Consider the following 144,179-nt stretch of genomic DNA (forward strand, 5'->3'; position numbering starts at 1 on the left):
TATTTACTGATTCAACAAATGTTTTTAAAAAAAAATTACAAAGATCTTTTATAAATGCTGCCAATCACTTTTTTCCTCCAATTTCCTCCCTTTTAGGCTCCTGTGTGAAGAATGGGCAACGTATCAGGGGTTGGCTGGTCTCTGTAGAACCAGACCTCAGTATGAGGCAGCACCTTCAAGAGATGAAGGGAATAGTTAACATTGACCTCACTGTCTTCTCAGATCATTCAATCATGGGGAAGAGGGCAAGGGTATAACAACTAAGCCTGATTTTGTCCCCAGCCAATGTCCATTTGCTGGACATCATTCAGGATCTTCATAGCTCGAGAGAGCTGGGATCAACTGTAGTGTCCTTTAATGGGTTCTAGCCGAGATTAGCCAACATGGTGACCGAATCTGGGATCTTCCTGATCTGCACACCTCAGTTGCACAATGGGAATTGAACCATTGGGGAAACCGTCCTAAAGGAACTTTACAGAGAAATTACAGAAATGAGTTACGAAAGTTGCCTTTCATTTTTTTTCATCTTACATTCAGTAAGGAAGCAGACATGACAATGTAAGAAGAGTGAGATTTACAACACATCAGTAAGATATGGAGATGTAAAGAAGCATTATGAAAGTTAAGAGCACCACACCTTTTGTGCTACCAAACTAGCTTTCGTTTTCTTTATTAGAATGTTTGGGTGTAACGAAAAGGAAATCTAGAAGGCTAGGCTGCTTAAGCACAATACACGTAAACCTCTAAGAAAATGTAGGTAATGCAAAATCATGTTGAGTCTTAATGTTTATTTTCTGATTAGCAATGGTAAATACAGTTACCATCTGAGACCATTTCTGAATTCCAGTCAGACTGACACATACCTGGTTTGCACTAGCATCTCCTGACTAAATCTGGCATTTCAGTTTGGATAGATACCCTGGATTGTTACTGACCTAATTGGAGGAAAACTTCCCAAAAGGAAGATGGGCCTTTCCTCAAAAGCAAGGGAGAGAAAAATGAGATGATGAGTCAGCAGCACTGGTCTTGTGCACTTCCTCCAGAGAAATCTGGAAACATGTTACCAGCTACTCTTTTGGGAATGGTGCTTGGTGCAAGGACATCTAGAGAGAGGATGCAGGTGGATGGAGAAATATCGTTACATCATAGGTTATCAAGTTAGAGTTCGCAGGCTCTTGGAGATCCACATGGAATCCCAAAGAATCTGGAATCATCAGATTGTGTCTGACTATCATGCGTTTTCTATATTTGTTGACTTACTCGAACATTATTTATGCTGTTGCATACAAATAAAAATCTCTTATGCAATGATAGTACCATTTTCCTTTCGGTAGCTGGCATTGTTTTTTGGAAGTTAGGGCAAGCAATGCCCATGAATGTGTCAATATTTGCAGGGGATCTTAGGAAAGTATCAATATTTTCCGAGAGTTTCTGGGAGTGTGCTATCAGTCGCAGAGGGTCCTGGGAGTGTGTGGTTATTTGCAGAATAGTTTGAAAACTAATGCTGTACATAATGGGAAAAATAAAATCCAAAGAGTCAGACAGAAACTTAATAGTTTTTCTTCTCTTAATCACTTTTCAATTAAGGCCCTTTTCACTCTGGCCGACTACTATTATTTAGATAAGTCTGTGCTATTCAATGGGAACCTTGGCTTCGAGGGATTAATTACAGAATAAACTCAGTGTGTAGCTATTCTCACACCACTGAAGCAATCAAACCTGATATATATCCTGCAATTTGATTCAGAAGTCAAAATAGTTAACGGGGCCCTCAAAATATTATCCTGTGATTGCCAGACAAACCAATTCTGGATGTCAACAGTTAAATTAGTAACGACTCTTGTTGGCGTTCCTTTGCTGGCAAGCTGTCGCAGAGTTTATCCTCCACAGAGCTTGGGTGACTCTATTCCATCTGTCAGTCCTAGCCTGGGCCATTCAGGGAGATGTTTGTTTAATGGTGCTGCAACACTTCCTTCCCACTAGTAACTTTACTGGGAGACATCTGCTACCAGGTCACTAACACAATGGCACCAGCCCTGCAATAACAGTCCCTGAAGAGCAAAACAAAACCAGAGGGCGAAAGAAAGCACAGCATTGAATCGTTGAAGCTTCTCTGAAGGTTTGTCATTATTTTATTGTAAGTTAATAAGGGAATGCAATTATCTACTTGCGCTTTTAGTGGTTTGAATGACGAGTGCTTTTAAATAAAATGTAGATTAAAATCTCTTATGGGCGGTTTATCTAATCTTCACATCACAACTCTCAAATCTCAGATCTATGCAAAATGGCTTTTAACAGATTCTGACTTTGGGAAAACTATCAAATCCGCATTAAAAACGTATCAAAAGCTCCAGACACATTTCCAATAAAAACGTTTCCAGGCCTGTTAAAATACAGGGAAGGCTGTCATGTTAGATTACGCTGGATGGTGCTTTATTTCCTTAAAGCATTTAATTAAGAAGAAAATGTTCTTGTTTAAAGGGGCATTGTCATTGCACTGGGGAATTTTCAGACAGGCTACATTCTAGGGACAGCCAGAAATGTACAGGCTGCTTTGAAAAACTTCCCTCAAAAGCAGCTCTGTGGGTACAGTGCCTGAACTCAGTTTGCGGAATGTTACTGTACTCTGACTTTTTGCAAAATATGCTCATTTTTTTCTTCTTTTATATAAAAATATAAAAGCCTATTTTCCTGTTTCTGCTCCTGGGGCTATTGGATTACCTAAGTGAAAGAAGAGAAGAAAGAACTTGTATTTATAAACCGTTCCCACTACTTACACCGTCCATGCTTAACACAGGCAGCTTCGGGCAAATGGTGCTAACTGTTTGTCATTACCATAGGCAACAGTTACAAAGGCGCCGCTCATAGTGTATTAAGCGCGCGGACTATTTCGGGCAGTTCAATAAGTACTCACCCTGAACTTGCCTATTTGAAAGGCTCTGCTGATTTCAGCCAAAGTCGGCTCTTCAAGAGGCTTCAAACAGCTGTTCGCAACCCGTTAAAGTGCGACTACCTTAGTGGTGAGATTCTGGATGCAACTGTAAACAATTGGGAGAGGCAGTTGCTAAGTGAGACTTGCTGTTTTTTATAAATACATTGGTTACTTACCTCACAAGCAAAATACTGCAGATGCTGGAAATCTGAAATAAAATCAGAAAATGCTGGAAATACCCAGCAAGTCAGGCAGCATCTTTGGAGAAAGGAACAGAGTTAACGTTTCAGGTCGATGACCCTTCATCGGGTTCTGACGAAAGGTCATCGACCTGAAACGTTAACTCTGTTTCTTTCTCCACAGATGCTGCCTGGCTTGCTGATTATTTCCAGCAATTTGTGTTGGTTACTTACCTTTTTGGTTTTACCGTCCACCATATATAGTGGACAATCACGTTAACATTAATGTGCCTCCTATAAGCGATGGGGACTGTAGCACCTTTCAAGACCACAGGATGTCACAAAGTGCTTTACAGCTAATAAAGTACTTTTTGAAGTGTAGTCACTGATGTAATGTAGGAAACACGGCAACCAATTTGCGCACAGCAAGGTCCCACAAACAGCAATTAGATAATGACTGAATAATCTGTTAAAGTCATGTTGGTTGAGGGGTAAATATTAACCAGGACACCGGGGACAACTCTCCTGCTCATCTTCAATTAGTGCCATGGAATCTTTTATGTCTACCTGAGAGGGCAGACAGGCCGCCGTTTAACATCTCATCCGAAAGACAGCAGCCCCGATTTTAACTGCCCCCACCTGGTGGAAACTAGGTAGGGGGGCAGTTAAAATAACAGGTGTCAGTTACCCCCACCAATCCCGCTTCCGTCCCCATATTAACCTGCTTGTTTAAACAAGTGAGCAGGACTCCTGCAGCAAGGAAGTGGGGTCCTGTTTTAAATATTCAGATCAGACCCGATGATGTAATCAGGACCCGATCTTTAATATCAACCAGTGGCTTGAGCGGGGACTGGTATCGGCTCCCTTCCGGCTCCCCCACCTGCGGCCTCCATAGCCGCTAGCTGTCCCTCCCGCCCACCGGCCAGGCTGTCAATTTGGCCCGCTGCTGGGTGGGAAGTGGCCCAACAATATTCTAACGAGGCCCTGCCATTAAGATCGGCAGGGCCTCCACGTCCCCAGCCTTGCCACGTTCTTCAACTGATTACACACTCCCCGGCTTCCCATTAACATTGGGCCAGCATTTCCCTCAGTACTGCACTGAAGTGTCAGCCTGGATTTTGTGCTTAAATCTCAGAAGTGGGATTTGAACCCACAAACCTTCTGACTCAGAGGTGAGAGTGCTACCAACAGAGCCAAGGCTGACACTACTGCAGCAAATACCGGAAAATCAGGCAAGAATGAACGCACCCCCCTACTGGAGCCCATTGCGATTTTCCACCCATCAGTTTAAATGTTGTTAATGTTGGCATTTGTCAACGTTCAAAATGGCTGGAGAATGTGAATTATCTGAGATCTTATTAATAATTCTATTTTTTTGTGGCTAATAATAATGTGATCTTCATATTGAAACTTTTACGTGAAGGCCACAAGGTCAAAATTCTTCAAAAATATCTTCAGGAATGTCGGCAAGAGACTTACTGTCCATCTCCATGTTGGAATTGGTTGAAAAATTGATGTGTTTACATGAGGAATTTTAGTCATGCCACAAAAAATATTTTTTGCCAAATATTAAAGAGCAAACATTCCAATAAATTGGAGTTGTTGCAGTCAGACTGTTAATTGTATCCATGTGATTTATATCAATTAGTGTTAATTGTATTCAGGTGATGCGTATCAATTGTGGACTCTCGTATCCATTTATATGAGAGTTCATCTAGGGTGTCAAGTGGGTGTAATGTGGATCTCTGTGAATAAAGGCTTGGAAGCAACTGAAGACCAGGCTCTAGTATTCTATCCTTCACCACCTGGCCATCCAATTTATTACAAGACTGTACAATCTGCAACCTAAGGTCATGATAACTTTGGGAGTCTTTGAATGCGGTAGCTGAGGCCTTTCAATGAGCAGGCAGGCCTAAACAGCTGCCACAATTTTACCTCACAAATAGTAATATCAGACTTCGGCTGAGGTTGCATTTACACTACATGGTAGTGGGAAGTGGTTTTGTTTCATACCCTGACTCCAGATTTACACTGCAACTATGGCGTTGGTGTGAAGCGACGATTAAAAACAAAATAAGATTAATAAATTACTACACATTTTTGCCATTGAACCTAAGAAACCTCAGCACAAGAGGTCCACTGTGCCAGTGCCTGTGCTCACTCTACATTGGAGCTATCTACTGCAATTTCCATTAAAATCAACTTCATCCCAATGGAACGTAAACCCACAATCCCTGTTTTCATATGGTTGTTGGGGCTACTGTAGACAGACAAAGTTGAATACATTATAAATGGATTGTGCATTGCTGTTGGATCTAATGGTCTTTCTTGTTCCACAGTTTCTTCTATTCTCTGATAAGAAGCCTCATTGCATTGAAGTTAATGTACAGTTAACGTACACTGTCTGACTTCCAAATCTTAACATGGTGCACATATATCAGCCCGATAATTTTGTCTTACTGAGATAGTGCACAGTTCTGAAGAAGTTGGCACACATTAATAATACAATGGTGTTTGTCTGCCCTGGACATCATTAACAATTATACTTCGCCTGCTTAACTAATTGAAATTTTAGAAGCAACAGAAAGCGGACAAAGCAGCGAAGGCACGGATGGCCTTGATCTTGGTGACGTAGAAATCCATGAGCTCCTTGCACTTGTTGTTAGAGGTGATGGTGGTGGGAGCTGATGAGTGGGGTTTAAGGAGGCAGTCAGTAGGACAGTGAAGGAGCCTCAGGTTATCTTTTCCCTCCAGGATGATGCTAGGGTAGTAGATAGTTTTGGCAGTGAAGAGCAAGGCCCAATAGAGCTTGATGTGGTCAAACCATATGGATGGCAAAGTCAGTTGTGTGCCAGGTATGCCCAAGTTTGCGGCCCTTAGATTTCAGGGAGCGTAAAGAGAACCATAGGGATAGGAGACAGTGAAAGTTTTTCTGGGGACAATGAAGTGAGGGAATAGTTGAACAAATCCACAGTAGTAGAAGTGTTGTGACGAATGGAAGGTTAAAGGCTAGGCTTGGGAGTTTAAAAATGCTGTTGTAAGCAATTTGGAGGAGAATGTTTTCTCACGGGCAGAAGATGAAAAGAGTGGGGTTGAATAGTTAAATGTTAAAGTGAATGTTGATTTGTGGTGTAGATCATTTCGACAAGGCAATCACTAAGGTGGCATCATTAATTTTAATGACCAAGAAAAAATAGTCACATACAGTAACAAGGCAGTAACTACAAAAGATGGATATTACTACAATCCTCCAGAGAACTGGTGATTAGGTCTGAAACAGTCTGTCTATTTGTTCTTTACTCCTGTTCTGCCCTTTCTCCTTAAGGCAGTTGTTTATATACCCCCAGTTCCCTGCGGCATCCACATGACCATGACATCATCCACCCTCAGTCAATCAGTCACACTACTGTCGTCCATTTAGCCCATATATGGACATGCTTCCATTTTGTTTCTCCCTGACTCTTTTCAGCAATTTTCCAACAGATGTAACTTGAAACAGACTGCAGTAAGACAGTTTAGAATTACAATGGCAGTCAATAGGGTTGTGGAACGGGACAAAGGCTTTGACACGTCAAGAAATTTGGTTGGTGGATTTGAGTGTCACTTACTACTGGGACACAGATTGAGTGTCTTCGCCATCTTATTCTAGGAGTCTCCATGCCACCATTTTTTCTTTTAAAAATAACCATTTGATCTGTTGCCATACCCTTCCTCCCACATCGAGGTTGCTTTCTCAAAATGGTAATGTGTTAAATATGCTGATTTATTAGCAAATCCCTTCAAAGTAAGCTTCTTCCTTACACCTCTTGCCCAAAATCCTGGCTTTGCCCTATAGCACAGATCCCAGATACTTCTGCTGCAGTGGTAACCAGGATGCAACAAGCAGCACACCTACATTGAAATAACTGGTCCCACAGCAATTACACCTATTTATAATCTGATGTCTCAAGATCTATTTGTAACATCGCTAAAGATTATTATCAAAAACTGCCTGGAGGTTCCTACTACAAAGGTTTTGTTTAAAGAGGCAACATCCACCTCGCAAGATATAAACTATTTTTCTTTTGCATAACAAAGATCAGAAAGATGGTTAGGAAAACTATTCATGTTTCATATTTCTAAGTTTTTCCCCCTTCCTCTTCAATTCTCTCCCCCCCCCCCCTTGGCTCCTTTATGCACTGATTCATCACATAAAATTACATAGCATAGAAACAGGCCATTTGTCCCAACAGGTTTATGCTCCAGACGAGCCTCCTCCCATCTTACTGCATCTAACCCTATCAGCAGAACCTTTTATTCCTTTCTCCCTCATGTAATTATCTAGCTTCCCCTTAAATGCATCTATGCTATTCGCCTCAACTACTCCATGTGATAGTAAGTTCCACATTCTAACCATTCTCTGGGTAAAGAAGTTTCTCCTGAATTTCTTACTGGATTTATTAGTGACTATCTTATATTTATGACCCCTAAATCTTGGGATACGGTTCTGTACTTTGCCCGGGTAGTCCTTATTCACATGGGACCTGAAGTGCTAGTGGACATAGGGGGCGCAATTGGACCATGTAGCGCCCGTTTTGTAGGTGTTACGCAGACACCTAAGCCCCGAAAATGGCGTCCGAGATGCGTGTGTGCACTTCTGATGTGAAATGCACAGGACACCATCTTGGTAAAGGCGTTTGCTCACGCGCACCTAATGAACGCCGGCAGCACGTAGAGTAGGGAGATTATGATGTGAATCAGTGTGCAACGCTGATTTAAAGGGACCGCTGCTATTTTGGAACTCCATGCTCCAGCCAACACACTCTCTTAATCTCACGCAGCTGAACAGAACTTAAACGGCATGAAGGACCCCCCCACCAGTGCTATTTAATCAGATCGTAGCCATGATGTGGAGATGCCGGTGATGGACTGGGGTGGACAAATGTAAGGAACCTTACAACACCAGGTTATAGTCCAACAGTTTTATTTGAAAATCACAAGCTTTCGGAGGTAAGCTCCGAAAGCTTGTGATTTTCAAATAAAACTGTTGGACTATAACCTGGTGTTGTAAGATTCCTTACATTTAATCAGATCATGCAAGAGTTACAGGTTAGTTGCTGGATTATTTATTCTGGCTGCTGGTGCAATTGTACGTGTTTTTGGAAGTTTCCTATACTTGGCTAAAGTTGCAATATTCTATAGAGTGGTTTGGCTGGTCTTGCAGTACAGTTAGTGGCATTTAAAATATTGTACTGATAAAAGTTGCTTCCAGACATGGGTGGCCTGCTAGGGCTTCCTCTGGGAATTGAACATGACTGGGAGAATGAAGAGAGGCCACATAGAGCAGGACATTGCTGTTAGGTGAGGGAGGAGGAAGAGGAGGATCAGGGCACTCAGCAGGAGGCCATATCCAACGAGGGTCTTCAGGGACCAATTCTCTTACCTCAATTTCAGTGACGACCAGTCCATCAGACAGCTGCGGTTTACTAAAGAGGTTGTGACTGAAATTTGTTAACTGCTGCAGCTACAACTGCAGCCTCAAAGCAGGGAAAGGACAGCATTGCCTGTGGCTGTCAAGGTAACCATGGCGCTTAATTTTTTACAGCTCTGCCATGCGTACTCCACAGCTGAACTTGGCCATATTCATGAATAGAAAGGCATTCCACTCCCTCAATGTGCAGCTGGTGTGCGACCACACGCAACGCATCATGCAAGTCGATGTCCGCTATCCTGGCAGCACTCTTGATTCCTTCATCCTGTGGCAGTCCTCCGTGCCACCTATTTTTCATCCAGATTCAAACAAAATGAGACTATTCACCCTTGTGCATTCCCTCAGTGCCTGTCATTTGTGTGCCTTTACCTTTCTTAGTGTTCCTATAAAATGCATCCCCACTGCCTGGAACATGGGTGGTGGAAGGCTGCTGACCTTCAATTGAGGAGACTGCAGATGGCCTTGGAGGACAACCTCAAGCAGCTCTGGGCCGAGGGGCCGGGCTTCAGACTACACTATCTGTGCAGCAGTCTGGGCCGGCTGGCCGACGGGCAATTGCAAGGGCACTGGCGGAGTGGCAGGGGTGGGAGCAGGAATGCTGTCATCCTGAGAGAGGACAGCTGGTTCCTCTTCCATGGAGCCACTGCCACTCTCCCGGGGCAGCACCTCAGCAATCCTGGTGATCTGTTGGAGAACAGATTGCTGGATCGCTGTGACGCCCTGGAAGCCCCTTTCAACAAAGGTACCCAGAGCCATGATGGTAGCAATCTGAGCTTGTAAGGCAGCAGTCTGAGCTCCAAATACAACAGTCAGACCTTTGACAGCAGATGTTTGTGCTGCAACGAAAGCTGTGACATCGGTCATCAGACACTGTATCATGGTAGGTTCCACAGGTGTGCTGATGGAGATGACCACCCATTCCATATGGGAAAGGATGGGCTTCAAGCTTTGCGCAAAGCCCTGTGCCAAATTGGAGCTGGACTCCTCCATGCCCCTTGCGCAGGCTTCCTGGCAGGCTTTCCATTGCACCATGCATTTGGTTGTGTATGCCCATCAGGCTTCTTCTTTAGCCTGGCCCATAGAAGTCACCATCTGAATCTTCGGCACCAGAACTGGTGTGCGACCTCGACCTCCGACGAGCTGGCACCTGTGGTATCTGTTCCCCCCGCCCAGGCTCCTGCACACTTGTGCCCAGTATCTCACCATGTGCAGATCCCTCCTCTATCCTAGCCTCTAAACTACGCGCAGTGTCAGTCTCTGAGCTGGTGGCTGCGAGTGTAAGATCGAGTGACGGTGTGTCTTCATCATCACTGTCATCTTCCTCTGCCTCGTCTGACTGGGCAGGTTCCAGTTCTTGGGTATCTGAAATGACAAAGGGTCATGGGTTGAGTTGTGGTGAGGGGAGAGGAGAAATTAAGTGTGTGCTTACAACATCTGCAGCACGTGAGTCCAAAATGATTGCAGGGTGAAGGAGAAGTGGAAAGCGAGAAGGGGAATTACTTATGCAGAGACCCTCATCATCGATCCCTCCAGCCCTGCCGGTGGCCACGGCCTCAGTGATGGCCCTTCCAATGATGGCCAGCACTGTCTCCTCCATGGGAGTTAGGACATGTAGGCGTGCCTGTCCTCTTCCATTTATTTCTTGCTGCCTACAGTTATGTGCCACCTTCTCATCCAAGAAAGAGGGAAGTGTTTCAGTGAATGTCCTGCAAGTTGTTTAGGTGATGTGGCTGTAATGATGGAATAACTGCCAGTGTGTGTGACCCGTGAGTTGTGGCTATGCGGCTTGCAACAGTTGTAATATGTGAGGGTGAGACAAAGCATCTGATTTGAAGCATTGAGTACTGATTGAAAGAGTTTGTTGGTAGGTGGGTGATGGGGAGTGTAGTGCGTGGAGCAGTGGATGAGGCTGGTGGTGCTGTTGGTAGGAGATGCCGCTTGAAAGTTGAATTGACTCACCTTGACCACTCGTGTCAAATCATTGAACTTCTTCCTGCACTACATCCATGTTCTTGGCGCTGTGGTCCTGGCATTGACCTCGTCTGCTACTTCCTCCTACTGCCTTTTGAGCATATGTCTGGAGGGCCTCCTGCCCCCACTGCGGATATAGGAAGCCCCTCCTTTGGTCCAGCTCTTCCATCAAGACCTGTAGTGCATCATCCGAGAACCTTGATGCACGCTCTATCGCAGGCGCAGCCTTCCTTTCAATTCTCAGAGCCCCGGAATCACTTCTCACACCATTCCTACAGCTACAGTGCAACTCCCCTTTAAAAGGTGCAAGCTGACTTTAAGTAGTACTAGTCACTTCCAATATCAGGGCCCCCGGCTGATGTATGCAGCCAATCAACAGCGCAGGTAGTGCTGGCTGCACGCAGCAATCATTTTAGTCATCAGGCAGCACAAATGTTACGTGCTGCCTGCATTGCAATGAACGAGCGCAGATTAATCACGTACCGTGAACCCAGCGCCCGTTTTCGGGGGTTATCCAATGTAACCCCCATAGTGCCTCTTGGGGCCTCATAGCTGACCCCATCCTTGCCCAACACTAGGACGTGCACTTTCCAGCAGGCTTTTATGCACAGCAAACAGGAGCAGGAACCAGCCTTGATTTCTCCTTTCCCCAGTGCAGGGGTGCTGAGGCAACCGTAGCTTCCCAACTGCTACACTTGGGGATATTAACTGAAGTACAGACTAAAGTTTGCACTTGGGATTTTCGGCTGGATTCTTACCTGCCTTACCCTTACATCATTTATAATGTGAAACAAAACCAGCAGCACATTTTCTTCATATCTTTCAGCTGACCACAGTGTCGAATCTGTGAGATAGTTACACATCATGTAGCATCACCTTTTAAATTGATTTGCGCACCACATCAGCCAAGACGTAGTGCTAAAAAAAAACACTGCGCCTCTTGCCTGCTGTGTTTTGAAATAACACTTGTAATTCTTTTTATGAGTGAACTTCTAGCACAGGGAACCACATGCTTAGATAGAGTCACCTTAGATTAGAGATGGTAAGCAAAAATGCTAAAATGAATGCCAATTTTTTCTTTATTCATTCTAGGCACATGGGCGTTGCATTTATTGCCCATCTTTAATTGCCCTGAGAAGGTGATGGGCCTTCTTCTTGAACTGCTGCAGTCCATGTGGTGAAGGTACTCCAACAGTGCTGTTAAGTAGGGAGTTCCAGGATTTTGGCCCGGCGATATTGGAAAAACGGCAATATTTGTCCAAGTCGGGGTGGTGTTTGACTTGGAGGGAAACACTTGGAGATGATGGGATTCCCATGCACCTGCTGCCTTTATCCTTCTAGATGGCGGAGGTTGCGGGTTCGGGAGGTGCTGTGGGGAAGCCTTGGTGAATTTCTGCTGTGCCTCCTGTAGATAGTACACACTGCAGTCACGGTACACCGGTGATGGACGGGTTGGATGTTTAGGCTAGTGGATGAGGTGCCAATCAAGCAGATTGCTTTGTCCTGGGTAGTGTTGAGCTGCTTGAGTGTTGTTACAGCTGCACTTATCCAGGAAAATGGAGAGCATTCTATCACTCTCCTTGAAAAATACAGTTTTATTATCAGTATCAGTATTTGATAGGATGATTGATCCTCCTCTGATTTAAGTACTTTTTGACACCTTTCCAAGATTTTCATGGAGTACTTGTAGATACTCTGCCAGTATTGTAACAGAGTACCTTTGGAATGTTGCCAGTCCTGTAATACAAGCAGCTTTGTGCATTCTTATACTATCTACTGTTTAGTGGTAAATACATTTTGTCATGAGAAAAACACAGTTCACTCAGTTAGGCATAGAATTTACTCAGGTTTGATATCTAGGCCAGTCCTGGACTTGAAAAGCAAATATTTAATCTGGATTTCACACGGGCTTTTTCTTAAAAATTATTGTTTTACTGTCAGGTTAACATTTCCTGGAATTCACATAACAAATAGGAGTCTCATTATGAATTCTAAGAAAATATTTTAAGTTCTCGTAAACATTGTAAGATATGAGATTCTGGCCACTTACCGAGAAGCATATTTAATAATATTAAATGAGGAAACATGATCAAATGTACAATTCTTCTGCTGCATTTTGCCTTAGCAAGCCCAGTACAGTATTTTTAGTACAAGTAGTAAGTATAAGTAATTTTAATGATGGCTCTTTTGTGATCCCTGCCTAACATTTAGTGCGAAAATCATGTTCGGCCGCCTCAATTTTTAAAATAAGGCTCAGATATTATTGGAGAAAACAGTGTTTAATACTCCTCTTTAGGTATCTTCACAACATGCACTATTTACCCGAACCAAAGAGGATGGATAGCTTGGTTCCAGGCTTCTGGCAATGGTGCCCTTGGGTTGGCTACACTGAGGTAAATAAGAGAAAGTCTGAATGCCTCAGCCTCCGATGTTCCCTACCTTCCTGAGGGAAAATATCTGGCCTTCACTTGATACCTTCCTCCTCAGAGACTATGATTGGCAATCGAAGCGGCTGGAAATTGTCATTATAAACTCTTTTCACAGGGCAGTGCATTTGGGGTGCAAACTGCTATGACATTTTTTTTTAATTGAGAAGGATTGACAGGCTCTTCATTAAACCCAGGTGTTGACAAGTTTTCGGAATACAACAACAACAACAACAACTACATACATGTGTGTGTATATATATATATATATATATATATGTAGCGCCTTTAATGCAATAAAATGTCCCAAGTTGCTTCACAGGAGCATGATCTGTCAAAAACTGACGCCGAACCAAAGAAGGCGACATTAGGACAGGTGGCCAAAAGCTTGCTCAAAGAGGTAGGTTTTAAGGAGCCTCTTAAAGGAGGAGACAGCGGTGGAGAGGCGGAGAGGTTTAGGCAGGGAATTCCAGAGCTTAGGGCCTTGAAGGTACAGCCGCCAATGGTGGGGTGGAGGAAGTGGGCGATGCACAAGAGGCTAGAGTTGGAGGAATGCAGAGTTCTCATAGAGTTGCCATGGAGGGATTTGAACATGAGGATGTGAATTTTAAAATCGAGGTGTTGCAAGACCGGGAGCCAATGTAGGTCAGTGAGCACAGGGGTGATGGATGAGTGGTACTTGGTGCGAGTCAGGACACATCTGTGATGTTTGTGGATGCCAGTCTCACAAGCAAATCATTCCATCTTCTTTTTGGGGACCTGGTAAGCACAGATGGGGGAAGCAAAGATGCTATAGGCTGAATAGGTCCCTTTTTTCCTCCTCCAATCTCTACCACATTGCTAACAATCAATCTACAGTTTTATGGGACTCATGCTAAGAGGTTCCAGTTGCTTTTGTCTTCTGAAAAGAATGAATTTATCTCCATTATTTTCACGGATGTAGTGCTGTCCCGTCTGTCCTGTTCTTCCAGTTGGCGAAAGAAGCAAGAACCTCAAGCCTTAAGGTCAAAACCAAAAAAAAAACAAGCTGGACTAATGCCAGACCATAGCGAGGCCTGTCTGGCACTTTCTATTCCCTTTAGCACTGCAGGCAAAGATTAAGCATTCAGACTGAGCATACATTGTCTGAGAACACATTTGGGCTGTTGAAGCTCCACATACAATGCAGTGACTATAGTAATTTAGTTGTGCAATCTTTCATTCCTCCATAAATCCAACATCCGTGCAGACTCAGGGTAGTGGACAAGCACATGTTTTCTAGACTTGTCCATGTTTGTCAAATTTGGCTTCATTCTCAATGACACATAAGCAGAATAGGTGAGAAATTTGGAGCTTCTGTCCCCATCAGATGCAAAAGGGAATTTCCTGCAAGGTAATCATGAAAGAAAAGGCTGGATCATGTAGTTGGGCTTCATATTTTTCAGTGATTTAAACTGTTGGTCAATGTGGGACAGACCAGTCGGGGTGGATGTGCTGCATGAGGCTGGCCCCTATTTTAACTACGTGCTCGCCTCATCAAACTCACACCACAGCTCCAGAAATGAGGCCTGCGGTATTTTAACGCTAGAGCCTCATTTAAATCCCGCCGGTCAAATTACCACCCGTACCAGGCAGGAAGTCGGTGGGAAGTTGTGGAAAATCTTGGCTGCCCGCTGACAGGAGGTAAGTGGCGGAATTGGCTGCTGGGCTGTTTTTGCAGGGGTCCCGCGATCGGAGGGGGTGAGTTAGCGGCAAGCTTGCCTTGTGAGGCCTGGAGGAGCCGAAACAAGGAAAGTAAAGACTAAATTTGAAAATGTATTTTTTTGTGCCTCTTCTGGCCCTGCTCCTCTTCGCGACTGAGCCAGCCTGGCAAGAAACATACTGCCACTTCCTGCTCCGGCCGTCTGGCAAAAATTGCAGTCGCGTCCTGATGACATCATCAGGACCTGACATGCGTATGTTAAAAAGGACCTTGACGGCTTCAGACTGGTGTCCTTGCTGCCTGCTCAGGGGAGCAGGGGAACATTGGAACCTGTCAGCTCCTGGCTGCTCCAGAGCCGGTAAGCAACTTGGGTGATTTTAACTGGCCACCCTCTCGGTTTCCACCGGGCGGGCAGGGTTGAAATTGTCCTGACTGCTTTGTGTGTCCCATAGAGGTCTGTTTTAGTTGAGTTGAGGGAACAGTGGAAATTTTTTGGGAAGTACATGATAACCCTCTTATAAATAACAGGGGGTCATTTTATCCTTTGGTGATAGCTTAAGACAGGTGAAATTGGATCAGCCACCTACACCTCCCCCGATTTTCATTTCAATTTGACTTCAATGGAAATGAAAATTGGGAGAGATGCATAACAGGCGGCTGGTGTAATATTGACCGTTTTACACTGTTGTCTAAACTCAAAATGACCCCCGCACACTCCAGTCCTCACTGGGTCAAGAATTACTTGACCTCTTCCTGAGGAACAAAGAAATGCACAGGAGCAAAAAAGAGCATTGCGTTCTATCCTGCCAGTCCCAATGTTCAAAAACTATCTGACATTACTTTATCTCCCAGACACTTCAAATTCATTCTTCTGACAAAGGAAAAAAAAAATTCTGTTAGTTTGGGGGCGGAGGAGGAAGGAGAAAACAGGTTTAGGGCCACTTCATGCTTCAGGGGTTCCCTATGGCCATTCATCCCCGCTCCAGCAACAAACATGGCCACCGAGCTGGCAGCGATCTGTACCAAGTATCGAACTTAAATGTAACATAATGGTGCTGACTTTGTGCCCAAGTTTACACCTGCAGCCCAGGAAAGGAACAATCAGGCTCTTTGTTTCCTAAATCAGTGCCTAAGGAAAAATCTAGCTTTTTTACATTCCGCTAAAGTGGGAGTTGTTCCAATTTTTTTGAATTTTATTTTATTGCAGTGAAGATTATATTGGCTTCCATCGAAGTTTCATCAGCGAGAACACCTAATAAGTAAGTAAAAGTTTTTTTTCTAATATATATAATCTTCATATCATTTTATGGTACAATTTTAACTCAAAATCTCTTTATTTTAATCAGCATTCGTGAAATGAGTAACGCAAGGGTTGTACGGGTTTAAGGCAGTGCCAAGTGGGTATGAATGGGACAGTAGTTTCTGTCAGTTTGTGCAAACAAACAGCTGCAGCAGCTGTACGTACCTGCCCAGTAGTTCCGCTGAAGCTGCCTTAGAGATAACAAACAGCCAGAGGTGTCAACTGTCACAGTGACAAGCCTGGTTACTATAAATGGCACGGCAGAAATGAAGAGCAATGAAACCTTTTATATTAGAGCAGCATATTAATGCGCATTTTGAAACATCACACAACTTTTCTGTCTGTTCAACGTAACAGCTGTAGAAACTGCATGTGGAAGCCGTGTTTGAGATGGTCTATGCAAGACTGAGACAGAGATAAATGCAGGTGGTCATGAGAAGCTGACACTATTTTTTATTAGATCAACATAACTTGTGCATTATAACTCCTACTAATCTCTGTCGTAGGCTTTCATCACCAAATCGGCCGTAAATAACATTGGATTGTAATGCAGACGAATGTATAGGGGTCGATTTTAACCCAATGGGTTTCGGTTGGGTGCAAAACACATTCGCTGGCCTTATTTTATCTCGTCATTTAAATGCCACTGGTCCACTACTAGAGTTGCTAACTCCCCCCAGGATTGTCCTGGAATCTCCAGGAACAAAAGATTAATCTCTAGGACACAGCTGTGAGCAAAACTCAGGAGAAATATCATAGGGGCATGAAAAAGATTGTGTTTTTATCATTTTCTTTGAGCACTTTTATCTATTAGTTATAAAAATATTGGCGACTGGAAAAAAAAGGCTGTTTGACTGGGCGGGAGGGCTGGAGGCGGGAGGTCATGTGATGAAACCTCCAGGAATACGTCCAACCAGAGTTGGCAACCCTATCCACTACCCGCCCAGAATGGGCATGAAGAGGGCACAGAGTGGCTGCCAGCAAGCGAAGATTGGGTGGCCCTGCTGGCTTCCAGGTAAGTGGCAGGGAGGGGGGAGTTTCAGGAGGGTCTTGCGGGAGGGAAGTCTGGGACGGTGGGGGGCGGGCTGCATCTTTCCTTGTGGGGTTCAGAGTAGTACTCCTGCTTCTCCTGAGTCCACAAAGAAAAAGTTTGACTTATCTGGAGGGACCCTTCATCCTTGCCACCAGCTGCCGACCTGCTTCACACTGATGGGAAAGCCACAGCGGCATCCCTGCTCAGGCCCCAGTGAAAATGCAATTGGGGACCTTTTGACGTAATACGCCCACTGAGGCCAAGAGCCCTGCAGGTTAAAATAGGAAATAGTGTGAGTTTCAAACGGGTAAATAACCTACTCATTTTTAACTGCCCACCCACCAGGCGGGTAGGGTTAAAATCGACACCATAGCCATTTTCTCCTACAGATGTCAGCTGTGCCTCAGTGGGTAGCACTCTCACCTCTGAGTCAGAGAGTTGTGGGTTCAAGTCCCACTCCAAGGACTTAAGCACAAAATCCAGGCTGATACTCCAGTGCAGTACTGAGGGAGTGCTGCGCTGTCAGAGGTGCCTTCTTTCGAAGGAGGCCCGTCTGCCTTGTCAGGTGCACGTAAAAGATCCCATGGCACTATTTCGAAGAAGAGAAGGGGAATTCTCACCGCTGTCTTGGCCAACATTTATCCCTCAACCAACATCACTAAAACAGATGATCAGGTCATTATCACATTGCTGTTTGTGGTAGCTTGCTGTGAACAAATTGGCTGCTGCTTTTCCTACATTACAACAGTGACTACACTGCAAAAAAGTACTTCATTGGCTGTAAAGCAATTTGGGACGTCCTGAGGTCGTGAAAGGCGCTATATAAATGCAAGTATTTCCTTCTCACTTTCTTTCTTTCTTTCTATTCCCGACTCTCCCTTCGTTGTACTGATCCCAGCCCAAGCACCCTTAGCTCAGTTGTTCCTTTGAGCTCAAACACTCCTTCAAGCAATAATTTTGGCTCAAGCACTCCATCTAGATCAAGCACTCCTTCTAGTGCAATCACTCCTTTTACCTCAAAGCTCTCTTTCTAGAACAAGTGCTCTTTCTCTGCCTAGTTGAAACACTTCATAATATGCAAAAGTCTATCGAGAAATTAAGCTGAAGATGGCTAAAATTCATACGGCTGAGTTGAACAAGTTCCATTCATGGTTTCCTCTGGGACTTGACATCTACTTGGGAACTCAGCACTGAAGTGTCTGGGCTGCTGGGTTGCCTCTACCTTGCTTTGCATTTTAATAAAATGCTGAACTAAGCACATGCTCTTAATGTCACTTACCACAAATGACATATCTATTGAGTATCACTTGGGTGAGAGAACTGAACCTCAACATGATTCATTGCCTTTAGGAAAGGAAAAAATAAGTGAAGAAAATTTAATTAAAAAACAACTGGTACAATTGGGCAATGTTTGGCTGGAATCACAAAGAGAGAAATTGTATAAAAACTTTCACAAGCATGAATTATAAAGTTCTTTTCATGACTGAGATAAACCAGAGCTACACATTGGAATCCGTTCACAGATTTTCCTTAGCCGAAAGCACGCTCCAGGAATCCTGGCTTACATCAGTCATGGGGAGGACCTAATAATTAACGCTCACAAAATACGCCCAGTTCAACTTCTTCAATGTCTTCCACATAATATAAGTGCCTAATTTTACTGCTGTCTGCTACCACGAGTAAAGAAATGATTATCATTGTAATACCGGTCATGTGATTCTGAACACCTTCGAATGTGGCATTTCTCTTGTTTGTTTTACCCTATCATCAATGTAATTAATTTCCGATGGTTGAAGGACAACACCACAGGAGAAAGGACGGTCAGATCCAGTAACCAACTCAAACCAGTTTTAATAGCAAATGTAAACACTGTGTGATGTCTATATTGTAAATAGTAAAAAGGGCTGGCAAAGATACAATGCCATATCAGATCTCAAAGTTCTGACAGTAGCTTGAGATTCGCCCTCATTATCATAACTTTTAAGCCATATATTATTAATGATTCGATGTTCTGCTTGTGTGGTAGTGAGCTAGACAGATCAGGAAGTCCGGGTACAATCCTTGGTCTGTGATGAGCCAATTAATATCAGTCAGGGCAATGGTGAGAAGCTACAATAAGAAACAAAGAAAAACTTGCATTTACATAGCGCCTTTCATGATCTTAGGACATCCTAACGCGCTTTACGGCCAATGAAGTACTTTCGAAGTGTAGTCACTGTTGTAATGTAGGAAACATGACAGCTAATTTGTGCACAGCAAGGTCCTGCAAACAGTAACAAGATAATGACCAGATCGTCTGTTTTAGTAATGTTGGTTGAAGGGATAAATATTGGCCAGGATACAGGAACTCCCCTGCTCTTCTTCAAATAGTGCCATGTGATCTTTTGCGTCCACCTGAGAGGTGGTTTAACATCTCATCTGAAAGGAGGCACCTCCGACTGTACAGCACTCCCTCAGTGCTGCACTGAAGTATCAGCCTAGATTTTGTGCTCAAGTTTCTGGAGTGGGATTTGAACGCACAACCTTCTGATTCGGGATGGTGAGAGTGCTATCACTGAGCCACAGCTGACACCAGAAATTGACGTTAATGTCCCTGAGTTGGGGAAAGGCAAAATCATCTGGGCAAAATGACCTGTCATCATGCAGTGACCCTTGCTGGATTGTGCATGTGTGTTGAGGACAGTGTTGGGCTCGTCTCTAATGGCATATACCCTCCTCTAGTCAAATGGGCTGCCAACACTCACACATCGAGAACGCAGGGCAGCTGATGTTTTACAATCTGTACCCGAGCATAAGTAATTACTGTCTGGAGCAGTGGGGAAAACAATGTGAGAAGATTGAAGAGACTGCTAAGAAAACTACAAAATAAAGAGGGTGAATTTCCTTGCCATTTTTAATGTACTAGTGGTGTAAAAACAGCGCAGAAAAATTTTTGTGGCAGGAAAATTGGGCAGAAGCCCATTTTGCCCTGTTAAATTGCTTCCCCCGAGGTAAGTGGGCAGTAATGAGGCCAATCAATGGCACGTCTGGATTTCACACCCGGCAGCCAGCCTGATTGCTCAGAGGGAGGGAGGGAGGGATCATGGGCCAGGGAGAAGATCAGGGTGGGGGACTGGGAGAAGATCGGGGGCGAGGTTGAGGAAGAGATCAGGGTGGGGGGTGGAGGAAGAGATCGGCGGGCGGAGGAAGAGATCGGGGGCTGAGGAAGAGATTGGGGGGTATGAGAACAAGATCCGGGGGCTGAGAAGAAGATCGGAGGTCGCTGGAGGTCGGGTGAAGGGTCGGAGGTAGGTGGGGTCCACCAATGGAGGGGTGGGGGTGGGGTGGGGTTGGTCGATCGCAGGGGTACTGTCGGCCAGGTGAGCTTGTTGGGCCTGGTTGAAGCACTCCTGCTCCTCCGGGCCCACAAGCAATGCAATAAAGGACTCACCTCATGGATCCAGCCTTTCCCGCCTGCTTTCACCTATCGTGAATGGGAAGCGATGGGAAACCTGAACAGGTAAGGTTAAATTTGTTTGATTATTCCAATAGACAAAATATTAAGTACTTCGAGTAGCTCAGTGAGATACATTGCCCTTTTAACTATCGGCCTGCCGGATTCAAGTGGGGGCGGGACTTCCTGGTGTCTGCTCTCCACACGCAGACAAATCTGCCTGGGTTAAACCCAGAAGCAGGCCTGTTGGAGCCGGGACGTCGCCCTGCTCTGAAAACAGAGTATTTTACTCCCATCCGCCCCCAACCCACCCATTCTTACCCCCTAAACTTGCGTCACATTGCTTCTGGCAGGATCAAACCACCAGTAGATTTTGCCATCTCCCATATGCCATTCTGCATATGTCAGCCCAGGCACTGTGTCCTGACAATGCTGTTGAACCATTGTGGGCATCACAAAATAATCTGAGTCATTGTCCATGTAGATAAACTTTCCAGCAAGGGGTCACCAGATAGATGTTTACAGTTGAGATTCACATAAGTTTACAACACAGAAGGAGGCCTTTTAGCCCATCATGTCTGTGCTGGCTCTTTGCCCTGTTCTCCATCAATATCCTCTATCTTCCTCTGCTTTGAATCAGAAGCGGAAACGCTGGTTGATTTCCCATCCTTAGCTCTGTGGTGTTGTAACTAATTTGGAACTCTTCTGCTACTCTGATTGAGATCAACGAACTCAGCATAGATAGCCTTAGAACCTGCTCTCTGTGGCACAGTACCACACCAGGTACAGCACCAAGACAGGAAGGGTTCAATATTTCTAATCATGGCCTGGCTCCTATGTAAATTACCTATAAGGTTTCAAAGTGTGCTGTTTCCAAATAATGAACTGTATTCAGAGATAGAGAGGAGGAGCCAACATGAAAGTTGCCAACTCTTTCTGTGTCAATTCTCCCAGTAATCAGCTCAAATTATTTTCTGGCACCACAAAAACGTCTCTGAAATCACATGTCCTGCTTTTGCATGACTGTTTGGCTTATGAAATGTTGAAGGAAGTTCAAAAAATGGGCTTGCATGTTTTTCTCTTGGCTGTGGTACTCCACCCTGCACCTCTTAGAACACACCAACCCCTGCAATACACACATACTATCATTACATGGGCTTTTTTAAAGACATCAATTATTATATTGATGGCTGATGCTTTTGCATTTCTCAGGGAAACAGATCTCTGACAAACAGAAGTGCTGAGTGATTTAAATACCTGACACTGCAAGATTGTTGAAAGGGAAGTTCCTGCACAATTTACAGCTTATTAATGTTAGCCACTGCGGATGTTGACAAAAATCTTGTTCGGTGTCATCTTTCTATATATGTTTCTCGCATACAGTGTCCAAAGGGCAAATAATATAAATAGGATGTGGGATATTCTTCTTGTGGCTACAGTATACAAAATATTCAGGTTGGCCCAAATTTTTCAGAACTAATAAATGAATACTTATTTCACTATGTCTGAACACATTACTGAAATTTTTTTTTACAACTCTGACTCTATACAGTACTCCAAAACATAACATTTATAACATAATAAACATCGAATCAATTCACCACTTGTGAAAAACCCACAAAACATACCAATAGTTTACCCATTGTATCTTACAATGCCTTCACCAACTTTTACCTTCATGGGTCTGCCCACTCTTGGGGGGCTTGGACTTGTGCGTACACTGTTTTTGAAGGTCCTATTATTCTTCTCAGCCTTCTCCCCAATCTAACTTAGTACGCATCTAAGTGTTGCTTTTCAGACTTCCGTTGATGTACAATTTTCCCCCCTTAGTGCCTTTCGTGCCTCACATATTCTTTCATGTCATTCGTATTTCTTCATTTCACTTTGCCCATCTTGATCATTTTATCTTTACTTATTTCTATCCAGTTGGATCGATGGACATGTGGTCCCATTTCCCACTGGCGGGTCTTCAACAATCAGGGACAAGGGGTGTTTGATGAGCATGTACTGGAGATAATGGGTGTGAATGCTGGTTTCATCAGGATGTGGAGGCATGGAGTGGAACCCATGGATTGTCTGTTCAATTTTGTGCTGGTTTAACTCACTTTCTTTGAGAATGTTCTACCTCACAACTTTCTTTTAACATCAGCTTCAGCTCTATAAGTACATGGCGGGGGCAAAAGAATAGTGAGGGGTATGAATGTGTCAGGGTTGAAGTATTTATACATGCCAAGTGTTACCAATAAATTCAGGGAATTAGAGGCATTAATTAGAATGGAGGCACATAATATTGTCGCCTTGACAGAAGCTAGGCTTCAGAGGGGGCTGGTAAGTAAATTATCCTGGCTATAACAAGGCTATATATAAATATAAAAGGAAAAAAGGGAGGATAGTGGCCTTATTAATTAAAGACAAAATTATAACCATGGAAAGGAAAGTTTTAATTGTTGGTGGAGATGCAGTCTCTCTGCTAGAGTTAAGAAATAAGGAGACCAATTTTTGTGACCTATTCCCTTAAGAAATGCGTATTCCCCAGGACAAAGGTCAGAGAAATGTTAGGGAGTCCACCTACTCTATGTTTCCCTGTGCTTCCCAAGGCTTCCCCTCAGGGCTAAAACAATTACTTATTTAAATGGGGTATTCCCAACCCTCCCACCTAGTGCTTTAGCCAGTGTCATGCCTAGATGCAAGGGTGCCTGAAGAGGACGATGGTACACTTGGTGACTTCCCTCACATCGAAATGTCTGAGGGGCCAAGGTAGCAAGGGTGGAAGATATAGGGTCCACTTTTTTTTTACAGGGCCGGGTTGATTTTGGGGTCTGGATGCTGAGAGGCCTGCAGCTGTGCATCTGCTTGTTCCCCATTTGCCAGTGTAAGGCTGCCAGGGGTGGGCTGCAGGTCAGCTTGCTCAGGCTCAATGCATTTCGGGTTCACTGTGCCTGACCAGTGCCAGGGCAGGGTGGGTCAGGAAAATTGGCACGTTGAAGACATCTGTTATCATATTGTGACTGCCCGCCACATAGTACATAGAATTTACAGCACAGAAACAGGCCATTCGGCCCAACTAATCTATGCTGGTGTTTATTCTCCACACGAGCCTCCTCCCACCCCCCTTCATCTAACTCAATCAGCACGTTCTTCTATTCTTTTCTCTCTCATGTGTTTATCTAACTTCACCTTAAATGCATCTATGCTAGTTGCCTCAACTACTCATTGTGGTCGCGAGTTCCACATTCTTACTGCCCTTTGGATAAAAAAGTTCCTCCTGAATGCTCTGTTGGATTTATTGGTGACAGTCTTATATTTATGGTCCCTAGTTTTGGACTCCCACAAGTAGAAACATTTTCTCTACATGTACCCTATCAAACCCTTTCATAATCTCAAAGCCCTTTATCAGGTCACCTCTCAGCCTTCTCTTTTCTTGAGAATAGAGCTGTAGCCTTTTCAGTCTTTCCTGATAGGTATAACCTCTCAATTTTGGTATCATCCCAGTAAATCTTTTTTGCACCTTCTCCATTGCCTCTATATCCTTTTTATAATATGGAGAGGAGTGCAAAGGAAATTGAGGATGAGATTTGTAGGCAATTTAAAGAGGTTTGCCGTGTTAACTGAGTTACAGTTATGGGATACTTTAACTATCCTAAGGCAGAGCAGAATAAGACCAAAGATTGCTGTAAAAATGGGAACTGTTCCTTAATCAGTTTGTTTGGATGAGCAAAAGGTTCCTCCAACTAAACATAGAGAAGACCGAAGCCATTGTCTTCGGTTCCCGCCGCAAACTCCTTCCCCATCCACCAACTCCATTCCTCTCCCTGCCCACTGACTAAGGCTGAACCAGACCATTTGCAACCTTGGCGTACTGTTTGTCCCTGAGATGAGCTTCCAACCACATATCCGCTCCATCCCCAAGACCGCCTACTTCCACCTCCGTAACATTGCCTGTCTCCGTCCCGTCTCAGCTCATCTGCTGCTGAAACCCTCATCCATGCCTTTGTTATCTCTAGACTCGACCTGGCCGGCCCTTCACCTTCCCCCTCCATAAACTTGAGCTCAGCCAAAACTCTGCTGCTCGTATCTTAACTTGCACCAAGTCCATTTCTCCCATTATCCCTGTGCTCGCTGACCTACATTGGCTCCCGATCCGACGTCCCGATTTTAAAATTCTCATCCTTCTTTTCAAATCCCTCCATGACCTCACCCCTCCCTATCTCTGTAACCTTCTCCAGCCCTACAACCCTCCGAGATTTCTGCGCTCCTCCAATTCTTGCCTCTTGCGCATGCCCGATTTTAATCGCTCCACCGTTGGTGGCCGTGCCTTCAGCTGCCTAAACCCAAAGCTCTGGAATTCCCTCCCTAAACCTCTCTGCCTCTCTATCTCTCTCTCCTCCTTTAAGACGCTCCTTAAAACCTACCTCTTTGACCCGGCTTTTGGTCACCTGTCCTAATATCTCCTTATGTGGTTTGTGTCAAATTTTGTTTGATAACACTCCTGTGAAGCGCCTTGGGATGTTTTACTATGTTAAAGGTGCTATTTAAATGCAAATTGTTGATGTTGTCGTATGTTCAAGAAGGAAGGTTGCAGGGCTAGATCTACTTCTGGATAATAAAGCAGGACAAGTAGTAGGGTAGTAGTAGGGTAGTAGTAGTAGAAGGTAACAGAACATTTGGGGAATGGTCACCATAACCTAATTAGGTTCACACTGAAAACAGATAAAGGAAAAGAGAATTCAAAGATAAAGGGGTCAATTTTGCAATGGTGGTGGGTTGGCGGGGGGGGGGGGGGGAGAAGGTGCACGTGGCAAACCCGCATGAACAAAACTTACCGTTTCCGTCGCGATCGCATGGTGATTGCTGATGATTAACATCGTCTCCGGGTTTTGCGCCCAGCAGCCAGCCTGATTGACAGGCTGATTGGAGTTGAACGCGAGGGGGGAGGGCGAGAAAGAGAGAGAGTAAGATATCATCCGGCGCTGGAATGGAAGATGGGGGGGGGCGCGGGGTGAGTGGAAGATCCGGGGGGGGGGGGAGAGTGGAAGATCGGGGGGAAGAGTGGAAGATCGGGGGTGAAGAGGGGGACATCGGAGGGAGAGGGGAAGATCAGGTTGGGGGAGAGGGGAAGATCGGGAGGACATTGGGGGTGTGAAGAGGGGGACATTGGGAGGACATCGGGGGGCTGAAGAGGGGGAGATTGGAGAGGGAGACATCGGACATCGGAGCAGGGTGCAAAGGTAGGTTCATTTTGTGTTTTAACTTCCTTCTATGGTTTTTTATGTAATTTATTTAGTTTCTTTTTCTCTGATCCGGCCCTTCATGCCACCAGGCGTGAATCAGAAGCAGTAGGCAAGCCGCCCAGGTAAGTTAAAATTCATTACAATAAGTACTTCAGTGAGGTACATTTGGCTCTTTAACTGTCATCTCACTGGCCTTAATTGCGATTTTCTGAGCCCCCCCCACCCCCAATGCACCCGCAATTGTCCCCTAAAATTGAGCCCAAAGTGAGGACTAGAAATTAACTAATCTCAGTGCCATAAAAGTGGACCTAAACCAGACAAATTGGTTTAAACAATGGCAGATCAAACAGCAGACCAGCAATGGAAGATATTGAAGCACATTATGGAAAAGGCACAGGTTAGATACATTTTGACTAAGAGTGAAAGGGATGCATCAAAAGCAGGGTTCCATGGCTAAATAGAGTTTAGAGGAAAAATTAGATTTATGTGTAATACCACAGCTGATCTACTAGTAAGATATTAAAATTCCTCGTTTGTGGCTACTTCCTGTCAACTTTTTTATTATAAATTCCTATGACCGCATTTATAATAAAAATGCTTTTTTAAATGTGTCAAATTGTAATTACACCCTCCTGTCAGTGGTGGTGATATAGCACCTCAATTTGGCATTTCCTAGTTCCATAATCTGTACTGCATAGAAACTCCTATGCTTCAACCAACTCTACTTCTCTGCTTCCGGAATTGCCTTAAGTTTTGTTATTTAATTATAAATAAAAGTATCAAATAAAAATGTTATTTAAAAATAAGGACAAAATGTGCAACTTTAAAATGGGGTTTGAATTATGTCTGCACACCCTGGTCCAATCATCCCCCACTTTATAAACTTATTTCATCTAAAGACTACTCTTGGTCTTCACTCTGTGTGCAACGCCACAGAAAATCGACTATCGTGTCCATATCATCTGAACTTCTAATTCCAAATCCTCTCCATCACAAAGACTGCCTACTTCCATATCCATGACATCATCCATCTCTGCCTCTACCTCAGACCATCTGCCGCTGAAAGCCTCATCCATGTCTTTGCCATCTCCAGGCTCGACTATGCCAATGCTCTCTTGGCTAGACTTCCATGCTTCAACCTCCGTAAACTTAAGCTCTTGCAAAACTCTGCTGCCCATACCTTATCCCACACTAAGTCCCACTTGCCCAACCTTCCCAGCCTTGCTGGCCTAAATTGGCTCACAAAACCTCAAATTTGTTTGTTTATTCTTTTATTTAAATTCCTCTATGGTCTTGCTTCTCCTATCACTGTAACACCACAACCACCTTTGTTTCTTTGACGCTGGCTTTTTGTGCACTCTCCTCCCTTAACCCCACCATTGGAGGCCATGCCTTCAGCCACCTAGTCACCATGCTCTGGAATTCCCTCCTTCAACCCTTCTGTCTCTCCACCTCCCTCTCATCCTTAAAACCCGCCTGTTTGACTAAGTTTTTGGTTATCCCTTCTAACATCATCTTTTTTGGCACGGTATTCTTTTTGCCTCTGTGAAGCTCTTTGCGACATTTTTCTACATTAAAAGCAATGTATAAATGCAAGTTGTTGTTGGGTCTTTTAATACCTTCATTAAAGTTTTTACTTGGCTTCATCTTCTCTTAAAAGCCTGGGCTTGGATTTGATATTTTTGCCCATGGCTGTCATACTGTGAGCTGAATTTAGATTCTTAGTCGCAACATGTGGAGTGTACTTAATTTCCCTAGATCTATCAGTACTGTTCATGCAAATATACTGATGGAATATTGTTCTAGCAGATTCTAATTAGTTGTTTGTCAAAATTATTTGAAGAAAAGCTACAGGACAATCTTCAAAAGATTTATTCAGGTAAAGTTTATATTGAGTGTCTATTTTGCTTTAAAAAAGAAAAGCTATCTGTGTGTCTCTGGTGTGAGAATGAGTTGGAAAAATAACAGTATATTAATTACACATCTGTTGTAGCTATTTTGTGTTCTATAAACTGCAGAAAATATATTAAGCTGAGGGAGAGAGAAAGAGAGACTGGGCTCAGAGAGAGGGGGAGTGAGAGGGGGAATTTTGTTGACAGAAAAGATGAATGCTAATTCCTTATACCTATGAGTCAGAGATTCTAATTGCTAGCACTATGAAAGAAAGAAACAAAGAGAAACAGGCACAGATGGAGAGAATGGCAGATAGTGTCTTTCCTCATTTTAATTTGATTTTATTTAAACAAAATAAGTAAGCTAGATTTTAAAAGCAAAGAAAGCCCCTTTAAAGGGAAAACAATAAGAAGGGAGGGAACAGGTTAAGGGTGAGACACCTCTGACTCCTTGTCACCTGCTCATGGGGGAATGAGTGGGAATGGGGGCTGTGAATACACGGTTAAGGATGAGGTGAGTGAGAGCAGAGAAAGAGGGAGGGGAAAATATGGGGGTTGAGTGGATAGTTCAAAGGGATAAGGTATGGACAGCGATGGGACTGAGGAGGAAGGGGAGGGAGTAGTGGGAAATTAAAGAGGTAGGGGACATGGCGGGAGCAAAGGGCTGTGGCAACATGAGTGATTGGGGGAGGGGATGGAAGGATGCCATTGAGGGCGACATTTTACCAGCAGTTGGTGGCTCTTTTATCCTCTTCACCACACCATACCACCCACCATCTACCAGTCAAAAGCAAAGAAGAAAAAAAGAAAAAGACAGAGAAAGAAGCAGAAGAGGACAGAGAGAAAAGTGAATAGAAAGGAGGAATCAGAAGGGAAGAGAAAGATAGAGACAACACAGAAAGGGAGAGATAGAGAAGCATCAACATGAAGACAACAGAGGCAGGTAAGAGAGATGCCATATGCTCTGACTTACTGTGTTCAATGCCACTGGATATCTTTCTTACACTGTGCTTATTATTGGTGACAGTCTGAGGGCATCCCCACAGCACTGCTCATGCCATATTACTTTACAGAGTGGTCATCGGTGCCAGTCCCAAATTTGGTGGCAGTGTCATGAGGTAAATGAGGCAGTACAGTTGCCTCCATTGACCACGAAGAACCTCTTCAAAAACTGATGTTTGCTCACACAGCAGCAACACCATAAATGTCTGATGTCAGCAATGTGAACTGCTGCTGGCTGCCATTTCTTCCGGCTGTGAGTTGGGCTAATGCTCAGCCCATGCCGGTTAACAGCATTGCAGGCTTGTCAGATCTTCCCCCAGCATTGGGGAAAGTCCATAGTCAGAAAATAAAAGTGACTTCTAAAACAATTCCATGTTGCTGACATCAGTCCTGCAATGTAAATGGATTCCACAGCACCAGCAACCAATATAAACCTAGGCACTTTTATCTGAACTTGTCCTGCGTAATGTCAACCATATATAACCTCAAATTCACTTTGAACTCCAAATACTGTACCTCTGGGTGTGCCAGGACCTCCACTGTGTTTCCGGGTGGATTTTTTTTTTCAACTGTGCAGTTGAATCCATATCGCTTCTGTTGTTTGGATCAGCCTCCTTGGATTTTGCTTGACAGTGATCTTCTAGCAGGAACAGCATTTCTTTGCATGTGTTTAATTACAACCATTGAGTAGTAAGCAAAAGCAGCCTTCAGCCCAGTCACACTAGTGGGCGGAGTTAAAGGTCACAGAATCATTAGGATATTGGTGGCAATATGAGGTATTATTAGAATACATTCTTTTGATGTGTCGAAACTTAACATTTTGAATTGTAATAAAAGTTCAAAAAAGCCACTTTTCAAAACAGCATTGTTTTAAGTAAAATCAGGCTATAAATTACATTGTTGCCGCTGAAGTATTTTTAAACACAGGACTCCTATGTCACACTGCCCATTGGGGATACAACGTGCTTCAATTCTAATAAAGGTTCATAAATGCACTTCACCAAAGTTATAGCCCTGATGGTTCAGTGAGTCACTGGCTCAAATGAGTTGTGACTGGAAATTCACAAAACTTGTTTGTCTTGTCACAGCAAGATATAACGGCACTGAGCTAGCCTCACAAAGCTGCACAGATCTTTGAAAAGTCATCTGCAATTGCATTAAGGGTCCTGTTACTCTTGTACCACATTTATATTGCAGACGGTTTTCAAGGACTAGCTCTGCAGAATAGCCTGAGACTCCCTGTGCTCCGCGATCCATCCCTTTTATATTGTGAGTGCGTAGTTGCTCTAAAGTCATGGTTCGTGGCTTTGCTTTCTGGCCACTGTCGTTTCCCAAAGGCTGGGGCATGTGTGCATAGGCCAGAGAGTGAGAAATCCTATTGGTCTATATAGGTAGGATAAGTGCCTTTATTTCTGCTTAGCAGCATGCATTTCCTTTTGCCTCTAGGGCATTGACGCTTTAGAACGTGTCAGCAAAAATGATCTCTTCAGAAGTGCTTTGATAACTCTGTAGGCAGCTGTGCTGCTTCATTTCCTTCACAGCGTTTAGTTGGCATTGCTATCTATGGCATCACAGTAAAGTAACGTGGACCTTAAGCGGATTTGGCCCATTTGAACCCATTCCTTCCATGGATTGAAGTTCCTCCTCCTACCCCCAAAATAATAATTGGCCAAAAATCACTCCTGGAACCAGGAGGCAGTTACAGCTTAGCTCCGGAGGCAGCGCCCTCGACTCTACCTCAGATGTTGGTGGATCCAGGCCTCACTGCAGGACTTGAAAATGCACATTAGGCTCATAATCCGGTGCAATGCGAAGGGAGTGTCAAAGGTTCTATCCTTCAGACAAGAAGTTAAAACAAAAAGGGGTGAATTTTCATTTCTATTGCTGGACGGACAATGGGTGGTAGCGGATCAACCGCCTGTTTTACACCCCGCCCGATTTTTGTCTGTACAATGGAAACGAATATCAAGCAGTTTGTAAAACAGGTAGCCGATCTTCTATCGCCCGTTCTCTGCCTGGCGGTAAATCTGACCATTCACCCCAAAGCCTTTTCTGCCTCTCTGAATGGATGTTAAAGATTTCATGGTGCTATTCAAAGAACAGCAGTGAATTCTCCTGGTGTCCTGGTCAGTATTCCTTCCACCTTGTGGGATCTACTATGTGCAAAATGGCTGGCCCATTTGTCTACATGACAGCAGTCAATACAGTTCAAAATAAGTTATTGTATCTGAAGCTCTTTGAAGAATATTTGAGTTGGCCCTTTGATCGATTAGGCCCTAAGTTCTGGAATTCCCTCTCTAAACTTCTTCGACTCTCCACCTCCCTCTCCTCCTTTAAGACCCTCCTTAAAGCCCACTTCTCTGACCAAGCTTTTGGTCCCCCTTCCTAATATCACCTTCTTTGGCTCGGCCTCCATTATTGTCTGATCATGCCCCTGTAAGGTCAAATAAAGTGTAAAGTTGTGTACTGTGCTGAATAAGTTGGCTTGAAATCTAAACAGATATGATGTTATTTCAATGAAAATAGTGATACTTTCATTATACTGTATTGGGCACCAGCCAGTATGAATCTATTTACAGGGGAGCATGTTAGTACACCACACTTTAGGGAGGATGTGAAGGCCATAGAGAGGGTGCAGAAAAGATTTACTAGAATGGTTCCAGGGATGAGGGACTTCAGTTATGTGGATAGACTGGAGAAGCTGGGGTTGTTCTCCTTAGAGCTCATGAAGGGTTTAGATAAAGTAAATAAAGAGAAACTGTTCCCTTTGGCGGAAGGGTCGAGAACCAGAGGACACAGATTTAAGGTGATTCACAAAAGGACTAAAGGCGACATGAGGAAAAACGTTTCTACGGAGGGAGTAGTTATGAATTGGAATGTGTTGCCTGAAAGGGCGGTGGAAGCAGATTCAATCATGGCTTTCAAAAAGGAATTGGATAAATACTTGAAGGAAAAAAATTTGCAGGGCTACAGAGAAAGAGCGGGGGAATGGGACTAATTGGATTGCTCTTACAAAGAGCCAGCACGGGCTCGATGGGCCGAATGGCCCCCTTCTGTGCTGTAACCATACTATGATTCTATGATTCTATGTTAGGGGAGTTAGCAAAGACCCGAGCAACATTAAAGACACCACCATAAAACATAGCTTCCCCTCCCCTTTCAGCATTCTAAAAGGACCATTCTCTCCATTGCACTCTGATCCACTCCTTCATCATCCCAACGCATGCTCTCCTTCCCCCCGGCTCCTTCCCATGCAAGAACAGGAGATGCAGTACCCGGCCTTTCACCTCCTCCATTGCCCCTTCTGGATGAGGCAATGGTTTATTTGCACTTCTTCCACCTTAGTATACTGTATTCGCTGCTCACGATGTGGTCTCCTCTACATTCTGGAGATCAAACACAGATCTCCTGCACTACACCCAATCACAGACCTCTTCTCTTTTCTTTTCATGCCCCCTATTCCTTGGCTCAGGATCTGTTTAAAAGCTGTTCATCTGTAACATCTTTAAGTTTTGACACAAGTTCATCAACTTGAAAAGGTAGCTTTGTTTCTCTCTCCACTGATGCTGCCTGACCTGCTGAGTGTTTCCGGCATTTTCTGTTTTCGTCTCAGATTTCCAAAATCTGCAGTATTTTTCTTTATGTAATATTAAAGGGCGCTTTCATGAAAAAAGTGTCTGGTAACTTTTTTTCCATTTATGCTAAAAGAAACATGAACACATCACTTGCTTGTCTGCAGAATGGGAGGTGATCTCATTGAAACGTATAAAATTCTTAGAGGGCCTGACAGGGTGAATGCTGAGAGGCTATTTCTCCCGGCTGGAGAGTCTAGAACTAGGGGGCATAGTCTCAAGATAAGCTGTTGACTATTTAGGACTGAGATGAGGAGAAATTTCTTCATTTAGAGGGTTGTGAATCTTTGGAATTCTCTATCCCAGATGCTCAGTCGTTGAGTATATGCAAGACTGAGATCGATAGATTTTTGGACAAGAAGGGAATCAAGGGATATGGGGATAGGGCAGGAAAGTGGAGTTGAGGTGGAAGATCAGTCAAGATCTTATTGAATGGCGGAGCAGGCTTGAGGGGCCATATGGCCTACTCCTTCTCTTATTTCTTATATTCTTATGTTGATGAAAGAAACAATAGCCAACTACTCCAAAGAAAACAATTTGGCAAACTTTTTCAGTGAACACAATGCCCCTTTAAATGCATGCACATTCAAAATCCTCAGTAAAAAGGTGATCCCTACCTAAACCCATGGATTGTTGAGGGAGGCGATATAACAATGTGAATGTACTTGACAAGTGAGAATATCATATGCTGATATAAAATCAGTCAAGGTTCAGAGAGATGCGTTTTACATCAGCATAGGACTTGTTCTGAGGTGATAGACTGGAAACTTGAAAAAGTTATACCAGATTTAGTCTGGTACAGAAAGTTCCTAGGTAAATGCTGCTCACATTGAAAGTGAAAATTATTCATTTTGATGTAACATTAACAAATTCCTAGAAAATGTGGAAGAATAAAAATAAAAGTAAATAAAATGGCTCCACCTGAGTTATGGGTTTAAAAGAGTAAAACTGGTATCTGCTGCATGGAAAATATTTTTCTGCGTAGGTTTCTTGAGTGTGAATGTCTGTGTGGGTGTAATGTACTGAGGATGAAGGTGTGATGCACACAAACTTAGCCAGAAAGCCACGCTCAGACAGCTATTTTTAGCATGACCTTGTTAGATTGCTTGTCTAAATGCTGTTCCCAACGACATTTTTTTGAGGCAGATGAAAGTAGCGACTCCTTGCAGTTTTTTTTACACTTTAAACTGACTGAGGTGAGAAGCCAGTTGGTGTGAAACAGAGAGAGAGAGAGAGAGAGCGACGACGAGAAGGATTAGGCCAGCCAGGCTTTGCTAGATATACAGGCCAAACTCTCAAACAGGAAACTGTGGCACAACCAAGTGTATGAAACAGCAGCTGGAGTCCTAAGGGAGTAATGTGGTCAGTTGAGGTTCAAGGTTTTTGTCAGGCAAAACGGTGCAGATGGACCAAATCCGTAATAAGGAGGCAAAATCTTAGGATTAGAACCAGAAGTATGAAGAGGAAGGCTATTAGAATTCAGGGTTAGTAATTCAGACCAAATCAATAGGTTGCAGCTGATTTAGATAAGCAGATATCATTTAATGTGGACAAGTGCAGTGTCATGTATTTGGAGTTAGGAAATTCCAATCATTTTTACACTTGTTAAAGGACATGATCAAGAAGGAGATGTTTGGATAATAGTTGATCTTTCAGTTGTCGGTAAGCAGTGTGAGATGGCAATAGGGAAAGTAAATAGGACTTTAGATTGTACCATTAGGACCACTGAGTACAAAATGAAGAGTACTATACTTTGGCCATATCAGACTCTGGTGTATTCGCATTTGGAGTATTGTGTGTCTAGATTTATTCCCTGCACATGGTAAAGGATATTGAGCCTTTGGAGAAGATGTAGAGGAGAGGGAATAGGATGATACCAAATCTTAAAGCTCTTTGTTATGAGGATAGATTCTAAGTGTTAGGGTTATTTAATTTGGAGAAATACAGGCTTAGAGGGAATATGATTGAAATTATTAAAATGATGAAGAGATTGGATGCAGTCCAGTTAGATTATTTGAAATAGATAGGAATGTTAGAAATAGAAATAAATCTGTAGACAAAGATTAGGTTAGATGCCAGGAGATATTTCCTTTCATAAAGAATCATTGGGCTGACACAACCTGCCAAGACATGAGTTGAGTGTGGGGTCACAACAACAACAACAACAACAACAACTTACAGTTATATAGCACCTTTAATATAGTAAAACGTCCCAAGGCGTTTCACAGGAGCGTTATCAGACAAAATTTGCCGCCGTGTTCCTGAGAAGAGACCGTTTTCAGTTGTAGAAGATGAGTTATTAGCTAGCTGTGATTGTAATGAGTCATGGCCAACTGCAGTCTCCTGGAGCCTTGGGGAATTAGGGAGCAGTTTCCTTAAATAGCGGCAGTTATGTTACTCTGTTTTTCTTGCCTCTTACATTTTTTTATTTGTTCTTGGATATGGGTGGGGCCAGCAAGACCACATTTATTGCACATCCCTAGTTGCCTGGGCCCTTTTCTTGAATTCATAGTGATTTTGTAAACAGAAAGCATTAAAGGCCAACCATATAGTATGGGACTGGAGTCATGTATTGGACATCCTGGGTAGGGGTGGCAGATTCTCTTCCCTAAGAAGTTGTCCTGTAAATTCGGAGTCAGGGCCTGTCCCGATAGGGCGAAGTAGTCTGAGACTCCCGTCACGTCAATGCTACAGGTGTAATGTAAATACAGCCATTCAGACTTGCTAGTGTAATTCTAATACCTCATGGGTATCAGTGTCAAGCTTCTGTCAAACCTATATCCAGTCCATCATCAAGACTGAAGAAGAACATTAGTGAACCAATTGGGTTTTTAACAATAACAGCAAAAACATCCAGCTGCTCTCAGGCATCAATCCTCAAATTACCACATTTATTTAATTCACTTTTATAGCTTGCTGTGGCAAGATTTGAACTCAAGGTCGCTGGGCTGTTAGTCCAGTACCATAACCACTACATTACCATACACAAGCTTCAGAGAAGGGCAAAGTGTACGAGGTTGCACTGTGGTTTTGATGGGCTTGAAGGTCTTTCCCTTTTGTTTTTATATTTGACTTAAGACAGCACCTCTTTAAGATCTCATGATCCAGTGCAAAGAGTGATCTGTATTGTCCTTAATTTCAGGCTTTAGTTCAAATCCCATCCCACTTGCACCTTCACCATTTTGATTTGAATGTGAGCAAAACTTGATTGACCTACATCTTCTAATTCCAACCTATTTTATACATCATTTTACCAGCAGAGTGCTCAGCATGCAATATTCAGGGTAATCGCTTTTATTAGACCATAAAACAATTGTAAAAGTTTTGGAAACTCATCTGTTCCTGTTTAAAGAACTTTAAGCTGTATTCGCAGTGCAACTGTAGCATTGGTGCAAAGCAGTCTTGCTTCAAATCGATGCTAGGAAATTGTAGTTTAAATCTGGAGTCAGAGTCCACTTAGTCTACTGGATTGGTTTCAAAATTCTCATCCTCATTTGTCAATCCCTCACCCCATTCTAGCTCTGCAACCTTTTGCAGGATGACATTTCAGCTCGTACCTTTTGCTCTTCTATATCTGGACTATTATGCAACCCCCCCCCCCACTCTTCCCCGCCTCCACTCCACCATCAGCAGCACAGCCCTCAGTCATCGTGGCTCTGCGTTCTGAAATGCTCTTCCTAACATGAACTTCCTGCTCTCTTTCTCACCACCTTCAAAATCCACCATTTTGTCTTAGTTTTCCCCATCTCTTTCTCCGGTTTCTGTTCGGTGTATGTCTTTGACCCTCCTCCTCCTCCTCTCCTCCATTGTATGACATGGCTGCTCAATGTCACTGTACTGCAGCATTTCCCAAAGTACAGGAGGGTCACTGATAACTGCCATGTGCCCAAACTGAAGCCTGTCCTGTGCTTTCAAGAACTGACCAAGATTGTGTTTGATCCTTCAATGTGTGAAACTCATGGAAGACGATATCATGGTGCTCCCGGCATTCCTTGAATAATTGGTCACTGGGTAGGGTTTCTAGTGCCAGCAGCTCTCGAAGGTCACCCTTCAAGCTGTCCTGAATGAGCTGCAGACCACCATGGACAGTGTGGCTACTCCAGGATCTTCTGTGGTGAATGGCCAAGATGCTAAGCTTCAATATAGTTTCCATATCAATAATTCGGACTCTAGGGACATTGGGCTCCAATCTTTAGCAGCCTGTCGTTTCTGAATTCACCTCATTGTGGAATCAGGTTGTGACAGCCATAACAAAGAGCTTCAAGGAGCTCATTGCTGACCTACTTCCACATAGACATTTGGACAAGTGAAGGGAGTGCCCATCAGCAGGGGAAATGGCAGGAGCTGGTATGGCTGATGGAGATGTCTCTCAGAGCAACATCACATTCATACCACCAAGCCACCCCAGTAAATGATTCCCGGCCATTCACTGAAGTAGCATTCATTTAACACTTGGTCTAATTGTGACCTATACTCAGTTATGCCCATCACATTACAATTTGGAAATCACTACCTGACTAGAATTCTTAAAAATTGGTTTAATTGCCTATTTCACCTGACTGGAATTAAATCTTACTACTGTTAAATCATAGTGGAAAATACAAAATGTCATTTTACCATTCAGTAGTGCTTTTTATGCCAAGTCAAACATTACCTGCACAGTGTTAGCACAACATTAAAATGACACTGGGCAGATTATCAATGCCATTGGCTCTGAAGAAATCATCTATCTCAAGAAAATTCACAGATAATCATCTGTGAACTGTTCTTTGACAATAACTGGTGTTAAAGCTGCAGCTGTGCTAATGTTTACAGACAAGTTGTCCTGGCAGCTATACGAATCCTGTAATTTGTGTCTCAATACTAATTTGCTGATAGACACAAGATTACAGTCAAATTACTTATGCTATTGTATGAATGAACTACCAAAGTTCATTAATAACATTTTGACTACTTTTTTCTTGTTTGTATTATGTTTCTATTCTTATAACAGTGGCTCAGTGGTAGCAGTCTTGCCTCTGAGCCAAAAGGTTGTGGGTTCAAAGTACCACTCCAGAGATTTAAGCACAAAACCTAGGCTGACACTTCAGAGCAGTATTGAAGGAGATACTGTCTTTTAGATGAGACGTTAAAACCGAGGCCCCATCTGCCTTCTCAGGTGGATGTAAAAGATCCCATGGTACTATTTCAAAGAAGAGCAGGGGAGTTCTCCCTGGCATCCTGGCCAATATTTATCCCTCAATCAACATCACTAAAACAGATTATTTGGTCTTTATCTCATTGCTGTTTGTGGGACCTTGCTGTATACAAATTGGCTGCCACGTTTCCTACATTACAACAGTGACTACATTTCAAAAGTACTTCTTGGCTGTAAAGCCTTTTGGGACATCCTGAGGCGCTATATAAATGCAAGTCTTTCCTTTTTTTCAAGACCCTCCTAAAATCCATCTTTGATCAAGCTTTTGGTCACCTCTCCCAATATTTCCTTCTTTGGCTCGGCGACCATTGTTGGTGCTTCAACTTGGTTGAGAGGCAGATATATTGGTGTGTCGTCTTCAGCAAAACAATCGCAGCTCAAAGGATTAGCTTAGACATTGTTAAATGACTGAAGATCATATTTGCTTCATGGGCACCCTGAACGGTGCCAGTGACATAAAATGTAAATGCAACAGTTATCTTCACTTGCACTGCCAGAGGTTGATAGATGTTAGCCCACTACACTACTCATCATGTGGATTATATAGCATTGGATCACAAGGTCTAAATTTACAAAAAGTTTGTCTGCAATGAACAAAATTAAGCAATGTATGTAAACCTGGTTTCTCCTTTCTGAATCTGACCATGTTGGCATGATTTTGCTTGATTGGTTGTTTACTCATCGAATACTGCGATTGGAATCCACATAGAACCAGCCAAGAGAATCATTCAGTGATTTTTGAGTTTTAAAAAAAAGATGAAATTGTTCTCATTGCGATAGATTTGTCCCGCTCAGGACACTGGATTGTTTGAAATGAATGCTATAATTATCCTTTTTGTACCATTTCTGTACTTGTGGTGAAACAATACTGTGGCCATTAGCTATAAATTGAAATTACAACAAAATCTTTGTTCCCTACCATTTCCAGGCCAATTTTTTTTTTTGCAAAGGAAACCTGCTTGCCCTCATAATGGTTTATCACGCTATCTGTTTGTCATTATAACATTTAAAAGCACTAAGCCATTTCCGATTCTCTTTCATCCTGTTTTATGATGCAATGGAGGATATTTTCCATTTACATTATTTTTACATTTTCTTCTCACATCAGCGTGTCAACCAGTTTAAGTGGATATTTGCACACGCCTCAACCTATTTTATTTGGTGCCCATTAGCGTGTCTACATAAATTCCTGGCTGCGCTATTTTAACACTGTCATTAATCCATTTATTTTAAAGAGAAGGACTTGCATTTTTATAATTTGTTGCATCTCTAAAAATAGAATTAATTACTTTAAAGTGCAGTGACTGTTGTTATGTAGGCAAACGAGGCAGTCATCTTGCACATAGATAAACTAACAGCTATCCTATTTTCAGTGGAATAAGGGTGGCCATGAAACCAGGAGAACTTCCCACACTTTTTTGAATAGTGCTATGGGATCTTTGAAAGGCAGAAAGATGGGACCTTGGTTTAATGTTTCATCAAAAGGATGGTAGCTCTGACAATACAGTATGCTCACTATACTGTACCAAATTGTCATCTTAGATTACAGGTTGCAAATCCTGTAACCCAGGGTCCTACCTATTGAGCTAAGCTGACATATCTTACTGTGCCAGCTTGACACTTGGACAGGGTGGCAAATGTATTAAAATAACATTTTAGTTTTTTAATTTGGTAATTTACATGGATGCATTAGCAGATGCAGTAAAAATAGCATACAGAATGAATTAACCCCTCGTGAGATTCTGTGTTGACTTACAGGCTGCTGTGAATTAACACTCATTAGGATTTAGATGACCATAGGAAAAAGGAGCAGGTCCATGTGTAAATATATATCATGCAATGGGCTGCACTGCTTAGCTTACAAAATAATAAGTATTGTCAACAATTTTTATGGATTTTTTTTCCTTATAAGGTCATCCCAAAATTCATGGGAATTTTTAAACAGAAATTCAACAGGAGTTAAAATAGTCTGGGAATCATTAAAACCAGCCAGCTGACTTCTCACCTGAAATGGGAGGGAAGACGGCCCGGAGACTGCCCGCCAACACGAGGTAGTTGGTGGGATTGGGTTCTCGGGCTTCTTGCGAGGGCCTCATGTTCAGGAAGTGATGGTGGGGGGGGCGGGCAGGGAAGGCCGAATCTTTCCTTGTGGTGGCCTGTAGGAGCATTTCTGCTCCTCTTGGCTCCACAAAGGAAAGAAAAAAACTTACATCAGCCTCTTCTAGGGTCGATCCATTTCCAACCCAGTTTAGCCTGGTAGCAAAGATGCGTCGACTCTCCTGCTCAGACCTGAGTTAAAATTGCAGTCAGGTCCCGATGACGTCATCAGGACCCGACATGCGTATGTAAAGAAGGATCCTGCTGGCTTTGGTCAGGTGTTCTTGTCGCCTGCGCAGGAGAGCAGGATCCTAGGGACTTTCCGGCGGGTAAGTAACCTGGGTGATTTTAACAGCCCCCCTCTGAGAACTACCCTGTTCTCAGTTTGATATTGCTATGCTATTTTCAGTGTTGTGTTACTGCGCTGTTTTTAGTGAGGTGTTGCTAGGCTGTTTTTGGTGTGGTGTTGCTATGTTGTTCTTGGTGTGATGTTGCTATGTTGTTTTTGGTGTGGTGTTGCCATGTTGTTTTTGGTGTGGTGTTGCTATGTTGTTTTTGGTGTGGTGTTGCCATGTTGTTTTTGGTGTGGTGTTGCTATGTTGTTTGTGGTGTGGTGTTGCCATGTTGTTTTTGGTGTGGTGTTGCTATGTTGTTTGTGGTGTGGTGTTGCTATGTTGTTCTTGGTGTGGTGTTGCCATGTTGCTTTTGGTGTGGTGTTGCCATGTTGTTTTTGGTGTGGTGTTGCCATGTTGTTTTTGGTGTGGTGTTGCTATGTTATTTTTGGTGTGTTGCTATGTTATTTTTGGTGAGGTGTTGCCATGTTGTTCTTGGTGTGGTGTTGCCATGTTGTTTGTGGTGTGGTGTTGCCATGTTGTTTTTGGTGTGGTGTTGCTATGTTGTTTTTGGTGTGGTGTTGCCATGTTGTTTTTGGTGTGGTGTTGCCATGTTGTTTTTGGTGTGGTGTTGCTATGTTGTTTTTGGTGTGGTGTTGCTGTGTTGTTCTTGGTGTGGTGTTGCCATGTTGTTTTTGGTGTGGTGTTGCTATGTTGTTTTTGGTGTGGTGTTGCTGTGTTGTTCTTGGTGTGGTGTTGCCATGTTGTTTTTGGTGTGGTGTTGCTATGTTGTTTTTGGTGTGGTGTTGCCATGTTGTTTTTGGTGTGGTGTTGCTATGTTATTTTTGGTGTGGTGTTGCTGTGTTGTTCTTGGTGTGGTGTTGCCATGTTGTTTTTGGTGTGGTGTTGCTATGTTGTTTTTGGTGTGGTGTTGCCATGTTGTTTTTGGTGTGGTGTTGCCATGTTGTTTTTGGTGTGGTGTTGCCATGTTGTTTTTGGTGTGGTGTTGCTATGTTATTTTTGGTGTGGTGTTGCCATGTTGTTTTTGGTGTGGTGTTGCCATGTTGTTTTTGGTGTGGTGTTGCTATGTTGTTCTTGGTGTGGTGTTGCCATGTTGCTTTTGGTGTGGTGTTGCCATGTTGCTTTTGGTGTGGTGTTGCTGTGTTGTTCTTGGTGTGGTGTTGCCATGTTGCTTTTGGTGTGGTGTTGCCATGTTGTTCTTGGTGTGGTGTTGCCATGTTGTTTTTGGTGTGATGTTGCTGTGTTGTTCTTGGTGTGGTGTTGCCATGTTGCTTTTGGTGTGGTGTTGCTGTGTTGTTCTTGGTGTGGTGTTGCTGTGTTGTTCTTGGAGTGGTGTTGCTGTGTTGTTCTTGGTGTGGTGTTGCCATGTTGCTTTTGGTGTGGTGTTGCCATGTTGTTTTTGGTGTGGTGTTGCCATGTTGTTTTTGGTGTGGTGTTGCTATGTTGTTTTTGGTGTGGTGTTGCTATGTTGTTCTTGGTGTGGTGTTGCCATGTTGCTTTTGGTGTGGTGTTGCTGTGTTGTTTTTGGAGTGGTGTTGCTATGTTATTTTTGGTGTGGTGTTGCCATGTTGTTTTTGGTGTGGTGTTGCTTTGTTATTTTTGGTGTGTTGCTATGTTATTTTTGGTGAGGTGTTGCTATGTTGTTTTTGGTGAGGTGTTGCTATGATGTTCTTGGTGTGGTGTTGCTATGTTGTTCTTGGTGTGGTGTTGCCATGTTGTTCATGGTGTGGTGTTGCTACGTTGTTTTTGGTGTGATGTTGCCATGTTGTTCTCGGTGAGGTGTTGTGTGTTGATCGTCTCAGTATGGAATTGCTATATTATTGTTTGTGACTCAAGTGCCAGTATACCGTTCGTCAAAGTGCAATGTTCTGTCCTTTTTTTCATTGAGTAACATCGGCATAGTGCGTAGTACAAAGATAAAGTATTAAACCCTTTTCGTAGTGTTTCGCTTGATTGCCTTGGAGAGTATTCATGACTAAGAGGCCTATTGGCAAGGGTGAGAATGATGGACAGAATGGCCTCTTCATGGTCCATGACTCCTTATATTACATTTCACAGCATCCTGGTTCACTCCCTACCCTCTCTAGAGGCAAATCTTTCAGTAACTATGTACCTGCTGTTTGGAACACTCCCAAAACCTTGCTATGTCTCTCCTTTTAAAATCCTCTTAAAATGCATCTCTTTAGTCCACCCTGCTCACCCTTAATCCCCTGCTGGCTCTTTTAAAGTCCTATGAGATGCATTTCCATATAGAGAGTGCTGTAAAGTGTTGTTCTTGTTGGTGTACCACACACACCCCCACAAAAATCCTCTTCCAGAAAGCAGTTAGCAAAATTCAGTTTATATTTACCATATATGACTTAGTCAAAATTTAATTTGAAAAGATCTAATAGAGAAAAATGGCACAGAATGGATCGAGACGTCCATCACATTGATTTCAATGGTATGAAAATCGGGTGAGTAATCTGCTCTACGTGTTACCACCCAGGTGGCAAAGTTGAAAATTACCCCAAATTTCTCCCTCTATCCTGTTCTTTTCAACCTTGTCAATGTCCTGCAATGTAAATTTTTGCTCTTTACCTAGGATTTCTTAACGAAACATATTCTACAAGTCTGAGCAAGGTCCCAAATTGCCATATTTGTTATTCAGCTACTTTGTAGGAAATGGGAGCTGTATCGTGTGATCCAGTGCAGAAACTCGGATAGAATGATGTGCTTCAAATGCAATTATACTTGACAAAACACAAAAACCACAAGTGTGAATTTCTTTTGAGAATACCTTTACATACCTGTGGTTTGCTGCCTAAAATTGTTGATTTCAATTAACAGTAATGATGTGGAGATGCCGGTGATGGACTGGGATGGACAAATGTAAGGACTCTTACAACACCAGGTTATAGTCCAACAGTTTTATTTGAAAATCACAAGCTTTCGGAGATTATCTCCTTCATCACCTAAATGCATTAAACCATTTCCCCATCCAAGTCTCACACCATCCTGATTTGAATGTATATCGATATTCCTTCATTGTTGCTGGGTCAATATCCTAGACTTCCTTACCCAACATAATTATGGGAGCACCATCACCAGAAAATTTGCAAAAGCTGCCCTTCTGTGCACTAACTATTCTAATACACTCTTTTACCTTTTTTTGAGCTTATCCCAATCAATGAGCTCAGTTGGTTCAATAAGGATCACCACCATCACCATCACCATCACCACCATGACCGCCATCACCACCACCACTACCACCATCACCGTCACCCCCACCACCATCACCACCACCACCCCCACCACCAACACCGCCATCACCACCACCACCACCACCATCACCATCACCACCATGACTGCCATCACAACCACCACCACCACCATGACCATCATCATCACCACCGCCACCACCCCCACCACCATCACCACCACCTGACCGCCATCACCACCAACACCACTACCATTACAACCATGACTTCCATCACCACCATCACCATCACCATCATCACCATCACCACCACCATCACCACCATGACTGCCATCACAACTACCACCACCACCATGACCATCATCATCACCACCGCCACCACCCCCACCCCCACCACCATCACCACCACCATGACCGCCATCACCACCAACACCACTACCATCACAACCATGACTTCCATCACCACCATCACCACCACCATCACCACCATGGCCATTACCATCACCACCATCACCACCACCATCACCACCATGGCCATTACCATCACCACCATCACCACCAGCATCACCACCACCATCACCACCTCCGCCGACAATGACGAGATGGTTAATCAAAATGCGGCTATGCCAGCATTATCCACATCCTGAGAACAAATGAAAAAGAAACAGTGTTTCAACCTTAATGGAACCCAATACAATGTTGGTAGAGTAAAATTCTTAATGTACAGGACTCCTCAGTGTGGGAATAGGCTTTTGTGATAGTAATAAAAATTATTGCAATAAAACAACAGATAAAATAAAACACTATGATTCAATCCGACCTACGTCAGTAGAGCAGGGCTCACTTGAAGACACCACTAAAGTTTCACAGTTAGACCACATTATAGGCAAAGAGTATTTCTAATGATACGGTACATTCGTTTAGCACTGTGCAATTATATTCAAGAACAATTCTGCCTAGCTTTGCTGCTTGATCAGTTAGAGAGAGCGAGAAGACAAAAAAAGGTACTTTTCTATTTGGCACTTCTGTGGTTCAGAGAACGATTGCCCTTGTGCCAGCTCTCTGAATTTGCACTGCTGACACCAATTCCCTTCTCCCGACGGCAGAATCGTATGCCCATTGAAATATGACTTTACAGTTCTGTCACTGGGATAAAGGAGCCAGCTTTAGCGATGAAAATGTGGGGAGCCAACACACACAGTCCACGACAGCAGCACTAGGTATACAAGTGTCTAGAAAGGGAGAAACAACTGAGCTCGGCGATTGGGAAAGAGCCAAAAAGTGTGTTAGAGTGGTTAATATATGGATGGGTAGCTTATGTAATTCCACTGTTAGCATCATTTAGAATTAAACTACCTGTTACAATAGATAATCAGGAGAAACTGGCAGGAGAGTCAATAACCAGAGGACACAGATTTAAAGTAATTGGCGAAAGAACCAGAGGGGGGAATGAGGAGAAAATTTTTTACGCAGCAAGTTGTTACGATCTGGAATGCACTGCCTGAAAGGGTGGTGGAAGCAAATTGGATAAATAGCTGAAGTTGAAAAATTTGCAGGGTTATGGGGAAAGATCAGGGGAGTGGGACTAATTAGATAGCTCTTTCAAAGAGCCAGCACAGGCACGATGGGCCAAATGGCCCTCCTTCTGTGCTGTATGATTCTATGATTCTATAAGCCTTTTTTATTTGGGAGATGTGTAAGTAACTTGTTCCCTGGACCCTGTTGAAACTACTCTGTAAATGTGTTCTAGATAGTGCATGAGAGTACACAGGGGTGAACTGCCTTTCCAGTTATTTCCTTCCCTCTGTGAGAAAATGTTTTTGCCTGTGCTTGGTGTCCCCGCCTGATGTAACAAGCCTAACCTTTTAGAAAAATAAAACATAAACAAAAGACGGAATAGCGGAGGAGTGCCCTTGCTTTTCTGCCAGTGCTGGTATTTTCCATTTGGACGGGCCAGGGATGTTGCAGATGTAGAGTCCTCCCCGCCGTAGCCAAACACCATTAACCAGAAAGTACACTGTAAACTCAAGAAGTGACAGACTTGCACGGGGCCTGGCAGGATTGGGCAATTTAAGGCTGTGCTGTTGTGAAGTGTGTGCTGAAGCTTTGTATCATGTCCATCCCAGTATAGTGCAATGATTTGCTTTAATTTTATTGGCAATTTTCTCCTCTTCCGAAGGAGTTCAGCAGCCACTAGACACTCTCTGGTATATCGACCAAGTGCCTGTTATTCATGTGGACATCTTGTTAGCAAGTGATGACAGTTTGACCTAGGGAGGTAATTTAGCTGAGCCTAATCCTGTCCCCACCTGACATCCACAGCTACTCACTGAGTCAATTTGCTGTGTCATCATGGGGTAGTACAATTGTCTCTTTTTTTTTGCAAACCTTCTTCCCTCCTTCTCTTCTGAAGGTGTTGACTCCTTTTGGGGCACTGTTTCACTATATCCTTCGATGTCCATCACAAAACGCTTGTCAAAATCAGAAAGAATCCCTCCTCATGAACTACATGTGTATATATTATGTAGAACAATATAGGTTTTGAGTGTGCTTCAAGAGAAAACATGGCTCAGAGACAAGATTAATAAACATGCTGCAGTTTCATTTTTCCAGTTATGGCAGCATGTGAACCCCCCAAGGTGTCACTACTTTGTAACATGTTCCATCCTTGTGTAATCTACACATATCACATTCCAGTTTATGTATTATGTTGCACTTAGCATCCTCTGGTTGATATGATATCCTATATGTAGCATTCCACAAACTCTATATTATCCTATGTACAGCATGCAAGCCTACATGTTATCCCATGTGTAATATATTCTGACCTGTATGTAATCCTACACGTAGCACACCCCAACCTATATGTTATCCTATATACAGCACACCCTAGCCAGCACATCGCGCAACCCTCCCCGCCTCCACCCCGCCACCATAGAATTACTGACTACTTAATTAGAGTTAAAGTTGTTTCCTTTAGCTTGCATGAGAAGTAAAACTCGGCAATTCACATTTCCTTTTCTCAATTGCACGTTAGCATTTTTGCTCGTATGCCGTAATTATAGTACAGTTGTTGATTTAAGAATTATGCTCACATTTTCATGCTGGATACTTAGATTTTACAGAGTGCAACTGCAGTTTTAATTTATAATTACTGGGCGTGAACAGTCTTTTCCTTTAAGGAGTATTTATTTAATTGAAAATTGCTGTAAATAACTGTTCTGAGTCTGATTTTGTTCAGCTAATTTGCTTTGGTATTCAAAGCCTCGCCTTTACGTATTTCATTAAGTGGTACAAGGTTTGTGGTATTTTTTACCTCTTGTGTTCTGACTGGTGTATACTAATAATTGACTTTAGATATGTTTTAGATGCATGGGGCCTATTTTGACCTTCGGGTAACTGACCAGCAGAGCGGGCAGACCACTTGCCCACACTCGAAGCGAAGAGGCGGCCGCAATTTTGAGGCCCTGACCGCTTTAACATCGGGCAGGCGAACTGCGGGGCATCAAATGGGTGTCCTGATACAATTGCTGGATTGAAGGTTACCAATATCGGGCTGCCCCATCCGATAGCAAGGTAAGTTTGGGGAGGGGGGTCATGATTGCAGACAGTGGGGTCCTGGAGTGGTAGTGGCACAGATGACTTTTATGGGGCCCGGAGGAGCACTTGTGAAACTTCAGCTCATCCAAGACCCTACTGCCTGCATCCTATTACACACCAGGTTCTGCTCACCTATCACTCCTGTCCTTGCGGACCTACATTTGCTCCCATTCTCCCAATGCCTCCAATTTAAAATTCTCATCCTTGTGTTTAAATCCTTGCATTGTGTTGGAAATATGCTATTATTAGTACTACCAAGGCTTGTTAATCCTTCTTAATAATAGCTTCCACAATGATTTGGGCCCGAGTGTGACCGAACAAGCAAGCTTTATTATAGACACAGTATTTCTTACACATAGCCTTGCTCCTCCTTATCTCCCAAACACTCTTCCAGCCCTACAACTCCAGCCTTCTCCCCGAACGCTCAGTTCCACTGACTCTGGCCTATTGTGAATCCCCTACTCTCTTTGCCCCCCCTCCTTCCATTGGTGTCTTTAGCTGCCTAGGCCCTATGTTCTGGAATTCCCTCCCTAAACCCTTCCATCTCTCCATGCTCCTGTCCTGCTTCAAGGCCCTCCTAAAATCCATCTCTTTGACCAAGCTCTTGGCCACCCCTCCTAATATCTCCTTCCTTGGCTCGGCAAACCTTTGTTTGGTGATGCCTCTGTGAAGCACCTTGGTGCGTTTTTCTACATTGAAGGTGTTATATAAATGCAAGTTGTTTTCTACATGCATAGTTCTTTCCGAGAGCCAAAACAGGTGCGTTGGACCAAATGACCTCCTCCTGTGCTGTAAATTTCTATGCCTCTGTGATTTGCCTTTCACTAGTTTGAACCTGTATCTCCTTGTCCTACTTTAATGGGTCAAATTGAATTCACATTCTAGATTTAAAGCTTCTATACTATTTCCTATTTTATGAAGTCCCATTTCAGTTGCCTCCTTCGAGGTGAGGAACCTGATGTGTAAGTCATGTATGATGTATCAATAACCAGTCGATTTCTGTGCATATCCTAACTCTTCCTGAGCATCCGCTTCATTTGGGAATGGCCCTTCACCGGGATTTGAAGTACTCTCCCAGTTACTGAGAATGGCTCTTTTTTGAGCCATTCGACTTGCACTGATTTGACTTGAGTCTTGATTGAATTGGCTTTCCCTTCACTTTCATGGTTTATTTAACATAACCTGTCATAATTTAAGCTTGAGGCAGTATTCCTGTAAATCTATGAATAAAGATTAAAGTGTGTGTGACAAGTAATTTACAGACAACTCTCTCAGCCAGGCCCAAACAACACTAAGCATTACTACTTACTAATAAGGTACATACCCATAGTTCTCCCAACGGCCTGTTAATTATTGACACTGCCCAGTGTAGTACTAAGTTCTACAGTCCAGAAAGTCCTAGGTTTGATCACAGGTCTGTGCTGAGTTTGGGGTTTTACAATTGGCTTAGACTAAGAAGGGGGAGAAATCAAAAAAGATACCCACTCTTGATTGCTATCCAATGACTCCTACTGGAAAGTGTGAATGCATGTCAGGTGACGATAGGATCAAGCTAGGCTGTGATACCCCCTATGGTAAAATAGGCAGCCAGCACTCACACATAAAGAACCTAGAGGGGTTAAATTGGATAATCCCCGAAAACGGGTGTGGGAATCGCGGTATGCGATTAACCCGCGCCCGTTCATTGCGCTGCAGGCAGTACGTGAAATTGGTGCTGCCTGCTGTTCTACATGATTGCTGCGTGCAGTCAGCATTACCTGCACTGTTCATTGGCTGCAAGCATCAGCAGGGGGCCTGATATCGCGAGTGGCTAGCGCCTCTTAAAGGCAGCCTGTGCCTCTTAAAGGAGAGGTTCATTGTGGCTGCAAGAAGTGGTGGGAGTCCTTTGTGAACTGTAGCTGTGTTGTAATATATTGAAGAATGGCTGAACATGCGAGAGAGCGTGCACCAAGGTTTTCTGATAATGCAATGGAGTCCTTGGTGCAAGAGGTGGAGAGAAGGAGGGACATCCTGTATTTGCAGGGGGGCAGGAGGGTTAGGGTTAGGTGCACTGTAAAGTATGCCAGAAAGCCTGCGCACAATGTCAAGGAGCATTGAATAGTCCAGCTCCAACTTGGCACAGGAATTTCGCAGAGCTTGGAGCCCATCCTTTCCCACGTGGAACAGGTGGTCACCTCCATCAGCACACCTGTGAAACCTACCATGATGTAAAGTCTGATGACCAATATCACAGCTTCCATTGCAGCACAAACAGCTTCCATTGCAACTCAAACAGCTTCCATCAAAGGTCTAACTGCTGCATTGGAATCTTAGATGGTTGCTGTGGAAGCTCAGACTGCTGCCATCGTGGCTCTGGGTGCCATTGTTGAAAGGGGCTTCCGGGACGTCACATCAATCCAGCAATCTGTTCTTCAACAGATCACAAGGGTTGCTGAGGCGCCGCCCCAGGAGGGTGGCAGTGGCTCCATGGAAGAGGAACCTGCTGTCCTCTCTCAGAATTCCTGCTCCCACCCCTGTCACTCCACCAATGCCCTTGCTGTTGCCTGTCAGCCAGCCAGGCCAGACTACTGCAGCCCAGGCTAAGATGGTGCAGTCTGAAGCCGGGCCCTCTAGGCCCAAAGCTGCTCGAGGTCGTCCTCCAAGGCCATTTGCCGCCTCCTCAATTGAAGGTCAGCAGCCTTCCACCTCCCATGCTGCAGCCACTGGGGAAGCACCTCGTAAGAACAGTACGAAAGGTAAAGGCACACGAATAGACAGGCACTAAGGGAATGCATAAGGGTGAATGGTTTCATTTTATATGCATTATTTAATGAGTGAATTGATGAATTTGGATTTGAATTTGCATTTGGTTTTGGTGGTGGTTTTTATTTCTGTGGTGAACTGAGGGAGGAACCAATATGTGTTGTCAGAAAGAGGATGATGTGATGGTCAGTGATAGAGGAAAGGTAAGGAGTGTGGGACTGTTGGTGAATGGGGAGGTGTAGTTGAGGTTACTGGTCGCTCATGAATGATCTGATCATGTACAGCTATGGGAGAAAATGCCTCCCTTTCTCTTCCTCTTCCTCCACTTCCTCTTGCATTTCCTCCTCCTCTTCCTCCTCACTCTTCTAGCAGCTTGTCCTGCTCAGCGTGGCCTCTCTTCATTCTCCCAGGCATGTTCAATTCCCAGTGGCCGCCTTACCAGGCCACCCATGTCTGGAAGCAACTTTTTTCAGCACAATATTTTAAATAACACAAAAAGTACTGCAAGACCAGCCAGACCACTCCCTGTAGAGTACTTATTTAAACTTTAGCCAAGTATACGAAAGCTCCAAAAACACATACAATTGCACCAGCAGCCAGAAGAAATAATCCAGCAACTAACCTGCAAGTACTTCATGATCCCTTTAAATAGCGTTGGTGGGGTTGGGGAGGGGGGTCTTCATGACTTCATGGTTTAATGCCGTGTTCAGCTGTGGGAGGTTAAGACAGGGCATTGGCTGGAGAGTGGAGTTGCAAAATGGCAGTGGTGGCTTCAAATCAACGTTGTACTCTGATTTGCATCGTAATCTCCTCACTCTGCATGCTGCCGGCAGTCATTAGGCTCGCGCGCAAACACCTTTATCAAAATGGCATCCTGCGCACTTCCCGTCGAAAGAGTGCACACTCGTCTCAGACCCCATTTTTGAGTCTTAGTTGGCTGCATAGTACCTAAAAAACGGGCGCGACACGGCCCAATTTAACCCTCTTGGAGTTCAGGAATAGACACATGACCTGATCTCAAGAGCCAGCTGTCTCCGTCAGTCCACCATGAAATATCTACCACCAAAAAAAATTTTAAAAGTGGCAGGCAATGTTAAGTTTGCATATGATACACAGTATAAGGTGCTTTGAAGTATGTTCCAAACCAGTACACATCTAAAGGCTGAGAGCACATCAATAAATTGCTCAAGCTTCACTCCTGTGGTTTAGGATGTTAACTCAACGTTTGTGGTTTAGGATGTCACCCGAATCCTATGTTAGGACCTTTAAACACACTGTAAGACTTTGTTATCCTACATGTAATATATAGAGAGATATCTTCATTTGTCCTTTCAACCTTGGTAGGGCCCTGAATTATGGTCCTTCCCCTATATCCAGGTTTCTCAAGTAACAAAAGTATTGATTGAGGTTTTTGAATATAGGACTACAACTGTTACACTGGTGTAATGCGGTTGCAGGTAACACTGATGATGCACTTATAGTATAAATTCTGCCTTATCCCGGTGTCAGGGATTGAATTGACAGCGGAACAAAGCAGAGTGAATATCCCTGGAGGACGTAGTCTTACTCAGTTTCACTTGGGAGTCAGTTTAGGCTTTCATATCCGATGTAGACTCCAAGTTAAGTTTCGGTTCCGAAGTTGTTTTGCTTTGGCACCAATGGAGTGTGAACCTGTACACTGGAAATAACTGCTCATGATCTTATTATAAGAATGTTTAATCCATATGTATCAAAATCCTCCCTTTGCTATTTTAACAGAGGCACAAACCCATTTTATCACGTTCGTTAAAATAGCACAGGGAGGAATTTAGTATTTGCAAACTAAGCGTTTGTACGATAACATTGCTCACAGTAATTTTACCAATATAATTTTATAGGCTTCCATTTTTTTTCACATAATCAATAGTTAGTCTGGTTTCACCAATAAACAAGTGGTTTTGGCCCTCTATTTTCAGTTGGCGTAATATCAATGTTGGATGTGCCACTGCTAACGGATTGTCCCAGCCTCAGCAGCAGGCAGATGTGCCAGGGCAAATAGACTACTTGAGGCAGCTCTGAGTGCTCTGCAATACCCTTCTTCCAGCTTTTAGTTTAGTCTCAATTATGCAAAATGCTTGGCAGCCATAAAACCACCTCCCAGGCTGAATAAAGTTGATGAACAGCTACGTTTAAACCATTTTTGTTTGCTTAACAAAATATTTAATTTGTTTTCAATAAAGAACTCTGGATGCAATTCAAATCTCCCGTAGATTTTCTATTTTTTTTAACTTCAGTAAGAAAATAAGTTCTGAAAGAAAAGGCTGTTAACTTGAGAAAAGGAAGTTGAATCTTTCTGTACAGTCAAGTCATTTACAGAAACAAAGCAAGCTGTTACTTCAGTGAACAGAGTTTATCGTTTTATCACCACTATACATTTTTAATGTTAAAAATGTTAATTCCTGCAGGCACACTACTAGGAAAACTACAAATTAGAATGCAAATCATATTCACTGGTCGCATTGTGCTCAATGTGCCCTGAAAGGAGAAACCATTCACAGTCAGCGTGGGCTCTCTTCCTAGAGAAGATCTCCTCCAATAAACTTCAAAAATGGAAGCCTATAAAATTATATTGGTAAAATTACTGTGAGCAATGTTATCCTACAGACGCTGAAAGACGCCCTAGTAAGAACGGGATATGACGCTCGACTCATCGATCGACAGTTCCGACGGGCCACAGCAAAAAATCGCATAGACCTCCTCAGGAGACTAACACGGGACGCAACCAACAGAGTACCCTTTGTCGTCCAGTACTTTCCCGGAGCGGAGAAACTACGCCATGTTCTCCGCAGCCTTCAACATGTCATCAATGAGGACAAACACCTCGCTATGGCCATCCCCACACCTCCACTACTCGCCTTTAAACAGCCACCCAACCTCAAACAGACCATCGTTCGCAGCAAATTACCTAGCTTTCAAGAGAACAGCGTCCACGACACCACACAACCCTGCCACGGTAACCTCTGCAAGACATGCCAGATCATCGACACAGATACCACCATCACACGAGAGGACACCACCCACCAGGTGCATGGTTCATACTCCTGTGACTCGGCCAACGTTGTCTACCTCATACGTTGCAGGAAAGGATGCCCCAGAGCATGGTACATTGGCGAGACCATGCAGACGCTGCGACAACGGATGAACGGACACCGCGCAACAATCGCCAAACAGGAGGGTTCCCTCCCAGTCGGGGAACACTTCAGCAGTCATGGACATTCATCCACCGACCTTCGGGTAAGCGTACTCCAAGGCGGCCTTCGAGACACACGACAACGCAAAATCGTCGAGCAGAAATTGATAGCCAAGTTCCGCACCCATGAGGACGGCCTCAACCGGGATCTTGGGTTCATGTCACGCTACACGTTACCCCACCAGCGAACAAATGTTATCTGTTTTTAATATAATGGGTCATTTGCTGGCTTTCTCTGCCTTCCGGATGTTTCTGCCTCTCTCTGTTTGTTTTTCCTGTTTGTTTTTTTGTTGAATGTGTATTCGGGGGTTCTGCAGGTGACACCTCTCTGTCTGAACACGGTGATTGCCTTGGCAACGGGCAGTTGCAGGGGCAGTCTGTAAACACCATGTATTGTTCTATATGTATAAATGCGTAGGCTTCAAGGAGCTCCTGAACATTTACCTGAGGAAGGAGGAAGCCTCCGAAAGCTTGTGAATTTAAAATAAAATTGCTGGACTATAACTTGGTGTTGTAAAATTGTTTACAATTGTCAACCCCAGTCCATCACCGGCATCTCCACATCATAATAAACTTCACAGCAGAGGTTCAACGAAAGAAAGAAAGACTTGCATTTCTATAGCGCCTTTCATGACTTCAGGTTGTCCCAAAGCACTTTACAGCCAATGAAGTACTTTTATAGTCACTGTTTCAACGTAGAAGAAGAGCCAGGCTGCCACCAAGGTAGACAGTAGCTTGACAGCTCCTACCTTAGACATTCTAAGACCCAACCCATCTTTATCCTGAGGTCAGGACAGATGTGTAGCATTTGAATGCCGCCCGTTCCCCTCCCCCCAACCTCATGGCCATTAACAACCCCTAATCCTTTACTTTGCAACAGTACTGAAATACACACTACCATGGCAAGATGTTGGGCTCATTTAAGAAACAGTTGTAAGGAGAAGACGGTAGGTTTGTTATTCTGGATGGATGAGGTCAAATGAATTGAAGGGCCTTCTTCGAATGAAGTTACTTGTGATGCCAATGCATGCACCTGCAAATTCCAAGCAAGCAAAGTGTACAATTATACTATAGTAAATTCGAATAAAATTCTGAACAGATGTTAGACCATTTCGATTTTATTTCACCTTTCCCATTTTGTTCATTATTTCTCTTCCTGTGTGGAACTGACTGGTCCCTAGGTGACCTGGCCTGGTGAGGAGTAGGGTGGAGGGGGAATAACTTATCTCCGATCCTCTGTGCATTTCATGAAAGAAAGAAAGACTTGCAAGGTCCCACAAACAGCAATGTGATAATGACCAGATATTCTAATTTTAGTGATGTTGGTTGAGGGATAAATATTGGTCAGGACACTGGGGACAACTCCACTGCTCTTCTTCAAATCGTGCCATGGGATCTTTTATATCCACCTTGGTTTAAAGTCTCATCTGAAAGATGGCACCTCTAACAGTGCAGCACTTCTTCAGTTCTGCACTGGAGTGTCAGCCCAGATTCTGTGCTCAAGTCTCTGGAGTGGTTCTGTGAACCTACAACCTTCTAACTCAGAGGCGAGAGTGCTTCCAATTGAGCCACATTTGCTAGGAGACATACCAGAGAGGCAGATGTTATCGCTCTGTGATTTTTCTTCCCCAAGCACCTTACCTCCACCTGCTGCCTTGCATAGAGAGGGCTGATGCATTTGGGAACTTGCCATTTGTGAAAACGGTAGAAGATGATTCCTGGAACTGTGATGCGGTGATATAGGAACATGCCGAGCCACCTGGATCCATTCTTATTGAAACACAGGTCCTCAATGTCAAGGTTAAAATTAACTTCCTCATACTGATGTATAGCCAACTCCTTTCCACTTTAAAATATTTGTCATTGATGTGGAAAGCTTGAGAACTCACGTAGCACACCTTTCCTTCACACAGTGCACTGGGCGAGGTGAGAAAGTGTCATGCAAAACACGTTTTTCCAGTTTCAGATTCAAGAAGCAACCTTTCTGTCCTTCATTACCTCATATTTCACAATATGGTACATTACTAGCCTCTGTCCTCACTAACAATCCTTCAAACACTGGAAAGAACCAACTAATAGGCACACTTACTTAATGCATTAGGTGCTAAAATTCTTATATTACAAGTGACATCACAGAGCCGGGGTTTTTAAAAAATTCGTTCATGGGATGTGGGCGTCGCTGGCAAGGCCAGCATTTATTGCCCATCCCTAATTGCCCTTGAGAAGGTGGTGGTGAGCCGCCTTCTTGAACCGCTGCTGTCCATGTGGTGAAGGTTCTCCCACAGTGCTGTTAGGTAGGGAGTGCCAGGATTTTGAACCAGCGACGATGAAGGAACGGCAATACATTTCCAAGTCGGGATGGTGTGTGACTCGAAGGGTGGGGTGGTAACAAGGAGAGGGGTGTGGTTGATGCTGTATTTATACAGAAAAAGTTCTGGTAATTGAAAATATTATTATCTCCATCTGGTCAGACACCAGCATGTCAGATTATATAACTTTATAAACTTTGTATCAAAATATGACTTGTTCCTCTATGGTTTTTCTCCCAAAATTTGCTCCCCTGCCTTTCTGACAACAATGACTCTTGCTGGATCTATAGGCACCAGCAGCCCTCCTGTACCTCATCCAAGTGGCTATTCTTTATATTGAAACCTGGATGAGCTATTTGACAATGAGGGCATCACACACACAGTGCTTCTTCGACAGCACCTCCCAAATCCAAGACCTTCACCACCTAGAAGGACAAGGGCAGCAGGTGCATGGGAACTCCATCATCTCCAAATGTTTCCCTTCAAGTCACAAACCATCCCAAGTTGAACATACATCACTGTTCCTTCATCGTCACTGGGTCAAAATCCTGGAGCTCCCTACCTTCATCCCATGGATTGCAGTAATTCAAGAAGAAGGCTCACCTTCTCAAGGGCAACTAGGGATGGACAGAAAATACTAGCAACATCTATAACCTGAGAATGAATTTATTTAAAAAATTCCAGAACAGATCATGGTGCAGTTATCAGGAATGGGAACCCTGGTTGATTGTTCCCCTCCTTAACTCAAGTGCCATCAGCTAATTCAACATACATTGAAGAAGCATACCTACAACCTTCTGGCCTATTGTGGTTTATTGGAATATCATGCCTTAAGCCATCGTTGGAGCTTATGACTTTTTTTATAATGTGTTTGACAGTTTTTCTTGGTAAAAAATACTAAACCATGAAGTCTTTCATATCTCACGAAAGGCCCGCCCAAAACCTGTCTTTCTTTTTCAGACATAAACTGAATCTCCCAATATGACATTACTGCACTTTTAACTGACAGTAATTTTTGTGGAAATCTGATGCTCAATTCATAGGCAGCACTACTGCCATTTACTTACACAAAGAAAGATTTACATTTTATGGTGCCTTTCACAACCTCAGGACTTCCCAAAGTCCTTTACAACCAATGAAGTACTTCTGAAGTGTAGTCACTGTTGTAATGTAGGGAACACAGCAGCCAATTTGTACACAGCAGCGTCCCACAAACAGCAATGAGATAATCTCTTTTAGTGATGTTGGTTGAGGGGTAAATATTAACTAGGACACCAGGGAGAACTCCCCTGCTCATCTTTGAAATAGTACCATGGGATCTTTTATGTTCACCTGAGAGGGCAGATAGGGCCTATGTTTAATGTCTCATCCGAAAGACAGCATGTCCAACACTCCCACAGTACTGCATTGAAGTGTCAGCCTGGATTACGTGTTTGAGTCCCCGGAGTGGGACTTGAACCCACAAACTTCAATGACTCGGAGATTAGAGTGCTACCAACTGAGCTAACACACCTGAATATAGTCATTCATGTAGCCTATGGGAATCCCCCCTTCCCCATTCTCCTTACATTTAGATAATGCCTTTCATGTAATGAAATGTCCCAATATGTTTTCTGGGAAGAATGGTGCTCAACGAGCAGGAATCAGGGGAAATGTGGGGGGGACATGACGGAAGGCACTGCCATACAGGTTATTTTGAAGTTGGGCAGGGATGTAGCAAGTCACAGGGGTTTAGAAAGCGAGTGCTGGAATATAGCATTTGAGGGCTCCGCTACTGACAGTGGAGTGGAGGGGGAAGCGGGAACACAATAGATCAAAGTTGGAAGAGGTAACATGCAAGGCTTGAGAAGATGGCAGAGGTATGGTGGAGCAAAGCCATGGAGGTATTTGCAGATGAGAACGAGATTTTTGAAATCAATACACTGGGTGACAGGGAACCAGTGGAAGTCAGTGAAGAAAGGAGTAATGGGTGGGAGTGACTCTGTGCAGGGAAAGAATGTGGACCACAGGGTTTAGGATGAAGGGGAGTTAATGTAGGGGTGAGCTGGGCAGGCTGTTGAGGAGATTGTTGAAGAAATTGAGCCTGGAGGTGACAAAAGTTTGGGTACAGGTTTTCAATGGCAATGGGGGTGAGATGGCAACATAAGCCGATGCTGTTTCAGAGGTGGAAGTGAGCATTCTTGGTAATGGACTAAATCTGGGGCTTGAAGCTCAGCCTAAAGTCGAACACGAAGATTGCACATTGCTGCGTTCAGTTTGGGCGAGCAGCTTGGATGGGGGTGTGGAGTTGGCTGCTGAGATGCAAACTTTCTGCTGGGTTGGATGTTGCCAATGCTGACTTGACGGCAGCTCTGGGTCATTCTGGAGATGTTAGACAGCACAGCGACAGTTGTGAAATCAAAGGCGGAGGCGGTACAGGCAGGGTTGGGAGTCATCAGCGGCTGACCAAATGTTTGTGGATGATGTCGCTGAAAGACAGCATATGTAGATCAGCAGAAGGTGACAGGGCGAGGGCAAGGGTTTTGGGGCAAGCTGGAAGCGATTGTGCAGGCAGAGGAGGAGAAGCCCTTGGAGGAGATGCACTGACCTCATTGGCATTGGTAGGAATAGAACCAGGAGAGGCCTGTGTTGCAGTGATAGAACACAGAGCAGAGAATGAAAGGGTCAACTGTTTTAAAGGCTCAGTGGTAGCACTCTCACTTCTAATTCCGAAAATTGTAGGCTCAGACACAATTTTAGATGACTGTCATCTGGTGCCCACCAAGTTGATTGGTTTAGGTCAGTCTAAGCGACTTCACTATAGATAAAATTTTGAAGCTGGATACACTCCGAAGTACAATTCACAACGTGTTGTGAGAGCACACACATCATCATGTCACTGTGGGACGCTTGGGGGTTCGATTTGAATCCCGATTGCACAATGTTCTCAGCTTGAGGCCGGAGCCATTTTGAGGGCCAGGCTTCATTAACATTCGATCAGTGAGCTGCCAGCGCCCACAGGCAGCACGCCAATCGGGTGGACGGAAAAATATGGTAGCACAGTGCCGAGAAGGAAGTAATAAGTTAAAGAGAAGGCGGTCGGTGGGGGATGGGCTCAAACGGGCTCACAGCGGGCTGCACAAGTTCTGTGCAGTCAGGAGGAACATTCATTTAACTGTGGGAGAGCATCGTAGCCAAATTCGAGGCTGTCCTCACCTAGTATTCATGCACACCCATTCCCTGGCAGGGGTTACTGGATGGTGATCAGGAGTGAGAACCCTGGCTGATCTTTTTTTCTTCTTTCCCTTAGCTGAGGGACACTGGGGTCAATTGTAACATCCCAATTGCTGCCCTGGCTGAAATGAGCAAACTCAGCACATACTGGGAATCAAACCTTAAACCATCTGGCTCAGTACGACACCAGGTAGTGACATTGGGGTAGAAATTGGTAGGCATTGCCCCTGTTTTTCGGGTGTAAAATGGGTGCAGAGCGTACCAATTTAGCAGTAGGACAGCCTGTGCCCAATCTGCGCAGGCGTTGGTCCCATTGCTAAATTTGTGCGGCCCATTTTTCAGATGTACCAGGCAGATGCCTAAAACAGGCGTTAGGCCCCTTAAATATGGTAATAAGGGGCTTAATGCCTGGTGAAGGACCCATCTACACAATTTGTTCATGATGAACAGGCCAGGAGTTGGGGCTGTCCTTCCCCCCGCCCCCCCCACCCCAGCATTCTTCTGCAGCCTCTGCGACTGCCAACTAAAGGTGTGTTTTCAAAACAACTTTTTTTAAAAACCCTTTCTGTGGAGCCAGGAGGAGTAGGAGTGCTCGCCCCAAGTCCACAGTCCTAGCGATCGGCCACCTGGGTGCCTGATCCAACCCTCTTTCCTAGAACTTACCTGAGGGCCGCTACCGGAGGCCCGAAATCCATTTCTCTCATGTGGCGAGATGCCTGTGGTGACCCGAAGATGCAGATGAGATCCACGGCCCAATTTTGGAAGAGCCTCGGGCCTCTCTGTAGGGCGGGCTGCGCGGACCCAGAAACAGGCCCAGTGTCATTTCTATCCCATTATCTAGTAGGACTTGCTGTGTACTGGTCACTGACAGCTCCTAGGGAATCTTCTTAGAACATCTTCAACCTTGTAAACAATAATTTGATTTCATAAAGTGTTTAAATTCTTTTTAAGATACCTGCAGCTGGTATTTTGATCCCCTAAATACTCACCGTATTTTGATTTGATAAATATTTTGTCTAGACGGACTTCATTTCAACCACAAGACTTTTCAGCCTTAATGAAGTAAGGAATGTACTCTTTAATAAACCCTGTCATTACTGAGCAATCGTTTCAAATCTGGTTAGCAAAAAGTACATAAAAGATGCTTTTGAATTTAAGAACCCACATTTCCTGCAGCAATATTAAAACTAGTCCCACCTGACTTTAATTATTGTTAAACAATGCAGAATTTTATAGATGCTGGTTACCTGTCTCCCACTTACATTGAATTACAGGCTGTGGGCATCAGATAACTGATTCTGAATGAATGCTTCTAATTAGTTAAGGATGGAAAACTGTAAAATAAAATCAGCACCAGCCGTTTGTATTAGGAATGGTTGTTAGTGGTGACAGGAGATGGACCAGAATTGTGCTGGTATACATAGGGAAAAATCAGATAAAAATACGTCAAGATTGAAATCACAATTCGAAGCAAGATATGATTGAATTAATTTCTGTTTTTCTCACTGCACCAAGCTTGATGAGGAGAGTATGATGCTTTCGGGTCAAGAGAGTCCTGTACAATAACAGTGATGAATGAGTTAATGTGTTTGTATGAATTCCTCTGGTATTTTAACAAAGGCTGGTTTCTATTGCTGGGTTACATAGCAGACAGAGGAATTCCATACGACTGCTTCCACGTTTTTATTACATAGTATCATGCAGGGCCATGTCAACCCATTTATACATTTGTGAATTGAGTTAACAACCCATGTGTAATATTAAAGTCAAAGGAAAATGTAAGAGGGTGTATATACAAGGTGAAATATACTCCCCAGCAGAGAAACTGGGTCATGTTGTAGGTTAGACACATGTCTTTCACTTTTGGGACCTGGTTTCAGATCCAGCCCAGACTCAGGAGATCAAAGTCACCCAGCTAAAAAGGTCCCATGTGAAAAGAGTGTGAACAGACTCAACTCTGTTCCCAGTGGGCATGGGTTCACACAACAAAACTGACTCTAATTCAGTCCTAATTGGCACTGAGTTGATCACTTCCCTCAGAGAGGGCACAGGGCATCTTATGTGGGTCATGGAAAATTGTCCGCTGGTACAGTGGCAGGTGCCTTTGTGAGTTTGGGGCAGAGGCACATTGTGCAACAGGGTACAGGGAGCTTTACTTTGCTTCTACTGTGCTATACCAGGGCTAACTTGGGACTGCTGTATACTGACAATGGGTGCTCACAATGTGGTGTTCCATTCCACGGCAAAAACTTCCCTCACTTCATCAAGCACAAAACTCACCCCTCACCCCCCATCAAAGAAAAATGCTTCCTCTCCTATCTGGGGAAATGATATTTTTTCTAAGGATTTCTACCTGACAGGAGGCTAATAATACAATAGGGTCCTTGATGACAAACCTCCACAGGGACAAATTGAGCAATTCAGCTTTGCATTGAGTTTCCTGTAATTTTCAATATAACAATGTATCAACAGTTTCAAAGACGCCAGTGTAGAATGAGACTTTCAGGCCTGTTTAAAAGTGTAATTATTTTGCAAATTATGTCAGACTCACTGACTACTGTTGTGTTGCATGCCTTGGTGAGTTTTGGTCTACAAGTCAAAAGAAAAAGCATTCAGGAAATTTTTTGAAAAACGTCCAAACGTATGACCCAATGACATAAATCACATTACTTGTGCTTGACACCATTTATGGTGAAAACGCTGCAGTTCTTCAATGTAGTACTGAGAGAGTGCTGCACTGTTGGAGGTGTTGTCTTTCGAAAGGGACGTTAAACTGCCTGCCCTCTCAGTTGGACGTAAAAGATCCCATGGCACTATTCAAAGAAGAGCGGGCGTGTTTGCCCCGGTGTCCTGGCCAATATTTATCTCTCAACCAACCCACTAAAAAACAGATTATCTGGTCATTCTCTTAATTGCTGTTTGTGGGACCTTGCTGTGCGCAAATAGGATGCTGCGTTTCCTACATTACAACAGTGACTACACTTCAAAACAACAACAACAACTTACATTTATATAACACCTTTAACAAAACATCCCAAGGCGCTTCACAGCAGCGATTATCACACTAAACTAGTTAGCTTTAAAGGGCTTTGGGACATCTTGATGTCGTGAAATGCAAATATTTCTTTCTTTTTTTCTTTTACCTTCTCTTTCTATCCCAACAAGGGATTAGCTTTGCAAAATCTTCTTCCTGAAGAGAGCGTTCCTTTAAACTTATGACTGTTCAAGACGCATGGGGAGATTTTCCAATTGGTTATGTTCAATTAATGGGTGCAAAGTGGGCACAAACGATTAGGAAAATGGGCAGACACCCATTGCACCAGATGTCTACCCATTTAGTGTGCCATCCATTCTGGATTTCATACTGGCACCAGAAGCGCCCACCAGTTTGAAGTTAATTATATCAAGATTCAGTCACTAAGCTATTATTTCGAGTGCTATGCAATTTCCCAGTGTTTATAGCCCTCAGTCATCTATTACAAAATAGACATCCAGGGTATTTTTCGAAGTGCATTTAAAGAACCCAATGACAAGATTTGTAACAAATTTTGAGGCTATTATTAAACCTTTCTCCTGGGTTTCTTTGCTTCCTTTCTGTTTCCAGTTTGTTGGTCCAGAAATAAAAATAGAAAATGCTGGAAATCCATCAGCATTCATAAAAAAAATTAGTTTGATGTTTATAGTTTGTCGGAATTACGGAGCAAAGTTCAATCTACAGTCTACTTCTGATAATTCAAAGTCACTGGGGGTAATTTTGACTTCAATGGAAATAAAAATCAGGAGAGATGTAAAACGGCCTGCCGATTCACTATCACCCGTTTTACACTATCGCAAAAAGTCAAAATTCCCCCCACTTAATTTCAATAGTTCAAATTTTTTTTAGTGTTCAAAAACTTGTGCCATTTCAATCCAATTAATTAATTTGAACTACTAGATAATTTGATTTTTTTGGGGGGATAAAATATCATGCTCTTGAGTGTCTTGACTTATTCACCTTTAATATCCTCAATCCTAGATGTTGCTTTAAGTCCCAGATCTGCCAGGTACTTTATTCCAACCTATCTAACATTCACTCCTTTTGCTCTTCTCTCCTGAAGGAGCTGGCACATGCTGAAGTAGAGTGCCATTGGCCCTCTTATGCCTTGCGCAGGTGCCTCTTCCTTAAGTAGCAACCTAGACAGTGAGCGTTGGCAGGCTATCCACTGTGAGCATCATCATGGCTGAGCTCACCTTACGTCTGCAGATGTGCACTAACCGTCACTGGATGGCAATCAGGAGTGGGAAATCTAGCTAATCTCTACTTCTTCTGGCCCAGGGGCACTGAGACCAATTATAACACCTCAACTATTGCCATGGCTGAGATCCGCCAACTCAGCACAGATGAGAGATCAAACCTATGACCTTCTGGTCTATTGCCTAATACTTTAAGGAGTTGGAAACCAGAAATATTTGATGCAAACAAGATACTGGCTTGGCAGCATCCAACATGCCAATGTACTGCAAAGCCAGCATGACCTTTCCAATTGATATGTTTGAGTAGCTTGATGGTATGATTTTTATATACACTAGGCTAAATTTTACAACATGGGTGCAATTTTAATTTTAGGTGTACAATGGGCAATTGGACATGCATGGTCAACGTTAGGCCGAAGTATTTTTGTCATACCAAGACAAGCACACCTGCTTCTCCTGGTCCCATAAAAATTAAAATTAAAAATATCTTTGGCTATTTTCTGAGCAGCCTCCAACAGTCCCTTTGTACCTCAAAATTGCAATCAGGGTCCTGTGTACATCACCCGATTTGCATATCACAAGTGGCTTGCCACCTGAAACAGGTGGGTGCAGCGGCTGCCTACCTCAGGACCTTACCCAAGATGGCGGCATCCGGAGCACCAGTGTAAGTGGGAGCAGAAAACAATAGGTCAAATTTTAAAATATGCAGACAATTAAAGGGGTAAAAGTCTTAGAAAAGGCACAAAAGCATCTCAACACATTAGCAGCCTTTGCCAAGGCTGAAGAGGGAGAAGGTGATGAAGATCATAAAAGGAAGAAACCCAAGGTGTGAAAGCAATGCAGCAGCCAAGCTATCAATCCCGTCTAATGGCTCTGAAGTGGAGATGGTGCTGTATGAAGTGGTTGTGAGGAAGATGGCCCTTTGTGCTATTCCACAGCATCAACCCATATCAGCATGCTTGGCTTGAACCTGTAGCTGACCGATACTGACACTGGTTGTGCCAACCCTATGTTACATGGTACCTGCATGTGCCCTTGAAGCAGATGGCACAGTTCTGCATCTGGCTCTCTGATAGTTGGAGCCTGTGAAGCCAATTCCCACATGCTCAATGCGAAATAGGCATGCCAATGCTTGCACATATAGAAACATAGAAACGTAGAAAATAGGAGCAAGAGTAGGCCATTCAGCCCTTCGGGCCTGCTCCGACATTCAAAATGATCATGGTTGATCGTCTAACTCAGTACTCTGTTCTCGCTTTTTCCCCATATCCCTTGATCCCTTTAGCATTAAGAAATATATCTATCTCCTTCTTGAATACATCTAATGACTTGGCCTCCATTGCCTTCTGTGGTAGAGAATTCCACAGGTTCACCACCCTCTGAGTGAAGAAATTTCTCCTCATCTCGGTTCTAAATGGGATACCCTGTATCCTGAGACTGTGACCCCTGGTTCTGGACTCCCCAGCCATCGGGAACATCCTCCCTGCATCTAGTCTGTCTAGCCCTGTTAGAATTTTATATGTTTCGATGAGATCACTTCTCATTCTTCTAAACTGTAGTGAATACAGGCCTAGTTGACCCAATATCTCCTCATACGTCAGTCCTGCCAACCCAGGAATCAGTCTGGTGAACCTTCGTTGCACTCCCTCCATGGCAAGGACATCCTTCCTCAGATAAGGAGACCAGATGTGGTCTCACCAAGGCCCTGTATAACTGCAGTAAGACATCCCTGCTCCTGTACTCAAATCCTCTTGCAATGAAGGCCAACATACCATTCGCCTTCCTAACTGCTTGCTGCACCTGAACGCTCGCTTTCAGTGACTGGTGTACAAGAACACCCAGGTCTCGTTGCATCTCTCCTTTTCCCAATCTATCACCATTCAGATAATAATCTGCCTTTCTGTTTTTAGAACCAAAGTGAATAACCTCACATTTATCCACGTTTTACTGCATCTACCATGTTCTTGCCCACTCACCCAACTTGTCTAAATCACATTGGAGCCTCTTTGCATCCTCCTCACAGCTCACATTCCACCCCAGCTTTGTGTCGTCTGCAAACTTGGAAATGTTACATTTAGTTCCCTCATCCAAATCATTGATATATATTGTGAATAGCTGGGGCCCAAGCACTGATCCCTGCGGTACCCCACTAGTCACTGCCTGCCATCCCAAAAAAGACCCATTTATCCCTACTCTCTGTTTCCTGTCTGTTACCCAATTCTCAATCCATACCAGTATATTCCCCCCAATCCCATGTGCTTTAATTTTGCACACTAACCTCTTGAGTGGGACCTTATCAAAAGCCTTCTGAAAATCCAAGTACACCACATCCACTGGTTCTCCCCTATCTATTCTACTAGTTACATCCTCAAAAAACTCCAGTAGATTTGTTAAGCATGATTTCCCTTTCATAAACCCATGCTGACTTTGTCCAATCCTGTTAATGCCCTCCAAGTGTTCTGTTATCACATCTTTTATAATAGACTCTAGCATTTTCCCCACTACTGATGTTAGGCTAACTGGTCTGTAATTCCCTGTTTTTTCTCTCCCTCCTGTTTTAAATAGTGGGGTTACATTTGCCACCCTCCAATCTGTAGGAACTGTTCCAGAGTCTACAGAATTTTGGAAGATGATCACCAATGCATCCACTATTTCCAGGGCCACTTCCTTTAGTACTCTGGGATGTAGATGATCAGGCCCTGGGGATTTGTCAGCCTTTAGCCCCATTAATTTCCCTAGCACTATTTTTTTACTAATACTGGTTTCCTTCAGTTCCTCCCTCTCACTAGACCCTTGGTTCCCTAACATTTCTGGCAGGTTATTTGTGTCCTCCTCTGTGAAGACAGAACCAAAGTATGTGTTTAATTGTTCTGCCATTTCTTTGTTCCCCATTATAATTTCCCCTATTTCTGACTGTAAGGGACCTACATTTGTCTTCACTAATCTTTTTCTCTTGACATATTTATAGAAGCTTTTACAGTCAGTTTTTATGTTCTCTGCTAGTTTACTCTCATACTCTATTTTTCCCCTCTTAATCAATCTCTTTGTCCTCCTTTGCTGAATTCTGAACTGTTCCCAATCGTCAGGCTTGCCACTTTTTATAGCAATTTTATATGCTCCTCTTTGGATCTAAAACTATCCCTAATTTCTTTTGGAAGCCACCTTTCCTGTTTTATTTTTGTGCCAGACAGGAATGAATAATTGTTGTAATTCCTGCACATGTTCTTTAAATATTAGCCATTGCCTATCCACCGTCATTTCTTTTAGTAAAGTTCCCCAATCTATCATAGCCAACTCACACCTCATACTTACGTAATTTCCTTTATTTAGATTCAGGACCATAGTTTCGGATTCAGCTGCTTCACTCTCCATCTTAATGAGGAATTCTATCATGTTATGGTCGCTCTTCGCTAAGGGACCCCGCACAACAAGATTGTTAATTAATCCTTTCTCATTGCCCAATACCCTGTCTAGGATCACCTGTTCTCTAGTTGGTTCCTCAGCGTATTGGTCTAGAAAACCATCACGTACACTCTCCAGGAATTCCTCCCCCATAGTATTGCAGTATTATTGCTAATTTGGTTTGACCAATCTATTGGTAGATTAAAGTCACCCATGATTATAGTTGTACCCTTCTTGCATGCGTCTCTAATTTCCTGTTTAATGCCCTCCCCTACATCTTCACTACTCTTTGGGGCCCATAGACAACCCTCACCAATATTTTCTGCCCCTTGGTGTTTCTTAGCTCCACCCATACAGATTTCACATTGTGGTTTTCCGAGCCAATATCCTTCCTCACTATTGCATTGATTTCCTCCTTTATTAACAAAGCTACCCCACCTCCTTTCCCTTTTGCCTGTCCTTCCTAAATATTGAATACCCCTGGATGTTCAGTTCCCATCCTTGATCACCCTGCAACCGTGTCTCCATAATTGCAACTATATCATAACCGTTAATATCTATCTGCGCTGTTAATTCATATTGCTTATTATGATTGGTGGCTTCTTGGTGGGTATGGCTAATCAAACTATGTTGGCTGTTGATCAACCTAGCATCCTTCTTTCATGCAATACTACTGAAGGCACAACATACTGTGATTGGGGTGCTTTTACGAAAGCATTATGGTTAGCCAGGTAATGACAAATCTTATTGTTTATCCAATCTATTGTCCTGGATTCCTTTGGGAAAAGGAACTTCTGCATGCACCAAACCTTTGCCAAGATGAGGTATGTGCACCTTTGTAGATGCAGACATGTGAATATTGGCTGGTGAGCACAGATGACATTCCCTGCATTGGATGACTTCATGCACTGGAAACAATAGAATTACATAGATTACAGAGGATGTACAGCACAGAAGCAGGCCATTCGGCCCAACAGGTCCATGTTGGTGTTTATGCTCCACACGAGCTTCCTCCCTCCCTACTTCATCTAACTTTATCAGCATATCCTTCTATTCCTTTCTCCCTCATGTGTTTATCTAGCTTCCCCTTAAATGCATTTATGCTAGTCACCTCAACTACTCCTTGTGGTAGCGAGTTCCACATTCTATCCACTTTCTAGGTAAAGAATTTTCTCCTGAATTCCCTATTGGATTTATTAGTGACTATCTAATATTTATGGCCCCTGGTTCTGGTCTCCCCTGCAAGTGGAAACATCTCATCTACGTCTACCCTATCAAACCCTTTCATAACCTTAAAGACGTCTATCAGGTTAGCCCTCAGTCTTCTCTTATCCAAAGAAAAGAGCCCCAGCCTGCTCAACCTTTCTTGATAGGTATAACCTCTCAGTTCTGGTATCATTCTTGTAAATCTTTTTTGCACCTTCTCCAGTGCCTCTATATCCTTTTTATAATATAGAGACCAGAACTGCTATGGTACTCCAAGTGTGGTCTAACCAAGGTCGTATACACGTTTAACACAACTTCTCTGTTTTTCAATGACCTTATTAACCTGCTGCTACTTTTAGTGATTTGTGTATCTTTATCCCAAATCCCTCCACTCCTCTACCCCATTTAGACTCTTATTATCCAAGCAGTATGTGGCCCCCTTGTTATTCCTACCAAAATGTAATACCTCACATTTATCTATATTGAAATCCATTTGCCAATTACATGCCCATTTTGCAAGTTTATTAATGTCTTCCTGTGTTTTGTCGCAGTCCTCCTCAATATTAACTATACCCCCAATTTGGTGTCATCCGCAAATTTTGAAATTGTACTTCCGATTCCCGAGTCCAAATTGTTTATGTAAATAGTGAACAACAATGGTCTCAGCGCTGATCCTTGCGGAACACCACTTCCCAACTTTTGCCAGTCTGAGTAACTACCTTTAATCCCTACTCTCTGTTTTCTGTTTGTAGCCAGTTTGCTATCCATTCTGCTACCTGTCCCCTGAATCCACATGCTCTGACCTTAGTCATGAGTCTACTTTGAGGTACCTTATCGAAAATCCAAATATATTACATCTACTACATTACCCTTGTCTACCCTTCCTGTTATTTCTTCAAAGAGTTCACTCAGGTTGGTCAAGGATGACCTTCCCTTTTGAAATCCACGCTGACTGTTCTTTATTATATTTTTGGTTTTTAGATGTTTCTCTATTGCATCTTTGAGTAAGGATTCCATTATCTTTCCTACCACCGATGTTAGGCTAATTGGTTTATAGTTCCCAGTACTGGTTCTATCTCCTCTTTTAAATATGTAAATCACATTAACTGTCTGCCAGTCCTCTGGCACTATTCACCTTTCTAATGAATTTTTATATATATGTAATAGTGCCTCTGCTATCTCTTCCCTACCTTCTTTTAATCTGTATGGATGCAATCCATCCAGACCAGGGGTTTTATTCTCTCTAAGTTTAGTTGATTAGTTTATCAATTATCTCCTCCTTTTCTATCTTAAATGTCTTTATATCTTTGTTGATCTCTTCTTCTAATGTCATGCCCACCATGTTAGTCTCCTGGTAAATACTGAGGCAAAGCAATAGTTTTGATATTTCTGCCATTTTGCTGTCATTACCTGTGAGTTTATCATGTACATCACTTAGTGGCCCTATCCCTATCCTAATTTTTCTTTTGTTATTTATGTTTCTGTGGAATACTTTACTATTTCTTTTTATATTCCTTAATAATTTAATTTCATAGTTTCTCTTTGCCTTCCTAATTGTTTTTTTCACTTCTTTCCTAACCTTTTAATATTCCCTTTTGTCATCCTCTCCTTTGTTGTCTATGTACTTAGTGTATGCCGTTTTCTTTAGTTTCAATTTCACCCTTATTTCTTTATTCATCTATGGTGTATCATTACTGGCTAGTTCTTGCTTTTTAGTGGGATATATTTCTCCTGGCCTACACTGATCACCGTTTTAAATATTTCCCACCGCTGTTCTATTTCTCTATCAGTAAATGTTTCCAGTTTATTTTCTCTAGTTCCATTCTCATCCCATGAAAATCATCTTTTTTTCCAATTTATCACCTTGGTGTTCTCAATCTTTATCTTAATCCTTATTGTGTTGTGATCGCTATTGCCTAGATGTTCCCCTATGCGTACTTCTCTTATCTGTTCTGGTTCATTTCCCAGTACCAGATCCAGCAGTACTTCCTCTCTTGTTGGGCATTTTACCTACTGGGTAAGAAAGGAGTCCTGCACACATTGTGAAAACTCTATTCCCTGTACCCCTTTACCTAACTCTTCTTGCCAGTTTATTTGGGGATAATTAAAATCTCCCATGATTATTATTCTAGGTCCTTTACTCATTTCACATATTTGCTTACATATTTCTTCCTCCATCTCATTTCCACGATTAGGTGATCTGTAGTATATCCCTATTAGTGTGATCAATCCCTTCTAATATTTTTATTTCAATCCATTTGGATTCTGTTTCTATTCTTCTGTTAGTTATGTCTTTTTTTTCTACTGCCATTATGAGATCTCTAATTAGTACAGCTACTCTATCCCCCCGCCCCTTCTTTCTTCCCTGTTCTTTCTCATTATGTTATAACCTGCAATATTTAGTTGCCAGTCCTGTTCTTTATGTAGCCATGTTTCAGTTATTCCTACTACATCTGGTTCCTCACTACGGATTATTGCCTTCAGTTCTCCCATTTTATGTTGGACACTGTGTACATTGCTGTACAAGCAGTTTAATTCATCTTTAACAGTTGTTCCTTTTACTTTCTTTTTAACAATCCTTTTATACTTCTGTTTTATAATTGTATTTCTTCCTTGACCATTTATGTTTTCTTTATTCTTTACCCTGGTCTGACCTTTACACTCATCTCCTGTTTTATCTTTAAGCTTTTGTTATTGCTACCGATCCCTCCCCCCATCTTGCTAGTTTAAAGCCCTATTTATCCTTTCCGCTAGGACACTGGTCCCATTCCGGTTCAGGTGGAGCCTATCCCAGCAGTACAGCTCCTTCCTGTCCCAGTACAGGTGCCAGTGTCCTATGAAATGGAACCCCTCCTTCCCGCACCACTCTTTCAGCCACACGTTCACCTTTTTGATCTGCCTATCCCTTTACCAATTAACACGTGGCTCAGGTAGTAATGCTGAGATTACCACCTGTGAGGTCTTGCTTTTTAATTTAGCTCCTAGCTTCTGATATTCCCTTAGCAGGACCTCCTTCTTGTTCTTCCATATGATTTTGATATGGACCATGGCAACTGGATTCTCCCCCTCCCTTTCCAAGTTCCTCTCCAGTTGCTCCGAGATATCCTTTACTCTTATACCAGGTAGGCAACACACCCTCTTGGGCTCTCGGTCGTGACTGCAGAGGATGCTATCTATTATATCCATCTGATTATAGACTACAACCTTTCTATTCTGATCTTCCCCCCCCTCACTTTGGACTGCCTCATGCTCCACGGTGCCATGGTTAGTATTCTGGGCATCCTCCCTGCAGCCTTCATCCTTATCCTCACAGGTATCAAGTACCTTGTACCTGTTGGATAGATCCAGTGTCTGCAGGACCTTCTTCTCTACCTCCTCCTCCCTTTTGTGTCAGAGTATCTCTAACTCACACTGCAGCTCAAAGACTCTGAGCCGAAGTGTCTCAAGCCAGGGACATTTACTGCAGATGTGGCAATCCGGAACAGGGTCACTGTCCACAAACTCCCACATATTACAGTTCCGACACACAGCCTGTACTGCCATTTCTAGTTTTTATTTATTTAATCAGTAGTTTATTTCTAGGTCTAATACAATCACTTAAGATCTAGGTTACATTTAGTAAATGGATTTAGCTTGATTTGAAAATAATTAGTAATTACTTAGTCTTTTTAAAAAAATGTTATGTATTTTTTTATTTAAGTTTTTAAAAGTTGATTAGTTTATAATCCCTTGGTTTAAATTGCTTAGAACCTCTTTCCCCCTCTGCACCTAATTCTCAGTTGAAATTCTCCACTCTGTTAGCAATTCATTCCATTAGAGGTTCACTCTCTGTCTTTTACCAACCTCTGTGCTCAAGCTCCTTTAAGGATACAGGTGCCTCCTTTAAGATGCTCCTTAAAACCTACCTCTTTGGCTAAGTTTTTGGTCACCTATCCTAATATCTCCTTATGTGGTTCGATGTCAAAGTTTGTCTGATAACGCTCTTGTGAAGCACCTTGCAATGTTTTTATTACATTAAAGGTGCTATATAAATGCAAGTTGTTATGATGTAAAGTGGGTGCAAATTCTGCCCTTGTAGAGGTTTTGTCCTGGATTAACAATTACCCCTAATTGCAATAACTTAATGCGGAGCTTTACATTGGCATGTCCTCCATCTCCTAACACTCCAGTAGATGGAATACCACCACACATATCACAGTGTTTACTGGCTAATACCACAGTGTTTGCAGCATTATGTGCAAATTCCGGTTTTATCACATGGGATTAACAGATTTTCAGGATCCTTACTGGGGATTGTATTCCGTGATTCCATCCCACTTTCCACGAAAACCACAAAGCAATGGCTTCGATTATAATTGACATTTCCTAATTGGTAAAATGTCGGTACGTCGGACGTGTTACTGTGCTTTTTTTTATTCGTTCATGGGATGTGGGCGTCGCTGGCAAGGCTGGCATTTATTGCCCATCCCTAATTGCCCTTGAGAAGGTGGTGGTGAGCCGCCTTCTTGAACCGCTGCAGTCCGTGTGGTGACGGTTCTCCCACAGTGCTGTTAGGAAGGGAGTTCCAGGATTTTGACCCAGCGACGATGAAGGAACGGCGATATATTTCTAAGTCGGGATGGTGTGTGACTTGGAGGGGAACGTGCAGATTGTGTTGTTCCCATGTGCCTGCTGCTCTTGTCCTTCTAGGTGGTAGAGGTTCGCGGGTTTGGGAGGTGCTGTCGAAGAAGCCTTGGCGAGTTGCTGCAGTGCATCCTGTGGACGGTACACACTGCAGCCTTAGGGTAGGTCACTGACTCGCTGAGGAACACACAACGGAAATTCAGAATGGACCTCTGCCCACTTTTCTAATTGGGTTTATCTGATTTATGTCTGATTATGTTACATATTGATGTTACTACAGGTAACAATTTTGGTTTCTAAGTAACGGTGATCAATTGGAATGCAGTATCTATTTCACTGGTGATATTTTTCTTTGACTTGAGTGAAGTTCAGGTCATTTGCAGCTGAAACAGAGCACAAACTTCTTGGTTTCTAGATTTGTTATAATCTTCATTGCTGAAGCTTGTACTATTGAAATTTCACCCCTCCTCTCCTAAATCTTCGATTACTATTACTATTCGGGGCTCTTAAAAGACTGCTTTCTCCCTCGGCATGACCTGGAAATGTAAATTCTGCCCTTGGAGAGGTTTTGTTCTGGATTAACCATTACCCTTAATTGCAATAACTTAATGTGGAGCTTTACTTTGGCATGTCCTCCAATCTCCTAACACTTCAGTAGATGGAATACCACCACATGTATCACAGTGTGTAGAGGCTAAAATTACTACAGCATTTATTTGCAAATTAAAGAGCACATAGAAACTTTAATATTAAAGCTAGGCAAATACTATACCAAAGTAAATCTAATCTTAATGTATCATAATCAGTGCTACCTGAGGTTGTGGAATATACCAATGTTTTGGGATTGCATTCCATGATTCTTTTTTATAATTAGGTACATTGGTTTATGGTGACTGAATAAGTTGAATTCTGGTTTTATCATAAGGGATTATCAGATCTTCAGGCTCTTTACTGGGGATTGTATTCCATGATTCCGTCCCACTTTCCATGAAAACCACAAAACAATAGCCTTGTTTGTAATTGACATTTTCTAACTACAGAAGTGAATTCCACGCCTCAGCCCCATAATAATTCTAAACGTTTGCAACCATCTTCGGCCAGAAATGCCAAGTGGATGATCCATCTTGGCCTCCTCCCTATATCCCCACCATCACAGAAGCCAATCTTCAGCCAATTCGATTCACTCCACGTGATATCAAGAAATGGCTGAGTGCACTGGATACAACAAAGGCTATAGGCCCCGACAACATCCCGGCTGTAGTGCTGAAGATTTGTGCTCCAGAACTAGCTGCGCCTCTAGCCAAACTGTTCCAGTACAGCTCTAACACTGGCATCTACTCGACAATGTGGAAAATTGCCCAGGTACGTCCTGACCACAAAAAGCAGGACAAATCCAATCCGACCCCATCAGTCTACTCTCAATCATCAGCAAAGTGATGGAAGGTGTCATCGACAGTGCTATCAAGAGGCACTTACTCACTAATAACCTGCTCACAGATGCTCAGTTTGGGTTCCGCCAGGACCACTGGACTCCAGACCTCATTACAGCCTTGGCCTTCCCTCCATCATAAGGATAAGAAATGGGGATGTTCACTGATGATTGCACAGTGTTCAGTTCCATTCGCATCCCCTCAGATAATGAAGCAGTCTGTGCCCGCATGCAGCAAGACCTGGACAACATCTAGGCTTGGGCTGATAAGTGGCAAGTAACATTCGCGCCAGACAAGTGCCAGGCAATGACCATCTCCAACAAGACAGAGTCTAATTACCTCCTCTTGACATTCAACGGCATTACCATCGCTGAATTCCCCACCATCAACATCCTGCGGGTCACCATTGACCAGAAACTTAACTGGACCATAAATACAGTGGCTATAAGAGTAGGTCAGAGGCTGGGTATTCTGCGGCAAGTGACTCACCTCCTGACTCCCCAAAGCCTTTCCAGCATCTACAAGGCACAAGTCATGAGTGCGATGGAATACTCTCCACTTGCCTGGATGAAGTGCAGCTCCAACAACACTCAAGAAGCTCGAAACCATCCAGGACAAAGCAGCCTGCTTGATTAGTACCCCATCCACCACCCTAAACGTTCACTCCCTTCACCACCGGCGCACCGTGGTTGCATTGTGTACCATCTACAAGATGCACTGCAGCAACTCGCCAAGGCTTCTTCGACAGCACCTCCCAAACCCGCAACCTCTACCACATAGAAGGACAAGGGGAGCAGTGACATGGGAACGACAACACCGGCACGTTCCCCTCCAAGTCTCCCACCATTCCGACTTGGAAATATATCGCCGTTCCTTCATCGTCACTGGGTAAAAATCCTGGAACTCCCTACTTAACAGCACTGTGGGAGAACCTTCACCACACAGACTGCAGCGGTTCAAGAAGGTGGCTCACCACCACCTTCTCAAGGGCAATTAGGGATGGGCAATAAACGCTGGCCTTGCCAGCGACGCCCACATCTCATAAACGAATAAAAAAAACCGGCAGTGGTCATTGGAGCAGGTGTCCAAATAATTTGTTTCATTATATTCAAAAACATCAAAGTGCTCAAAAATTATCATTTGCTACAGACGGCTACTTCTGTAGATGCTCTAAGAAGAGATTGCTCTTGTGTCTAACAAGGAAAGCTGCACGACTGCATTTTTCCCTCAACTGATGTGAATTGCAATGTTCCTTTCAACGTACACAGCACTAAGCAGCAATGGCTGTTTCCGCACATGGATGTAAGTCAGCAGTCATTGGGGGAGATTTTCCCTTTCAATGTGAGAGCTTACTAGGGCAGAAGCATTCATTGCAAATTCGAACAAAAGGTGCCCACGATTTTGCATCCATTCAATTTGATGGATGGAAAATTGTGAGCAGTTTCTGCCTGAATTTTGATGTCCTCTCCAACAAGCTCTCATGCCTGGGTGCTAAGGAGGAAAATTTGGTCCATTATGTTTTTTTTTACTTCAGAAAGCAAAGAGTTTAAATAAGGCTTATTAGTCACAATCCAGAGATTCTCCTTCTTTGTCTCTACAGGGAAAACATAAGGTTATCAGACAAAGGAAAGGAAAGCAGCAAATTGTTTTTCAGGGGAAGTGAGTCCAACCTTTAATCCCCAATGAGATATATTGGAAACTTTGACAGTTCTTCACAGGAAAATGCATCAATTTGTTATTTTTTCCTATTTGTTCAAGGATTCCTTCCCCTTTGTTCTCCCTCCTGCCTTTTCCCTGGCTCTGTACTTGCTTAAAAACTGTTAATCTCTAACATCTTCCAGTTCTGATGGAAGGTCATCGATTTGAAATGTTAACTCTGTTTCTCTCTCTACAGATGCTGCCTGACCTGCTGAGTGTTTTCCAGGATTTTCTGTTTTTATTCCTTAATATTTACTGGGGATGAAATGCTTTGGTTCTTATTCTATTTTATCTCTGGTACAGAATTGGTCCATGATGCTGCAACATTTTTGCCACTGGGTATAGGTTGGCTCCTGATCTTTGTTGATGAGAAGCAGGTGAGATACTTTCCCACAAGAATGGGAGAAAAATTTAGGGTCATACTCAGATTCATGCACCTATTGATAGCTGACTCAAGAATGGTATAAGGATGAGTTGCTTATCCAACCTCTTATGTGCTGTGGAAAGACCCGAAGAGATGGGTAGAGTGATGATGGAATGAGAGAGTCTCAGTGTGGGTCAATTGGTAGCACTTTGAGTCAAAAGTGGTGTGGTTAAGCAAGGCTTGAGGGTAAAGTCTAGTCAGACATGCTGTTTTTCCAATGTAATGTTAAATTGAGGTCCTGTTAAACAAAAGCCTCTTTGGGTGGGCACTAAAAGCTACAATTGGAAGACAGTAGGGTTGGTATTTGGCCTTCTTCATCCGAAGAGGGGAGAAAAATCAAGAGTTAGAAATCTATTGTAAAGACTCTGCAAGAAAAAGAACAAAAATGATGCAAACACACAGGTAGACTAATAACGGTGTAGACAACCACCAAATCCACAACAGCTTGGGTCAGAAGCTGACTGAAAAGTCATAATGAAAGGAAAATTAGTAAATGAGAAAGTGACAGGGCGCTGTCTGGTACTTTTGTATGTGAAAGCTCAAGGATATCGGTACTTGTTTGATATCTCATCCAGCCTGTCACTCACATAAAACATTTTGATCCACTTTACCTCACATATGCTTCTGGTGACGGACATAAACCTTATCCAAAGTGATAAATTTGAGGATGTATTATCTAGACTAGAGAAATCTACTTTCCCACTTCCTTGCTTATAGAGAGTATCTCAGTCTCACATTGGCTACAATCAGGTACATATATGACTGATACAATTCAATGAAAATGTTAACAGAATTTTAAATGAAATTCTAAATTAAAAAAATTAAAATGGTCAACTGTAGTGCTAAAAAAACTAATTTCATAAAAAGTGGAAATATTTGTTTTGTGTCAATCTTTTAAAAAAAAAATTCCTCCTCCAGTTTTTTCTACTGCTCTCCTGAAGATGTTGACTCTTGCTGGGTTAGATAAATTAATTAATTCCAGAGGTGTCAGCCAATCTCCAGGATCTCTCCGAGGTGGGTGTTCTTCATGTACGAGACTAGACAGTAACTGTTGTTAGGCTTTTTGACAGTGGGCGACATTACAGTCGAGGCTGATCCTGTTTACACCTAAAATCCAAATGTGCTTTTTCAGCAAGACTCACTGATCAAGAATGGGATCCCTTGGTTTGATTTTTTTTCCCTACTTTAACCCAGGGAAACTGAGGCCAATTCTAGTGTCACTACTGCTGGCCCAGTGTGCTAACTCAGGAATAACTGAGAGAGTTTTGTGTGCATAACTTGCGATGCTAAATAGAGTCTTTTTTTAAAAAAAAAGGAGTGTCACCTTTCACGATTTTTGACTATTTGGCGCAGGAGCGACTTCCATTAAAATGTTACTATTAAATTAAATACAGCACACAAGGAGTTAAATCCACACAACACACAAGCTTTGACAAAGGGCTCAATTTTGAAATGGTGGCGGGTTGGCAGTGGGGGTGGGGGGTGAAGGTGCGCGTGGCAAACCCGAATAAAACAAACTTACCATTTCCGACGCGGTCGCGATGTAATTGATGGTGATTAAAGTTCTTTCCGGGTTTCACGCCTGGCAGCCAGCCTGATTGAGAGAGAGAGTAAGACATCATCCGGCGATGGAATGGAAGATCGGGGTGGGGAGGGGGAGAGTGGAAGATCGGGGGGAGAGGGGAAAATCGGGGGGGGGGGAGAAGGGAAGATCGGGGGTGGAGGGGGAAGATCGGGGGAGGAGGTGAAGAGGGGGAGATCGGGGCGACATCGGTGGGGGGAAGTGGGGGAGATCAGGGGGACATTGGAGGGGTGAAGATGGGGAGATCGGGGGGACATTGTTGGGGGAGAGGGGAGATCGGGGGGGGGGGGTGAAGAGGGGGAGATCCAGGGGGGGAAGAGGTGGAGATCGGAGAGGGAGACATTGGACATCGGAGCAGGGTGGAAAGGTAGGTTGATTTCGTGTTTTAACTTTTTGCAATGGTTTGTTAGTTAATTTATTTCGTTTCTTTTTGCCTGATCCAGCCCTTCACATCTGGTTTCACCAGGCGTGAATCAGAAGCTGTCGGAAAGCCGCCCAGGTAAGTTAAAAATCGTTCTAGTTACCTAATATGTCACAAGTAAAGTGCCTTATGTACCTCAATGAGGTACATTTGGTTCTTTAACTATCATCCCACCGGCTTTAATGGCCGGTGGGACTTCCAGATTCAGGTCGCCCGCGTGCACACAGGTGCCTCTGTGGGAAACCCGTAAGTCGGTGGGTTGGAGCCGGCTTCTGAACCCGTTCTGCATTTCTGCAATTTTCGCAGCTCCCCCTGCCCCCAACATACCCGCAATTTAAGTTTCAAATTGAGCCCAAAGAGTCCCGTCCGAAGTCAGGGGTTTCAGGGCTCCTATGAATATTGTTGTGAGTAAGATTTCTCAGCCTCTGCCCCTTGCTTGGAGACATGCAAAATTACCACTGCATATATTATTCTGAGGAAGGAGAGGACAAAAGACTAGATAAAAAATGGGCAAGATAATACAAATTAAAACAGCCTAACTTTATAATGACTCAGATTATGGAGGGAAAACATTGGGTAGAACATTGCCTACCCATCCTCTACTCAAGTGTAGGCTACGCTATATGGAACATAGGAAATGGTGTCACACATGTATGCAGAAGCACTTTACTTCCTGTGCACGTGCACTGTCATGTTTGGAATGAGGTTGCTCAGGCAGATTAACAAGACAAAGCTCTTTTGGTTCTCTTTGGGTCCTACGTTTGGTTTGTCTCTCATACCTGAGCTCATGATTAATTGTGAAAGTGCCTTTGGACTGCAAAGATAAAGGACAATAATATCAATGAAGAAAACAAATGGGACCAATGTTAAATATGTTTGTTAATTGAAGATGTTAAGTTTTCAATTTACATACTGGACAACTACAGACATATGTGAACCATAACACACACAACATTGTCATTGAGAACACAATCTGAAATAACAGCAAAACCCTTTCTTCATATTTTTAGAAAGTGGAATGTAATAAGTATTTCACTAGAAGTGTCAAGACTAAATTGTTAGCATTTCCAGGGAAGATATTTCAGAAAACATCAGCTCTAAGTTAAATATTACAACATTTTATCTTAATATCTCAACTGCACCAGATCTAATACAAATATTCATAGGAAAACATGTGCTGTAATTGTTACAGTGCATATGAAGCAAAATTTCTTGTGGTGGCTTCTTTAGGCCACAAACAGTAAATGCACACCTCAAATTAGAGTATCTATTTGCTGGTTTGTTTGTGGGTGCAAACTCCTCATATTCAATGACCACAAATCTAGCTTTATTATTTGCAGGAAGTCTTCCAGCAAGAGTGCACGTTTTATCTTTGGAACGCCCATTAATAGGTCATGTTAGTCAAAACAGTACTTTTTCAAACGCCCCCAGAAAATTGCTCTCAGTGATTGATGTCAGCTTTCCACTGCTGCTAATTGATCTAAAACCTGGGACCTAGGAGTGACCCTAGCCTTATTTGCATGCTTTAAAGATAGGTAACTCGTAAAATATAGCAGAGGGGGAGATTACCATGGTTACAAGAGAAAGAGCAGGTCACCATTTGCCGATGTAACAACAGTGACTGTACTTCAAAAGTGATTCATTAGTTGTGAAGCACTTTGAGACATCCTGAGGGTGCGATGAGGTGCTACAAAACTGCAAGAACTTTCTCCTTTCTTTCTTAGATCAGTTGCTTTCAAAATGTTCTGTGTGGGGGGGGGGGGGGGGTCCCCGTGCAAATATTGGTACACTCCCGGGGACCCCCTTCAAATATTGACACATTTCCGAGGGACCCAGTGGCCTAGACCTTCCTCTCCATGGGCAATGCTGCCAGAAGTTTGGCCGGCTGGGATTTCTGCTTGATCACTGAGCTCAGCCTGACCCTATCGGACTTCTAGTGCTGTTGGAAGTGATAATGACGGGGAATGTGATGTATGATGTCATTAGGGTTGCCAACACTGGTTGGACATATTCCTGGAGGTGTTGTCACATGACCTCCTGCCTCCAACCACCCCACCCCCACCCTCCTGCCATTGGTCGCCCAACACTCGCTGGGCACCGCCTTCCCATGCCATTTGGAAACCGAATAGGCTCTTCATTAATCGAGTGGATTCTTGACCATCAGTCAAACAGTCTTTTTTCCCATGTCTGATATTTTATTAACTAATAAACAAAAGTGTTCAAAGAAAATTAAATAAAACCACAAATTTTAAAACCTATGATTTTGCTCCTGGGTTTGCTTCTAGTAGTGTCCTGGAGATTAATCTTTAATTCCTGGAGACTCCAGGGCAATCCTGGAGGGTTGGCAACCCTAAATGTCATCCCGTCATTGTCACTTATTTTGAATGCACTCGCCCATATTTGGGCAGATGTATTCAACGTTTGCTGTCACATCTGGTGGGAAATCTCAGACTTGGTAGTGATTGGCAGAGAGACAGGGGACTGGCTCCCTGACTGATTTTTTCCCCTCCTCGTCCAAGTTATGCTGCAAAACTGGTGTAACTTAATAGGAAAATCCTGCCTTTTGTTTCAACTTCTGAAACACACAGGGGTAGGTTTTCAATTTGCCACCCGGGTGTAAAACTGGTGTTACAGATCAACTGGCCGTTAGAGAAACCGTCGGATTTTCATTGATTTCTGTCCATTTGTAAGAAGCAAACTTATCCCTGTCCTCTCCTGAAAACGTTAAGTCATATTGGAGTATGGTCCCACTCTTTAGCACTCCTTTCAAGAGACTATTCTTCATGTGTGAGCCCTGATAGTCAGTATTGGCAAGATATTTGAGCTGGACCCTGTCAGATAGTTAAGGGAATGGAAAAGGTAAATCTGGAATATTACTTTAACTTAAATTGTGAGATTAGGGCAAGGGAACATAGGTTCAAACTAGCAAAAGGTAAATTTGGGACTGACGTTAGGAAATTCTTCTTTACGCAAAGAGTGATCAATGTATGAAATAGGCTTCCAGGAAGAGCAGTGAAGGCAAAAGGGCTGGAAGATTTTAAGAAACAATTAGATGCTGGTATGGAGAGGACTTTAGGATCATTCTGGATGAATTAAGATAGGCCAAATGGCTTTCCTCATCAGTAATTATCATGTGATCTTGTGATCTCCTGATGTCGATACACACTCTTCAGCATGGTCTTTGGATAGTATTCAGGAGCTAGCATGCTGGCTTTCTCAGAATTGGATCTGGGTTCTTTCTGGTCCAAATGCCTAAGTTCTAGGTTGGACATTGACCAACAGAAGCATCATTAGCTTTCAATACATAAATATGAAACAATAATAAGAAACCAAAAGCAGGCAGATGTACAAAAGACTGGCCTCCCATCTTCCACCCTCCATAAATTTGAGCTTTGCTGCCCGCACCATGTCCCACTCATCCATCACCCTTGTGCTCCCTGACTTACATTGACTCCTGGTTCACCAATGCCTCAATTTTAAAATTCTCATCTTCATGTTCAAATCCTTCCATGGCCTTGCCCCTCCCTACGTCTAACCTCTTCCAGCCTTACAACTCTGCATTCCTCTAACTCTGGCCTCTTGTGCACACTTTCACCATCATTGGCGGCCGTGCCTTCAGCCCTCTAGGCACTAAGCTCTGGAATTCTCTGCCTAAATCTTTCTGTCTCTCCTCATCTCTCTCCTCCTTTAAGACCCTCCTTAAAACTTTCTTCTTTGACCAAGTTTTTGTTCACCTGTCCTAATATCTTCTTCTTTGGCTTGGTGTTTATTTTTATCTAATTATGCTCCTGTGAAGCAGCTTGGGACATTTTCCTACGTTTAAGGTGCTAAATAGGTAGAAACAAAGAAAATAGGAGCAGGAGTAGGCCATTTGGCCCTTCAAGCCTGCTCCGCCATTCAACACTATCATGGCTGATCCTCTAGCTCAATACCATAGTCCCGCTCTCTCCCCATACCCCTTGATGCATTTTGTGTCTAGAAATCTATCTAGCTCCATCTTAAATATATTCAGTGACTTGGCCTCCACAGCCTTTGGTAGAGAATTCCACAGGTTCATCACCCTCTGAGTGAAGACATTTCTCCTCATCTCAGTCCTAAATGTCCTACCCCATATCCTAAGACTGTGACCCCCTCGTTCTGGACCCCCCAGCCAGGGGAAACATCCTCCCTGCATCCAGTCTGTCTAGCCCTGACAGAATTTTATATGTTTCAATGAGATCGCCTCCATTCTTCTAAACTCTAGTGAATACAGGCCGAGTCGACCCAATCTTTCCTCATACGACAGTCCTGCCATCCCAGGAATCAGTCTGGTGAACCTTCGCTGCACTCCCTCTATGGCAAGTATATCCTTTCTTAGGTAAGGAGACCAAAACTGCACACAATACTCCAGGTGTTGTCTTACCGAGGCTGCAGTAAGACATCCTTGCTCCTATACTCAAATCCTCTTGCAATGAAGGCCAACATATCATTTGCCTTCCTGACTGCTTGCTGAACCTGCATATTTGCTTTCAGTGACTGGTGTACAACGACACCCAGGACCCTTTGTACATCAACATTCCCCAATCTATCACCATTTAAATAATACTCTGCCTTTCTGTTTTTCCTTCCGAAGTAGATAACTTCACATTTATCCACATTATACTGCATCTGCCATGTATTTGCCCACTCACTCAACTTGTCTAAATCGCCTTGAAGCCTCTTTGCATCCTCCTCACAACCCACAATCCCACCTAGTTTTGTGTCTTCCAAAAACTTGGAAACATTACATCTGGTTCCCTCATCCAAATCATTGATATATATTGTGAATAGCTGGGGCCCAAGCACTGATCCCTGCGGTACCCCACTAGTCACCGCCTGCCACCCAGAAAAAGACTCATTTATTCTTACTCTCTGTTTCCTGTCTGTTAACCAATTTTCAATCCATGCCAGAATATTATCACTAATTCCATGTGCTTTAATTTTGCACACCAACCTCTTATGTGGGACTTTATCAAAGGCCTTCTGGAAATCCAAATAAACTACATCCCCTGGTCCTCCCTTATCTATTCTACCAGTTACATCCTCAAAAAACTCCAGTAGGTTTGTCAAACATGATTTCCCTTTCATAAATCCATGTTGACTTTGTCTAATCCCATTGATATTTTCTAAATATCCTGTTATCACATCCTTTATAATAGACTCTAGCATTTTCCCTACTATTGATGTTAGGCTAACCGGTCTATAGTTCCCTGTTTTCTCTCTCCCTCCTTTTTTAAATAGTGTGGTTACTTTTGCCACCCTCCAATCTGCAGGAACTGTTCCATAATCTATAGAATTTTGGAAGATGACAACTAATGCATCCATGGTTACCTCTTTTAGTACACTGGGATGCAGATTATCAGGTCCTGGGGATTTATTGGCTTTTAGTCCCATTAATTTCTCCAGCACTATTGTTTTACCATTACTAATTTCCTTTAATTCCTCCTTCTCACTAGTCCTTTGGTTCCCTAGCATTTCTGGGAAGTTATTTGTGTCCTCTTCCTTGAAGACAGAACCAAAGTATTTGTTTAATTGCTCTGACATTTCCTTGTTCCCCATTATAAATTCTCCCATTTCTGACTGTAAGGGACCTACATTTGTCTTCACTAATCTTTTTCTTTTTACATACTTGTAGAAGCTTTTAAAGTCCACTTTTATGTTCCTTGCAAGTTTACTCTATACTCTATTTTTCTCCTCTTAATCAATCTCTTGGTCCTTTTTTGCTCATTTCTAAACTGCTTCCAATCCTCAGGCTTGCTACTTTTTCTGGCAACTTTATATGACTCCTTTTTGGATCTAATACTATCCTTAATTTCATGGTTGGGTCACTTTTCCTTTTGTGTTTTTGCGCCAGAAAGGAATGTATAATTATTGCAATTCATGCATTAGTTCCTTAAATGTTAGCCATTGCCTATCCACCGTCATGCCTTTTAATGAAGCTTCCCAATCCATCATAGCCAACTCACTCCTCATACCTTCGTAGTTTCATTTGTTTAGATTTAGGACCCTAGTTTCGGATTGGACTACTTCACTTTCCATCTTAATGAAGAATTCTATCATGTTATGGTCACTCTTCCCTAACAGACCCAGCACAACAAGCTTATTAATTAACTCCTTCTCATTGCACAATACCCAATCTAGGAAAGCCTGTTCCCTGGTTGGCTCTTCAACATACTGGTCTAAAAAACCATCTCGTACACACTCCAGGAATTCATCCTCCATAGTATTATTGCTAATTTGGTTTGGTCAGTCTATATGCAGATTAAAGTCACCCATGATTACTGTAGTACCCCTGTTACATACATCTCTAATGTCCTGTTTGATCCCATCCCCTACGTTACCACTACTGTTTGGAGGCCTAGACAACTCCCACCAATGTTTTCTGCCCCTTGGTGCTTCTTAACTCCACCCAGACTGATTCTACATCTTGATTTTCTGAGCCAATATCCTTTCTCACTATTGCTCTGATTTCATCCTTTACTAACAACGCCACCCCACCTCCTTTTCCTTTTTGCCTGTCCTTCCTAAATATCGAATACCCTTGGATATTCAGCTCCCTGCCTTGGTCACCCTGCAGCCATGTCTCTGTAATTGCTATTATATCATATCCGTTTACATCTATTTGCGCTGTTAATTCATCTACCTTATTACAAATTTTTCGTGCATTCAGATACAGTGCCTTTAGATTTGTCTTTTTAACATTTTTAAATACCTTAACATTTTTTTGCAAGTTGTTGTTGTTCCGGAATAAATACATGAATAAACTAAAATTTTCCCCAAACTATCTGCATTAAACCAATCTAGCTCTTGCTAATGAGGCTATTTCAATGTCTAAATTCATTTTGCAGCAAAGGCAGGCTGTGCCATGTTTTAATTTGCCCTTTATTTGCATCCAGCCCATTCAGATCTTTTTCTTACTCACCACCCAACCCATAGAAGGTTGCTCCTCTGAGGCTTAGAAGGAGGCTGTATTGCAAGAGCATGTTGACTTTCCATGCCATATCTGACTGGAGTGTGGCTTTATATCAGAGATTGTGGGGTCCTCACCTTCGCAGCCTTTTCTGAGGGTGGGCCAACTGCTGCACTTTTTCTTCAACCTCAGTATTGCATGAAACAGCTGAATCTGCATTAATGAGAAACACACTTCCCATAAGAAACCGCAGACAGAAGCCAGTAAGTGGGAGGTGTATGAAATGCTGTACCACATGTCAAAAATTTATTCAGCATTGACTCACGACCCAGAAATGAGAAAACGTCATAATGTAAAGATGGGAGTTAGAAAAGATCTATATGTGGATGTAAGAATGTAGTTTCCAACACTTCAATGATTTTATTTTATATATAAATATACTGCTATTAACTGTAATTTCTATGATCCAAGGTCTAGTCTGCCATTTGACTAATCCATAATACCCTGCCTTGGATTGTATTGGGAATTGTACCCTATACTTAGACAGAAACAGCAAATGTGTGTGGGAGGCTCAATTTAGGCAACAAGTGTGAGTATCACACTCAAAGTGGAATCATTGGCCTGTCTGGTCTGGTGGAGTCTCCAAGAGGTTTCAAACCATTTTGAGGTGGAACAGTAGGCTGTGTAAAAAAATTAAAGTAATTTCTATGATTACTCACTGATGAAAAAATTCAGAAACTTCCTCTTCCTAAAGGTTGGCTTATTCTTAGAAAAGTTCAACGAGTCAGACTGCAACTTGTCATCAAAGGGGACGTGACATGTCTGCTTTGGTCTGACTGTGTTGGCAGGTTCATTGGTGGTCACATTTTCCATCAATAAAGGTCTTCAGAGCCACCTATAGTCCAGAGTACCAGATTGCAAAGCATCATCCCTAGTAATCTGTGAGAGGGAGTGATATTTGTAACTCAGGATTCTCGACAAGGTGCTATACTTAAGGTTCATTTTTTTTTAAAGTTGGAAATTTCTGGCTGGATGTTGGTGAAGCTGCATTGAAGCGGAAACAATTTTACATATCTTCTGGGGTGCCCAAAGTTCCAAGCCTAGTGGTGAAAGCTGTAGTATGATATGTAAAAAAGCACAATCCAGCATACATTCATGCCAGATGTAGTATACAACTTCCAGGGCTTCCAAATAGTGACTACCACACCCAAATATAGGCAAACTCCTGGACTTTCTTCTAACTATAGCCTGCTGGTGCATCTGACAGAGATGGTGACGGATGCACCATCCCATGCGATCAATATAAATGGAGACCATGAAAATCTGAGGCTGAATCTGGAGACCTTTTTTTGAAATCTGATCCCATTTCCTGGTTCACTTCTAGTGGTTAGTTAGCATGTCAACAATATTCCCCACACAGCTTGTACATTAAGCACGTGAGAGACACTTCCCCTCCCCCCCCGCCCCCCCAATAGAATAACTCTGAAAGTTCTAGCAGTATAATCAAAACCAACCCGCCACTAACCCAGTGAGCAAGTACAGCACTGCACCCAAGTGCTTTGAGTAGAAGAAATGTGGAGGTGATTTTGAAAGGATCTGCTCCCAGCATGGAGCCTTGTTAGTAGCACGGAATGGTAATGAAGATCGAGCTATCATTGTCGGCCCAGCTTTTAGAACTGCTCTTGCCGCTAGTGAGGCTCTGCACCAGGAATGGAGCCTCACAAAATGATCACATTTGTGGCTTTGCAATAGCAAATCAACATGCGGTAAAAGCAACAACACAGAGGACTGTGCTGGCAGGTTATCCTAACCTGCCATGAAGGCCTTTCAATTGTAGTTTGACGGAAGAATTAACAATAATACAAATACCCATATTTATATAGTGCTTTATCATGTCAAAGCTTCACATAACAAATTGCTTTTGTGAAATGTATTGACTGTTATTAAGTAGGCAAATATGTCAGCCATTCTGTGGCAACAACATCCCACAAAAAACAATGAAATAAATGGGTGCTTAATCTTGTTTTTGTTGTAATTGGATGATTGAGGAATATTGACCAGGCCATCAGGAGAACTCCCTGCCCTTCTTTGAATAGCGCTGAAATCTTTAACATCCACCAGAACCACTAGAACAGAATTTTTGTTAAACATTTCAGCTGAAAGATGGCACCTCTGACAATGCAGGGCTTCCTCAGTATTGCACTGGAGTGCCTGCCAAGATTATGAGCCCCAACATTGGAATGGGGTTTAAACTCACAGCTTTCTGACCCAGAGGTGGGTGTGCCATCCACTCAGCCAAGCAGATACAAAGTGAAAAGTTTATGTACTTATTAGTTATTGCAATGGGTACCAAGATCATAATCAATGTCGCCCAGATGGCTCAATAGATAAATGCACCATGTGGTATGTTTCAAGCTGTACAGACCATGTAGGTATTAGGTTGAATCCCTGATCTGTACTGAGACAATTATCTCACCTAGGGCAGGAGTTGGGCATTTGACACTCCTTGGCATAAGGAAGGCGAAAGTCACCCAGGGCTTCTTCTCTGGATTGCTAACCAGTGAACCCTACTGGAAAAATGCACGTGTGGAATCCGTTGACAACAGGATTGGGCTCGGTCTTAATTGTAGTCTTTGGCAAATAGCCTGCTGTCGCTCACTGACCAGTATTACACACTTTGGCAAGGTATCAAAAGGTATTAGCACGTGTGCAACTCTGCCCCAGATATGCTGAGTTAACTGATCTGCCTTCAGGAGAGGAAAGGTAAGAAATAAAGTTGAAAGGAAAAGTCAGGTGAAAAAAAAAAGCAATGTTTACTGACATGTATTTATGTACAATCTTCCGTCAGTGCTGCCCTTGGGCCATGTCATCATCAGATCGCAGTATCTCCACAGGATTCTTTAGTAATTTCTGCAATTAACGTTTCACTCACTGGAACCTATTACTTGGACTTTAAGTAAAGGAAGCTGGGACAAAAAAAATGAGTAAAACCCACCTTTTCTACGGACAAGGAGCTATTCAGTGGGGTGGGAAAGAGCTGGGACAGACCACAAGGAATAAGAACCAAAAGGCTGAAGATAGAGGATCATGTACGTTTAAGTTATTTGAAAGATGCATGTTGCTTTAACTTTGTTTTCTTGCTTGAGCTTACCGAAGCTGGAAATTAACTGCATAGCTGTGCACCATTTGTACAGGAGGTGCAGCCTTAGTTAGAATTCCCAGAGACCAACATCCATGGACCAGCTCCCTACGTTTACACTGTTCAATCTGGCTCCCTTATCCCAGTTGGCAGGTTGTTAGACCCATAAATATCTGAGTCTAACAGTCTGCTGACAGCAGAAGGGAGCTGGATTTAACAGAATAAACGCAGGCTCTTGGAATCAGAACAGCAGTAGTATAAACGTGACTATACACAGGCCATGCAATGCTGGATTCAAGTGACTGGTCAGCATTTACCCCGTGTGTACTGTATAGAAATACATTTTCACACTCATTATATTCAGCAAAGGCAAAATCCGCTCACTTCTGTAGTTGTCTCTTCACAATTTCTATAGCAAAATTACCACAAATTGTTTTCTCATTTACTCTGATTATGCTGGGAATTCAGAAAAGTTCTGTGTGTTCTTTTATTTGAACCTTAGAATAATCACTGTAAAATTGTCAAAAAAGCTATTGTATACTTACTTACATTCTCCTTTCAGTTTTTTGTTCTTTTAATGTCTTTTCATTGCCTCACTTTCTATATCAGCCAGCAGTTTTTACACCTTTCTAATGCTTTTTAAAAAAACTGTTTGTAACAGCAACAAATTGAATTTATATAGCACCTTTAACATAGAAAAACATCCCCAGGTGTAATTAGGCAAAAATGGACGCTGAGCCAACAGAGCTGGTCGGAGGGCTGACTGAAAGCATTGTCAAAGAGCTGGGTTTTAAGGAGGGTCTTAAAGGAGATTAGGGAGGTGGAGAGGTGGATTCATAGGTTATTAAACCCATTAACTGTCTCTCTGTGACAAGAATCACTATACCCAACTCTTGACTTTTACCTGTTATTCTCTCTCCCCTTCACTTTATTCAATCCTGTTAAGGGGCTCGCTCATCTTCCACTTTCCACTTCTGAAGAAGAATGTGCTCCCATAACGTAAACCTGTCCTTTCAGATGTTGACGGACCTACTGGGTATTTCCAGCACTTTCTGTTTTTATTTTGGACAATGAGTAACATGATACCTCTCGTGTTGATAGCATCCAAGTCTTGAGTGGTTATCTCCTTTCTCCCACGAGCGCTGACGAGTCTCGGGAAGGTTTGGCTCACACATTCAAGCTGTGTGTTTCCTACTGGTCTAAATCATAGAGCAGAGTCAGGACTAAGATGCCTGTAGACTGCTGATATGTTCTGATTTGTGATTGGAAGGCTGGAGGGGAGGGGGGGTGTTGTGGTAATGTAACAGATGAAAATCAAGGGAACGGAACAATCCACATAGGTAGGAATACAAAAGAACCTTACTTTTCAAATCTCATAGCCCTTACAGTCTGTGCATCATTTCCACTAGTTATATATCATACAATGTTACAAACCTTTTGATTCACCCATGACGTTTCTTAGGTTTTATCCTAACTATCCATCAGTGGCATTGCAAAGACTACCAACCGATGGGGCAATGTGATCAAAGTGCCTTACATAAGAGTCAAAATTAAAAAGGTGTTTTTAATTGACTTAAAATTGATGGCATGTTGTGGTTAAATAACTATTAATAAGTGAATGGGGGTCATTTTGAATTTGTGCAATAGTGTAAAATGGATGATAGCAAATAGGCAACCCATTTTACATCTCTCCTGATTTTTATTTCCATGAAGCACAAATACAGAGAGAAGGAGACCGAGAGTCACAGATGCAGAGGGAGACACAAATACAGAGAGACAGAGAACCATAGATACATGGTGGAGATATAGCAAAAAAAGTACAGATACAGAGAGAGAACCACGAATAAAAAGAGAGTAAGAACCCCACACACAGGGAACAGGGAGATAGGGATAGAGGAAAAACACACACATAGAGAGAGAGGAGAGAGAGATAGAGCCAAAAGTGCAAAGTGAGAGAATTACAGATTAACAGTCAAAGAGAGAACCACGAATACAAAGAGAGAACCACAGATAGAGAGAAAGAACCACAGAAAAACAGGCAGAGAGAGAGGAAAGGAACCACAGATGCAGAGGGGAAGAAAGTGAGAGTGGTTTTGATCATTTACCAAAACTACTGTCAGAATGGACTTGACCCACGAGTGAGTTGCATGTGAAGGCAGCCTCAACGATTATAAAAATGCTCCAATTAAATTGGCTGTGCGTGTACGTATAGAACGTGTACGTATTTGGATGTTAGGTAAGGTTAGGTTTGGTTTGACTGCGATGATCATCCCCCTGTCTATAGTTGAATAGCCCTCTGGCACTATCTGGGCTTGGATACCAGAGGGTAGCAGTCCACAGTGGAAAGGTAGTCCAACAGGAGTCACCAACTTCTGAAAAGGGGAGAAAATTGACTCTCTGCTCAGAGTTTCGCGTGCAGGGAGTACATATTGGGAATTTGCCAATTGTCCCCCCAATGATTTCTTGCCCATTAATTTTAATTAACAACAGATTTCCCCCAGTGTGTTTTCTTATTCAGTGAGAGTTCTGGTATTTCAGTGGTCAGAATACAAGTAGATGATTGGAATGGGAATATCCCAGTCTTAAATGCTGCATTCAATACAACCTTGGTGAAATATTCAACCTGAAATTGAAAGAAAACACCAACAAGTAGAGGAGGGGAGAGGAGGAATAAGGAGAGGAAGGCAGAGGAGGGGAGAAGTGAAGAGAGGAGAGAGGAAGAGAGAGAGGGAGAGGGAGGAGAGGAGGTGACAGTTGGAAAGGAAAGGAGAGGAATGGAAGGGGAGGAAAGGAAAGGAGAGGAGAAAAGGGGTGAAGAGAGAGAAAAGTAGAGGAGAGGGAAGGAGAGGTGAGAGGAAAGGAGAATGGAAAGGAAAGGAAAGGGAGGGGAAAGAAAGGGAGAGGAGATAATGTGAGGGAAAAAATATTGACAAAAGAAAAAATGAAGACGAAAAGTAGCAAATTTCCTATGAGCAACTCAAAAATGCCATTTCAAAGTAGTTGCAGTGTGACATCGAGATTCTCAGGAAAGTCTGCTGTACGCTGTGCAATACCTTAAAAAGTTTTGAGTTGCACAAGTACTCTGTGAATGTGGATGACTCCCCACTGGATTTGGACGTGTTTCTACAATAATTTCTGCATTATGGGTCTTTACTAAAACATGACGTGCTGCGGTAAATGACTTTATGCTACAGATACTTTAACTTGGTGTCGTCTTGAGTTTAAATGGAAGAATGCGTTATTATTATTATAAGCCTATTATTCTCGGATGCATTGGTCAAAATGCCATGATGCTAGATTTGCAACCCCTGTAAGAGAACAAATTAATCTAATTCGGACTAGAATTCTTTTGGTAATTTTGTTCGCATTGAGTACTGAGTTCTTTTCATATTCATTATTACTATTGCTCCATTTTGAAAATTGCCAAAGCTTTCTCTATCCAAATTTCACACATCAGTCATGAGGCTCACATGTTCTATTGTTCTTACTGGCAGGCTTTTTTTAATATAACATTCTTCTCAATGGAGTAGATATATCAACGTAGCGATGCAGGAAATAAGTAGAATATTATCAATCTTTGCTAATTGCCCTCCTGTCTCTGTGACAAGATCATCATTCCAAACCTGCTTGTTGGTTGAAATTAAACCATTTTTTGAGGGACGATGTCTCTTTCCACTGGTATTAATTTCTCTCATTCACCTTCCCCGATGGGTAAAAGCACTGAGTAATGCTGGCCAGAAGGTCCCAGATTCAACTCCTGAGGTACCAGTAGGGTGTTATAAACTATCTGCCGATGCTTGCTGTCTGGGCTCACACTATGAAGAGAAGTTGCTTGGGTTCGTTAACAGAAAGCTGCCAGAACTCATGGAATGGATCCTAGTATGAGGCACAACCTTCAAAAGAGGAGGGACAACGCTGTGGGAGAAAAGTTATCTCAAAGATTTCCTGCTATTATGCAGAGCAGTATGATGATTTTCATGTTTCATGAAATATGGGAAAGCCTTTTGGAAACCCCAGAATTTCTATTATCCACTGGGACTGCAGTTTCCAATTAGTTATTGATCAGAGAGGCTGGATAGGTGGGAAGAATGGCTTTTCCTCTCCGAGATGATGGCGCAAACCATATTCAGCTGTGATATTGTCCATATGGATTAAACTTTCGACTTGATAACGTGGCTAAATAAGTGTTCGATTGGAGCACTCTTTGAGGAAGGTTATAGATAGGCTGGCAACATTCCTAAATCATCCAGTCCTCAATTGCGTTGCCTTTGGCTACACTGGATTTTGAATTTGAAGTAGACTAATATGTGCCATCAGCGTATAAACAAATGTCCTGGTCCCTTAAGGGGATATATGTATGTACAAAGCTTCACTCCACCTCAGTGCAAACTTCTATTATTTGACAAGTGTCATCACTGCCTTCTGGCATAAATTATGGCAGTAAAATTACAAATTAGGAAAATAAATTTTTCAGCCTCCTTGCCGAGTGCCCGGCTCTCAACACATTTCCAATCCTTTCTCAGCTTCTTCCAGGGGCTCCCTAATCCCAAGGCAGAAACCGAGAACAAATTTCCAAGGCCGAGACAAATGTTTTTTTTACTCAGTTGAATTCTTGACTAACGTAGAGTGGGTAGTGAAATTTTCTGTCTTTCACAGGTATCTTATGTTACCAAAGGTGTCCGTGGCAACAAACAGACTGCCCTTAATTTTATTTGCTTAAAGTATCAAAAATTCACCCTTCTGGCTCCCTGATGGCTCAGTTGGTAAATTCCCATCCCCAGAGTGGAACTAAACCATTGGTCCACAAGGTCCTAGGTTTGATGCCCTGCCTGTGTTGAGTAGATCACTCTGTAGAGTGATCTTAGCCAGGCCAGCAATAGGCATCGTCATTCCTGTACTAGGGAGGAGAAAAAAAAGAATCAGCCAGGATTCCTCTCCTGGACGCTATATATAATGATTCCTGCTGATAAATGCTAGCAGGCGGATTTTGGGTGAGGGGAAGATCCAGCTCGGCTGTGATGTGCTATTTTAGTTTTTGTGTTATATTTGATCCATTTTAATTAAAGAGCATAAAAGTGTCAGCAGCAGCCAAGATTGGACATGCAATGAGGTAGTCACATCACCATAAATACCATTCCCCTCCAACGCAGCTTTGCTTGTCGTTGACTATTTTATTGATATTACTGTGTTTGTTGAACTTTTCTCTCGTTCCAAGTTCCAAATACACTATCCGACTTATTTTTGGTCCTTCAGACATTCTTACTGTATTGAAATAAATCCTTGTCACATGGTCTCCTAATCTCAGTCTGCAGTTACACTACAGCGACCAGTCTGAGGCTGCGGACCGACCAAGATGCAGTGTCACTGGAACTCTGCGCATATCAGGAGAGAGTGATGTGAGAACTTGCTTTGTGCTAACAATAAAAAGATTCCATATAATTTGTTTTTAATTCCCAGGATTTTAAAATGTTGGGCATTGTTTTGCATTGGACTGGAGTTATACTGCAGCTGATGCAAACTCAAAGCAGTGTGAGAAGCCCTCCTGGAAGTGATCTCACATCTCTGCTTTAGTGCATTCAGTGTGTTGGATTTGGAGCAAACAGCTGAGCTATACTATATGTTTTGTGTCAATGCATACTGGAAACTATTTCACATCAGCATGAATGTGGCATTATAGCTGCGCCCTAAATCAAATTTACCCATGAACCCCTCCGTGGCTTCGTCCCTCACTAACTTTGCAACCTCCTCCAGCCCTATGTCCCAGCCCGTGCCCTTCAGTTTGGTTCTCTGATCATTTGTGCATCTCCCCTCCCTCCAATCTACCATTGGTGGCAAAGCCTTCAGCTATCCCGACCCAACTCCCTCCTAAACCCCTCTGCCTTGCTACTTCTGTGGCCACCTTCAAAATCTTTTTTGCTATGCTTTCGGTCAACCTTCCTAAGTCTTCTACAAATATTTGGTGTACGTTTCCCCTCTATCAAGCATTTTGAAGCCACTATATAAATGCAAGTGTTTCTCAAAACTATGGAACTCTGTCTGTCTGCAATCTTCAGACTTTTAAAACTCATGCTTGACGTCACCCTAATCACTGCTTCCTGATTTGTCTCATCTCTTATTCTTTCCAATCTATGTTTAAAATTTGCGCTGTGGGTCTTGTTTTCTCAAAAATAACCTGCCCATGGATTTCTGTAAGAGAACGTGCTTGTCGTATCACACAGACGACCATGGCCTTTATTCGGATAAAGGGCCTGCAGCACTCTGATCAACTGGACAGAAACAAATAAAGCTGCAGAAATCTGACTCGCTTTTCTGTGGGCCTATTAAAAAAATGATGGTTGCCATAGGGATGAGCGAATGAGCTCCAGTTTAGATATCTCCTGAAACTGGGCCCAGACCCAAAGAACTGAAATCACATTAAAATCAACAGTGAATGTTACATCATGGTTGCTTTTTGCGGCACAGGCTTTCATTCTGAATTCCATAATTTCATAAGAAATCTGACACTCTGCTCAGAAATGGTTTCACTGTACCCATGACCAATGGAATTTACAATCAATCAACTCTTTGTCTTTATGAAGATAAAAATTATATCGGTGTGTTTGAGGCCGCGTCAGGTCCCTGATGGCCTAGTTGCTAAAAGCGCTGCCCTGCAGTGTGGAGCTGACACATCTGGACCAAGAAGTTCTGTCACTAGTCTCATGAATGAGCTGATCTTAGCTCGGGTGCCAATAGGAACACTTCAATTTGCCTCGCACCAGTGGATTAGGGAAGGCGATAGCAGCCAGGTTGCTGTTCAGTGTGTTCGAAGGTGAGGACGGGATTGAGCTCAGCTGTGCTGCCCTTTCCCATTAGTTGACTAGCCTGGCAACACTTACTGGAGGTAACTTTACGTGTTTGGAAGTCTTGCCCCCCCGGTGGTAGATATGGGAAATTTGGGCATGCATTGCCCACACTTTTTTGGCCATTATAACAGCATTCGTAATATTACCCCTACCATCTTGACTGACACACGAAAAGGGCCACTGGGGTAAGGTACTAGAGGGCAGTCACCACCTGTCTGCCTCTCCCAGGGGATTACTTAGTTCCAGGTATGTAGGGTGTGCATAAGGCATCACGACTGTATGGGACAGGCTTGATGGACCAGTTGATCTTTGCCTGTCCCATATTTTTGTATGTTTGTTTGTCCGTATGACCATACCCCATTGGGGTAGAAATGTGTTTTGGGCGGTATTGCATCCTGTTACACGTCCCATTCGATATTCAATTCCTCTGACTTCAATGGATCTGATTAACGGGCAGGGTGTATAACAGGTGACCCACGCGATACTGCCCGTTTTGCACTACCAACCATGACTAATTTCTACCCCACTGCCTCTATAAGAGGAGGTGAGACCATTGGAGGAAAGGAAACCACGTCATATGATAAGAATGGTTGGAGTCAGTTTGATCATGGTCGCAGTTTGGTCATGGTGAACTCTTGTGCCATATTAGCAAGAGCTCGGACCTGCTGTGATATTTGAAATAGTCATTCTTTAGGAGAATTTAAAATGCATATCCAGAGTGGTGCGCAAAACATCTGCTCCATGGGGTGGTGGCTGCACGGAGCGGCATTGACCGAGTTCATCACCTCCCTCCTGCCTCAGCCACAGAAGCCGTGAGGCTACAGGCAGAAAACGTACTGACTGTTAAATTCTCATTATTACAGAAATTGTGATAAATTCCAATTCTACCACCATCTTTGACAGTCAAAATTCAAAAACAATTTGCACGGAAACTGGTATTTCTTATTTGCAGGAAAGAATTTGTTGACAACAGAGGGACTTGGTGCTACTCTTTAAAAGCTCAGAGTGCTGTGAATGGAAATGGCTGGTTTGCATTGCAAAATTGCCATAGTCAGAAGTGGTTTGGTAAACTGCTTTTACGTTGCGCTGGTGTCACTGGTTCCCAATGCATGCGTCTTGCACGGGCAGCTGGTTGCTGCATTGTAAAACCGCAGGCCTTGCCAAGACAAGGGGCCTGAAGGCATCAGAAAAGCACCTGCTCAAAATCGGCGGATGTCAGGGGATGGCCTGTATGGCAGGCTCAAAGGTCAGCTCACCCATAGACAAAACAAAACAGTAGCCTGAAATGCTTATTTACGTTTGTTACCAATGTTGCTTCGCCAGAAGTTCCAGAGAGGGACAGCCTCATTTCTGAACAATCACTCACATTTTTAACTATGTAAACACTTATCGCAGTGTTTAGTTTACTGAATAAATTGTGGGTTTGTGAAAATGCAAATCTTCCTGGGGCCTAAAACAGTCCTTGATTTCTAAGCCAATTTGGCTACACCTTCAGCCTGATAGGATTTTCCTCAGGGTGGAAGGCCTGTTTCCCTCCGTCGGTGCAGGGAAAAAGCACTTCTTTAGGTGGGTCTCCATGCCCCCTAGAGACAAGTGGTTCCTTGATTACTTTGCAGCATGAAAAGACCTCTTTTGGGGACAGTTTTAATTAAATCAAGATAAGGAAAAGAGGATGACTCTTTCACGCCCTGTTAAATGTGTTAATAAACTTGCCTTTTCCTGCCCCTCTTCCTTTTGTTCCTGTCTTGGGAGAGCACGCTGTGTATAATGCCCCCCCACCTTTGTATTTGATATTGAGTGACAGTCTTTGTAGTCCTGCTGGTTGAGGTCTGAGGACCCCGATTGTCTGATCTGTGCAAGGATCTGTGTGGGACTGGCTCTACAGGTTTAGCTTACTTCAACAGGGCACCTTCATCAGATGGTATTTTCCTGGGTCTACGCATTATTGGCTCCCTGCAGGTCATGTCATTTATATTTGGACATCCACACGATGGTGGGAGAACCATAGTCTGCCTCTGGCTGCACTCTTCTAGTGTAAAAGTGCCTTTACACCCACCGACTGTCCAAAGAAACCTTTGCACTGACCGGGGGGGCGCTGCCAGGAAATCAGAGTGTAACGTGAGGAAAGTCAGCAAGAAAAATACAGAGCAAATGATGTGTGTTTAGTGCCTGCATTTAAACATAACAATATACACTAATAATTCTGATTGTGATTATCACAGCACAAACAACAGATTTTCATGGCGACAAAGGTTCTGCAGTCTCCAGGACTAGAGACATTAAACAGCCCCTTCCGCGATCTAAGTGGAATAAGAAGAAAGCCCGATGCTTCCTGACTCTGTAATTAGTCTCGTAATTAAAACTTCATTGCAGAGATTCAAATGAGTTCGAGGAGCCAGGAATTTAGTAAATTGTTGTCGAAGTGTTTGTGTGGATAACAAATTGGTTTATGACTATCGGGTTTCTCTGTTTTTGCCTCTGATTTTACTGGGAGTCCCATGTGCAGTTGCATTTAATGCGCTGGCTTGGGTTACAGTATCTTTGACTGGTATCTGCTGCAGCTAATTTCAGTCAGTGATTCAGTGCTTTTCATGGTACCAATCTCAACTAACGTAGCAGTAGATGGACACGTTCGTGCTCACATGCTTGGCTAGTTTCCCTGTCAGCAAACGTATTTGAAAAGTGAAGGTTTTCATAAATTGATAAGGAAATGTATTCATATCATAATAAGTGCCACTTTGCTTTGTTTAATTGAATTTTGGCCAAATTGCCATGTGACCCTCCCACCCAACAGTCTATTGCCGGTCTGGTTTTTATCTACTAATTGTACACTGTTCTTCCTGTCATAGGAAATAATGTACTGATTTAACCCCATTCACTGGCCCATATCTATTAAAAAGGAATTATAAACCATATTTTTCAATGCATGACCCCCTATCTTTTCTCCCCATTATAATGTGCAGTGATTATTCTTTTGTACATTACATAATCTGATTTAACCTCTTAAAAATGCCTATAAAAGGTAATCTACATTACATTAAGCACTGTCTGCTGGCTTCTGTTTTCGTCCCATCTCTCTTGAAGGTAGCGACTTACACTGACATACAGTTCCACAGACACTGACAGCCGTACAGTAACCTTGTCCAAGTGACTAGTCTTCATGTGCGAACCCAGCCAGTGTTGGTGGAGCATTTTAGTACACGATGCACTGCAGCTGAACTCAATCTTGTGTCTCCCCCCCCCCCGCCCCCCCCCACCAATGTCCACATACAAGCAGTTCCCAGAAGAGGTCACTGAATAGCAATCAGGAGATGGAACACTGGCTGCATTTTCCCTTCCCTAGCCCCCATTCCTGGCCTATTGAGATTAACTTAGCACAGACTGGCTGTACTTAATTCTTTCTAGGTGAGTATTAACTTTCTCCAGTATTATAGTTTGTTTCATTGTTTTTAGTTATTTCTATGTCCCAGTGTGTATCTGTGATTTTAACTTTCTTTCTGTCCCAGTGTTTATCTGTGACCTAGTATATATCTGTGGCTTTCTCTCTCTCTCTTTCTCTCTCTATCTCAGTCTCTGACGGTGCTATGGGTTGTGTGGCTTCTTTGGACTTGCCTATGGAAAGAACATAGGCCAGAATGGTGGCTGAGTAGCATCCCCTGTAGCAGAGCTTACAAAGTAAAAGTTTGCTGCAATGTATGTGTGTGACTGAGCAAGTGAGTTAAACAACAGAACAGAAGGAGGCCATTTGGTCCATCGTTTCTGTGCTGGCTCTTTGCTTGAGCAATCCAAAATAATTCCACTGTCCTGTACTTTCCACATCACCCTGTATCTTTCTCTGTTTCAAATATTTAACCAATTTTTCTTAACTGATCTCTAAACTCCCCGTGGTAAAGCAACACCCTGCATAAAGAAATTTCGCCTGTCCTCTCTCCTTACTCTCAGTGACAATTTTAAATTGTTGACTCTTTGTCACTGACTTCCCCACCAAAGGAAATAGTCTTTCCCTATACTCTTTATCAAAACATTTCATAATTGTAAAAACCTCTATTAAATCTCCTCTTAGCCTTCTCGGTTCTAGTGAAAATAGTCCCAGTATCTCAAGTATTATAACTATTGTTTCCTCATCTCTGGTATCATCCCGGTGAATCTAAATGAATGGAGAAAAAAATAACAAGAAAAGGACAGTGTAGCCCTGAGCTTCAGGGTAGCCTTCAGTTTTCCCATGGCCCACTCTATCTATGTTCTCAGGCCCCACCATGTCTAAGGTGGCCTGTTCGTGCTGACTGAGCGGGTCTAAAATGAATTTTAAGCTGCTGCCTCCTGTTATTCGATATCTGGTCCAGCAAGTATGCTGAGAAATTTAAAGAGTACATAGATGAGTGACAACCAAGTGGCCCTCCTACATCCAGCTTGAGTGTGAGTAAATAGATGTGCATCATGCAGGCTAGACCGTAAGACCATAAGAGATAGGAGCAGGAGTAGGCCATTTGGCCCCTCAAGCCTGTTCCGCCATTCAATGAGATCATGGCTGATCTGATTTTTACCTCAACTCCACTTTCCCACCTTATCCCCATCTCCTTTGACTCCCTTGCTGATCAAAAATGTGTCTAACTCAGCCTTGAATTTATTCAATGACTCAGCCTCCACAGCTTTTTGGGGTAAAGAATTCCAAAGATTCACGACCCTCTGGGAGAAGAAATTCCACCTCATTTCCGTCTTAAATGGGTGACCCCTCATTCTGAGACTATGCCCCCTAGTTTTAGATTCCCCCATGAGGGGTAACATTCTCTCAGCATCTACCCTATCGAGTCCACTCAGAATCTTGTATGTTTAAATAAGGTCTCCTCTCATTCTTCTAAACTCCAATGAGTATAGACCCAACCTGTTCAATCTTTCCTCATAAGGCAACCCTTCCATACCCGGAAATGTGTGGTAGTGTGTGGTAAGCTTGCTTTGTGGGTTTGCCTTTCCAATGGTCATGGGACAAAAGTTCCAATTTGAAATGACAGTAATAAAAAGGCTGATAATGCAAGGGCCAGGTGTGGAGACCTGAGGGCTGACGTCCATCCAATGCGCTCTGCATCCTCCACTGTGGACCTAAAGTGCTGCAGCTGCTCAGATCCTGCACACTGTGTAAGGCTCGGAGAGAGGCCCAAGCCTCATAATGTGGTTGGTATGCCTGAATCTTTAATGGGTGCTGAAGAGAAGGGCCACTGTGAAATTAAATGTCCCTACATTAGGGCCATCTACTCTTTAACTGTTGGGCTTGAAAAGGCTGATTTTAGTCAAGTGTTAACCTCCTTCCGCCCTTCTCAAGAAGGTCCCCCCAACTTGTAGACACCAGCAGGTATTTACATGCGAAGGAAGTGGCGAAGGAAATCCTGTTCCCAAACGAGGGGCGAGGTTCATTCAGCCTCAGTGAAGCTAGCGTGATAAGGGGATAGGAGTGAGGTGGGGGAGGGACCAGAGGTCGGAGACAGAGAAGGAAGAGGTGGCAGCTGAGGTTATAGCAAAACAGTAAACTGTCTTTTCTCCAATTTAATACCAGTTGGTGCAACTTGGCACTAAATTGCAAATCCCACTCAGTCATGGGAGACCTAAACGTTAAGATACAACAATGGGGCAGAAAAGGCTTCACTCTGCACCTAGCTCTTACTATCCTTGACCTGGGAGTGCTTGACCCTGAAGCTGGATGATAAATCTGACAAAGTGTTTCATTCCCAGCATCGATGACCTTTACCTTAAACAATGTAGAGTTCACAAAAAAGAAACTGTAACTCTGAGCCTAACAATGAATATGTATCATATTTTCTTTTATAGTAGATAGCATTTATATCATTTCTAGTCATTTCTCTAACACAGAATACAAATAAATTTATGAAATCGATACAGAAGAATCTTTGACCCTCATTTAACTTCCCTTTTAAGTCTTCATTACTGCAAGGACACAAATCATTCTGAGTATGAATCGTTCATGCCCTACTCGATGGGCTAAACACCTGCATGCTTAGTTCTGTTTTGCTGGGCATGTAGGAGCAGTTCTAACTTGTCATGTGTAAACTTTATACATCGCTCAGTGTGAGCCAAAACGACAAAGGTACCCAAGTCGCTTACCCTGTCAGGCTCAGTAGCTCCTCCCAGTTTGGCTCCCCAATGAGGCTGTTGTTTAATGGCTGTGTTGAAAATAATCAACAGACAGACAAAAAAAAAGATATCAATGCTAATCTTCTGAACTGTTTGAAACATAAATAATACTTACTAATGGGGACATTCACTCTTACCTTGTGTTTTGTGAATGTTGCGTTCCTCAAGGTGAGCAATGTTAATATTGGTAAATAAAACACTTACCATTTCAGGCACCCAGTGTCAACATCTAGCACTCCCAGATCAGCTAAAAGACAGCCAACTTCAGAAGAACACGGCTTACTACACCGTAATCTTGGCTGACACTCCAATGAAATACTGAGAGAGTGCTGGATTGCTTCAGATGAGATCAGCTGACCAGGCCCTAAGCTCTGGAATTCCCTCCATAAACCTCTCTGCCTCTTTACTTTCTCCTCCTTTTAGATGCTCCTTAAAACCTACCTCTTTGATCAAAGGTCACCTTTCCTAACATCTCCCTATGTGGCCCGTTGTTTGATGATGCTCCTGTGAAGGGCCTTGGGATGTTTTACTGCAATATAGGCATTATATAAATGCAAGTTGTTGGTTGTTGAGATGTTAAAACATCTGCCTATTGCAACAGTTCAGGTGAACGTTCAAGATCCTGCGGCACAATTTGAGGAATAGCAAGGGGTTGTCTTGGTGTTCCAGCAAACATTCCTCCCTCAACCAACACCAGTAAAAAAGAAGAGTTGAACTGATCCTTCATCTCATTACTGCTTGTGGGATCTTACTGTGTAAAATGGCGACTGTGATTGCCTATGTAACACAGTATGTCAAAGTAATTCATCATTTGCGAGCACTTTGAAATGTTTCTGAGAGATCTGATAAAGCATTATATAACACAAGTCTCTCTTTTCATCAGCGTGACATTTTTTTCCATTTCTCACGTCAGCTGCCGTGTATGATCTCTCTGAGGGAGATAACCAATTTGGTGCTGACTATCTTTTAATTCAAAATAAATCCGCTGCTGTATATTTTCAAAGATAAATGTTTGTTTAATATCCCTTCATCAAAATGAATGCACCTTGCAATTCTTTAATAACCAAATATCTTAGAACGCTTACTACGCTGGAAGTGTGAAAAGCCACGCTCAAACATTTCCTGTACGACGCCAGGTGCTTCCACCATAGTAAATGTATCCATACCAGCAAAGACTGAAGTTGGCCCTGTTCCACAGCTACAGCCTGTGGGTCCACTGAACATACAGAGCTTTGCCAAGCTCCTCAGCCTAATTCAAGATCCAAACAAACATTTGCAATTTACAGAGATCACCAAGCGCACGAGTGAACCAGACTCATGACACTGAATTCTGGGCCTCGATATAGTCCAACCCTTGGACCTGATCAAATGGAAGCTCCTGGGCTTCCTTGCTGTGAGATGTTCCCCACTGAGGGGACAGCAGGAGGATCCCTAGACCGTGTACATTAAGACACTACGAAAAATAGCGCAGTAAGAGAAAAACATGCAATGATAGAGTCTGGATGTTTTTGAAATCTAGTTCCCCATTCTTAGCCTACTGGTAACAGCTAGCTGGTACTTTGTGAACACTCTCCATATAAATTGACCATCAGACGGTAGGGGATGGGGTGGGGGGGGATTGGGGGGTGCGGTGCTACCAAACCCCACCCATTATCTATTCACTCACAACTGAAGCTTGCCACAGATTGATTTAATAGGTGCACCCCAATGCTGCTACCACCCTCTGGGATCAGCTTCCAGAGCCATCCACAAGCCATTCTATAAGGCTCAGTCATTGTCACTAAGTAAGAAAGAAAGACTTGAATTTATATAGCACCTTTCATGATGTCAGGACCTCCCAAAGCGCTTCACAGCCAATGAAGTACTTTTGAAGTGTAGTCACTGTTATAATGTAGAGATACGGCAGCCAATTTACACAGAGCAAAGGTCCCACAAACAGCAATGTGATAATGACCAGATAATCTGTTTTAATGACGTTGGTTGAGGAATAAATATTGGCCAGGTCACTGGGGAGAACTCCCCTGCTCTTCTTCGAATCGTGCCATGGATCTTTTAACATCCAAGGTCCATGGATAAAACAGTGTGTTGTAAACAAAAAGCAAGTGTGATAAAAAGCCACACATGCATCTTCAATATAACTGATTTCATGTTTCCATGTTTTTGCTAAATTAGCCAGTTCCAACCTGTTCCTGTTCCACAAAACAGGATATTGTGATGGAATGAACAACATATATTAGAAAGCTGCTTACAAGAATTGTGAAACTAAATTTGTTAGAATATCCTGTTTTATTGCAATGATTTCATGATCTGGACCTTTCCCAGATTGTTTTAAATAGCTGGACCGAGCTTGTTTGTGGAACTCTAAGGATTACTTTGGATGCACAGCAGATCTTATCCTGGATCAGTACAAACAGATTTTCCTCAACCGTCTACTTCCTGGTAATGGAGGTTAATCACTGCAGTTTATAGTTTTTTGGAAATATCCCAAAACTCATTTGTCATGTTGACATACGTGATTAGTGTGTTGTCATAACGATGAAATGTTTTAGTGTAAATTAACTTATGGTCTTTCTCTTTCTCTTTCTCTCTCTCTCTCTGCACAACTTGACAAATTGCTTTTTATTTTTACTTTGCCACATTCCTCTTTCAGGTCCTCTTCTGATCCAAGTTGACTATCCATTCCTCCTCTTTGTCACATAATTAAAGTACTCCAGCCACGTTCCTGAGAAGGGCATGCTTGCTTACTGTGAGTGGAACAGGATTGCAGTCACAAGGCTAGGAGTCAAAATGAGACTATCTAAGCAAAGCTCTATCTTTCTTGCTTTCACATTTAGTGCAGTGTATCTCTAACTGGGTTGGCCAACTCTTTAGCCTGTCTGCAAAATGCAAAGTCTGAAATGAAGGCTCAACAGAGCCGATTTTCCAAATTCCTCCTTGCCTGTTAGATACACATATTGAAAATCATGGGCGTGTTTGAAAAAATGACCCCCATCTCCTGCTTTAACTTACTGTGGTCAGCCGTTTTGAGGCTCTTTTCATTCTATTGAAGAAGGTTAAGAGGAGATCTGATAGAGATGTTCAAAATTATGAGGGAATTTCCACCGGCCGGTGAGTCTGTAATTAGAGAGTATAAATTTAAAATTACGCCGAAAGAATGAAGGTGGTGGTTAGGATTTTTTTGGGGGGGAGGTTGCTAGGACATGGAATGCCCTATCAAAAGCAGTGGTGGAAGCAGAATCCATAATGGGTTTTAAGAAGGGAAAGAAAATTTAAAAGGATATGAAGAGAGAGCATGGGGTGCTTCCAAGTGGGTAGCTGGTTCAGAGAGTCAGCGTAGACATGATGGCCAACATGGCTTCTTTCTGCGCTACAAAATCCTACGATTCTATTTTTCTAAGTATTGGAGTGAAGCTGATACGCATGGCAACTGTATCCCAGCAAGAAATGAACAGCCCAGAAGAGAAGTGGAAAAAAAACGGCAAGAAGAAAAGCATCAAAGTTAAAACAGGCCATTTGGCCCAACCAGTCCATGTAGGTGTTTATCTTCCACGTGTGCAGGAGTCCTAATAATATTTACCAACCCTATCATAATTCATCTATTAGGAACCACAAACACTCATTTTGGTTTAAAATGGAAGCTATTTTGATGCATATGACTGTTAAAAATATTCATTTATTTGAAATATATTTTCACAATCATAAATATCACTCCTAACATTCCCCCGATGTTGACAGCCCTGTTATTACTAAAAGGTACTCCTGATAAAAAGGGAGTTATCATTATTATACTTTCCTTGGAAACATCCTGTGAAATTGCTTACTGTAAATTGGAAAAATACACTATTTTATAAGGGACAAGAGCATTATATCTTTATTGTTAGGATGGAGTTATGTCCATTGAAATCCACAAAGTTGATTTACTGTTCGATTAGTTGCTGTTATACAGAGGATAAGGTTAATGGCAGATTGGCGGGTGCTTGTAAAATTCAGGTTCCAGGTCAGTGAGGGGCTTTCTTTCTCTGTTTCTCAGATGGTGCTGAACCTGTAACAAAGTGACACTTTGAAATATGATGTCTGATATGTGTTGTCTGGAGGGAGAATGGAGGTGTGCTAGCCACAAGACTTTTGTAAATATAATTACTACCTTGCATACAAAAGGAATTAACAAATTTAACTTTGTTATGTTTGAAAGTGAGGTTTGCCATTATTACTACTATTATTGCTGGTTTTGTGTTTTTACAATGGGCTGGATCAAGTGACACCTTGCTTCAATTGACAGCACCCTCACTCGAGAAGGTTGTAGGCTTAATCCCCACTCAGAATATGAGCACTCTGATTGGCTTATGGTAGCCCATAATAGTAGTTAACCTAATATATCACTAGCATGCACCTTTTGATGAGACTGAACGTCTGCCACCAAATGATTAGCATCAATTGTCTTTTGTGCATGCACATGGTATTTGGGTTCCAGCAGATGACCTTAACGGAAGAAAATTGGGCCAGAAATTTCCTTGGAGCTGCTCCTGCTTCGCCTCCGTAACTTAATTGGAAGTGCGGCGGAAACCCCATCTGCACGGGCATTCATGTCACGGCAGCAGAGAATGGAGCAGGTCCAAGGAAATTCCCGGCCTAGGATTTTTGCAGTCAGGGCTGAAGTCAGGAATAGAACAGCAAAATGTGATGTCACCAATGAGCCTGCAGAGGGAGGATATTCTTTCACAAAGAGGTATTTGGAGAATCGGTGTAAATTGAGTGCTCAACCCACCACTGCTTATTGACAGTGAGGATTTGGCAGTGTTAGAATTGTAAGTATCTCACTTGGGCTTTTTGGACACAAGGCACTGGCATTTTGCCTTTCCTCTTCATAGCTGTCTCTTGGAGGATTCTGCTGTGTCTTTTTATTTTCTCCTGTGTGTTTTTTGCTCATCAACATGATGAAAGATTGTACTGAGCTTTGTGCTGATTTCCAAAAGTCCTCCAGAAAGTCACGTCACAATTGCAACAGGATATGTCATTCAAATTTTATCCCCTAATAAAGTCACAAGTGTGCTATTTTCATCCTACTTAAAATAGTAATGTAGTTATATCTTGCCACATAAATGGAAAGTCTCAAAGTGCTTCACACAATTAAATGTGGGCAAGTTCAAAACCAGGGGTCATCAATATAAGGTAGTCACTAATAAATCCAATAGGGAATTCAGGAGAAACTTCTTTATCCAGAGCATGGTTAGAATGCAGAACTTGCTGTCACATAGAATGGTTGAGGCAAATAGCATAGATGCATTTAAAGGGAAGCTGGATAAGTACATGAGGGAGAAAGGAATAGAAGGCTGGGAGGAGGCTCATGTGGAGCATAAACACTGGCATTGACCAGTTGGGCTGAATGGCCTGTTTCTGTGCTGTAATTTCTATGTAACTCTATGTAATTATTTTTGGAGTGCAATGTTTGTTGTTATGTAGGCAAACTTGTAACAGGGGGAGGGGGAAATTATGCTAGGCTGGCAAGTTGTTGTAGAAGTTCCATCTTTTTGACTTGTTCTATCTCTCAAATCCCTGAGCTAACACTAAGAAATCAACAGAGTGCAGTACAATGCAGTGACGTGGCAACTGTTAGCAAAATGAAACGTTTTGTGAATCTGTATGAAATAAGTGCAATAGGCAATTAAATGCATTTCTGGAGAGTCAAGAGGTTATGAGATCAGGGGGTAAGATTTCCTCCCTGCCACCATGTACAATGACACCGTAAATGCATTTGTGAAGATTTCTAGAAATATCATCAGCGTGTCTTTTAGAACTCGTTTACCATTTCAGTAGAAATAATGAAGAGAGAAACTTTTCATGAATGTGTTAATGATGCAGCTACACCTAGCACCCAGACCATCCGCAGCAATTCATCTCGCGTAAAATCAAAACCAAAATGCTGGAAATCTGAAATAAAAAACGGAAAATTCTGGAAAAGCTCAGCAAGTCAGGCAGCATCTGTGGAGAAAGAAACAGAGTTAATGTTTTAGGGCGAAGAACTTTTGTCAGAGCTGGAAGATGTTAAAGAGTTAAAGTTTTTAATCAAATACAGAGCCAGAGAAAGGTCGGGAGGGAGGGGAGGGAAGGAAAGAACAAAAGGGAAGGTCTGTGATAGGGTCGAGGGCAGGAGTGATTAAATAACAAAAGGGATGATGGTGCAAGGTAAGGAAGGTGGTAATGGGTCAGGTTAATAGACAAACGATCGGACTAGAGTAACTGTAAATGGCAACAGCAGAGCTATTACCAGCAGCTGCAGTCCAATAAATAAAAATGAAAGCAGAGGTTATGGTCTGAAGTTATTGAAATCAATATTGAGTCCGGAAGATTGTAAACGAAGAGTGAGGTGCTGTTCCTCGAGCTTACGTTGAGCTTCATTGGAACAGTGTAAGAAGCCAAGGACAGAGGACAGGGAATTAAAATGGCAGGTCAGGGTCATGCTTGCAGACCTGCAGCTGCTGGTTACGGTTCTGTGGTTGCCGTTTACAGCTACTCTAGCCCCTATCCCACCCACGTTTGGTTTTGGCCTTGGCAGAGGGTGGCAACCTTAACTTGAGGATAAGCACAAACTGCAACCTGTTAATGGACTACAATGTGACATAAAGACACATATGCTTTTCTTCATTTTCCTGCAAAGAACCAACTTCACCCATTTTCTATTCCGTGTCTGTATATAGGTTATTCTCCCTACAAAATACAGTCATTCTCATGGGTCTAGGAATATTGGACCTGGGAGCTCTGTTCAGCATCTTATTTGAAGTTTAGGACTTGTTTACCATTTCAGTAGAAATAATGAACGGAGAAACTCTTCATGAACGTATTTATGATGCAGCTACACCTAGCATCCAGAGCATCCACAGCAATTCATCCCACATTACCTCAGAGTTCAATGAGTTAGGAAGTGTCCTCACGGTGACACCCCAGGGTGCCATTATTAAGTATGACCTGGAAATGAACCATTGCACCACATCAAGTTGTCAAGATTAGGTATTAGCTGACAGTGTGCGCAGCACTACACCAGGTCATTGGTGTTAATTATAAATCTTACAGATGGCACTTGAACCTACACAACTTTTTCCTTTTCTCCTCTCCTTTGCAAAGGCACGTATTCTTGTTTGAGTGCAGTTCCATGGGCATTAGCAGCCCTTCAGTATCTCACTCAAGTAGTCATTGTCCATGGGCTCAATTTTCAAAGTGAAAAACGGGTGGGTTGGGGGCGGGGGGGCATTGAAAATTGCTACCATTTCAGACCCGTCCCCAACCCGCCCATTTCTGTTTCTCACCGGGCCGGGAAGAGGGACGGGCGACCAACCCGCTCCCAGGAGGTGGATCGGGCCTTAAGACCTTTCAAGGAGGTTTTGGGCCTCCATTTCTCTGGGCTTCCCGATTTCAACCCCGAGGGGCCGGGATTCCCAGGCCTTCTGTTTTATGCCTTGTGAAAGGAGGCGAGAAGGCCTGAGACTAACAGGTAGGTGCCTACAAAGGCACAGTTTGTGGCCTGGAGGAGCAGGAGTGCTTCCCCCAGGCCCAAGAATCCTACCTGCAACGACCCCCCAATGATCGCGGACACCTGACCCCCGATTTCGGACCCCCCTGATCATGGAACCCCAACCTCCGACCCTGATCCTCCCCCCACTCCGATCCTCCGACCCCAACCCCGATCCTCCCTCCACTCTGATGCTCCTCCCCCGACCCCGATCCTCCCCGACTCCCGACCCCACTCCAACCCTCCGACCACCGACCCCGATCCTCCCCCACTCTGATCCTCCGACCCCGATCCTCCCCCAACCCCCGACCCTGATCCTCCAACCCCACTCCAACCCTCCGATCCCTGACCCCAATCCTCCCCAACCCCCTGACCCCCGACCCCAATCCTCCTCGACCCCTGACCCCCGACTCGATCCTCCCCCCACTCTGATCCTCCGACCCCGACCACGATCCTCCCCTGACCCCCAACCCCCGATCCCGATCCAACCCTCCGACCCTCCGACCCCTGACTAAATCCTCCTCAACCCCTGACTCCCGACCCCAATCCTCCCCAACCCCTGAACCCTGACCCCAATCCTCCCTGACCCCTGACCCCTGACGCAATTCTCCTCCCACTCCGATCCTCTGACCCCGACCCCGATCCTCCCCCGACCCCCGACCCCGATCCTCCAACCCCACTCCAACCCTCCAACCCCTGACCCCAATCCTCCCCAACTCCTTACCCCCGACCCCAATCCTTCCCAACCCCTTACCCCCGACCCCAATCTTCCCCAACCCCTGACCCCCGACCCGATCGTCCCCCCACTCCAATCCTCCGACCCCGACCTGATCCTCCCCCTCAACGACTGTGGGCCGCCACAATGACCCCGGATCCCATCCCCCATGACTCATGACCCCCATGCCAACCAATGCCCATCCTTCCCCCCCGTGCCCACCCATGCCCCCCCATCCATACAAACAAAGATTTACCTGCAGACTTACCTGAAGACGTCCTCTCCCTGGCTGGTCTCCTGTCTGACCAAGGCCAGCCTGTGAATCAGGCTGGTCAGTCAGACAGGAAACCGACAAAAAAAAAGACATCCTTACGTCAAAATCGCACGGACGTCTAGGAAACCCGTACTAATGGGTTTCCCGACCTCAGTGTGACCGCCCGCCCTCTTCCCGGCTCGGTTTTAAAATCGAGCCCCATGTGTGAATGCTGACAATGAGTGTTCGCAGACGATTTGACCATCACAACCATCCCAATCCTTGTCTCAGTTGGTAGCACTCTCATCCCTTAGTCAGAAGTCTGTGGGCTTGAATCCCTCTGAAATCGCGACACCCACACCAGGACACATAGTGTCAGGGATGCCTGACTCACTCAATATCCATATTCACTCACTTTCCTGCGAAGGAGTAATTAGACCTCAATCAGGAACTATGGCTAACTTTTTCCATCCTGAGCCCTAGCCTGATAAAACAAATTATAACACCCCTTCTGATGCCTCCGTTGAGTTCAGAAACATCGACAGGCAACAGGATTAAACTTGGGGCCTTCCTGGTCTGTACCGCACCAGGCAATCTATTTACCACTGTGCTATCAGGGGCACCTGAACCCACAGCCTTCGAATCCATAAACAAGAGCGCTGCTACCTGCCAACTAATACACAAGATGAATTCTTTTGGTTTTAAGTCAGGCCTGCTCACTGCATCATTTCCTTATTGATAAAATCTTGCCACTGAAACAATATCCTGTCACACAAAGCACCATTGCCTTCGGAAGTTGTGTGTGTAGCTCACTTTCCTGCCCTCCACCGATGGATGAAGAAGTGCAGAAATGAGGGGGTGGCAAAAGGAGTGGAAAAACAGAACGAGGGGACAATGGGTGAGCACAACTGAACCCAAAAAGAATGAATCACGAGCAATTACGCAGGATAGAAAGTTCATGACCTAGTCAGGAATGCAATCATCCCTGTACACTATCATTTAAGAGAAAAAAAACGCAGCAGGGATTTTGTTACAGAATAGAAATATGATCCCATGTAAACAGTTGACAATAGACTTAAAGCTTTAAGCAGCCCGAGAAAGAAGCTCACAGTTTTGTCCCCCCGCTATGAAGAGACACAGAGGCTTATGGTAGTCAAGTTTCTTTGCAAACAAGAAGTGCCAGAAAGCCAAAGATCATCTTTATCTTCGTCACTATAATCCTGGTGCAAAGCTCCTTGTTTCCTACACTTGATCTGAGCCCTGCTATTTTACTGGGCCCGAATCCATCAGAGACTTTGTTGTCGGCTTACTGCGAGCAAACAGAGCTGACAGTTTCCTTCCTCAAAGTAAACAGGCCTCTTACTCCGACCTAGTTCAGAGAGTTTTCCACTTGCAAGGCTAACCGTTACCTTCCACACAACCTCCATGCAAAGCCCTACCACAACACAGAAAAAACCCCTTTAAGCCGAACTAAGAATTAATGACATCTACAGAAATAGTGGCAGGAAAATGGGTTTTTTTAAAACAAAAACTGGTGGTGGCAAAAAAGTAGCACCTTTTCAGTTAGGTGGGAGGAAAGGGCTGATTAACATCACAGACATTAACATCACATTGCAATTGATTAGTATTCAAGCATGTTAAAATTTAAATCATTAATATTCACATTTATAATGTCATCTAGATAGCTTAGGAGCATTATTAATACTAGCAAAAGCCTTGTGTTGTCGATTAATTTCCTGCAGACAAACTGTTTTGGAGTGTTATAATAGCTTAAGGCAGGAATGTTCAGCGGCCTGTGAAAATGATGATTTTGTAACTTCTTATACTGTAAAAGGTTTCAGTTTGTAATTGGCTCAGTTAAACACTGACTGCAATACCTATTATGCTAGAAATTACTGTTGAACAATATTGGCCAATGAACAATTAACACATTTGTATGGCATTCCTCTGCACCATTTTAAAAGAGACATTATACCATTTACAATAAGCGTTTGTCCACCAATATCGCCAGCAGTTGTTTCTTTGATTGACTGGACAAGAACTTTGTTTGCCAGTTAGAACCATTGACACTCAACACAGAAACAGTGAATAAATTAGATGAGAGTGAGGTATCTAATACTCCAGACAGTATTTACTGGGCTGCTCGGGTAATCTAGCCAATCAGTCTAATTAAAGGGAAGCGCTAGGCAATCAAAGACCAGTGCTTGGCTGTTAAAGTTCCACAGATCTTCACTCCGGCTGGTTAATGCTGCAGGAAAAATAACACCTAAAGATCAGGATTTGTAGAATATGGAGAGTTCACTTCCAAAAACACTTTTCTGTTGTAAATATTAGGATGACATCACATTCCCACTGTAATTTTTGATGCTGTTGTTCTGACTCCCATCACTATGCCAATAGTTTAGATTGTTTTAAAGGGCTGTACTATGCAAGTTGCATCTTCATCCTTCCTGTGGGATGACAAAGTGACTTTAACCAAACTATCATTTAGTTTCTTTAATAATGCATTAATTGTCATCTACAATGTACCTAATATGAACAATGCAGGAAGTGCTTTGTAGTAGGACCTGCATACCTTGGGGTTAAGCAAGAATGGCTTTACCTTTTACTAACTAATGGCCCTTAAAATGAACTGCACGGTTTATTCCATGTGCAGTTAGAAACCTGAAACTGGAAATGTTTAACTTTTTTTGATTGCCTGTAGTATTCCTGACTCAGGTGTAGTCCATTGAAATTTGACCTTTTGTGTGAGGTTGCAGGTATGAAACAGGTGCAGTGCACTTAACAGTTTTATTAAGAAAATGAGAAAACCTCTTCCCTCAGTACATTCGGCACTAGTAAATCATAGGATGCTACAAGATTTGTTCTGCTGGTGCGAGGATGCCTACTTAGCAGCCTGGGCATGATCTGCAGCCGCTCATCATACTTAAAGCTGTCAATTCTGACTGACAGGCAGTGCTGAACTCCAATCTCCAGCCCTCCAGTTGATGATTAAAAGTCTGTCTTCCTTTCATTTTGCAGTGGGAAAGGGGTTGCCTATTGTGGTGAGCAGTGACAATTCTGGGTTATAAATATTCCCCACATTTTGTACTGAGGGTTGGTATTGATCACTTCCAGGTCCAGGTACAGGACAGGCTAGGTGCAGGGCACAGAAGTTCTCGTTAGAGGCTAAATGAGGTAAGTAGTCCTAAGTTTTCGAAGGTAACTGGGAATGCAAGTTTTCTTAGTTGGGAAAGGTCTTTCCGCAGATGGCTCCAAAAGCCAATAAAAGATAAACAAGGCCTTCGGCATGGTTCACACTAGGCTAAGTATGGTGCTTTGATCATGCTGCTAATGTGAAGGGAAAAATATTATTCTAATTCATTTCGTATGTTTACGCACTGCTTAGGGATGGACATAAGCAGCCAGTTTATGGCTGGGGAAAATCAGTCATCCAAAAGCAATGAGTTCAGTTCAGCTGTAAGTTTGTATTTTTCTCAAATGTGATTGTTATAAATTGTGTTGGATCCTTGTTCCTGTCAAGGACGGAGACCAATTTTAACAAAAATCTTTACAATTCATCCAAAAACGAGACCTGCTTTTCTTTTTGACCTTATCTGCCTTGTGAAGATAGGGACATCAGTCATTGTGCCAGCTTATGCCAGTGTTGATGATTGACCAGCCTACTCCTCCTCTGTGCCATGGTGCTAACTTCCTATCACCTGAACAGGAAAAACTCTGAAAATTCTTATCAATGTACGGAGGCACAATTGTTACTTAACCTTTAGCAACAAGACTGAAGTCAATTCAAGTGGACAAACAATATGATCCCATTTCTTCCATCTTTCTCCCAGTTTTATGTTTGACTATGTGTATGTTTTGCCTCCTGAAATATCTTTCATACATTAAAGGCGGCTTTAATCATAATCACTGGTTGTGAATGGATACGAGACAGAGGCAGGAGTGCAGAAGAAAAGGTGCGGGTATTTAGCCCAAGCCTTTTTCCTGTGTCCATTCATCAGGTTGTCTGAGTGGTTATTCAACTACAGATCTTCCCGTCCCATCAATGACTATTGACAGATGGAACTGACCTTTCACTGAACTACTGTGGTACGCCTAGATGGCTCTTCTCCCCTCCTTAATGACAAAACTAGACTAACTCTAAAATAACAGGTGAAAAAGTCAAAACCATCATCTCCTATTTCTTCGCTTCAATCTCTTGATGATTTCAGCTGGACTGGCAGTAGGAGCATTAAAATTTGCCACAGCTTTCTGGTAAAAGGGAGGGGGGAAAGTCAGCCAGGGATCCTACTCTTGATTTATATTGAACGACCCCAGCTAAAAAGTGCACGCATGTGGATGTTGGGTGGGGACAGGATTGGGCTTGACTGTGATGCCTCTGTGGTCAGCTAGCCCGGAAAGACTCACTATAAAAGCTCACAGGTGGAGAATGGCTGTTGGGATGAGATACCCGGGGGCTGCCATTGCATGCGGATCCATGCACCAGCAAGAATTAGTGCCTTTGTATCGTCGCCCGCCTCCGCCCCACCTCATCGCCCGCCTCTGCCCCATCCATCACCCGCCTTGTCGCCTGCCTCAACGCCCATCCCAACCCATCTCAGCGCCCGCCTCCGCACCACCCATCGTCCGCCTCCACCTCACCTCATCGCCCGCCTGCGAACCCATCTCATCGCCCGCCTCCACCCCACCTCATCGCCTACCTCCACCGCCACCCCACCCCCCCACACTTGGACTTCCTCCTGATTACTGTCTGCTCCATTGAATAAATGCACAGCCGTGAACTTTAGGGGAGACTTCTCCGTCCGGTACTCCTGGCGCAGAATCATGCCGGCCAGGAGAACACATCAGGAAACCCCACATCCCCAATCCGCAATATTCCGTGGACAGAAAATCATGGGCTGAGGGGTGCGCAATTTCCCAGTATGTGCTCGCTGTAGGAACTCGCTTCACGTTGAACGCGCTGGTGGATAAAATCTCCCCTTCTATACCAACCTGCTAAGTGTGTGGAGAAGGAAACAGTTTGCAGTGTGTTACAAGGCAGTAACACAGCTTGGGGTTGAAATGATGCCATAACCTGTAAATTACAGCAGAAATTATGTAAAGAGTAATAGTGAAATGTCAGAAGATGCCTGAAAGATTTGTTGCACGTCAAATCATTTATATCAAACTCTTCCATTGTGCTGTGCAGTATTATTGTTTTTACATAACTTCTGCATGTCAAAGGTAAAAGGTTTTGCAAGAGAACAAAGAAGGGCTCATCTATTCGAGTGGAGTTTACAATCTATACAAGTGACCGCCAAATTGAAGTGACCGCCTCAAAGCACCACTACACAGGTATACTACAGTTAGGGACAATCATTCTTTCCAGGAGTGGTTATTTTCACTCCCCCTTTTAATCCAAAGCTGCAATATTTGGACAGCAATTCATGTTACATGCTGTAAATATAGAAATTTGAGCGATTTGTTCCTGGATGTGGTGCATCTTACAAATCACTTGTCCTAACTATTGTTATTTAACTTGTTGTTTTAAGTTCCTAGATTGGAATTTGCAATGCACTACAGATACTGTGATGCTCTGTTTAGTCAGTAGACCAGACAAAGCTGCACATTGTCACTTGTGTCGAAGGTAATTTTTCACACTCTTGAAGCTGCGATGACTGAACACTTTAGGTGTGATAGATATCCTTTTGATGCCATTACACATTACTGGTCTGAATAGTGAATTACCATCAATTTTTCTAGGCATAATAAGTGAGACTGAAATTACTCAACAAAACTGCGATAAACTGCAACCTATTTCTCTGCAATTTTTTTCTCCAGGTACATTCCAGCCTTAATACTCCTACAAATTTATAAGAAAGAGGGCAGATAATGTGCTTGTTTTTCACATTTAAATTTTACAGAAGAAGAAGTACTCAGGGAATGATCACCATGCATGACAGATGCCAGAAAGGAACATCTGGATGATTAAAATTTCCAGTTAGAACAAAAAATGCTGGAAATACACAACAGCTCTGTAAAGAGGAAAGACAGGTTATGTCATTATGGGTGTCAGAGGTTCAGGGGTAAGGCAGAAGAGACCTGGGAGGAGGTTTGGCTTGGTGGGCAAGGGAAAGGGGGACACAGCAGCGGCATGAACCCCTTGAACTTATTTTTAGAGGTGAGAGTGGAGGGGGCAGGAGAGAAGGGTTTAAAGAGATGAGTGGTAGTGGAGAAAAGAAGCCAGGGTTTAGTTATGTTCGTCAGAATGATCCTAGAGTAATGATTGGATTCAGCAAAGAACGTTGAGGTCCAAAAGAGCTTGATATGGTCCAGCCAGACCTGGTGATGGATGACAAAGTCAGTTGAGAACCAGATAGGCTCAAGTCTGCATCCTTTGGATTTGAGGGAGTGAAGATGGGGGGCATACCAGGGGGATGACCGGGATGGAAGACAGTGAAGGTTTTGCTGAGGACAAGTGCATCAATTTTACATAAGAATGCAGTTAATGCATCTAGATTTTAAACACAATAAAGTCATCAAATGAATGCAGGATTTTAATTAAATATCAAAAGTAGTGCAAAATCCTTTCTGGTAATGAGCCAGACTGCAAATGTTCTTGCTGGATTAGGGGGAGGGGTTGGCAGGGGAGAATATAGCCTGTTGACCCATTATTAGAGATGGTCTGTACATTTTAAACTGTGATACTCTCATTGCGTTATCACAGACATTATGCGAACTTAAGTCAGAAACAGTTTAGGATTCTATAGCTGCAGGTGTTGCTCTATATGCACCAACGTATCTCGCCTTTCATCTGTTTCCTTACCTAGTTTTTGCCTGTGACTACCTACCAGCTATCACACTTAACACGTTATTTATGAATTAAGCCTCTTCCTTTTCCCTCATGTTCTACATGTTTCCTGAGAGATAGCGATTAAGATAAGAAGCTGATTTTTATTGATATGTAATAGCAAGCATGGAATGGATTGTCAGTGGCAGGCTATGAATTTTTTTTTGGTTATGGTCAAGCAGTTGTCGGTGGTGACCTCATTTTTCTAAGGAACCTGTTTATCAGATTTACAAATTCACAGTGGGGGTATTCAAGAAGAGAAGGTTGAGAGGAAGTTAGGAGAGGACTAATTTCCACCTTAAAGGATAATAACTTCCTTCACTCGGTCAGAATGTAAGCTGTTTTATAGCTGCTTTTATGTGGCGGAGAGGCTTCAGCTATTGGTGTCAGTTTGCGACACACAGGGTCTTTGCAGAAAATAAAGTTGCCAGGATTTGCTAAGGCCAGCAGCAGGAAGACCTGTTTTTATCTCCGTTCCCCTCAACTCACCTTCTTCAAATTGGTTTAGAAAGCAGACAGACTTGCAGGATATTCCAAAGCGCTGTATAGCCAATGAAGTACTTTTGAAGTGTAGTCATTGTTGTAATGTAGAAAATGCCAATTTGCACACAGCAAGGTCCCACAAACAGTAATGAAATAAATGACCAGATAATCTGGGATTTTTTAGGTGTTGGCTGAGGGATAAATATTGGCCAGCACACCAGGGAGAACTCCCCTATTCTTCTTTGAATAGTGTCATGGGATCTTTTATTCCACCTGTGAGGACAGACGGGGCCTCGGTTTAACGTCTCATCCGAAAGACAGCACTTCCAACAGTGCAGCACTCCCTCATTACTGCACCGAAGTGTCAGCCTAGCATTATGTACTCAAGACTCTAGAGTGGGACTTGAACCTAAAACCTTCTGACTCAGAGGCAAGAGTTGCTTCCACTGAGGCACAGCTGACACTTAACTAGTCTCTTCATCCCTCACCGCAGTCACCTTTGCCTTCTTTTATTTGACCTTGCCTCCTCAGTTATGTGACTCCTTTACTGACTTCACTTGACATAAACCATGCTCTCACGTCACTCCCTTTGCCTTGACATTAACCTCTTCTCTCACCTTAACTTCTTTATAAACAAATTTATGATTCTGTTCCACAGATAGATTTAAGGCTCGGTCCCTGGTCAGTGCTTTATGAGCTATTCTCTGCCACCTTGATGGGAGTGGTGCAACAAGTAGGCTCGGTGTTCCCGGGATAAGCGAGGGGAGGGAGAGGGGTCGGGGGGGGGGGGGAACAATCAGCCACAGTTCCCATTTCTCATCCGCAGCACCTGCTGGAAAGTGCATGTGCAGTGTACTTTGGGTGAGAACAGGATTGTGCTCTTCTCTGAAACCCCTTGCAGTTTGAATAGGTGGTCACTTGAGCAGGTTATTGGAGAGGTGCTGGTAACCATGCAACAAAGGCCTAGTGTTAGTCAGTGCTTTCAAAAGAGAAGAGGAGAAAATGGAAAAAAATCAGATATAAAAATCAAAAAGCCTCCTTGCAGAGTTAATGTTGAGTGGCCCATGTTGTCCTTGTGTTAAGGCTAATGAAAATTTTATTATGTGTTAACAATGCTATTCACAGCACTGTTCCAACACGATAATGGTTGAAAGGCAAATAACGGAGAAACAGCAAATAAAATGTACACTAGTTAAGGGCTTGTTAATGTCTCTAATGGCCTTGTTGAAGGAAAATTCTGTGCCAGTTGTGCTGATTTCCTCAGGGCGCAATATTAACAAACTTTCCTTTCAGAACCTCTAGTGAGATCAGACTTTACTGTGGAAAGGACATACAACTTCTGGTACTTTCAGCAGAACAACAACAATGTGGTAAAACGTCCCAAGGCACTACACAGGAGTGTAATCAGGTAAAAATTAATACCAAGCCATTGAAGGAGGCATTAGGACAGTTGGTCAACGAGGTAGGTCTTAAGGAGTATATTAAAGGAGGAGAGAGAGGTGGCGAGACGGTGAGGTTAACAGAGGGGATTCCAGAGCTTAGGGCCTAGATGGCTAAAGGCATGGCTGCAATATAGTGCAACACTACTGCGTTGTGACAGACGTCATCCAACCCCTGCGACCATTCTTGAGGTCAACCCCGTACCAGCTCCGATCTGAATCCCGCTATCAACCTTCAGCTCAATGCTTCATTACAGTACTGAAGGGAACCACCCCATAACAACCCACGCAGGGATCCCACCACCACAGTTCTCACAAGAACCCTGTGGTACCCCTACACTAAAATTAATTAAATTACTGGTGATCTGCCATCTATTTAATTTCGGTGCGTGAGTCATTCACTGATTTATTCATATGCTTTTGAAACTTAGCACCTATCCCCTACGTTTATGATCTTCATCGCCATTTAAGAATGACTGACTTCTCATCTGTAAATTCATTGACAAGTCATTCTTAATATGGAGAGGAGGTAGTTGTTTGTTAGTATTTTTTCAGAAACATTGGAATCATAGAATCGTAGAATGATGCAGCACAGAAGGAGGCTATTTGGTCCATCGTGCCTGTGCAGGCTCTTTGAAAGAGCTGTCCAAATAGTCTCACTCACCTGCCCTCTCCCCATTGACTGCTGTCCATGAGCCAGCCCTGGGCATTTATACTGTTAAATCCAGCTCCCTTATCCCAGGGGCAGATTTAGAAACCAATGAAAAATCTGTGTCTACACATCTGCTGCCCGACTAAAAGAGAATGTTGGGAGCTGGATCACGGACGTCAGTCTCCTGGAATCCGACTGAAAACAAGTGTCAGTACAAGAGTCCCTAAAGAGCACCAAGAGGGTTGGAAGCCTGATACCTGTATACCCACAAGGCTTGCTGACCATAGCTTGACCTTTATTTACCCAGATCTTGCTATAATAAATACTCTCCAGTGCCATCGTTAACACTGATAAGGGAAAGAAAACACAAACAATGAGTAACCCCTCCAGCACCATGTGGCTTGGTTAGAACAACAGAGCAACTGCAGTTTAAATGGGTGCATTGTGATTTCTCATTTCTTTCCAATTTTTAGTTGACATAAAACAGCAATATTGCTTTGACACGCACTCAAAAATTAACTTGGGATTGTTCATGGTTGGTTTTGAAAGATATTTTTTGTTTTAATTATTTTTATGAAAAACAAGTACTTCCTGCTGCTGTATCTTTGTTGGAAGAGCGACGGAAAGCCCGGCCATTGATTTTGTGGGAACACCACCTGCCCCCTGTAGAATCATAGAATCATAGAAGTTTACAACATGGAAACAGGCCCTTCAGCCCAACATGTCCATGTCGCCTAGTTTATACCACTAAGCTAGTCCCAATTGCCTGCACTTGGCCCATATCCCTCTATACCCATCTTACCCATGTAACTGTCCAAATGCTTTTTAAAAGACAAAATTGTACCCGCCTCTACTACTGCCTCTGGCAGCTCGTTCCAGACACTCACCACCCTTTGATTGAAAAAATTGCCCCTCTGGACCCTTTTGTATCTCTCCCCTCTCACCTTAAATCTATGCCCCCTCGTTATAGACTCCCCTACCTTTGGGAAAAGATTTTGACTATCGACCTTATCTATGCCCCTCATTATTTTATAGACTTCTATAAGATCACTCCTAAACCTCCTACTCTCCAGGGAAAAAAGTCTCAGTCTATCCAACCTCTCCCTATAAGTCAAACCATCAAGTCCCGGTAGCATCCTAGTAAATCTTTTCTGCACTCTTTCTAGTTTAATAATATCCTTTCTATAATAGGGTGACCAGGACTGTACACAGTATTCCAAGTGAGGCCTTACTAATGTCTTGTACAACTTCAACAAGACACCCCAACTCCTGTATTCAATGTTCTGACCAATGAAACCAAGCATGCCGAATGCCTTCGTCACCATCCTATCCACCTGTGACTCCACTTTCAAGGAGCTATGAACCTGTACTCCTAAATCTCTTTGTTCTATAACTCTCCCCAACGCCCTACCATTAACGGAGTAGGTCCTGGCCCGATTCGATCTACCAAAATGCATCACCTCACATTTATCTAAATTAAACTCCATCTGCCATTCATCGGCCCACTGGCCCAATTTATCAAGATCCCGTTGCAATCCTAGATAACCTTCTTCATTGTCCACAATGCACCAATCTTGGTGTCATCTGCAAACTTACTAACCATGCCGATCCCTGAGGCACACCGCTGGTCACAGGCCTCCAGTTTGAAAAACAACCCTCTACAACCACCCTCTGACTTCTGTCGTCAATCCAATTTTGTATCCAATTGGCTACCTCACATTGGATCCCGTGAGATTTAACCTTATGTAACAACCTACCATGCGGTACCATGTCAAAGGCTTTGCTAAAGTCCATGTAGACCACGTCTACTGCACAGCCCTCATCTATCTTCTTGGTTACCCCTTCAAAAAACTCAATCAAATTCGTGAGACATGATTTTCCTCTCACAAAACCATGCTGACTGTTCCTAATCAGTCCCTGCCTCTCCAAATGCCTGTAGATCCTGTCTCTCAGAATACCCTCTAACAACTTACCCACTACAGATGTCAGGCTCACCGGTCTGTAGTTCCCAGGCTTTTCCCTGCCGCCCTTCTTAAACAAAGGCACAACATTTGCTACCCTCCAATCTTCAGGCACCTCACCTGTAGCGGTGGATGATTCAAATATCTCTGCTAGGGGACCCGCAATTTCCTCCCTAACCTCCCATAACGTCCTGGGATACATTTCATCAGGTCCCGGAGATTTATCTACCTTGATGCGCGTTAAGACTTCCAGCACCTCCCTCTCTGTAATATGTACACTCCTCAAGACATCACTATTTATTTCCCCAAGTTCCCTAACATCTATGCCTTTCTCAACCGTAAAATATTCATTCAGGATCTCACCCATCTCTTGTGGTTCCGCACATAGATGACCTTGTTGATCTTTAAGAGGCCCTACTTTCTCCCTAGTTACTCTTTTGCCCTTTATGTATTTGCAGAAGCTCTTTGGATTCTCCTTTGCCTTATCTGCCAAAGCAATCTCATGTCCCCTTTTTGCCCTCCTGATTTCTCTCTTAACTACTCCGGCAATCTCTATACTCTTCAAGGGATCCACTTGATCCCAGCTGTCTATGCACGTCATATGCCTCCTTCTTCTTTTTGATAAGGGCCTCAATCTCCCGAGTCATCCAAGGTTTCCTACTTCTACCAGCCTTGCCCTTCACTTTATAAGGAATGTGCTTACCCTGAACCCTGGTTAACACACTTTTGAAAGCCTTCCACTTACCTGACGTCCCTTTGCCTGCCAACAGACTCTCCCAATCAACTTCTGTAAGTTCCTGTCTAATACCATCAAAATTGGCCTTTCTCCAATTTAGAATTTTAACTTTTGGGCCAGACCTATCATTCTCCATAGCTATCTTAAAACTAATGGAATTATGATCACTGGTCCCAAAGTGATCCCTCACTAACACTTCTGTCACCTGCCCTTCCTTATTTCCCAAGAGGAGGTCAAGTTTTGCCCCCTCTCTAGTCGGGCCATCCACATACTGAATGAGAAATTCCTCCTGAATACACTCAACAAATTTCTCTCCATCCAAGCCCCTAATGCTATGGCTGTCCCAGTCAATGTTGGGAAAGTTAAAGTCCCCTACTATTACCACCCTATTTTTCTTGCAGCTGTCTGTAATCTCCTTACCTATATGCTCCTCAATTTCCCGTTGACTATTTGGGGGTCTGTAGTACAATCCTATCAAAGTGATCTCTCCCTTCTTATTTTTCAGTTCTATCCATATAGACTCAGTGGGCGAACCCTCGGATATATCTCCTCTCACTACTGCCGTGATGTTCTCCCTAATCAAGAACGCAACTCCCCCTCCTCTCTTACCTCCTGCTCTATCTTTCCTATAGCATCTGTACCCTGGAACATTGAGCTGCCAGTCCTGCCCCTCCCTTAGCCATGTTTCAGTAATAGCTATAACATCCCAGTCCCATGTACCCATCCATGCCCTGAGTTCATCTGCCTTGCCCATCAGACTTCTTGCATTGAAATAAATGCTGTTTAATCTAGACTTCCCTTGGTCTTTGCCCTGCTTTCTCAGACCATCTGTCCGGTCATGTTTTGTACACTCTCCCTTACTGCCTTTTGTTTCCGTCACCACTTTACTTCCCACTGACTTCCTGCATCGGTTCCCATCCCCCTGCCACATTAATTTAAACCCTCCCCAACAGCACTAGCAAACACTCCCCCTAGGACATTGGTTCCAGTCCTGCCCAGATGCAGACCGTCCAATTTGTACTGGTCCCACCTCCCCCAGAACCGGTTCCAATGGCCCAGGAATTTGAATCCCTCCCTCTTGCACCATCTCTCAAGCCACGTATTCATCCTAGCTATCCTGTCATTCCTACTCTGACTAGCCCGTGGCACTGGTAGCAATCCTGAGATTACTACCTTTGAGGTCCTACTTTTTAGTTTAACTCCTAACTCCCTAAATTCAGCTTGTAGGACCTCATCCCGTTTTTTTACCTATATCGTTGGTACCTATATGCACCACGACAACTGGCTGTTCACCCTCCCCCTCCAGAATGTCCTACAGCCGCTCCGAGACAACCCTGACCCTTGCACCAGGGAGGCAACATACCATCCTGGAGTCTCGGTTGCGTCCGCAGAAACGCCTGTCTATTCCCCTTACAATCGAGTCCCCTATCACTATAGCTCGGCCACTCTTTTTCCTGCCCTTCTGTGCAGCAGAGCCAGCCACGGTGCCATGAACCTGGCCGCTGTCACCTTCCCCAGGTGAGCCATCTCGCCCAACAGCATCCAAAACGGTATACCTGTTTGAGAGGGGGATGGCCACAGGGGACCCCTGCACTACCAGTCTGCACCTCTTACTCTGCCTGGTGGTCACCCATTCACTTCCTGCCTGTACTCCCTTTACCTGCGGTGTGACCAACTTGCTAAACGTGCTATCCACGAGTTTCTCTGCATCGCGGATGCTCCACAGTGAATCCACCCGCAGCTCCAGCTCCGAGATACGATCGGTCAGTAGCTGTAGGTGGACACACTTCCTGCACATATGGTCGGCAGGGACACTGGTAGTGTCCATGATTTCCCACATCTTGCAGGAGGGGCATATCACGGGTGCGAGGTCTGCTGCCATGACTTGCCTTACCTTAGTTACCCCTTTTAAATTACGTTGAAATTAGAAAATGTTAACTATACTAGGGACCTAGGTTCACGAAAAAAAAACACTACCTGCTATAAAACCTGCAGATCTTCCCTTTCTTATTACTTTACTTACAGTAAAATGGTAGAAATACTCACCTGAACCTACTCACCAATCACCAATCCGCTTCACCTGTGACGTCACTCTTTGATTTTTATCGGAACGCGGTCGTTCCACTCCCGCTTTCGCTGTGCGCTGTTTTTAACCTCGCTCCGGTGAACTCCCGCTCTCGCTGTGCGCTGTTTTTAACCTCGCTCCGCTCTCGCTGTTTACCGCCGCTCCGGTGAACTCCCGCTTTCGCTGTGCGCTGTTTTTAACCTCGCTCCGCTCTCGCTGTTTCCCGCCGCTCCGGTGAACTCCCGCTTTCGCTGTGCGCTGTTTTTAACCTCGCTCTGCTCTCACTGTTTCCCGCCGCTCCGGTGAACTCCCGCTCTCGCTGTGCGTTGTTTTTAACCTCGCTCCGCTCTCACTGTTTCCCGCCGCTCCGGTGAACTCCCGCTCTCTCTGTGCGCTGTTTTTAACCTCGCTCCGCTCTCACTGTTTCCCGCCGCTCCGGTGAACTCCCGCTCTCGCTGTGCGCTGTTTTTAACCTCGCTCCGCTCTTACTGTTTCCCGCCGCTCCGGTTAACTCCCGCTCTCTCTGTGCGCTGTTTTTAACCTCGCTCCGCTCTCACTGTTTCCCGCCGCTCCGGTGAACTCCCGCTCTCGCTGTGCGCTGTTTTTAACCTCGCTCCGCTCTCACTGTTTCCCGCCGCTCCGGTGAACTCCCGCTTTCGCTGTGCGCTGTTTTTAACCTCGCTCCGCTCTCACTGTTTCCCGCCGCTCCGGTGAACTCCCGCTTTCGCTGTGCGCTGTTTTTAACCTCGCTCCGCTCTCGCTGTTTCCCGCCGCTCCGGTGAACTCCCGCTCTCGCTGTGCGCTGTTTTTAACCTCGCTTCGCTCTCGCTGTTTCCCGCCGCTCCGGTGAACTCCCGCTCTCGCTGTGCGCTGTTTTTAACCCCGCTCCGCTCTCACTGTTTCCCGCCGCTCCGGTGAACTCCCGCTCTCGCTGTGCGCTGTTTTTATCCTCGCTCCGCTCTCACTGTTTCCCGCCGCTCCGGTGAACTCCCGCTCTCGCTGTGCGCTGTTTTTAACCTCGCTCCGCTCTCACTGTTTCCCGCCGCTCCGGTGAACTCCCGCTCTCGCTGTGCGCTGTTTTTAACCTCGCTCCGCTCTCACTGTTTCCCGCCGCTCCGGTGAACTCCCGCTCTCGCTGTGCGCTGTTTTTAACCTCGCTCCGCTCTCACTGTTTCCCGCCGCTCCGGTGAACTCCCGCTCTCGCTGTGCGCTGTTTCTAACCTCGCTCCGCTCTCACTGTTTCCCGCCGCTCCGGTGAACTCCCGCTCTCGCTGTGCGCTGTTTTTAACCTCGCTCCGCTCTCACTGTTTCCCTCCGCTCCGGTGAACACACCGAATACATTACAAGTTAGGGCATTCCTTGAATGAAATCAAGACAGCTTGAATACAATCCTTGGTCTGTGCTGATTCAGCTGATTCAGCGGTCGGAGTGTTATAATTGGCCTCAGCCAATTCCTGGGCTAGGGATGGTTAAGGGTGGCCAGAGTTCCTGATTGTCCTCTACTGACCCCATTGTTTGGACGTTGGTTGGTGATTGGGATCAGATTTAAAGCCCTCCTCCCACCCTCTCTTTTGTTGAATAGGCTACTGACATTCACTATCTCCGCTCACCATGAAGAATAGTTACTTTGTGCGAGGTATCAGAAAGCTGCTGTCTGGCATGAAACAGGACCATAGCAACATTCAGCCGGTTTAGCAGAGAAGGGAGAAAATTTGGAAATGAAGATCGATATTTCATCTAAATTCCTCATGTTACCTTGACCTCACTTCCAAACTTTTATCTCAATAGCTTCCTGACTGCAGTGCTTAAAATGAAAAGAAAGATCCAAAATTGACAGCGAAAAACAATTGTGCTGGGGGTGTACAGAGAAATTTAACCTAGATCTGCAGGAGCTGCAACTAAGCTACTTTTGGTTAATTTGTGAGGACCTAAAAAGTGTTCAGTTTAGATCTTTTCGGACTACTGCTAGATTATTTCTTTTAGAAAAAATGGTGGCCCATATTCACAGAGGAGCTGTGTGTTCCTCTTTCATGCGTTGCTGGATTTTTCCTTATCAATTTTCACTGGTGGCATGAATTTAATCCCCATTACTGTGCACATTGTAACTTCCCCCAAAATTCTATGGCCCCGATATTTATGGGGAGGTAGGGAGGGAACGGAGATGCCCGTCAGTGGCTGGGAAAGCCGGAAATACGGGGAGGGCAGAGGTCCTGCCAAATTCAGCAGTGGGACCTCATCAGAATTTTTTTACTTCATTACCCACCCGGTAGCCAGCCAGACTGAGTGGCAGGCTGCCGGGCGATAAAGCCTGCTATACAACACCGCAGCCATGGACCGGAGAGGAGGGAGGGAGGGAGAGATCGCCGGGGTGGGGGGGGGAGAGATTGGATCATGGGGGAGGGTGGGGTCTGAAGATCATTGGGTGGGAGGGGAGCAAAAGAGATCGGATTGCAGGGGGATTCTGAAGATCATGGCAGGCTTGCTTGGGGGGCTGGGGGGGAAGAACTCCTGTTCCTCCCAGCCCACAAGCAGTGCTGGTGAAGCACTTACCTGCTGGATCCGGCAATTCTCACCTCCTTTTAACTGCTGGGTTTCCCAAGCCCTGGAAAAGCCGTGCTGGAGGCGTTAAATCCAAATGGCTGCCAAAATCTGAAGCACGGAGTCGCATTGACATATTATAATTACCGACCCGCCTCTCGAGAGGGGGGCTAGTCGCCCGACCCCCGACCCCTGCCCGCCCCGGTTAAGTAGGCACGTTCATGGCAAGTTGGGGTTGGGTTTCCCATTTTTAAGAATACAACCCCTCCCACCACCCCCACCAGCCACTGTTCTACCCGTTCTGAGGGGGCGGGGGTTTAAAACTCCCCCTATGTGTGTGTATGTGTGTGGTGTGTGTGTGTTGTGTGCAACAGGCTCTTCAATTACAGGATTTTGCTTTCATTGTGGTTTTCTACTGGAAAGCGGGAATATCAATTAGATTGTTCACACCAGTCTGATTCCATGAAACTGTTCCCTAGCCTTTAAGTCGGTGATTTTTTAATTTAACAATAGTATCATTTATATGGCTGTTGTTCAAGGCTCCAGGCCCTATTTAATATTACTGGTATTCACTGATGCTGGCCTCCTTCTAGCTTCAGGTCATAATTTCATGTAAACAAATCTTTAACTGCCTTTACATTTGCACTTTTTAACATTTGGATTCTGGGAGACCAGTGTTCATGATTTGGCTCCTGCTGCACTAATAATCCGTCTCCTTGTTTGTATGACGGAATTGTCAGTCCATGAGAGAAGGATTCTACTATCAGAATACAGAAGCTGGTTTTAGCAGCGTAAATGCAGGGAGTTGGTACATGGATGGTGGTCCCATGGGATCTGAACGAAACAAACACCATTATAAAAGCTGATAAAAGGTCAGCGACCTGAAATGTTTCTCTCTCCACCGATGCTGCCTGACCTGCTGAGTGTTTCCAGCATTTTCTGTTTTTATTGTACCGTTATGAAAGCTTCGTTTGCAAAACAGGCAGTTGAATCGAGTCATACTAGCTGCATGCACCTGCTTAGGAGGTGGATTCCAATAAAACTCTTGAGACATGCACATGGATCAACACTGTCAAACAATACATTGGTGATTGTATTGTAATGGTGGCCCAGTGTGAATTTATTCTATTTCTATGTCTCATTTTTAATTTGAATAAAATACATCTTGGATCAATTGATTATAAACCATTCCAAATCCTTTCCAAATATGTACAACACAAAAGCTCATTTTGCTAGAATAGTTTATGGACATTGGCAGTTTATCTTGCTGTGGGCAAACCTTTGTTCTGCAGTAAGAGGACTTCTTAGGGGTGACCTGTTTTGATACTGGAGATACTATAATACTCACTTGGCAGTGGTTTCAAGAAATATTTGTGCTATACCACTCCTAAACTTGTAGTATGATGTGGATATTAGATAAACTAATAGCACCAGCATATATCGGCCCAATTTGGGCAGTTGTGCAATCATCTTGTTTTGGGAACAGGAGCACTCTGTCATTTGATAGCACCATTTAAATATTTAAATCCTAATGCTTTAGAACTGTAGAACCATAGACGTTTACAGCACAGATGGAGGCCATTCAGCCCATCCTGTCAGTGCCAGTTTGTTGCTAGAGCAATCAAAAACTAATCCCATTGCTCTCTTCTCTCATCAGAGCCTTATGCTTCCATTACTTCAAATATTTATCCAATTTTCCATTAAAAGATATAGTGGTCTCTGCCTCTCTTTGCCAAAGCATTCCACATTCTAACAACCATCTGTGTGAAGAAATATCTCCTTACTCTCTTAATGATCATTTTGAAATAATGACCCCTTATCTCTGACTCCCCAACCAGAGGAAATAGTCTTTTGCTATTCATTCCATCAAAACGTTATAATTTTAAAAATCACTAATATGTCTCCTCTTAGCCTGCTATGCTCCCAATGAAAATCATCCCAGAATTTCAAGTTTCCCCTCATAGCTATAGTTTCCTACCCCTGGCATCAACCTGGTGAATCTACGTTGTACACTATGGTTATAATTATCTTTTTAATGATGGGGTGCACACAGTACGCTAATTGATTGTATGGTGCTTACAGGAGAGTAAATTAATGCTGTAAGTTTTATTTATTATGGCTGGGAACACATTATGGCCTAGAAATTGGTTGACATGGATCGTTCCCTGCGCCCAGTTTGCACTGGCACATCGGCGCAAACCAATTTCGAGGCCTGGGAGTTTAAGGGCAGGAACAAATTATTTGGTCTGAGTTCTTAGGGTTTGGTTGAGATGGAAAAACAAGGGATCCTCCCTACCTTGTGGTCCTTTTGGTTGGGATTGCTGGCCCTGCCTGATTTCAGGTAGTTTGCTGTTATTGGGATATTTTCTCCTCTCCCTGTGTTGGCCTGTTTTCTCCTCCTGGGAGATAGCTTGAGTGTCAGGACTTGGGTTGAGCATACAGAAAAGGGCCTCACATGCTGCTATTTTGCCAAAACATAATTTAATTTCAGATTTGCTTTTAGATTTTATCAACAGAGTTAATACAAAATATAGGAATAGCATAGGTTATTCTTAGCCATTACCATAGTAACAACATAGACGACATCACCTGGAGTGCCAAACTCAAGATGGTTCAGTATGAAAGATGGTGGAAGAAAAGTTGAGCTTGTTGCAAGATGTTTATAATAAGGATGTTTTAGAAGTAATCATAGAAATTTGCTCTTCATGTATTTATATGAGGATCAGTAATCGAGGACATCTTTGTTATAAAAGTCAGACCAGGCTCTTGTTTCCTCTGCCATCTTGGATATAATTAACAGCAAGTTGTCTGCAATCTGAGTAGCTGTGCGATGACATCATCAATACCAAAATGTCACAATCTTTGCAATTAAAATTTTCTGACCTTTCAGTCGCAAAACAGAATGTAGATGCTGCAGTATTATAAGAAAGAAAGGCTTGTATTTACATAATACCTCGTCACATCTGTCAGAAACATTTCCAAGCTCTTCAAAGGCAATGAATTACTTTGAAACAGACTAACTGCTGTTGTGCAGACAAATGTGGCAGCCAATTTGAACACAGCAAGGTCCCACAAACAGCAATTGGATGAATAACCAGTTCATTCGTTCTTTGGTTGAGGGACAAATGGCTTCCAAGGTAGCAGGAGAACTCCCTGCTCTGCAAATAGTGCCATGTGTTCATCTGAACAACAGCAACAACAACTTGCATTTATATAGCACCTTTAACATAGCAAAATGTCCCAAGGCACTTCACAGGAGCAATTATCAAACAAAATTTGACACCGAGCCACATCAGGAGATATTAGGACAGGTGACCAAAAGCTTGATCAAAGAAATAGGTTTTAAGGAGCGTCTTAAAGGAGGAGAGATTTAGGGAGGGAATTCCAGAGCTTAGGGCCTCGGCAGCTGAAGGCAGGGCTGCTAATGACAGCGCGATTAAAATCGGGACTGTGCAAGAGGCCAGAACTGGAGGAGCGCAGAGATCTCAGAGCGTTGTAGGGCTGGAGGAGGTTACAGAGATAGGGAGGAACGAGGCCATAGAGGGATTTGAAACAAGGATGAGAATTTTAAAATGGAGGCATGGCAGACCGGGAGCCAATGTAGGTCCATGAGCACAGGGGTGATAGGTGAATGGAAGTTGGTGCAAGTTAGGATACAGGCAGCAGAGTTTTGGATGTGCTCAAGTTTACGGAGGCTACAAGGTGGGAGGCCAGCCAGGAGAGCATTGGAATACTCGAGTTCAGAGGTAACTAAGGCATGGATGGATGAACCACTGGAATACACAAGACAGGATCTCCATTAAATGTTTAATCCAAAGAACAACACCTCTAACAATGCAATTTTCTCTCACTTGTATGTCAACCCAAATTATATGCTCACATTCTGGAGCTGGACTTGAACCCATGACAATCTGACTCTGAGACAAGAGTATTATCAACTGAATCAAGTTGTCTTGATAGCTGCAGCATTAATGGGAGCCATAATAAGAACATAAGAACATAAGAAATAGGAGCAGGAGTAGGCCAATCGGCCCCTCGAGCCTGCTCCGCCATTCAATAAGATCATGGCTGATCTGATCCTAACCTCAAATCTAAATTCATGTCCAATTTCCTACCCGCTCCCCGTAACCCCTAATTCCCTTTACTTCTAGAAATGGCAGAAATCACTAGGAATAGGTCAATAAAACCACAAGGAACTCCCAAATGATCTAAATTGGGTAAACTTACATTTATTCTGAAAAACCTAAATTTGTCTCATTTCAAATCAGTCCAGTTTCAAGTGTGGCTGTCATATTAAAAACTACAAAAACACAGAGGGATGTTTTACTGAAGTGTGTCTGCATAAAGATTTTTTTTAGTGAAGTGAAAATTCATGCTATGTTAGATGTTGGCAACTAAAATGGAATCAGTTCCCTAAAAGTTTTCTTTATGTTCATTGTGGTCCTTTAGGCTCAGTAGGGATGTATCTGTTTCACTGGAGGAGAAGTGATAAGTACATCATCTTTGGTGATCTGATGGCGTGTATTTGATGCCTTATCAGTTAACTGATGGGATATGGAGCAAACGCTTCCATTTTACCCTTGATGATCTATTGCTGGGTGATGTAGCTGAGTTGAAATTTTTGGGTGGTGTAACTGAAACTCTCCTCACCCATGCACCAGCCTTACTGTTCAAGCGTTCTTTACATGCATCCAAATTGTAGATTCTCCAAAACCAAAACCAGATGTGAATCCATGGTCGGAATTTATCGGAATGTGAATTCCTGCCATGGACTGTACTGGAAAAATCACAAAGGCCCGTTCCACTATTCTTTTTTCTTCAAGCGCTTGTTTAGACACAAAGAAACGTGACATCAATTAACAATTGACATTTTCACAAGTGATGTCAATCAGAGAGAAGTCTATTTACTAATTCCACTAAATGACCCATGTGCATTGACTGTTGGATGAGCTCTTTAAACCTACCTGTCAGGGACAGCGCTGATTAACAGCTCTTTGGTTACTCTTGCTCCTGTTAGGTGATAAGTAACCAAATAAGCTTTGTTTTCATGTCAAATCTAGTACAAATAGAGTTTTGAAGCACAAATCATAACTATTACTCTGATTACAAAAAAGCAACAATTTCTAGATGTTTCCGATACATTCCAGTTTTGTCACGAACCCTCAGGTAAACTTCTGTAGAAATGTCTTTTTACCATTAATTCTTGGTTGCAGGAATTAAATTGGACATGGCTTATGAATAGACTTTCTGATTTTTTTTGGTTGTGCTTTTTTTTCCCCTGAACTTAAATGAGAAACAAAATCAGGTCAAATGAAGCCGTGAATAAATCTATACGTTTATCAGGTGAAAAAAGATGAATGTTCGTAATCTGAAAATGTTAGGTTTAATCTGCAAAACAATTTTGGAAGGAACAAATAAAATACTATAGGTAATTTAATATATCCTTTCAACCATCTTCACAAAGAATAATACCAAAAGAAGTTGAGATGCATCATTGGTGCCTTCTCCCCAATGGAACTTCATTTAGCTGTTTATACGTAACTCAGGTGATGAAAGGTACAGTCTACTTCGATACTGGTTTGGGAATGGAGGGATGAGGTACTTCCTGTACCAAACGCAGAAAGCGGCTGTGGATGTTCCAATGGAATACCAGTCTGGTTTTATCATTTTAACAGTAACTTTGGAATTCATCTTTGGGAGTAATTATTCGGTTCATTCAGTCTAATTCTGAAACCAGAAGGCTTAGTTATTGACAACAACAACAACTTGCATTTATAAAGCGCCTTTAACATGGTAAAATGTCCCAAGGCGCTTCACAGGAATGTTATCAAACAAAATTTGACACCTCTCTTAAAGGAGGAGTGAGAGGTAGAAAGGTTTAGGGAGGAAATTCCAGAGTTTAGAACCTGAGCATCCGATGGCATGGCCGCCAACGGTAGAGCGATGAAAATCAGGGATGCGCAAGAGGCCAGAATTGGAGGAGCGTAGAGATCTTGGAGGGTTGTAGGGCTGGAGGAGGTCATAGAGATAGGGATGGGAGAGAGATTTGAAAACAAGGATGAGAATTTTAAAATTGAGGCAGTGATTGACCTTCAACCTAGATGAATTACAATATTTTATAAATTTAAAAAATCATATTTGACCACAGAGTTCCACCTATATTTTCAATGTTGTTGTCAATACAGTGGTGCGTTACTATTACAGTCCTCTCACAGTTCCCTGCTCCTGTTGAAAGCTCCATTATATTCAGCAAAGCAGCTCACAGTTCCTTTAGACAAACTGGTTCACCATTGATATCTAATTATAAATCAGGCTGTGAGTGATTGCCATTCAAACTTGAATTTGCATGAGGTGTGTACCTCTAATTATTACTACAGAGGATGGCATTTTTGAAAAGCACAGCTCACCTGGCATCTTGCCATCCTTTTCATGTGTCATTGCTCAAGAACTTGGCTACTCTACTTATTCCTATTAAGTATAAGTTTTGCATGCATTAACATATATAATGAGGTTTGACTGTGTATTCCATGTACTCATGTGTAAAGCTCTGCTAAAGGATCTCTAACTGGGATAAGCATTTGGAAAAATTCAGATTTCAGGTTCAGAGGGCCCAAAATTTGGATTCCAAAACACATTCCTCTTCCAAGTCAAGGTCAGATGTACCCTCATTGTGAGACACCCTGAAATCCAGATACACAGACAACTTTGAGACCACAGCAGAAAAATATACGAGCTCACCTATCTTTGTAATACGATTTCATGAGCAGTGGACGAGCGTGGCTCAGTTGGTAGCACTCTCGCCAGAAGGTCATGGATGCAAGTCCCACTCCAGAGACTTCAGCACATAATCCAAGCTGACACTACAGTGCAGTATCGAGGGGGTGCTGCACTGTTGGAGGTGCCATCTTTGAGATGAGACATTAAACCGAGGCCCCGTCTGCCCTCTCAGTTGGAGATAAAAGATCCCACGGCACTATTTCGAAGAAGAGCAGGGGTGTTCTCCCTGGTATCCTGGCCAGTGTTTATCCCTCAACCAACATCACTAAAAAAAAACAAATGATCTGGTCATTACCACATTACTGTTTGTGGGAGCTTGCTGTGTGCAATTTGGCTGCTGCGTTTCCTACATTACAACAGTGACTACACTTCAAAATAAAAAGAACTGCATTGGCTGTAAAGCGCTTTGGCACGTCCTGAGGTTGTGAAAGATGCGACATAAATGCAAGTCTTTCTTTCTTTCTTAGTGGTGGACCTCCGACCTCAGCCAAGTGACATGTAAACTTCAAGAGCAAGTACTGGCAGGCGATTTGGCCAATATTTTTCCACTCCTAGTATAAATATGATAAGGCCAATTGTAGCATCCCAAATATGACACCAGTTGAGGTTGGCTAAGTCACTGCATGTCAGGGGTCATATATGAGCCATCTTTGGCTTAATATCATACCACGTGGTGCAGTTACCTACTGAGCTGTTGAAGGAGTGAAGTTAAATCCAATCCTAATGAAGATCAGGCCCAAGTCAGCAGTTTATTTTTTTTGATCAGCCAAGTTACTAACACACATAGAAATCCACCATATCTAAGAGTACCAAACCAATCTGCTGAAAAATCCACGCAGGTAGAATTGCTGTATGCCTGATATAGAGTGAACGCTCTGGGAGTGAAAATTGGTCTTTGCCATTGGATTGCGCAAAATGGGTGATGGTGAATCAGAATCACAATTTTCCATTGTGGAAAAGAAAATCAGGCGGTGTGTAAATCGGGCTGCTGATTTCGGGCCGCTATCGTCTGTTTTGCACTATCACCGAAAACCAATTTCACTCCCTCTGTTCCCACTTTCCCAAGTCCAGAGAACTTAGGTGCAAGTTGGTAAAAGCCAAGACTGTAGGACACCAAGTTTCTGCGAGGAACCATTGGAATTCAGCTAGCCAAAACCATGCAGTTTACTTGTGGATTCAATCTCATTGCAGAATTTGAGCACGTACTCTAGGCTGATATTTTCGTGAAGTACTATGTGTGCTGGAGGTGGTGTTCTTCAGATTGAGATGTTAAACTAAGGCTCCATCCTCCTAATCAGATGGACATTGAAGATCCTGTAGCATTACTCGAAGAGGAGCAAGGAGTTCTCCCAGTGTCTTGGCCAAAAGCCCTCCCTCAACCAAAACCTCCAAAAATTATATCTAATATAAATTTACTGGTCATTCATCTTATTGCTGTTTGTGGTATCTCACAGCTTCTTCATTTGCCTACAGAGAAACAGTGATTCTACATCATAGTAACTCATTGTATGTGAAGTTCTTTGGGCTGTCCCGAGAATTGTGACAAGGTGTTATATAAGTGCAAGTTTTTCCTATAAACAATGAAAAAAAACTGTTTGGAGAAGTGCCTTATGCACCACAAAGATTGACCTGCTAAATCTGCATTGAACTTTGCTGCCATTGAAGAAAAATTGAGAAAGGCCAAAGAGTCCTACAGCCTGATGGACTATGTCCAGGTTAAAGATGGCATCTGTCAGCATCCATAGGAACTAATATGACTCAACAAATGGAACAAATGCCCTACGTATCTTGCAATCAATACCTTTAGGAACCCCTCTTGAGGTCGTAATATTACACTGGGGGGAATTGACCGCTATATCCCAATGCATAGCCCATTCTTCAAGATAAATGAATAATAGAATGCACTAGATGCCCAACTGATTCCACCAACAACACAATATCATCTGCAAAAAGGAGCTACACAGTTCTTTCATAAATGCCTGGAACACACTGTCTCTTACAATGCTATCCAATACATTGTTGATGAAGACATCAAATAGGATAATTAACCTTGTCTTATTCCTCCTTTGAGAGAAAAAGGTTCAGCGAGTATCCACATGAATCCATAAATAAATCTTGGAGTGTGCACCCTGGATAAAACTAATTCCATAGGTTCCAATTTCTTCATGAGAAATATATGAAGCACTTGATGGAAAACCTTATACAAATCATGAAAGCAATATAATTGGGTTTCTTTTGAGCCTTAAAACATTCCACGATCTCGAACACAGCCACAAATTGCCCTGCACATTCCTTGAAAGAGTGGAATCCAGACCGTTCTTTGCTGGCCAAGTGCGGCAATATATTATATTCTGGATGACAGGCATGGAAATGACTTACTCTCTCATACACAGGGTGTCATTGTGCAATTTCAATCAGGTGTTGCTTATGCTCTGAATAAACTACTGTACCAACTTCATACTATTGTCAAACCCATATATTCTCGTTTAAAACAGGTAACGTAACCTTGTAGGCATAAGAAACCAGAATGGCAGCTCACCTCAAGCCCCAAGGGTGTCATATCCATTCTTAGGCCAATATCTTCGAAGTATAAATGCGGAGAGGCTGTCATATTGTGATAGCAGTACTGGTAACTCCCTTGTCTTCCCAGTCCCTGTATTTTACTGATTTACAGGTTTAGATTGTTTTATATGTATATGTTGTAGTTAACTTCTTGGTGTTACCTCATCTGTATTTGTGCATGATCACAGAGTCTTATCAGTAGGAGATTCTGCCAATGAGCTTCACTTGTGCTCCTTGCCCATCCATCCAATTTTCTTCCCTCTTCTGCTACACTTCCACACACGCTGGGCTAAAGTTACACAAGCACTGGTCACTCTCCAGTGCCTCACCAGTCATGAGCTGCGACAGTGAGTATCTGCAGGCCTGATCCTGTCCAATCCTGTCCTCAGGCTGAGGCTCTTTTCTCAGAAAAGAGAAGGCTGTAGGGTGACCTGATAGAGGTTTTTAAGATTATGAAAGAGTTTGATAGGGTAGACGTAGATAAAATGTTTCCACTTGTGGGGGAGACCAAAACTAGGGGCCATAAATATAAGATAGTCACTAATAAACCCAATAGGGAATTCAGGAGAAACTCCTTTACTCAGAAAGTGGTGAGAATGTGGAACTCGCTACCACAAGGAGTGTTTGAGGCGAATAGCATAGATGCATTTAAGGGGAAGCTAGATAAGTACATGAGGGAGAAAGGAATAGAAGGTTATGCTGATGAAGAGGGATGGGAGGAGGCTCGTGTGGAGCATAAACACTGGCATGGACCAATTGGGCTGAATGGCCTGTTTCTGTGCTGTATATTCTATGTTATTCTATGTAATCCACACATGTTCATTTTCAGCAGGAATCACTGGATAGCAATCTGGAACAGAAACCCTGGCTTTTTTTTTGCTCTTCCTAGCCTGGGGGCACTGAGGCCAATCTCAGTGACCTACCACTGATCCAGCTGAGAGCAGCTAATTCAGCACACATTGAGAATTGAACCTGGCACCTTTATGGTCTGAATGGTTCAGGTCCACACATGCATTGCATTTACCAACTAAAGCATCTGGGGAAATAATGAGCCACTCTGTTTGATGTAACATAAATACGACAGGTCTGATCTAATCGAACTAATACCTGGAATGGAGAAAACCTTGTCGTACCAGATAAACAGTGCAAACAGGGAGTTAGCGTTAATACAGATAGACAATCAGTCATATCCCGCATATGCTTTCAGAGGGAATCCTGCCTCCTGTAGCTAGCTCACTCTCCTTACATATGTTAATCACTGAATAGAGAGGAACTGCAATAACATGAAGAAAAATAAGATATTAAAAGGTAAATCTGGAGCACTACTTTGTAGTGTGCCTTGATAGTAGGACAAAGGGCATTGGTTTATCCTAGTAAAAGAAAACTTTAGGAATAATGTCAGGAAAAGTTTGAAGTGAATGGGAAGTAATATTGGGCAGAGTGTCTTCAGAATATTTGGGGAAATGAGAGGAAAAACTTGAGGCAAAAAAGCGAAGCAGAAAAAAGACATTTGGATCTGACAAAGATTGTTTGAGTTCAGCTTCATTTCTCAGATCTTTCCTATCACTTTCTGTGTAGCTGTAAATAGCTACATACTTATACATATAATAGACTCAATGCTGTATTATCTGTGTAAGCTGTTTTGTTCCTTCACAATACTGCCACCTTCACATGAAAAAACAGAGAGTATAAATGTACTGCAGCACAGCGCTGTTTCTGTAATCATATCATGTAGTGTTGATTGTAAATGATTTATGCGCTGTCTTCCCTCTCTGCAATAAGAGTGCCATCTCTTGAGGCCAACTCCTTGCCATCATTCAAATATGCCAGTGCTCAAAGCGACACTATTATACAGCCAAGAAATAGCATCATGAAACACAGTGTATCAATATATAAAATAACAGTTTCAAAATTAGTCAGAAAAAGTGAAAGAAAAGGGAAAGCAAATTGGTTTCACAGGCCATCAAACCCAGTAACTGATCAGATTACACGCCCAAAAATTATTTTTTTTGTTTTCTACCAATTATATTTTTAGCTTGTTGGGCTACTTAAGTGGTGAATTTCAAACATTTAAGCAGCTAAAGCAAGGACGGGTTTTTATCCTGACTCGTTGAAGCCTGTGAAGTGCTGAAAGAGTGAATTCGTACAGAAGAAGCGTATTTCAGAGAGATGCAGGTGCACTAACAGTCTACTGAACAAACATCACTTTAGTGGTCCGATGTGACTCTTTTGTATTTGCTTTTTTTTTGTGCTTAGTTAGCATGTGGTAACGGCATTTACAGGGTGTCAGTAATGTTAATAAAGAGTGCTGTAGCTCTTGTTTCCGTTAGTGGTTAACCCTGTGTCATCCCACCAGGCCTGTTTACATGAACACCTGACTGACGCCCAATCCTGTTACACGTTCTTCACTTGCACCAACAACCAGCAACTGCTGTGCCGAATTATTACTCATTTAATGCCAAGAGTGTTTTTAGCAGACACACAGAAAAAAATACGTGCTAATGTCCTTTTAGCATCCATGAAAAATTAAAATGAAAACTCCTAATGTTTTATACACAATATGCTAACCACTCTTCCAAATACTTCCGAAGACTGATTTATCATTTTATCTAAACAGGAAAAGCTTATTTCAGAGCAGGTGTTTTCTGTTTACTGATAGCAGCCATTAACTGCTTTGCAGAGATTGGTAGTAATCCTTTGTCACCCAATGATACTGACTGCTATTCAGGACCAGAAGTCTCCACGCAAAAGGGCTTCTTTAATTAGGAATTTTATATCACTGAAAAAAAGAAATAGTTGTATTTATATGGCACTTTCACGTCAATGAAATATCTCAAAGCCCTTCTCTATTACCTTGGCTCAGTTGGTACTATTGCTGCTCGTGAGAACTTACTGTGCGTTGAATGGCTGATCTGTTTGCTCACAGAAAAACAGTCATTGCTCTTCAATGTAATTCATTGCAAAATAAAGATTGTGAGATATTTTTGCGACATAGTAAGGTGTTATATAAATGGAAGCCTGTTGTTATGTAAGCAAATCTTATGTAAACAAATACTACATAAGCAAATTCTGTGCAAACAGCAGCCCACAAAGAGCAATCAATAACACTTAATTATTTTAGGGGGCTTTGGTTGAGCGAAGAATGTTGGCCAGGGCATCATTAGAACTTCCTGCTCTTCTTCAAATAACATGATGGAATCTTTATTGTCCACCTGAACTCCAGGAACAGGCAGACAGAAACTTGGTTGAATGACTTATCTGAACGATGGCACCTCATGAGAGTGCAGCACTCCCTTAGTATTGCATAGCAGTCTAGATTGTGAGCTCAAGTCTTGGTGTGTGGCTGAAACTCACAATCTTCTAAAATAGAGGCGAGAGCGCTACTGACTCAGCCAAGCTGATACGGAACTTTTCTTAATGATAAAACGTAAGTGTGGGATTGGTGGTGTAGTAAATCAGACACTGACCTTTCACCTCTGGGACATGGGTTCAAATCCAACCAAGGTTGACGGGATGAAAGGCTACTTTTATGCAAAATAAAATTTGGCAGTCTCATTCCAGATGAGTTACTAGCAGATATAGGCCTACAGCACAAAACTACTGTTACCTTATCATTAATTGGCAATATCACTCAGACAGGTCCAAGGTTGGCTTGTGTGAAAATGGAAAAATGCACACTGATTCCAGGGTGCAATTTGGACTGTGTCTCTGAGGTTAGGGTTGGAGCAGAGCAGCAACCCTACACTTGGCTGTACTACCCCTGACTTAGGACTGATTGATGCTGACATTGGATGCCTGAAATGGAAAATGTCCAATGAGCACAAAAACAAATTTTAAAAAAGGAAAAAGAAACAGAGCATAATAAATCAGGGACATGAAAATAAACTAAATGGTACAATTTTAAAGGGAGTACAGGAACAGAAAGACCTGGGGGTGTATGTACACAAGTCTTTGAAGGTGGCAAGACAAGTTGAGAAGGCTGTTAAAAAGGCTTATGGGAGCCTTGGCTTTATAAATAGAAGCACAGAGTACAAAAGCAAGGAAGTTATGCTAAACCTTTATAAAACACTGGTTAGGCCACAGCTGAAGTATTGGGCATCATTTTAGCACCCGCTATCGGGTGCATTCCTGGCGGGGGGGCTCCGAAAATCTGGGAATCCCGGAGCGGGACCGGAGCCCGGCTCCAACCCGCCCACTTCCAGGTTCCCCGCTGACGCGCTGGTGTGCACGCGCAGCCCCCGCAGGTGGGAATCCCGCAGGCAATTAAAGCCAGCGGGATGCCACTTGAAAGTATTTATGTTGCTCGTTCAGGTCGTTTACAGACCTGATTGAGCTGTTTTATTAGGAGGGGTGGGATTTTACACTGAACTGAGACTGTTTCCCATACTGGGGGAAACACTCCCAGTTCAAACGGAGGTGTTGCAGCCAGCAGCCTGTGGCAGCTGCAAAGGTGCATTCGACAGGAGGCCACTCCGTCACATTGGACAAAGTTTGGCCTCCACCACCCTCCTCCTAACAAGAAAATTCACCGACCTGGAACCGCAACCCCGGTGTGAGGATAACACTTACCTACATCTTCCGGATGGGGGCCGCCGTAGCTGCAGTCATGATCTCCTCGGAGGGCAAACAACATCACCAGCCTCGCCATCCACGCCGTCCACCTCTGACACGTGGAGCTCCACAACAGAGTGCTGTGACACATCCACCTGCACAGCAGAAGGGAGGACAACCGCAGAGAGAGATGCGTCGCAGAGGGCACTACCCTCGCCACAGGGTCCACAGACCGAGGCTCAGCTTCCTGGACCTCTCTGAGCAGCAGTGCACATGGAGGCTCAGAGTCACTCGACATGTAGTTGTGGACATCTGCAGCCTCCTTCATGCCGAGCTGCTCCTGGCTGGCCCGAGCACCATCTTCTTACCTGTCGCTGTCAAAGTCACCACTGCCCTCAACAACTTCTCCGCCGCATCCTTCCAGGGTGCCACCGGGGACATCGCCGACGTCTTTCAGCCGTCTGCACAAAAGAGCCCTGCAAATTAACCCACACCCACTCTGCAGTGACACAATGGGTGGCATCAGGTGTGGGTCTTCATAGTGATCCTCAGGAAAGAGCATTATTGCACAAACCAGACAAGATTCGCAAAGACGTGGCAGTAGTGGTGCCAATATAATATGTAATGTGAGTTGGTCAGAAATTCAATATAAGCAAAAACCATGACAAACCCTCAAACACTCTTGTGCATCCCCTTCATGCTCACGACACGTTTGCCTTACGCTGCCTACTGCACATATGTGAGGCATGCCCTGTGGCTGCAGCACAGGTAGTGGCAGGTTGAGTGAGGCTGACCGTGAAAGAGATGCACGAAAGGGTGAGTATGAGATAGAGCCATGAGATTGTATGAGGATTGGGTTGAGTGGTAGTGGCGGGATGAGTACTGGCGAGGTGAGTAAGTGCAGGTAAGATGAGGATGAGGTTTGAGTGGGTATGAGGGGTGATGTGACAGAGTAGTGTTGGCAATGCAGAAGGAGGTGTGGGGTGGGGGCGGTGATGTGGCAAATGGAGTGTAGGGGAATGAGTAAGTGTACTCACTTTGGCTGACCTACTGAGGTCATTGGAGCGCCTCCTGCACTGTATGCAGGTGGGTGATATGTTGGTGGTGCAGGTGACCTCCTCTGCCACCTCGAGCCAGGCCTTCCTGGTGGCAGAGGCAGGCCGCTTCCTCCCGCCCGCTGGGGGGAAGATCTCTGTCCTCCCCCTCCTCCTCACCCCATCTATTGATACCTGGAGTGAGGCATCATTAAACTGGGAGCAGCCTTCCCCCTGGGCTGCTCCATGCTGTAATTTTTTCTATTTGTTGCAGCATCTGTCATAAGAACATAAGAACATAAGAAATTGGAGCAGGAGTAGGCCAATCGGCCCCTCGAGCCTGCTCCGCCATTCAATAAGATCATGGCTGATCTGATCCCAACCACAAATCTAAAGAACACAAGAAGTCGGAGCAGGACCCGGCCACATAGCCCCTGGGCCCTCTCCGCCACCCACAGGGCATTGACCGATCCGAACTCAGCTTCATGTCCAATTTCCTGCCCGCTCCCCATAACCCCTAATTCCCTTTACTTCTAGGAAACTGTCTATTTCTGTTTTAAATTTATCTAATGATGTAGCTTCCACAGCTTCCTGGGGCAGCAAATTCCACAGACCTACCACCCTCTGTCAGTGGAGGACTGCCTCTTTAAATAGAGCTCCTCCAGCTGACAGATCTTACTGCGCATGCGCAGCCCGCCTGACGCGCAGATCAGCAGTGGGGAACCCGGAAGACAAGGTAAGTGGATCCAATTGGGCTGCGATCGCGCGGGAGGCTGACTAATTTCACCGGGCGCGTTACCCACGCGCCCAATAGCCCCCCCGCCGCGAACCCGCAGCCCTGCTAACATCGAGCCCATTGTGTCTAATTCTGGGCGCCACACTTTAGAAAGGATGTCAAGGCCTTCGAGAGGGTGCCGAGGAAATTTACTAGAATGGTACCAGGGATGAAAGACTTCAGTTACATGGACAGACTAGAAAAACTGGGGTTGTTCTCTTTAGAGCAGAGCAGGTTAAAGGGAGTTTTAATACAGGTGTTCCAAATCATGAACGGTTTCGATAGAGTAAATAAGGAGACTGTTTCCAGTGGCAGTAGGGTTGGTAACCAGAGAACACAGATTTAAGGTGATTGGCAAAAGAGGCAACATGACGAAAACAAAAATTTTCTGCAGCGAGTTGTAATGATGTGGAATGCACTGCCTGAAAGGGTGATGGAAACAGATTCAATAATAACTTTCAAAAGGGAATTGGATAAATACTTGCAGGGGAAAAATTTGCAGGGCTTTGGGGAAAGAGCAGGGGAGTGGAACTAGTTGGATAGTTCTATCAAAGAGCCGGCATATGCACAATGGGCCGAATAGCCTCCATCTGTGCTATATCATTCTATGGTTCTATGAAAATGCCATTCAGCCCATTGAAGCTCATCTCTAGCTTTCCCATCAAGCAACCAACAATCCGAACGTGTTTGCCTGTACTATTTTTTTTGACCAGCCAGAAGACCCATCACTAGGCTTAAGGGACCTCAAACCAATCTACTGCGAAATCCACAGGTGGAGTTTCTGACTTTCAGATTTGCAGCACTCCCTAAGCACTGTATGTCTGCCTAGATTGTGAGCTCAAGTCTTGGTGTGCGGCTCAATCTTACCTAATCATTTATCCTATTTGCCTAACTCCAGAGAGCATTAAGGAACTACAAAATTTGGATCAGAAGTGAGCAGATTCTGACTTGGCTTCATGACAGGAGGAAGATGAAAGGGGGCTGTGTGGGTAGGTCTAACTAATGGGATCAATCTAACTGGGTTGAGTGGCTTTTTTTGTTGCTACTTTCATATGCTCAGTTCTGTAGTTTAACTATTAATAAAGCCGAAGTAGGGACAGCCTGCCCTTCCCTTGGCCTGCCAGCGGACTTGTACTTAGACTGACCGGGACTCAGGCACTTTCACTCATGTCTATTAGATTACCAAAACACATTGGGGGCTTAATTTGCCTTGGGTGGTAAAGCAAAACAGGCGATTATATCAATGGAATGAAACCGGACGGGGTATAAAATGGGCTGCCAATTTGCTATCGTCCATTTGCACTGCAGCCCAAGACAGAGTTCACCCCCATTATCGCAAGACCCGAATGGGAACAAACTCAGCCTAGAACTGTACATTCCCGTTAAATCACAATGAGAAGTGGGTGAATACCCACCAAAATAGGAGAAAAAAAATGGACCACCATCAGAGCAGCTGTCCTGTTCCTGCAGCCACCATGCATTTTACTTCTTTTGCACTGTCAAAATTGCATTGTGAGCTCGAGAAGGAGAACATATTGGCAAAATATCCATTTGCTAAAGTATGCACTCATTTTTTAAATTTACGAGCATTAAATTGCAAACTTGAATGTTTCTGAATAACTCAGGATTAGTCCGATTTGGTCTTGTTGATATCTTTTCATCAGATCTGCTCTGCACCTTTGGTAATCACATTTTAGACTGTTTCTGAACTTGGCTCAGGTAGCACTCTTACAGAGTCAGATGGTTATAGGTTCAAGTCCCACTCTAGGACTTCAGCACATAATCCAGTGCAGTGCTGAGGGAGTGCTGCATTGTTGGAGTTCTGATCCTTTGGGTGAAACCTTAAACAAGACCTCAGTGAGTCATATGGATGTTACAAATCCTATGACACTATTTGAAGAAGAGCAAGGAGTTTTTCTCCACTACCACCAGTAAAAACTACTGCCCATGATTGATTTATACCCTATGATATATTAAAGAATAATTTAAAACAGCACGGGAAAAGGGTAGGGGAATGAATCTAAGTGAATAACTCCTGTGCGATAAAAGGCCATGATTTTATTCTCTATAACAACAGTCACTGCAGTTGAAAGTAATTCATTGTATATGAAGTGGTTTGAGCTGTTTCTGAGAGGTCTGATAAGGTGCTATATCAATACAGGACATTCTGTCTGCTCCTTGTAAAGTGTTAAATGTCTTGGGCTGGATCTTCCTTCTCAAAACCTCTCATTTTTAGACGCTTTTGCAGCTGCAGTGTGTCTTACTGCCACAATCCCACCCCAAAACTGGCCACCTGAATTCTATTCCCAGAATACCTCCAATCACCATTCCTGTCTACCCTGAGTCCAACGTAAATGGGGGCCATTCGGCGCATTGGGCAAGTAAAGGACCAGGCTTAACTACAATGTTGCCCACACTTGAATAGGCTGCCTGCCAACTGTTTCGGCTCACACAAGAGTAATGGTACCAGAGAGGTGCTGGGGCCTGTGGGACCATACCCCAGCATGCATCATCACTATCAGGACAGGAAGAGATAAAAGGGAAGAAAATTAATACTAAAAGGAAAAATATTAAACAACGCTCACCCTCATCACAGGACACACAACAGAAACTGGTCCTGGTCCATATTTACAGTTCCATCCATGGCCTCACCCGCCTTTCTTCCAATCTATGTCCCAGCCCATGCCCTCTACTCTACTAGCTCTAGCCTACTTGCAGTCTGTCCCTGCTCAATGGTCCCCCAGTGATGATAGAGCTGTCAGCCATTTTAACCCTACACTCTGGAACTCCCCCCACCCCCCGCCCCCACATAAACCCATCTACCTTGCCAGTTTTCTTCTTATCTTTAAACACCCTTTCAAAACCTATCTCTTCCACCAGGCTTTCAGTCCCCTCCTGTCCCTATTTTCTTTTGTGCAAAGTGGCATTGGGGAATGACTACATTAAAAATGCAGTTTAAAAATACAAAGGAGAAATTTGCAGGGCTATGGGGAAAGAGCAGGGGAGTGGGACTAATTGGATAGTTCTTTCAAAGAGCCGGCACAGACACGATGGTGCGAATGGCCGCCTTCTGTGCTGTATGATTCAATGATTCTAAGTTGTTTTTGGACTG

At 43.4% G+C, this 144,179-nt stretch overlaps 2 long non-coding RNA genes across 2 annotated transcripts; one reads left to right on the forward strand and one right to left on the reverse strand.

The window, feature by feature from the left end:
• Window positions 1–2,031: 2,031 nt before the first annotated feature.
• Window positions 2,032–53,089, forward strand: LOC137341877 (uncharacterized). Its single transcript, XR_010967147.1, has 3 exons — window positions 2,032–2,119; window positions 15,867–15,918; window positions 51,815–53,089. It is a non-coding gene; the product is annotated as an uncharacterized lncRNA (long non-coding RNA).
• On the reverse strand, window positions 43,581–88,217 carry LOC137341878 (uncharacterized). The gene is made up of 4 exons (XR_010967148.1): window positions 88,112–88,217; window positions 84,206–84,281; window positions 76,660–76,731; window positions 43,581–43,671 (listed from the first exon to the last, which is right to left on the reverse strand). It is a non-coding gene; the product is annotated as an uncharacterized lncRNA (long non-coding RNA).
• Between the last annotated feature and the right edge of the window lie 55,962 nt (window positions 88,218–144,179).

This window comes from Heptranchias perlo, chromosome 24 (assembly GCF_035084215.1).
Source record: "Heptranchias perlo isolate sHepPer1 chromosome 24, sHepPer1.hap1, whole genome shotgun sequence".
NCBI classification, from domain to species: Eukaryota; Metazoa; Chordata; class Chondrichthyes; order Hexanchiformes; family Hexanchidae; genus Heptranchias; species Heptranchias perlo.